Raw genomic sequence first — 126,586 nt, 5'->3', positions numbered from 1 at the left:
TTCAGCGCAAAATGGTACGCAGATTCATCTGTGTATTTGTGCAACAAAAGTTCAACATTCACCTTCTGCTACCATTTCTGTCAAGCCGTCTACCCATACAGTTTGACGCATACGTTCAATAAATCCAATTGATGCACCACACAGAACACACTGCAACTACCTCTGCAACGCAATGCTGCAAGGAAAACGCACCAGTTCCATTGGAAATAAATGTACTTCTGGTGTACCAAAATGCAATGGCAATGTAGGTGTGATCAAGGCGTAGAAAGCGACTTCAGTAACATTATTTTAGGTGTAAGCGATGAGACCCAATGATAACATCAACAGGCACGACGTCTGATTACCCCAAATCACGTAGCCTATGTATAAATGGTCTAATGGGAAGCTAATTTGATTGAATGTGATTATGAAAATCTAATCTAATTTCAAGCAATCTAATCTAATTCCACATGCTCTGATATATTGAAATCCAAATGACTACCCTATTGGAAAGGGTAGTCATTTGGCCCATCAAATTGCCCATCTAATGTCTTGTTCAAAACATAAGAATGACTGTGGTAATCGTTATCGTTATTTAGTGATCTGAGATAATGAAGCTCTTCAAAATGTACGTCACCCATACACATCCAATATATATCAAATATAATAATATAATATATACAGTATGTATGTATAGCGCAGACATTTCTTTCCAGATCATGCATCATCTGAAAATCCACACTAGGTGGGGCACTAGGTCCAACTTTCCAATCCTTTCTCAAGCTTATTTTCAAGGCTGCACGTTTCTTACGTTCTCTCGCAGTAAAAGTAGAACAATAGCATTTACATTTACAAGATACTTCTCTACAACCGGACAACACAAGTGACAAATATTGGTGTAAAACAGGGTGATTGTGGCATCTTTATGTAACGCCGTGACTAAATATGTCCTCGGAATGTACCTGTAAATTATCTGGTTGTTTGCTTTGACAGCACGCACAGTAGAGAGCGAAACATCTGCCACTCTGTATTCTTCCACCGGATGATACTTCACTTCCTTCACTTGACCTAAATACTTAGTAACCTAGAGGTGATCGTGACATGACTTGTCTGTAATCAGATAAAACATTCCTTATAGGGTGTGTATGTTTTTTGCGTGTTTGAGTTTGTGAAAGTGAAAGAGGGAGAGGGGGAGAAGAGAACAGGGGAGAGAGAGCAGGAGAAAGTGATTTGTAACTTTGCCTTTAGGGGATCCTTTTTTTGTGTATGGAGGCAGTTATGTAGGCAGGCTCCTCTTCACATTATCGGTGTTTGTATTACGTTTCAAACGCCCTTATATCCCACAAGTTACTGAATGAAGTCTAAGGTCAGACATTAGTCAGGCATTCTCTCTTGAGATGAAGTTCACAGGTACACTTTGACACTAATGTTATTTTATTGCCAGAGGTGTGTTATGATGAACCCAAAGCCTACATTATGCATTGATAGACCAACGTTGAGCTATCTGAATTTCTATCTGAACTATTACAGCCTGTAAATAGCACATTGCAGTAGTCTACACTTGTATTCAAACTCCAAAACTAATTGCATTTACATCCACCAAAAGGAAGACATTTAACCATGATCTTTCCCAAAAATTAGCCAGATGAATGATCTACCATCTACAGTTGAAGTCAGAAGTTTACATACACTTAGGTTGCAGTCATTAAAACTCGTTTTTCAACCACTCCACACATTTCTTGTTAACAAACTATTGGCAAGTCGGTTAGTTTTGGCAAGTCGGTTAGGACATCTACTTTGTGGATGACACAAGTCATTTTTTCAACAATTGTTTACAGACAGATTTTTTTCACTTATAATTCACTGTAACACAATTCCAGTGGGTCAGAAGTTTACATACACTAAGTTGACTATGCCTTTAAACAGCTTGGAAAATTCCAGAAAATGATATCATGGCTTTAGAAGCTTCTGATAGGCTAATTGACATAATTTGAGTCAATTGGAGGTGTACCTGTGGATGTATTTCAAGGCCTACCTTCAAACTCAGTGCCTTTTTGCTTGACGTCATGGGAAAATCAAAAGAAATCAGCCAAGACCTCAGAAAAAAAAATTGTAGACCTCCACAGGTCTGGTTCATGTTTGGGAACAATTTCCAAATGCCTGAAGGTACAACGTTTATCTATACAAAAAATAGTACACAAGTATAAACACCATGGGACCACGCAGCCGTCATACCACTCAGGAAGGAGACGTGTTCTGTCTCCTAGTGATGAACGTACTTTGCTTGCGAAAAGTGCAAATAAATCCCAGAACAACAGCAAAGGACCTTGTGAAGATGCTGGAGGAAACGGATACAAAAGTATCTATATCCACAGTAAAACGAGTCCTATATCGACATAACCTGAAAGGCCGCTCAGCAAGAAAGAAGCCACTGCTCCAAAACCGCCATAAAAAAAGTCAGACTACGGTTTGCAACTGCACATGGGGACAAAGATTGTACTTTTTGGAGAAATGTCCTCTGGTCTGATGAAACAAAAATATAACTGTTTGGCCATAATGACCATTGTTATGTTTGGAGGAAAAAGGGGGAGGCTTGCAAGCCAAAGAACACCATCCCAACCGTGAAGCACGGGGATGGCAGCATCATGTTGTGGGGGTGCTTTGCTGCAGGAGGGTCTGGTGCACTTCACAAAATAGATGGCATCATGAGGTAGGAAAATTATGTGGATATATTGAAGCAACAGCTCAAGACATCAGTCAGGAAATTAAAGCTTGGTCGCAAATGGGTCTTCCAAATGGACAATGACACCAAGCATACTTCCAAAGTTGTGGCAAAATGGCTTAAGGACAACAAAGTCAAGGTATTGGAGTGGCCATCACAATCCTACAGAAATGTTTTGGTCAGAACTGAAAAAGCGTGTGTGAGCAAGGAGGCCTGCAAACGTGACTCAGTTACACCAGCTGTCAAGAGGAATGGGCCAAAATTCCCCCAACTTATTGTGGGAAGCTTGTGAAAGGCTACCCAAAATGTTTGACCCAAGTTAAACAATTTCAAGGCAATAATACCAAATACTAATTGAGTGTATGTAAACTTCTGACCCACTGGGAATGTGATGAAAGAAATAAAAGCTGAAATAAATCATTCTCTCTACTATTATTCTGACATTTCACATTCTAAAAATAAAGTGGTGATCCTAACTGACCTAAGACATGGGAATTGTTACTTGGATTAAATGTCAGGAATTGTGAAAAACTGAGTTTAAATGTATTTGGCTAAGGTGTATGTAAACTTCTGACTTCAACTGTACCTGTCACATGGTATATAAGGGGGCTGTTTGCTTGTTATTGGGATGGTGGAGGCCTGTTTGTTATTGGGATGGTGGAGACCTGTTTGTTATTGGGATGGTGGAGGCCTCTGTATGTTATTGGGATGGTGGAGGCCTCTGTATGTTATTGGGATGGTGGAGGCCTGTTTGTTATTGGGATGGTGGAGGCCTCTGTATGTTATTGGGATGGTGGAGGCCTCTGTTTGTTATTGGGATGGTGGAGGCCTGTTTGTTATTGGGATGGTGGAGGCCTCTGTATGTTATTGGGATGGTGGAGGCCTGTTTGTTATTGGGATGGTGGAGGCCTGTTTGTTATTGGGATGGTGGAGGCCTCTGTATGTTATTGGGATGGTGTAGGCCTCTGTTTGTTATTGGGATGGTGGAGGCCTCTGTTTGTTATTGGGATGGTGGAGGCCTCTGTATGTTATTGGGATGGTGGAGGCCTCTGTATGTTATTGGGATGGTGGAGGCCTCTGTTTGTTATTGGGATGGTGGAGGCCTCTGTATGTTATTGGGATGGTGAAGGCCTGTATGTCATTGGGATGGTGGAGGTCTGTTTGTTATTGGGATGGTGGAGGCCTCTGTATGTTATTGGGATGGTGGAGGCCTCTGTTTGTTATTGGGATGGTGGAAGCCTCTGTATGTTATTGGGATGGTGGAGGCCTCTGTTTTTTATTGGGATGGTGGAGGCCTCTGTATGTTATTGGGATGGTGGAGGCCTCTGTTTGTTATTGGGATGGTGGAGGCCTCTGTATGTTATTGGGATGGTGAAGGCCTGTATGTCATTGGGATGGTGGAGGTCTGTTTGTTATTGGGATGGTGGAGGCCTCTATATGTTATTGGGATGGTGGAGGCCTCTGTATGTTATTGGGATGGTGGAGGCCTGTATGTTATTGGGATGGTGGAGGCCTCTATATGTTATTGGGATGGTGGAGGCCTCTGTATGTTATTGGGATGGTGGAGGCCTCTGTATGTTATTGGGATGGTGGAGGCCTCCAGAGAAGATAAGTACTTCCGCCTTTGTTTCAGAAGCAGCCGCAGAGATTCTCACACCAAGGGACAACAGAACACACGGGAGTGTGACACCCGTTTCTTGATGCCATCTCTGTGATTGTGCTTTTCTTTTGATGGCCTCAAAGCTCCATTGTAAAGCCAAGTGTCATCACCTACTGTAGTTTTCATTAAGGCATGGTAGTGGTTCCCCTATGGCTATGAAGCACTTGAATGGAGGTAAATGTAGTAAATGCCTGGGCTGGGCTAATCATCTGGAAATTAAGCTTTGTCCCAAGGTGGGTTTAAGGGCAAGTTGCTCAATCTGGGCTCTGGCTGGATGTTGGGAAGCAGCAGGATGAAATGGAGGAAGAGCATGATTGGAGATCGTAGAGGAAGAGGAGTGCGATTTTATCAGATACTACTTACCGAAAGCCTTGCACACTTAATTGCACATATTTCGGTGTGTATCTTTCATGACTCTGGCAATTACATTCAGTCCATGGTGTTCACAGCAACAATCTTTCATCACCTGGAGAAAAAAGGCAGACCTATGTACTGGGGCACCTGTCTGTCTGTCACTAGGCTCCACTTAGCAGCGTGATCCCAGGGGATCTAACATCTGGCCTGGAGACTTCCTGGGTGCAGATCATGTAATTACACCTCCCCTCGGGAGGCGGCAGAAATAATAGCGAGGCAGACTCTACTCTCACTCTGCAATTAGACAGAGGGAGAACGTTTCTGGCGTCACACCGTTTCGGTGTGTGTCAGTTCCATCAGTTCATTTGGTTGTAAGTCCTATGTGGAGTGCAAGATGCTGATGACAAAGATAGACAAGGGAAAAAGGCAATGTACTAAAAAAGCTGTGATAGTGTATAGTTTAATGATTCAAAATAAGAAAGTATTGCACACTGCTTGCTTGCAAAGTTTCAGTGCACCCCTTTTCAAGTGCCGATTGCTAAGAAAACCACGACAAGGATTAAGGATGTCATCTAGAAGACTCTCAGCTATAGCAAGTACACATTGCTTTGGAGTTGCCATCTGTGTGGGTCCTCTAGTAATGAAAAGTATTTTAACTGAAAATGTAATTTAAGTTCTACCATTGGTTCAATTGAAGTGCATGCTATTAGGCCTGCTAGTCGGAGAAAACAAACACATCCATATGAACAAAGAAGCAGTGTTGAGAGTACCCACCGTGACTAATGGTTATACTTCAATTTTATTGTTTGAAAAATCAATACCAAGTAAAAAATAAATTACTTCCTTGATAGAACCATGTTCTGATGAGAGGGGCCACAGTGGCCAGTTCCACATAGTTTATCTCTTGAGCTCTGCCAGGCTAATAGACCACAGGCCTAACAACTCATCACAATACTTTAGGGGTTCTGGAGACCATAGTCCGAGACACTTGCAATAAAACAAACATTTATTCAAAAATAATTTAACTAATAATCTTGTTATATTACATGTTTAGCGCCTTCTCAAACACCCTTTGAAGACATATCCTAAAAATACAAAGAGAGAAATGTTTGTAGCGAACACTGCAATGGAGGTATTAGTTGGGATATATGGCTTGACCCTGTCAAGATATGAACGCATATATGTGGTATCCTCTGGCTGGGGACAAAATAGCACTATAAATTGATATGGAATGATTAGATGATAAACAAACACACATGCAAATATTACAATATGGGACATTTCATCAAAATAAATAATAATAATTGGGAGAATAACTGGTCATACTGAGTCTATTTATAATGTTAGTTGGGTAGTTATCAATATAGGTAGTTATATTCACTACTAATATGACCAGTAGTAGATCGTTAATATTCTATTATATTTTTAAAATGTTCAAATAGCACTTGCTATCCATTCTTGAGTAATATTCTAGCCATAAAAGCTCCCACTGAACTGAAATATTACTACTATACTATAACATACTAAACTATTATACTACACTACACTGTAGGCCTTCCAGTATTTACTAAGATCATAAACGAGCACTTGAAGTAAACCGCGACCAGGAAATTGATAAATTGCATTAAATGAGATTAGGTGGTATGCTGAAAACAAAAAGAAAACAACAATACAAATGTATCTCTTGATGTAACTGATTTACATACACAAAAATCTGACCACACTGGGACCAACAGTACATAACCCCTATCTACACCACCAACCACAACACTTCCAGAGAGAAGAAAAGGAGAAGATGGTCCCTCCCACTCTCTCCTCCAACCTCCGCCACCCTTCCCCTCCTATATGTCCCTTTGACATTGACATCAGGCACTTTATGATAGTCCTTAGACCCCCCTTTGGATATTTCTCACTCCAACTGAACAGTCCCAACTCCTGTCGTGTATCCCCGACTTCCGCAAGGCTCTCCTTAGCTTGCTCTCCCTCATGGGACGACCATCTTCCTCTCCCCCGGCCCCTCTTCTTCTTTCTTATCATTCTTGTCAGCCAGGCTCCTGTAGGAGCGGTGGATCCCGGGGGACCTCAGCACTTCGTCGCCCTGGGTGAGGGCTGGGTCCTCGGGCACGACCGGTCGAGGCGCCGGGTAGTTGGGCTGATAGTACTCGGAGGGGTAGCCCCCCTCGCCATACCTATAGGGGTCCTCCTCCTCCACCTCGTCATAGTTCTGGTAGGTGTTGGGGGGCAATTGGACTAAGGGAAGATTGTGGCGGTCAGAAGTGTCACCACCGATGCCACCCTCTATAGACACCGTGGCCACCCCCGAAGCGTGCATGTGTTTGTTTGTTTTTGAGTGGGTTAGCGGGACAGGACAGGAAGGAGGCAGAGACACACAGGAAGAACAGTGTTAGCGACGACATCAAAGCGGCCAGAAGAGTTAAAGAGGGGTAGGGAGGAGCAACACTGACAGGGTAAGGAGATCTAAGTGGTTCTCTTATTAAATATATGAGAAAGCTCAACTGAATAACGCATCAAATGACAATCAGTATTAGTCAACCACTGGCTCCTTTTGGAATATAAAAACTGTACACATTCACTGCAGAAGCAAAGAGAAGCCTTGGATAAAATATATACTAAACTCAGCAAAAAAAGAAACGTCTCTTTTTCAGGACCCTGTCTTTCAAAGATAATTCGTGAAAATCCAAATGACTTCACAGATTTTCATTGTAAAGGGTTTAAACACTGTTTCCCATGCTTGTTCAATGAACCATAAACAATTAATGAACATGCACCTGTGGAACGGTCGTTAAGACACTAACAGCTTTCAGACGGTAGGCAATTAAGGTCACAGTTATGAAAACTTAGGACACTAAAGAGGCCTTTCTAAAAGGGCATTGCAGGCAATCTCAACGCTGTGCGTTACAGGCAAGACATCCCCCTGCCTCATGTGGTACCCTTCCTGCAAGCTCATCCTGACATGACCCTCCAGCATGACAATGCCACCAGCCATACTGCTCGTTCTGTGCATGATTTCCTGCAAGACAGGAATGTCAGTGTTCTGCCATGGCCAGCGAAGAGCCCGGATCTCAATCCCATTGAGCACGCCTGGGACCTGTTGGATTGGAGGTTGAGGGCTAGGGCCATTCCCCCCAGAAATGTCCAGGAACTTGCAGGTACCTTGGTGGAATAGTGGGGTAACATCTCACAGCAAGAACTGGCAAATCTGGTGCAGTCCATGAGCAGGAGATGCACTGCAGTACTTAATGCAGCTGGTGGCCACACCAGATACTGACCGTTACTTTTGATTTTGACCCCCCCTTTGTTCAGGGACACATTATTCATTTTCTGTTAGTCACATCTGTGGAACTTGTTCAGTTTATGTCTCAGTTGTTGAATCTTGTTATGTTCATACAAATATATACACATGTTAAGTTTGCTGAAAATAAACGCAGTTGACAGTGAGAGGACGTTTCTTTTTTTGCTGAGTTTAGCTTGTATGCGCTGAAACATAAAAATGCATTTATGGCTAAATTAGTTATTGTCTCAGGCTCAGGTAGAATGTGTTTCTACAAAGAGAGGGACTTTGAACATCTTTATAGGAAACAAAGCAGTAGTTGTTGTTGACCGAAAAAAACAGGGGATATTGCAAGGGGGTAGAATCAAGCGACAAGCCCGTCTAGCCTCACACCTCCACTACAACCCTTTTGGAATGCTGCTCGCTACCAATACTTTTGTTGGACTTCAGTAAGAGAAAGTAGAGGGAGAGAGAGGGAGACACACACATACCACAGGTCAGACAGACGAGACAAAATCACATGCTGGTATTACTCACACCGTGGAGTACATGGAGAACACCGCCGGGCTTTCTAGCCGTACAGTGTGCTCAACGTACCGTCTTTTCCTCAGAGAAAAGGGTGATAGAGACAGACATCATCGATGGTCTAGGTGTCCATGCACACATGCATTTACAGTTAGGGCGCTACAGATTGTATTCACACTCACAATATCCAGTATATTAGATGATGAACCATCTAAGAAATAAGGCAGAGATGGTGTGGTATATGGCCAGTATACCACAGCTAAGGGCTGTTCTTATGTACGACAAACGCGGAGTGCCTGGATACAGCCCTTAGCCGTGGTATATTGGCCATATACCACAAACCCGAGGTGCCTTATTGCTATTATAAATTGGTTATCAACGTAATTAGAGCAGTAAAAATACATGTTTCTTCATACCCATGCTATACGGTCTGATATACCATAGCTGTCAACCAATCAGCATTCAGGGCTCGAACCACCCAGTTTATAATGTTGAATAAATCATGATCACATGACTGTAAAGATGCAGAATTTTCTTTTTGAAACTTGGTAAAATGTGGCCATACTTGATGCAATAGAGTGGTCTGTACATGAACATACTGAAATAAGACTTATCGTGATAAGGCTTTAAAAGTTGATAGATATTTTGTCGGAATAACTATATTTTACATAAATACATGTCATAGGCATTTACAAATATCTATAAGGTCTATAGAACTTTAAACAAGCAAGATTATTTGAATTCAATTCCACAAGCTAAGATATTGGGATAATGACATGGCGGCAAAAATGTTTTTTTTCTCACATACCATTGTATGAATTCATTGTTTCCAAGCTGAATTCTGCATCTTGGGTGCATTTTGTATTTCAAGGTGCTTAAATGACAACAGGAACTACTGGATTCATAAATAAACCATATGCTCACAGACATCTTACTGTAAAACCATCAGATAATAGAATGGGACATTTCTTTTTCTGAGCTGTCAAAAACAGAGAATAAAGGACATCCACTCATTTATTTTAATGAGGTTCAGTCCTGAGGTTAATCAAGTGAGTCTCAATTGATATGAATTCGAAGTCTATTAAGTATAAAGTAAATCAGAAAACAAATGCCAATTACTTAAATATATCTCAGTATGGGCATACAAATGAAATTTGGGCAACTGGTAAGTTAGTACTACAATAGAGTAGATGATTCTGAGATAGGTCTTTCTTTTCAAGATAGGTCATGTTTAGGGTTGAATATTTTCCCGGTATTTTACAAATGTTCCATCGCGAGAATAAATTAATTTTCTCCCGGGTAACCCGGTATTTCCCACCAAAACCATACGTGTCATTCTAAAGCATATAAATATGTCTGGATTTGATTAGAGCGTTGATCAGCATGAACATTCAAGCCTGATGCTACCTGAGCCTGATGAGCCATATATTTAATGTATGTTATGAACCCAAGCCCCAAAAAGCCCAAATGACAGTGCCATTATCAAATCAAATCAAATTGTATCTGTCACATACAAATGGTAAGCAGATGTTAATGCAAGTGTAGCGAAATGCTTGTGCTTCTAGTTCCGACAGTGCAGTAATATCTAACAAGTAATCTAACAATTCCCCAACAACTACCTAATTTACACAAATCTAAAGGGGTGAATGAGAATATGTACATGTCAGTATATGGATGAGCGATGGCCGAGCGGCATAGGTGCAATAGATGGTATAAAATACAGTATATACAGTTGAAGTCGGAAGTTTAAATATACCTTAGCCAAATACATTTAAACTCAGTTTTTCACAATTTCTGACATTTAATCCTAGTAAAAAGTCCCTGTCTTAGGTCAGTTAGGATCACCACTTTATTTTAATAATGTGAAATGTCAGAATAATAGTAGAGAGAATTATTTATTTCAGCTTTTATTTCTTTCATCACATTCCCAGTGGGCCAGAAGTTTACATATACTAATTGAGTGTTTGGTAGCATTGCCTTTAAATTGTTTAACTTGGGTCAAACATTTTGGGTAGCCTTTCACAACCTTCCCACAATAAGTTGGGTGAATTTTGGCCCATTCCTCCTGACAGAGCTGGTATAACTGAGTCAGGTTTGTAAGCCTCCTTGCTCGCACACGCTTTTTCAGTTCTGCCCACAAATGTTCTATAGGGTTGAGGTCAGGGCTTTGTGATGGCCACTCCAATACCTTGACTTTGTTGTCCTTAAGCCATTTTGCCACAACTTTGGAAGTATGCTTGGGGTCATTGTCCATTTGGAAGACCCATTTGCAACCAAGCTTTAACATCCTGACTGATGTCTTGAGCTGTTGCTTCAATATATCCACATAACTTTCCTACCTCATGATGCCATCTATTTTGTGAAGTGCACCAGTCCCTCCTGCAGCAAAGCACCCCCACAACATGATGCTGCCACCCCCGTGCTTCACGGTTGGGATGGTGTTCTTCGGCTTGCAAGCGCCTCCCTTTTTCCTCCAAACACAACAATGGTCATTATGGCCAAACAGTTATATTTTTGTTTCATCAGACCAGAGGACATTTCTCCAAAAAGTACAATCTTTGTCCCCATGTGCAGTTGCAAACTGCTTTTTTTATGCCGGTTTTGGAACAGTGGCTTCTTCCTTGCTGAACGGCCTTTCAGGTTATGTCGATATAGGACTCGTTTTACTGTGGATATAGATACTTTTGTACCTGTTTCCTCCAGCATCTTCACAAGGTCATTTGCTGTTATTCTGGGATTGATTTGCACTTTTCGCACCAAAGTACGTTCATCTCTAGGAGACAGAACGCGTCTCCTTCCTGAGCGGTATGACGGCTGCATAGTGCCATAGTGTTTATACTTGTGTACTATTGTTTATACAGATGAGCATGGTACCTTCAAGCTTTTGGAAATTGCTCCCAAGGATGAACCAGACTTGTGGAGGTCTACAATTATTTTTCTAAGGTCTTGGCTGATTTCTTTTGATTTTCCTATGATGTCAAGCAAAAAGGCACTGAGTTTAAAGGTAGGCCTTGAAATACATCCACGGGTACACCTCCAATTGACTCAATTGTCAGTTAACCTATAATTTTCCAATCTGTTTAACGGCACAGTCAACTTAGTGTATGTAAACTTCTGACCCACTGGAATTGTGATACAGTTGAAGTGAGTGAAATAATAAGTGAAATAATCTGTTTGTAAACAATTGTTGGAAAAATTACTTGTGTCATGCACAAAGTAGGTGTCTTAACCGACTTGCCAAAACTATGGTTTGTTAACAAGACATTTGTGGAGTGGCTGAAAAACGAGTTTTAATGACTACAACCTAAGTGCATGTAAACTTCCGACTTCAACTGTACATGTGATATGAGTAATGTAAGATATATAAACATTATTAATGTGTCATTATTTAGAGTGGCATTGCATAAAGTGACTAGTGATTCATTTATTGAAGTGGCCAGTGATTGGGTCTCCATGTAGACAGCAGCCTCTCTGAGTTAGTGATTGCTGTTTAGCAGTCTGATGGCCTTGAGATGGAAGCTGTTTTTCAGTCTCAGGGTCCAAGCTTTGATGCATCTGTTCTGACCTCGCCTTCTGGATGGTAGCGGTGTGAACAGGCAGTGGCTCGGGTGGTTGATGTCATTGATGATCTTTTTGGCCTTCCTGTGACATCGGGTGCTGTAGGTGTCATGGAGGGCAGGTAGTTTGCCCCCGGTGATGTGTTGTGCAGACCGTACCACCCTCTGGAGAGCCTTGCGGTTGAGGGTGGTGCAGTTGTCGTACCAGGCTGTGATACAGCCTGACAGGATGCTCTCGATTGTGCATCTGTAAAAGTTTGTCAGGGTTTTGGGTGACAAGCCACATTTCTTCAGCTTCCGGAGGTTGAAGAGGCGCTGTTGAGCCTTCTTCACTACAGTGTCTGTGTGGGTGGACCATTTCAGTTGGTCTGTGATGTGTATGCTGAGGAACTTAAAACTTTCCACCTTCTCCACTGCTGTCCCTTCGATGTGGATAGGGGGGTGCTCCCTCTGCTGTTTCCTGAAGTCCACGATCATCTCCTTTGTTTTGTTGACGTTGAGAGAGAGGTTGTTTTCCTGACACCGCACTCCGAATGCCCTCATCTCCTCCCTGTAGGCTGTCTTGTCGTTGTTGGTAATCAAGCCCTCTACTGTTGTGTCGTCTGCAAACTTGATGATTGAGTTGGAGGCCTGGGGGCGGCCCGTCAGAAAGTCCAGGACCCAATTGCACAGGGCGGGGTTGAGACCCAGGGCCTCCAGCTTGATGATCAGCTTGGAGGGTACTATGGTGTTGAATGCTGAGCTGAGGTCAATGAACAGCATTCTTACATAGGTATTCCTTTGGTCCAGATGGGATAGGGCAGTGTGATGGCACAGTGCATCATCTGTGGAACTGTTGGGGCGGTATGCAAACTGAAGTGGGTCTAGGGTGGCCGGTAAGGTGGAGGTGATATGATCCTTGACTAGTCTCTCAAAGCACTTCATGATGACAGTAGTGAGTGCTACAGGGCAGTAGTCATTTAGTTCAGTTATCTTTGCCTTCTTGAGTACAGGAACAATGGTAGCCATCTTGAAGCATGTGGGGACAACAGACTGGGATAGGGAACGATTGAATATGTCCGTAAACACACCAGCCAGCTGGTCTGCGCATGCTCTGAGGACGCGGCTAGGGATGCCGTCTGGGCCAGCAGCCTTGCGAGGGTCAACACGTTTAAATGTTTTACTCACATCAGCCACAGAGAAGGAGCTGGGGAGGCGTAGTCCTTGGCACTGTATTATCCTAAAAATAATTATATTATAACATAACTCAAAAGAAAGGAGTTTGCATTTTGGCGCAGTCCAGGCAGTGCTGAGAGGGATATTTTGGCCTGCTCTTTCTTCGGGGAGCTGCGATGGTGGCACTATATTATCCTCAAAGCGGGCAAAGAAGGTGTTTAGTTTGTCTGGAAGTGTGACGTCGGTGTTCATGACGTGGCTGGTTTTCTTTTTGTAGTCCCTGATTTACTGTAGATAATGCCACATACGCCTCGTGTCTGAGCCGTTGAATTGCGACTCTACCTTGTCCCTGTACTGGCATTTCGCTTGTTTGATTGCCTTGCCGAGGGAATAACTACACTATTTATATTCAGTCATATTCCCATTATCCAATACATACAGTGCATTCGGAAAGTATTCAGACCCCTTCCCTATTTCCACATTTTGTTAAGTTACAGCCTTTTTTCCTCTTCAATCTACACACAATAACAGGTTTTTAGACATTTTTGCAAAAATAAAAAATGTATTTACATAAGTATTCAGACCCTTTGCTATAAGACTCAAAATTGAAGGGCCTTGGTCAGGGAGGTGACCAAGAACCCAATGGTCCCTCTGACAGAGCTCCAGAGTTCCTCTGTGGAGAACCTTCCAGAAGGACAACGATTTCTGCAGCACCCCAGCAATCAGACCTTTATGGTAGAGTGGTCAGATGGCAGCCACTCCTCAGTAAAAGGCACATGACAGGTCGCTTGAAGTTTGCCAAAAGGCATCTAAAGGACTCTCAGACCATGAGAAACAAGATTCTCTGGTCTGATGAAACCAAGATTGAACTCTTTGGCCTGAATGCCAAGCGTCACGTCTGGAGGAAACCTGGCACTATCCCTTCGGTGAAGCATGGTGGTGGCAGCATCATGCTGTGGGGATGTTTTTCAGCGGCAGGGGCTGGGAGACTAGTCATAAGGCTAATAATGTATTGCATTTATTACCTGAAAGAGGTAGGCTAGAACATATATATAGGGCTATGTATCAAATCTAGGAGAGGATTATCTATTTTGTATGCAATTTGAATGGAATTGATGGAGAGAGAGAAAGACTGCGACAGACTGCTTACACGTGTTTTAATTTAAAGCAAAGATATTCGAGTGATAGGCTTTTTTTCTGTAGCTGCAAAAAATAAATACAAATCTTTACAATTACAAAACAAGGTGACACCCGAAAGTCAGATGGAGATGGGTAAATTAGAGGCTCATTCGGTCTTTATATTACTGTAGCATAGGCTATGCTGCAGCAAATGTAGGCCTACCTGTCTCACGAAAAAAAGTGACCATGATGAGATGATACAGTAGGTCTACATGCACTGTGAATTGCGCTCCATACAGAGATGGGATGTCTGTCCCCACCCTGAGCGTTGATTCATCATGCAGAGGCTGTAGAGAGGCCAGGTTTAGACATTGCATATCCTTTAACAGTTCCATTTCACAACATGCTGTTCAGACAAATAATTTATAATAATTTACAGTTTTCTCAGTTATTTATCCCGGGAAAAGGGAGTGATTTTGGGAGGTAACCGGGTTCCCGCCATTCAACCCTAGTCATGTTGTCTTAGCTTCACCTTGAAATACAGTGAGTGTGGATAAAGGTGTGATTCGGGTCAACCCTCTGGCGGATTTAACCCAATGAGAGCTCTTTGCTCAGGTCTCCCTGTCAAAGAACTTCTGATGGATTAAATTCGTTAGTGATTGTTTGACAGGGTATGATACAATACATCAGATATAAAGACATTAAAAAAGGCCAGATTCAGTCCGAACCCTTTGACTCTGATTACAAACCCTCAGCCTTGCTCAAGACTTTAGGCTTTTTAAAGCATTCTCAGAGAGTGTATCCCAGGTAAGTGTTATCTACAAAACAACATGATGGGAATGACATTGGAATTCTCTATATATGGCAAAAACATTTAGATCTAATGTATTGGACTTTGTATTTTATATAATTTTATGTTGCCTTGTTGTGTTTTGGTGTGTTTACAGTGGTAGGGGATGACGATTGCCATAATTACCTCCTACGTTGTAGCCCACACAGGAGTTCTGGTCACAGTATCCAGGAGGTCCAGCCGACCCCACTGGTCCAGGGATACCCGGCCGCCCAGGTGTTCCAGGGTTCCCCGGCCGACCAGATGGACCCTGGCTACCTGTCCGGCCCTGACCCGTTGGTCCTAGAGGAGAGAAAAATGTGGTGAGGAGAAGGCGGAGAAAGGGAGGAGTGTGTTTTAATACATTTTCAATTAACACTGAAGGTTTTAACTTTGAGCTACATTCCGAAGTGAAATCATCATGTGAAATGTTAAGGCAAACCTTTGAAACATGATGGCATTATTATTGTCTTCATTGTGACTAAGAACACTGCATATTGAGGTAGAATTCACCAAGTTAAAGGGGTAGTTCACCCAAATTACACATTGGTTTCCTTACCCATTTGTGGCGCAAATCCCAAACAAGTCACGGGACCGATATTAGCATCATGTCCAAATCATACGAAAGTATCTCAAATGTATTATAAAGCTCAACAAAGTCATTTATCGATGTTTTGAAGATAATGTGCGAAAAATGCTAATATCGGTCCCATGACTTGAATGCGATTTGTGCCGCAAATGATAAAACATTAGCATGTGGAAACAGTGCCAGAGAAACTAAACCAAAGTATGGATTGCTGTCATATCTTATCCATAGACTGCTTACAGGGTAAGGGAACCAATATATAATTTTATAATTTGTGTGAACTATCCCTATAAATCTAGTAGTGTGCTTTGAAATAGAATCCATGATTAGTCCACTGATTGGCCAGACTTCCTCAACTCTCCACAAAAGGAAGATAATCAGCACATTTATCATTACCCAGCAGTCTGTACCAATAAGCATAAGCTTTTGTGTCTTTTCCTCAGACCCAAAATGCTATTATTACTGAGCTGTCTCCATCAGGAAATGCTATGAATATCCTTTTTCAAATATCCTTGGGGGCACTCATCTCCCGCATGCCAGATTCCGAAGTGTTCTCTCAGAGTTCTCTCCTGTGGCCCAACCTGGCAACTGCTTCAGGATTTCAATCAACACACTGTATCAGCTAGACTACAATCAATACAGGAGTCAATAGCTATGCCCTCTAATAAGGTTTCATTAAACCAGTAAGGGCAGCTTAATGATTAACAACCAAAGTAAATTAAATAAAACTCAAGCTACCTTCTCCATTTCATATGTTACCCTTGAATCAAGACGGGAGCGCTTAATCAAAAACAGATCGTATGACTTCCTATTTTCTAATCCACCCGCTCAGATGTTGATTTCCTCTGCAGAGGCTCGGTAGCAAAGGAAGTCCCTGGAGGAAAATTGAAGTTGGAACTGTGCATTTTTTGGGGGGAGGGGGTTCGGGGGGGTTTCAGCGGGCATTGTTTTGGTTACCTGGGGGTCCGACAGGGCCTCTGGGACCCTGGACTCCTGTGCCTGGGCTTCCCTTGTCACCCTTCTCTCCTGACAAACCTGGACAGACAGAGACCAAGGGGACACACACTTTGAAAAAATGCAGAGAAGTGGGCATGCTTATCTCCTTTCCGTATTATATCACCATCAGCACTAAAAGTGTCATGAACAATATTGTTGATCTACCTGTGTAATCATTTTATTCTGATTATATTAGTGTGTCACACCCTTATCTTTTCACCTGTCTTTGTGCTTGTCTCCACCCCCTCCAGGTGTCACCCATCTTCCCCATTATCCCCTGTGTATTTATACCTGTGTTCTCTGTTTGTTTGTTGCCAGTTCGTTTTGTTTCATGAAACCTACCAGCGTTTGTTCCCCTGCTCCTGTCTGTGCTTGCTCCTGTTTTCTAGTCCTTCCCGGTTTTGACCGTTCTGCCTACCCTGCCCCTGCCTGCCATTCTATACCTTGCCCCACCTCACTGGATAAATGTTTTTTTGTTATTTTAATACATTTTTTTACCTCTTTCGTGGTATCCAATTGGTAGTTACAGTCTTGTCCCATTGCGGCAACTCCCATATGGACTCAGGAGAGGCGAAGGTCGAGAGCCGTGCGTCCTCCCAAACACAACCCAACTGAGCCGCACTGCTTCTTGACACAATTCCCGCTTAAACCGTAAGCCAGTTTCCGACACCCTTTGTGTCGGAAGAAACACCGTACACCTGGCGACTATATCAGCGTGCATTGCGCCTGGCCCGCCACAGAAGTCGCTAGAGCTGCGACCGAGCCTGGACTTGAACCAGGATCTCTAGTGGCACAGCTAGCACTGCGGTGCAGTGCCTTAGACTAATGTGTCACTCGGGAGGCCCTGCCTCACTGGATTATTGACCCCTGCCTGCCCTGTCCCTGAGACTGCCTGCCGTTCTGGACCTTTTGCACCTTCTCTGGATTACTGACCTCTGCCTGCCTTTGACCTGTCGTTTGCCTGCCCCTGTACTAGAAATACATTTTTGTTTCTTCAACACTGTCTGCATCTGGGTCATACCTGAAACCTGATAAATTATGTTTTCTCACGTTACCTGGCAGTATCATTTACTGTAATATCGTCTCCCACAAGCTTATGGCATAAATTACATGACTATATCTTCACTTGAAAGCTTAAGTTAAGTCAGAGTCTTCTCTATACAGTACCTCTGGCTCCTGGTTGTCCATTTTCTCCGTTGGACCCGGGGAACCCTGGTCTGCCCGGGGGCCCCTGCTCTCCCTGTGGTCCTGGGCCGCCCTGCCGCCCGGGCTCTCCTGGGGGACCTGGAACGGTGCGGACAGAGACGGGTGCGCTGGGGATGTGGTTAAGGATGGAGCTGTAGCGAGCCATGTGACCTGTGGGACAGACGTCAGACAGAGGTCAGTGGCACATGAATGGATGCCAACGGCAAAATACCCTTACACTTTCATAGACAACACTCACATTTTCATGTACTGTATACCCCTTCCACAGAATACACTTACACTCAGACACAAGACCTGTGCAATCACACATCCACACACACACAGGAAGAGAGCCAGATGGAGGATTAAAAAAATGACTCACTCTGTATCAGCTGCTCACAGACCTGCCGGGCGATTGCTTGGACCGATGCCTGGGATTGCAGGTCACCCTGGAGAGGAAAAAACACATGGTGACACCAAGTCCATGGCTACACTCCAACCTGTTTTATCGTCCCCACAGGTAAAATATCCTCACCATTACTTAGGTAGAAATTATGCCAGCCATGAATTTGACATCAACTCTTTTAATTGGAAAACATAGCTGTTGTAGCCAAGCCTAGATGTTGCCTTTTGAGCCTTGTCTAAAAACCTTATTAGCAATTCAATGTTTGCTGTTACGTGCGACACCAATCCGTAAAGTACTTAACACTAGAACAATAGCTCTTTAAAATAGAACTGCTGTGAAGTAGAAACCCTTTTTCTACAGCTGAGTAACACGGCTCTAAAGCTTTAGCTTATAAGGTATGCAAAATGTGTTCTGGTTGCAGTACAACGTGTGATACTTCTCTTCAGAATATTTGTTGTAATGGCAATTGTTTACTGTCAGACTTTCAGAGAACCCCTATAACCAAAAGCTGAGGAACAACAATTACTTGAAAGGAGGGCATTACTTGTTTTGAACATTGATGTTAAGAACAGTACTTACGCCACATAATTATATTATACAGAACAAGGTAAGTATCATAAGATATCTCAATTCAATTTAATAAATGCTGTTTTGGCATGAATGGGTGGGTGCCACTGCTGCCAAAGCAATATGTTTGGTATCTCTATGACTTACTCTTTCTCCCTTCTCTCCTTTGTTTCCGGCAGGACCCTGCAACAGAACAAAAGGCAGAATGACAATGGACAGAAAAGAATGAAGTAAAACTGTACAAATTGTTTGAGTTGTCAATTGCTGTTGTCATCTTTTTCCTTTTTGCTAAGGTCATTATTTGAACCCTGGCATAACCATTTCTCTGCAAAGGTCATATAATAACTATGCAGTACCAGTAATTACATAGAGGCACTACTATGTAATAACTGCTAACCTTCTCTGGCTCTTGGTCTTTGGTTGGACGATACGCTGTCCTACAAAATTAATGTCGATAATCTTGCGAGGAAGTTGACTGAAATTGTGATTTTATTCTCGTAACAAGGCTTGCTTCCCATTTGAGGCTAGAAAGATGCTTGTTCAAGACACCTTTCTTTCTGAAATTGATTATGGTGACTTAATATACAGTGCATTTGGAAAGTATTCAGACCCCTTGACTTTTTCAACCAATTTTTTTCATGTTACAGCCTTATTCTAAAATTGATTAAATTATGTTTTCCTCATCAATCTACACACAACACCCCATTATGACAAAGTGAAAACAGGTTTTTACTTCACTGTATAGTTCCTTAAATGATTTTCCCTGTCTCTAAATATCCCCATCGAACTGTTACCCTCTCTCCCAGATCCTTACACATACACGTAGAAATATGGCATATTCCTGACCATGTGACCTGCCCTAGAATAATGCCTTGTGTTCGTTATAGTGTGTAACTTTCGTTGGTCAAGACATGCAGTCAGGAAAAACTCTGGGTCTAATTATGATAGATACACTGTACTGTAGGACTATGTACAATATATTTATATACTATATGGCTTTGCTGTCTCTCAAGACCTCCCTCCCTAATCCTACACAAAGCGGGCAAAGCTGATTGAAATGACATCATACTGACGTATCTTGTTGTAATGATGCAATTTCAATCAGTTCCGCTTGCTGGGTATTTCCTCAGCTAGTGGGTCAGCTCTGCTTCAGTAGTAGTAACATGCATGGACATAGAGGTTCAGATAACTCACAGGAGGTCCCTGGTTTCCCAGTGACCCTGGAGGTCCACTTGACCCTGGTGACCCAGGAGCTCCTGGAGTGCCCTGTGGGTAAAACACAAACAAACAAATTGTCATCTCACTGATTGAGCAATCACTCAAACGTACAACGTGTAACTTTGGTTTTTCCAGTGGTAACTTGAGGTACTACAAAACATTTGGCCAAGAAGCAAAAAAGAAAACAGTCACATTCGCCAAGGAGCACAAACAATTGACCTACAGGGACAATACCTTTGACAAGGACGTATTGTAAATTGCAGATTTAATTTTACAATTCATTTACATTAAATCAAATTAATTAATCAGTTCCTGATGCTAAATCCACAAACAATCATACTCACTATAGTCCCTGGAGGTCCTGTTCGCCCCTGGGGTCCATCTTTACCAGGAAGTCCCTGTGGAAAGGTGTTACAAGTACATATTCATGCCTATGAGACTGTGCTATTATGGCAGCTCATATACCACGACTTCATATTCACATAAATCTATTCCTTTTGATTACAATGCTTTCAGAAAGTATTCAAACCCCTTGACTTTATCCACATTTTGTTACGTTAGTCTTATTCTAAAATGGATTAAACTTTTTTACCCTTCGTCAATCTTCACACAATACCCTATCATGACAAAGCAAAAACAGGTTTTTATAAATTTTTACAAATTTATGAAAAATAAGAAACTGAAATATCACATTTACATAAGTATTCAGACCCTTTACTCAGTACTTCGTTGAAGCACTTTTGCCAGTTATTACAGCCTTGAGTTTTCTTGGGTATGACGCTACAAGCTTGGCACACCTGTATTTGGGGAGTTTTTCCCATTCTTCTCTGTAGATCCTCTCAAGCTCTGTCAGGTTGGATGGGGAGCGTCGCTGCACAGCTATTTCCAGGTCTTTCTAGAGATGTTAGATCAAGTTCAAGTCGGGGCTCTGGCTGAGCCACTCAAGGGCATTCAGAGACTTGTCCCAAAGCCACTCTTGTGTTGTCTTGGCTGTGTGCTTAGGGTCGGTGTCCTGTTGGAAGGTAAACCTTTGCCCCAGTCTGGGGTCCTGAACGCCCTGGAGCAGGTTTTCATCAAGGATCTCTCTGTACTTTGCTCCGTTTATCTTTCCCTCGATCCTGACTAGTCTCTCAGTCTCTGCCGCTGAAAAACATCCCCACAGAATGATGCTGCCACCACCATGCTTCACCGAAGGGATGGTGCCAGGTTTCCTCCAGACGTGATGCTTAGCATTCAGGCCAAAGAGTTCAATCTTGCTTTCATCAGACCAGAGAATCTTGTTTCTCATGGTCTGAGAGAATTTTAGGTGGCTTTTGGCAAACTCCAAGCGGGCTGTCATGAGCCTTTTACTGAGGAGTGGCTTCCGTCTGGCCACTTTACCATAAAGGCCTGATTAGTGGAGTGATGGTTGTCCTTCTGAAAGGTTCTCTCACCTCCACAGAGGAACTCTAGAACTCTGTCAGAGTGACCATCGGGTTCTTGGTCACCTCCCTGGCCAATGCCCTTCTCCCCGATTGCTCAGTTTGGTCGGACGGCCAGCTATAGGAATAGTCTTGGTGGTTCCAAACTTCTTCTCTTTAAGAATGATGGAGGCCAATGTGTTCTTGGGGACCTTCAATGCTGCAGATATTTTTTTATACCTTTCCCCAGATCTGTGCCTCAACACAATCCTGTCTCAGAGCTCTACGGACAATTCCTTCGACCTCATGGCTTGGTTTTTGCTCTGACATGCACTGTCAACTGTGGGACCTTATATGTCCAATCAATTGAATTTACCAAAGGTGGACTCCAATCCAGTTGTAGAAACATCTCAAGAATGATCAATGGAAACACTATGCACCTGAGCTCAATTTCGAGTCTCATAACAAAGGGTCTGAAAACTTATGTAAATAATAACAAAATGTGGAAAAAGGGAAGAGGTCTGAATACTTTCCGAATGCACTGTAAACAGACTGACAAGACCTTACCCTTGTTCCTGTTTGTCCCGCTCGACCTGGTGACCCAGGAGACCCAGGAATGCCCTACAACCGTAGAGAGAGAAAACAAAAAGGTGAAAACAAAAAGGCCAGTTAAGAGTGTCAGCATGAATACATTTGTATTGACAGGCTCGGATGGTTGGACCATTATCCTAACTCATTACAGATAATTAATGTTGTGAAGCCGGAGCTGTTTGTAATACACAGTCTCTTGTATGACCTTCACAGCCGTCAAAGTCAAATTCCCTCACTCAGACACAACGAGTACTGAATGCCAATGGCATGGCTCAAAGCCTATTACAAACAAAAGTATGCATCTCCCAACCTCTACAGTTATTGACAGGATCCATCTTAATTGGCTCAGAGATTGATTATAATGAAAGTGTATTGCATCTTAGGCATGAGTCATTACAACAGAGGGGAGAATAGCTATTGTTTTGTAAAAACTGCTGTGATGTCTCGTTACGGTCCAGGCAGGCGCTGCCCATATCCACAGATCTAGGATCAGATTACCCTACCGCCAATGCTCAGATTTACCATTAGGAGGATGGAAAGACATCTGACCCTGTATCAGTGGTTAACTTCTTATGGCTGAAGGGGCAGTATTGAGTAGCTTGGATGAAAGGTGCCCATTTCAAATGGCCTGCTCCTCAGTCATAGTTCCTAATATTTGCATATTATTATTAGTATTGGATAGAAAACACTCTAAAGTTTCTAAAACTGTTTGAATTATGTCTGTCATATTGGCAGGCAAAATCCTGAGTTGAAATCAAAACAGGAAGTCAGAAATCTGAGCTTGTCTGTATTCACCAGAGTCCCTTAAGAAATCCAATTGAGTTATGAATGATGTTGCACTGCTTAGGGGTTCCACTAGATGTCAACCATCAATAGAAATTCCAATGAGACTTCTATGACGTTGTGGGAGAGAATGAGAGCAGAATCAGTCAGGTGTCCATCAAGCAGCCATTTCCTGAACATGCGTTTTCTTCATGCAAGACACTGACGTTCCATTGCTCACGCAGACAAGAACGAATGCTCCAGTTGGAACTTTATTGAAGCTATATGTTAAAAACATCCTAATGATTGATTCAGTACTTAGTTTGAAATGTTTCTTCGACCGGTAATATCACATTTTGAAGTTTTTGTCCGATATAACGCTGACCAGAATTAGCTTTTGGATATGTAAACCAGACGCGCTAACAAAAGAAGGTATTTGGACATAAATAACGGATTTTTTCGAACAAAACAAACATTTATTGTGGACCTGGGATTCCTGGTGTGCTTTCTGATGTAGATCATCAAAGGTAATGGAATATTTATCATGTATTTTATTGTTTTTAGTGATGCCATCTTTGCAGCTGTGGTATGCTACTTTTGAGCGCCCTCTCAGATTATAGCGTGCAATTATTTTTCCGTAAAGTTTAAAAAAAATCTGACATAGCGGTTGCATTAAGGAGAGGTATATCTATAATTCAATGTGTATAACTTGTATTATCATCTATATTTATGATGAGTATTCATGTTGAAACGATGGACTATGCAAAGTCACTTGATGTTTTTGCATTTAGTGAATCTTGTAGCCTCAATGTAAACTCAGATTTGTTTTATATAAATATGAATTTAATCAAACAAAACATGCATGTATTGTGTAACATGAAGTCCTATGAGTGTCATCTGATGAAAATAATCGAAGGTTAGTGATTCATTTTATCTCTATTCTGGTTTTTGTGAAGCTATCTTTAGCTGGGAAAATGGCTGTGATTATTTTGGGTTTTGTGGTGACCTAACATAATCGTTTGTAGTGCTTTCGCTGAAAAACCTATTTGAAATCGGACACTTTGGTGGGATTAACAACAAGATTACCTTTAAAATGATATAAGACACATGAATGTCTGAGGAATTTTAATTATGAGATTTCTGGTTTTTGAATTTGGGGCCCTGCACTTGGACTGGCTGTTGTCATATCGGTCCCGATATCGGGACTGCAGCCATAACAATTAAGACCAACTTCTACCTTCTCCTCTTATTACCTGTGCAAATCCTTTAATGCATTGAAATAAATCTGACATCACATCAACCAAATGGTAGCAGAAGCTCTTTCACTCAAATTATGCAGCAACTCTCTTACCAGAATTCAGAATGACATGTTCCCATTAACAGCTACCTTACAGAGATAGATATTCAATATGCCATTCAAAAGATCTCCCTTTGGTGCAATGGTGTCATTTGAATGTCATTTGAAGACTGAATGCCATTTTGTGATGAGGGTAAGTGTGTCTGAAAGGGCAGGAAGTGAATGGTGGTCTTTACCTGTATTCCTGGAGTGCCAGCTGCACCCTTCTCACCTCTTTCTCCTGGACCACCCTGAAGTTGGAAAAAACAACAATAAATATCAACAGCAAATATCAAGCTTATTTGGAGGCTATTTCATAAGTTGGGGTCGTCACTATCTGGTCACAGTGTGCGTTCTAACTACAAATGCCATTTGTTTCCCAAACTCTTCCAGTAGCTGTACCTTTAATTATCCCCTACCTGTCACCATAATCCTGAATTAACAGCAAATAGATCATGTCTTCAATATGGCACTTCTGTATGTTATACCATCGAATACTTTACCATAGGCTGGCTTAAACATGGCCTTAGTAAAGTTAAGACATCTGGGCGTATCCTTTAATGTTTTACCTGTCATTCAGTAAGTCATTGTTCTGTTAATGGGTTGGCGCCCCCCCCCCCCCTTGGGTTGTGCCGTGGCGGAGATCTTTGTGGGCTATACTCGGCCTTGTCTCAGGATGGTAAGTTGGTGGTTGAAGATATCCCTCTAGTGGTGTGGGGGCTGTGCCTTGGCAAAGTGGGTGGGGTTATATCCTTCCTGTTTGGCCCTGTCCGGGGGTATCATCGGATGGGGCCACAGTGTCTCCTGACCCCTCCTGTCTCAGCCTCCAGTATTTATGCTGCAGTAGTTTATGTGTCGGGGGGCTAGGGTCAGTTTGTTATATCTGGAGTACTTCTCCTGTCTTATCCGGTGTCCTGTGTGAATTTAAGTATGCTCTCTCCAATTCTCTCTTTCTTTCTCTCTCTCTCTCGGAGGACCTGAGCCCTCGGACCATGCCTCAGGACGACCTGACATGATGACTCCTTGCTGTCCCCAGTCCACCTGGCCGTGCTGCTGCTCCAGTTTCAACTGTTCTGCCTGCGGCTATGGAACCCTTACCTGTTCACCGGACGTGCTACCTGTCCCAGACCTGCTGTTTTCAACTATCTAGAGACAGCAGAAGCGGTAGAGATACTCTTAATGATCGGCTATGAAAAGCCAACTGACATTTACTCTTAAGGTGCTGACTTGCTGCACCCTCGACAACTACTGTGATTATTATTATTTGACCATGCTGGTCATTTATGAACATTTGAACATCTTGGCCATGTTCTGTTATAATCTCCACCCGGCACAGCCAGAAGAGGACATAGCCTGGTTCCTCTCTAGGTTTCTTCCTAGGTTTCGCCTTTCTAGGGAGTTTTTCCTAGCCACAGTGCTTCTACACCTGCATTGCTTGCTGTTTGGGGTTTTAGGCTGGGTTTCTGTACAGCACTTTGAGATATCAGCTGATGTACGAAGGGCTATATAAATACATTTGATTTGATTTTGATTTGATTTGATTTAATACCAATGCAGGTGTAACCCAGTACTTCATATTTGACTGTTCTGTTTACAGTCTATTAGGTTACGATTCATCCTCCCACCTTTACGGCTTACGTTTAACAACATCACTTGGGCGAGAAATAATCAACATCTGAGTATTACAACAGCTTTTAAAATGTAGACTTTATAGCATGCCTAGGTAAATCGGGGACTGTAGCTACTGTATGTTATGTGTGTTGGGATACTAGACTCCTCTAATATGTGCAGTATTAGATTGTGTGTGTCTGAACTAATGAAAGTGAATGAATGTGTGTGTGTGTATGTGTGTTTTACCGGAGGGCCCATGATGGTACGTCCACTGGGCCCCTGGGGTCCAGGAGGCCCCTGCAGCCCAGGAGTACCAGCGTCCCCAACTGGACCTATCGGTCCCTATCACAGAGACAGAAGAACACATTGATAAAGTAGATTAGAATATAGTTAACATTTTACAGTAGTTCTAGTTAAATTCCCTGCTTTCTACAGTTATTACAACAATCTAGTATCACTGGAACAAACAGAGGAAATACACACCAAATTACAAAGTACAATCTCACTGAACAGTAGTACTGTAAACATTTTTTATTTACATATAGGCCAATAATAAGATAAGATAGTCACCAGACAACATTTTAATCCACCATCTCCCTGACCACCTTCCCCTGATCAAGCCATAAACTGTCCCTCTCCATCTTTGAAGGATGCATGCACTCACATGATCTGGCCACTATTGGTTAACCTAGCCAGTGGTGGAAAAAGTACCCAATTATCATACTTGAGGTAAAGTAAAGATACCTTAATAGAAAATGACTCAAGTAAAAGTGAAAGTCACCCAGTAAAATACTACTTGAGTAAAAGTCTAAAAGTATTTGGTTTTAAATATACTTAAGTATCAAAAGTAAATGTCATTGCTAAAATATACTTAAGTATTGTAAGGGCTGTCGTTCTCCTCATCCTCGGACGAGGAGAGGAGAGAAGGATCAGTGGACCAATACGCAGCATTCGGGAAATAAGCCATCTCTTTATTTGTAACGACGGCAACACGAAAACAAAAAAACACTTACAAAATTACAAAACAAGAAAACGACGTAGACGAAAACCTGAACATGAACTTACATAACTAACGTAAAACTCACGGACAGGAACAGACTACATCAAAACGAAACGAACAGCCAAACAGTCCCGTATGGAACATACATCGACGAAACAGGAGACAATCACCCACAAACAAACAGTGAGAACACCCTACCTAAATATGACTCTCAATTAGAGGAAAACGCAAAACACCTGCCTCTAATTAAGAGCCATACCAGGCAACCCAAAACCAACATAGAAACAGAAAACATAGACTGCCCACCCAAAACACACGCCCTGACCATAAACACATACAAAAACAACAGAAAACAGGTCAGGACCGTTACAAGTATCAGTAAAAGTAAAAGTATAAATCATTTCAAATTTTCTTATATTAAGCAAACCAGACGGCATCATTATTATTTTTTTTTATGGATAGCCAGGGGTACACTCCAACCCTCATACATAATTTTATACACCTGTCAGCAACGGATGTGGCTGAAATAGCCTAATCCACAAAATTGTATATATTTTATTCCATACAACTGCCTTCATCCTTTATACATTACCTGACCCAGGTCTGGGTGTCTGAGAGGGGGCTTTAGTCTAACTCAGTGATTTAACTGCAAATCAGAGACCCGCGAGGCTGCTCTCTGTCTGTCTTGTCATGAGCCTACCAGTCGCAGGTCATTGACTTTCATGGGGGCACGTTGCATCTCCAATGAATATGAAATTCATGAGAGTAGAAAGACCGCATGGGTGCACTGCGAGGACGGCTGCATTACAAGGACCTTTACATGCTATAATAACACCCCATTCAAACACCAGTACAATTTTCTGGGACTTTCAAGACCCATGCAATCCAAGTCTAATAGCATGAGAGTGAGAAATGAATAAAAGATTAGAACTTTGCAAAGGGCATTTACAGAAAGAGTGGGTTTTCAGCCTAGCAGTATACAAGGGATATTTTATGGAAGAGAGGTATCCAAGAGGGTATGTGTCTGGTATCCATCAATGAGGGTATGTGTCTGTCCCCCCACCACCCACCCACTGAGTGCTTGTGGAATTGTTACAAGCTGCATTGACTTTCATTGTGTTTTTATTTACATGAGTGTGTGTGTGTGTATACACTGTACCACAGCTCCTGGTTCTCCACGGTCCCCTCTCCCTCCTCTGATCCCAGGTCCTCCCTGTTGATAACACAAACACCCACACACCCTCTGTCACACTCCATCAACATAAGGACCACAGACCTTAAAGACACACACTATCAACACATCCTAAACACACTATCACACATCGGGTGTATGTACTCTCCATCCCCATATGTCACACTGTGTTCTGTTCATCAGCCACTGAATGCAATGAATGAATTCCTAGCTCAACAACAGCTGTAAGTAACACATAATGCTGATTAAGGAGAGAAGGAGGGTCCTCACAGGGGGTCCAGTGGGGCCAGGGGGACCTTTGCTTTCCTGGCTGCAGGTGCAGGCACGGGGCATGGCAGGACAGTCCTCCTCCTTCCTCTTAGAGATGAGACAAATACCACCATGACATGACAATACATGCAACACAAGAGTACAATGGCCTATAATTATGATAATGACCAAAGCATAATGATAAGGACGATAATGCTAAAACAAATAATAGGATAAGGACCTTATGATAACACAATAACAAGATGACACAATATGACATCTATGACACGATCCTACAACATCCTACGACACATTACAACAAAGGTTAAGGTCATCCCACGTCAGTCAGTAGATGAGATCAGTAGTGAGGCGTGAACTCACCAAACCAGGAAGCTCACAGCACTTGTCTCGGCTGGCCCAGGACGTGCTGCAGACGATGTCAAACGACTGCAGTTGAAACTGAGGACAAAAAGAGCAACAAACACACACATCTTTTTTTACATTCACTACAAACATGTTGTTACTTGACTATTCGTATCTTGATAGAACTAGCAGCAAGCTGTGAATCTCCTAAATAAGACCTGAGAGAAAGTATGATAATTATTCAGTATTACGCATTGCTAACAGAATTGTTGCACATCTCTTATTGAGGAGGAAGAATCTATCAATAATTGGTCTCTCAAAACAGATTGCTCTGTTTTCTCCTGTGCTGAAATGTGTGAAGAGTTTTTGTCTAAGAAAGAAAATGATCAAGCCTATCAGAGAGTACTATTACTACTAGAGAGCTATTCGAGTACTACTAGAGAGCTATTAGAGTACTACTAGAGAGCTATTCCTGTATGAGGATATCTGGGCTATTTATGGAACTGGGAGATTGGATATGAAAAGTACAGTTGTTTATTAAACTTGTTTCTATTTAGTGGAAAATAGATCTTGACATGCTGATGTGATTATACTTCATTCAAACTCTCTGTCTTAATGCTGTTATAAGAATTCATAACCTAGGTCATAGGTAGTTTATCACCACTCTATTGAATACTCCATGACACTAAACACCATACTGTATGTTAGAATTCAGCCCGACTGCACATAAAATAAGAAGAATCAAGGGGTAAAATACATAGAAATCTAATTACGGAATATTGACATGGATATTGAATGGGGATGTCCAAAGAACTACAGTATATTCTAGTAATTCTACATCGATGTCAAAACATGTATGGTATACCCTCTCTGATCTATCTGTCACAGCTTACCGGTGCAGAGCTGTCCTTCTTCCCCCTGGAGCGCACCATGCGTCCCAGCACCTCCAGGCCATCCGTGGTGATGTTGCCCGCCGCGTTGATGGCCTTCTCCCCTACTAGCTTACAGTCAATGACAGCCTTGGCGCTGGTCTTGCTAATAGCCATGTGTAGCTACAGGGAAAATGAAGAACCAGGCCTGGGTTCAAATACTATTTTACATTTTTCAAATACTTTGAGCATTTGCCAAAGCCTGCCTGGTGTGCCAGTTCGGCAGGGTTTACACTTTTGCGGCTATTCTATTGGTTCCATGGCGCCAGGCAAGCTCAATCCTAAACACAGCTAAATTATCCTAAATGATTTGAAATAGTATTTGAACCCATGTCTGTTTGGAACACAGACGCAGTGCGATTGAAACATCTTATATGCGCGTCTCAATAAATCACTGGGGAGCATTAAAGAGTTACGGTTTCAGAAAACAGACTGAGGTTCAAAGAGACACAGGCTGTAAAATAAGGACAGATTTCTGCGCGAGCATTCCACTAGTCACCCGAAACAAAAGAGTCAGTTTTGAAGTCGGGGGATTTCAGATGTTTTTCTACCTTTGACACGTCAAGCTTCTACTGTATGCTTCGTTGGAAATGCGATGTCTCGTGGGGGAAATATATGGGGGAATTTCAAGACATTACTCTAGCAAATATCTATTCATACCTGATTATCAACTGTGAACGTGTGTCTTTATGAAACAGCACTTTCAGCTTTGTTTGACATTGGTGCATTACTATGTTAAAGCGCTGATAAGGATGGAACTGTAGCATTTCCTATGTACTGTATTTACCTATTTTTTTCGACAAAAACAGATTCCCGATGAATCATTTGAATGGAGCGTCTTAAAAAAAACACCCACTGCAATGCAAGGAGTCAGAGAAGTATCTAGCCGTTAGTCAAGTCTTCTTGAGAAGTAATCTAAAATATTACCACATTATCACCAAGCCTGATGGGCGAAGTGCTGACAAGATGACACATGAGAATATTTATGGATTGGCAGGGGAAAGAATTGCAGTAATCACTGGTGATAATTTGCTGAGGAAAAAGGCAACAGTGGGTTACATGAATCCAGGCCATAGTCACTTTCAGTCACATCAAGTTCCTCCTCCCTGCATAGTATAGTTTGTTTAGCTTGTTTGAAAGTGGCTATGATTCAAATTTGCATTCATTATCCTGGCACCCGAAATATAATATTTCGGGTGCCAGCTTCATTCCACATGGTTAGCATTTTTTAAAATATGTTATTTTATTTCAGCAGATAGCAAGTGAAATATGATGGCCATTTCTTATGAACATCATAATGGCACAGTACTACCCACACTATATATTAATGCTACAGCTACACACTGTTTAGTGGTCCTGTGTGGCTCAGTTGGTAGAGCACAGTGCATGCACCACTAACGGTTGTGGGTTCAATTCCCACTGGGGGAACCCATATGCATGAATAAAAGCATTTGCTAAATGGAATATTATATTATCATTGTGCAGCAAAAAAGTTGAAACTATTTGAATAGTCAAAACATAAGTGATTTAAAAACGGCATCAAAAAAGGTAGGTGTTTGTTTCAGGTGCTACGTCTCACTCATGGATGATAATGTAAGTTGCCAAGCAAAGTTTTGGCATCAATAGAAAGAGGATGATTATGACATTGGCAAGTGGGTGAATATCCTCATTCACTTAAGCAGCAGGCCCTGGATGTGGGCAAAGGTATTGTTAGAACATAGGAGTCTACAGCCATGTATCAGGGCAAAGGTATTGTAAGCTCCACTGATAGCCAGACAAGAGTGACTTACCATCACTCAACAAGCTGGCTTACAGCCAGGAAGCAGGACATCCCCTGAGGTGTTAGGGTGATGTTGCAACAGCGTTGCACTGAGGAAGTGAGATAACAAAGAGTGTTTTTGAACTTTGACCTTGTGGAAACTGCCGTAGAAGAGCTTCTTGATCTCAGGTCCCTCGAAGGTCACAGTCTGAAACTGTCCTTTGTAGTCATGGTTGAAGAAGGTGAGGGTCTTGCCACCGTCTAGCGTTGGAAAGAGAACGTTTGCCTAACTTTCTGCAGTTTCATAACATATTCAGTACAAACTCGAAAATAGTGAGGAATGTTCTCGTTTCAAATAGAGGAGGCATGGACGGTTTACTAGACATGTAGCCTACTATACACAAAGAAAATGTTTCAACATACGAATGACTTACACACAAATCATTGTGCTGCTCACAATTGATATATTAGCAGAGACACCATACAAAATGTCCATTGCTTTGCCTATCTTATGACAGCAACCAAACAATGGGAACTTGACACACGGTCCCAGCTAAGACCCTGCCCCGTCCCCCGGCATCCTACTCACTGTCCAGAATGAGGCCCACCAGGGGCTCGTTGTCCTTGTTGAGGATCTCCCACAATGCAAAGGGCTCCTTGGGCGTTTCAGGCAGCAGGCGGAACAGCATAGTGATGGTGTAATCGGAGGGCAAACCCTCGGGGTGGATAAACCTGGGGTGGAAAGTTCCCAGAACAATAGGCTCTAGTCTGAACATACAGTGGCTTTTGTTGTAGCACCTTCACAGAGTTCAACTGCTATCAAACACCATTTCAAAAGCTGTTTCAACTTGCCAATTCAATTCTTTCAATAGTGTCATTCAATTCTAAAAAGAGGTTAAGCTCAGGAAGCTATTGTTTCTTCATACTGTATATGTACCACATTTGCGGCATTATAATTTGGGAATGAGACACAAAATGACTATGTTTTCTGTGATGTGGGATTGTTGCAGAAATACACCAGGTGAGGGCAGCTGTCTGTCATTATCACCATCTCTTCATTGTAATAACAGCATTTTCAGGCCAAGTGACAGGAAAAGAGGATTCAATTCAGGGGAGTAGAGTAAGTTGTATGTTGTAAGGTGTTGTTTATGTTATCATTGGGTAAGTGGTGCCAATACTTACCGCTGTCATAGAGTAGCTTTACCTGTATCATGCTCATTGTACTCACTGACTTTTTGTCGCTTTGGACAAGAGTGTCTACTAAATTCTACATGATTGATAGAAGGCAATGTACTGTTATGCCTTTTAGTTAAGATGCTAGTGTCCATACTTGGTGGGCTGGGCAAGGAGGGAGTTGTTGTGCAGGCGGAAGCAGGGGAAGCTGTTGAAGGTGCCAGGCTCCATGGACACTCCTGATACATGTCCATGCATACCCTCCACCAGGCCAAACATCTCCATCATCCTGAAACCTGCAGCCACAACATAAACAACCATGAGTTGGTTTAAAAGCAGACATGTCCATGCACAGTACTACTGACAAGTAAACATAATCAGTTTTTTAATTGTGACTGGCTGTTTTCATCATGACTTCTCAATTCTGAGCTTCTACTTCTTATCATTATGTCACACCCTGGCCTTTGTTATATTGATTTTCTTTATTAGTTTAGTTAGGTCAGGGTGTGACATGGGGGATGTTTGTGTGTTTTGTCTAGTTTAGGGTGTGTTTTGTTTAGGGGGTTTTGTAGTATGTATGGGGTTGTGTTCAGTGTAGGTGTTTAGGAAAGTCTATGGTTGCCTGATTTGGTTCTCAATCAGAGACAGCTGTTTATTGTTGTCTCTGATTGGGAGCCATATTTAAGGCAGCCATAGGCTTTAGGTGTTTGTGGGTAATTGTCTATGTTGAACGTTAGTAGCTTGTGTTTGCACTTTCCTTTATAGCTTCACGGTCGTTTATTGTTTTGTTTTGTAAAAGTGTTCGTTTTCGTGTTTCGTCATCTCTAATAAAAGAAGATGTACTCATATCCCGCTGCGCCTTGGTCCGCTTATTATGACGATCGTGACACATTAAGATATTCTGACTTACATGTGCACTCGGAAAGAGGCCATTTTAAGTAGTCTTAAGTCCAGAGTTTGCACTTATCTGATGTGCAATTAGCAGGAGTCAACTGTACTGTACCTGTTCAATTTACAGTGATTTTGTGCATAACAGTTATACTGGGGTCATAACTAGTCAACGGGTCTGAGAGTAGAGAGGCCTTGACTGTGCCCTGTGTGCCAGGACACATGAATAAGTAAGTATGCTCCAGTCTCTAACCTGGCAAGGTACTGCCACTCATCGCCACTGAAGGACAAGCTGAAAGACAAAACATTTATGTCACTGCATGGATAAAAATACACACAATAATATGCCCCCTGTGCTTTTAAATAACATATTTAGATTTTGCTCCTGTAGGACTCACTGGCAGTGGCAGCCTCACAAACAAAAGTGACCAGCTTTTCCTCAATTTTCTTGAAGGCGTCTAAATCATCCACAAAGAAAACGTGTCTCCCGCTAGGCTTGCTGGCGATGCTCACCAGCTCCCCGTAGTCCGCATCCGCAAAACCAATGGCAAAAACAATGTACCCTGTGAAGAAGGTAAGCATACAGTATTGCCAATAGTGTGTTATGTACATGCCTAACTAAAACATTTTGTTGGATTAACATATACAGATACTTTTTTGTGTTGTAGAATGTTCTTTTCATGTACCATAATCTATTCAATTAAATTATTGCATCATGTGCCTCACCTTCCATCTGCATCTCTTTGGAGACCTTGTTGACATCGTCCTGAGAGCGCCCGTCAGTCAACACCACCAGCACTTTGGGGATGCCCCTCCGGATACCACCTCCCACTGTGAAGATGGTGTCTTTCACATGCCGGATGGCTAGCCCTACAGTAAGAGAATTAGAGGGAGGGATGGAGGGAGAGAAAGAGAGAGGGAGGAAAGGAGGGGAAGATAAAGAAAGGAGTTACACTCACAGCGATATCGACAGCAGGATATAGCCAGGTTCCTTGGTAGAGGATCGTGGTGTTGGGTTATCACTATCACTGCAAAAATATTCAGCAACAACACATTTTCTTCGTTATTATTCCCACCCCACCTGCAACAATACACATTACACACAAATACAGCATATTCAAGGGAGAACACAATGCAACAATTAGCATTACCAAGCGGACTTCTTCGTTGCACCCGTTTGAGAAAAAAACATTGTTAGATGAATGCATTATCGCTCCCCTTAGGGATCCACTGATTAATGACAGCATCTCACTGTTCTTCGGAAGCCGGGCTTGATTACTTTGGCCTGCTTGATTACAATGACTGATTATTTTTCAGCAGGTTACAAAAGGAAAGTCAATAAAGGGTATTTCTGTTCATCTGGCATCTACAGCTGTCTCAATGGGATTCAGTCATCCTGTTACTTTACTGTTATGGTAGTCCATTTAGACATACAAAAAAAAAGAAAAGAAAAAGAAACTTAAAGGGAAACTCCAAAATATTTCTACTTCATATTCATCATCTCCAGCACCACCCCAACATCAACATACTATGTCAAAATGGTGCGTTTCTATGTTCTGTCGAAAAGAAGATAAGTGTTTCCAATGACTTCATCGGTGTGCGTTGTGTGATTTTGACCAATTGTGAGTAGGCATGTACTACTAATAACCTACTAATTGTCTACTAATTGGTTGATGATGTCATTGGAAGCACTTATCTTCCTCTATTTTTTTTACTACAAAACATAGAAAAGTGCCATTTTCACATATGTTGATGTTGGGGTGGTGCTGGAGATGTTGAATATGAAGTAGAATTTTTTTTCAATTTTAATTTCCCTTTAATGTATGCTTCAGAGTAATAGTATGAAACTCTACATTGGTAGAGAGTGAATAAGGTTTGACAAAGGTTTGCCTTGATGGTCAAAACATTGTTTTTAATATAGTGAATAAGGCCCGTTGTCCACTTGCCTGTCTTGGTGTTCCCTCCCTTATAGGAGATGCGGTTAATGGCCTCTAGCAGCCTCTCCTTGTTGTCGTACGAGTTAAGTTTGAACTCGGTTCTGGCATCGTCACTGAACTGGACAATGGCAACCTGATAGGAGAAAGATATTTTGAGTTCAATTGAAAATGTGGCATTTCAGAGTTTTGTGTGTGTGTGTGTGGGGGGGGGGGGGTAGTAAATGAGTGGACTAATAATGGACAGCATAAATGTATTGTTCATAAAAGCACACATGACAAATAGTCAAACATAGGTGTTCCAAGACCATTTATGACAATTTATTTGAGTATATCACTTCCAAGATGAAGTAAAATAATGTACAGATGTAGGATCGTAATTTGAGCCAGTTCGTTACAGCAGGAAAATAATCCTGCGGCAACAGGAAATAGGAAGTATTATGTGGATTATAATTAATGGACATTTTTGTAGAGATTTATACAATTTACAAGGGAAAATAAAGTCTGAAATGTCAAACTTCAGAAGCCTTTTTAAACCTCAAATACACTACAAGTTTTATATTTCCTGGATTGCAGGAACGTTCTCCTGCAACAGGGGGATCCAATTAAGATCCTACATCTGTAAGTGCTAGCTGGCCACAGAACCATTGGTTGGTCTAGTCAATATTTACCTGAGTACCATCTGGTCCAATGATGTCGAGGGCTCCTGTGGTGCTGTACAGGAAGCGGATGATTTTCAGGAAGTTGTCATCCCCGATGCTCCAGGAGCCGTCCACTAGGAATGCCAGGTCTGCCTTGGCCGCCTTGCAAACTGTCAGGAGAGAAAAAGGGAGAGAGAGGAGAGAGAAAGAGAGAAGTACATAAAAGTAGGCGCAGGGAGGAGGAAGAATTTTGAGATGAGGAAAGAGGGGAGAGGGATGAGGAGTGAGAAAAGGAGAAGAGGAGAGGGTAGAGATTGGAAGATTGAGAGAAAGTAGTACACAAACAGAGAAAGAGACAGAGGGATACAGAAAAGGACATTTACATTTCCAAGCCAATTAGAACATGCTCTTATCAAGGGCAATTTAAATTCAGTACATACAATAAGAGTTCTGATACACAGCATATATTGAGGTAATACAAACGGACACTAGCCTCAGCAGGCAGCAGTGGAAGAATCACAATGGAGAGTGGAGAGAGCGTTCTCTTTCTCCACAGGTTACGAGAGAGGAGCTGTGATGATTGGCAATTATCTCAACAACTTCCCTCTCATACCAGGGCCAGCCAGGGTCAGATTGACCAGTATAACACCTAAGTTCCTGTTGTTTGCTTTCTTTTTTTGTTCTGTTCTGCTCTGTGATTTTCAAAGGAACCAAAGATAATAACCAAGTTGCTAGTAGGTGGGATGCAAAGTGAACTAAAAGTTGTATTTGCTGATATTTCCCATGCCAACAATAACAATAATAAAAAAAATACGAATGACAGGCTTTAAAATGGACTTGGGCTAAGTTCCAACAGAAAGGGGAGTGAGTTTTCAATTCACTTTTATAAAACTCATCCCAGAAAACTGTGTAGGAAGAAAGGAAACTGCTAAGATTATTGTTGTCAAAAACAGCAAATAAAGGTAAACTTTTACTTATTTTCTACACGTTATATCTTCAGATAATATTATGTTGAATGTGTTCGTTGGAGAATTGTAAACTCTGAAATATTCTGACTTGATACAAGACTGTAACACAAGTTCCGGCTTACAGTATTATCTCAGACTCAAAAGCTCATAATGGGACCATTTTTGGAAGTCTGAAAAGATTTGTGATTATTCCAAAAGCACATTAAACAGCTTTACTATCATTTCAGACGTCTGTAGTCATGACTGCAATAGACACTGCGTATATGAACTTGTATTAGATACACAAATTTGTGTCAGGAGTCATTTGACGTTTGAATGTCAGTCAGGGACCGGTTGAAAATTGACCCAGCAACTTGACAGAGTGATTTCCATGGTAACTGCCTGTTCTGAGGGCTCTCTGATTTCCCTTCAATATCTTTAGTCCTGACTCCGCTAGTGCTAGTTATTCCATTGGGGGCATTGCCTGGAAGTCAAAGCCCTTCAAATTTCCTTGAGCACCAAACAAAATTATGTTAAGGTTAATGCCACTCAAAGTGAGTTGCACACAAATACATGTGTAGATAATCTACCATAGGGGATATCTCTACAGTATATATTCGCCAATGCCTAGTGACTTGTGAGCATTCGGGTGCAAAATGGCTACGATACACCACCCAGGTAGATGTTTACAGTGGTAATGTACAGTATGAGTTCCCTTTACCCTATTTATGTACATGAAGTGATTTTGAGACAAAGCAAAAAGCACTATAGCTTACTAAATAAAATACAGACCTAAAGTATTTCTCTCCAGCAGCCCACCCAAGATATTACTAGGGAAAACACTGATGACATAAGTACTGGTCACCAGATAGGAATGGAGTGGAAATACCCTCTTATTAGAAGAGTGCACCACAATAGGACCCACAGGTATTTGTTAACAACAGGTCTTTTGTCTTACCTTCCTTGACTGAGGGTATACTGGGAGGAGCGGTCGTAGTGGGTGGTCTGGTGGGTGCCGGGGTGGGAACAGGGACTGCATGAAAGCAATGACATAAGACACACACACATCATTATAACATCCTTATTACATGTCTATGTCACCTCACCTGACAAACATGCTTGGTGATGCTTTCATTTACAGTATAAAAAAATATCTTCACACAGAAGATACCTCATTGATACTACCATCAAACATAATATATATAATCAGTCGGATGATAGAAGAATCAGAAGGAATTAAGAGAGTAAATCCGAGATGGTAACTTATGCTTAGCAGCATGTTGAGTTTATGATTAAGTTACCCATGTAATTTTCTAGCTTGATCACTAGCAACAGCGGCAGTCAAATTGAAATGAATTGTACCGTTTTTTTCTAGCTCAGAAAAACCCTGCTGAAAACCACATAGACTTTATCGCCGTAGTAATTCAGCTACCTCAAACTGGGAATTACTTTTGATGGCAGCTTGGGGAAACGCAGGGCAATTTAAAAAGGCCTTTAAGCTGTAATCTGTATCAAAACAAAGCTATAAATCGGTGTCTAAACTCAACGTAAATCAACTCAATGCAAACAAATGCCTGGTCGAGAGTGCCTTGATTACTGTTGTGAGTTGGCCACAGACCCAATCACAATTCACTCTTAATCAAATCAAATCAAATATTATTGGTCACATACACATGGTTAGCAGATGTTAATGCGATTGTAGCGAAATGCTTGTGCTTCTAGTTCCGACAGTGCAGGGAGGCATTAAAGTGCCTCCCAGGAGGCTAATAATGTTGTGAAAATGTTGTGATTGTCTATAAATCATGCGGCTGTATGTTTGGTTTGGATAATGTTCTAAGAATGTTGCTACAGTCTAGAGGGAATCATTTTTAGTACAAGTATGTTCTCAGTGTTTTGTCCATGTTGAGAAATGTGTAAATTGTTCTTAGGCTTCTTATCAGCTCCCTGTGGACTGATGTTGTAACTAATGTTGTAACTATGCTGTGAGAATAGTATGTCTCAAGTTGGTTGTAGTAGTACTGTATGTCGCATGTAGAGTAAAGAATACTAAGCATCTAGACCAGGGGTAGGCAACTAGATTCAGACACTGGTCGTTTTTTGTCGGAAAGAATGGTCGGAGGGCCGGAACATAATTCTAATAATTTGTACACTGCAAATTGACCACAACTAAGCCCAAAAAGAGATTGTATATCAAAATAACAATCATTTCATACCGAGATTACATTGAGACACGATCACATACGTCTATGTTTTTATGTGTAGTGATGGGGGCCATGATATGGGCTGCACCAAATGATTGATATATTATAATAATTGATAATGCGTATGTTGTATTAATAGAAGGGGAAGGGCTATAAGACCCTTCCCACTACATGTATAGGGTCCTGGACCACAGATTAGCAATATATGCATTATAAGGTTTAATACTGTTCCACAGTTCTTTTCTAGTCTCTGCCTCTTATAGAAACGGTCTGAGCAGATGTGTGAGCCATTGCGGTCAAAACTGGGTGTCTGTGAGAAAGCGCGTCAAGGCTAAAAGAGATAGACACAGACCCCTGCAGGGGAGTAAATAGATAAGAGACAGGTCAGACATACCACTGTAAGCCACACGTGAATGAAAAATTACCGCTGAGCCCTTAGTAGTCCCACTGGACTATTGTTTTCTCCTGCAAGTTTGTATAACTGTATATGCATGGGCTTGGTCTCATGAGTTGAAGGTGTTGACGTAGGCAGTTACATCACTAGGGGTTGACTGCAAGTATATTAAAGCAACTTTGACCTGTTTTATTTTGCAGAACTTCCTCTGAAACATACGTGCTGTGTTTCCGTTGTCAACTTCTGTCTGCATTGCATTAATAAAGGTTTGATTGATTTACTTAAAGAAGATATTGTCTGACTGCGGATTTCACCAATAATCCAATGATTGACAAGAAATAAGGAAACTACCCCGACAGTGGGGATACTTAGGAATAGATTTCGTAAATTAAACACATTTTTAGCTAGTGATTTTACAGTCTTTATTTTTTTTTGCTAAACACTTTGGGGGGCCAAAATACATTTTGGGTGCCAGTTATGGCCCGCGAGCTGCCTGTTACCAACCCATAAGCTAGAATGTTGAGGCCGGGCGACAGCGACAGGTCTTTACAGTGGTGATGTTGGAACTTATGTTGTCACAATATTGTCACAATATCGTAAGAAACCTTTCTGAGAATAGTAGCAAGTCGGTTGTAGGGCTATCGTAGAGTGTACACTAAGCAGCTGTTGAGGAGGACACCTACAGGTCTTCTCTGTGGTGGAGACTGCAGGTCCCTCTGTGTCCTGGAGTTGGGCGTACACACTGATCTTGTACTGCGTGTTAGCTGTCAGGTCATTGAAGCAGTGCCGGGTGGTTCCTCCTCCCAGCCTTGCCTCCTGCTTATATCCATCTAAAATGAAGACAGAATTACCATCACATACTGTACATAGTTTACCACTAGTTACCATCACAATCAATGCTGTTGTCATCAACAGGAGCATGTTCACCATAGAAATGTATGTAATGAATTCCAATTCCTAGAATTCCAATTCAAAGATGTCCACATTCTATTGTACAACCTCTCTTCCAGGGTTTGGGTCTACCATATTTCTTTAAAGGGATACTCCGGGATTTTGGTAGAGGCCCTTTATCAATTTACCTAGAGTCAGATAAACTCGTGGATAAAAAATGTGTGTCTCTGTGTCCAGTATGAAGGAAGTTAGACATAGTTTCGCGAGCCAATGCTAACTAGCGTTAACAAAATTAGTGGAAGTCTATGGGTATCTAGCAAAGCAAGCTAGTAGATACACATATACATTTCAGTCATTGCACTAATGCTAGCTAGCATTGGCTCGGAAAACTACCTCTAACTTCCTTCATACTATACACAGAGACATAACATCTGACAGTGCATTCGGAAAGTATTCAGACCCCTTGACTTTTTTCTAAATTTTGTTACATTACAGCCTTATTCTAAAACTGATTAAATTTTAGTTTTTTTCTCATCAATCTACACACATTACCCCATAATGACAAAGCAAATACAGGTTTTTAGACATTTTTGCAAATAAAAATTTGGGCAGCGATTACAGCCTCGAATCTTCTTGGGTATCTAAGATGGCGCCGACAGAGAGGGCTGCCTCGCTTCTTGCTTTTAGGAAACTTTGCAGTATTTCGTTTTTTTATGTATTATTTCTTACATTGTTAGCCAGGAAAATGTTTTGTGTTATTTCATACAGCTAGTGTAACAGTATAACTTTAAACCGTCCCCTCGCCCCGACACGGGCGCGAACCAGGGACCCTCTGCACACATCAACAACGGTCGCCCACGAAGCACGGTCGTTACCCATCGCTCCACAAAAGCCACGGCCCTTGCAAAGCAAGGGGCAACACTACTTAAGTCTCAGAGCAAGTGACGTAACTGATTGAAATGCTACTAGCGCGCACCCGCTAACTAGCTAGCCATTTCACATCCGTTACACTCACCCCCCTTTCAACCTCCTCCTTTTCCGCAGCAACCAGTGATCCGGGTCAACAGCATCAATGTAACAGTATAACTTTAAACCGTCCCCTCGCCCCGACACGGGCGCGAACCAGGGACCCTCTGCACACATCAACAACGGTTGCCCACGAAGCACGGTCGTTACCCATCGCTCCACAAAGGCCGAGGCCCTTGCAAAGCAAGGGGCAACACTACTTAAGTCTCAGAGCAAGTGACGTAACTGATTGAAATGCTACTAGCGCGCACCCGCTAACTAGCTAGCCATTTCACATCCGTTACACTAGGAAGAACTATTGGATATCAGAGCGGTGGTAACTCACCAGCCCTACCAGCATTATGACCAGGAATACGACTTTCCCGAAGCGGATCCTTTGTTCACACCCCCCAGGGCAATTGAACTGATTCCAGAAACCGACCAAAAACGATGCCGGCGGAAGAGAGGTACTCGAAGTGGTCTTCTAGTCCGATTTAGGAGGCGCACACACCACCCACCGCTTCCGAGTATATTACTCGCTAATGTTTAGTCTCTGGATAATAAAGTTGACAAGCTCAGGGCGAGGATCTCTTTCCAGAGAGACATCAGGGATTGTAACATACTTTGCTTCATGGAAACATGGCTCTTTCGGCATATACTGTCTGAAGGGCGGGGGTGTATGTTTCATGATTAACGACTCATGGTGTAATTGTGTTAACATACCTCACAAACAAATGCAGACCGTATTATCACCGTATTATCTTTGGTTATAGTCACGGCCGTGTATATCACCCCTCAAGCTGATACCACGACGGCCCTCAAAGAACTCCACTGGACTTTATGCAAACTGGAAACCACATAACCTGAGGCTGCATTTATTGTAGCTGGGGATTTTAACAAAGCAAATTTGAGAAAAAGGCTGCCGTAGTTCTATCAACATATCGACTGTAGTACTCGCGCTGCCACAACACTCGACCACTGTTACTCCAACTTCTGAGATGCTTACAAGGCACTCCCCCGACCTCCTTTCGGCAAATCAACCTACCCTAATCAGAAACCGTGGATAGATGGAAGCATTCGTGCAAAACTAAAAGCGCGAACCACCGCATTTAACCTCTCTGACCAAGGTCCTTCTCCCCCGATCGCTCAGTTTGGTCAGGCGGTCAGCTCTAGGAAGAGTCTTGGTGGTTCCAAACTTCTTCCATTTAAGAATGATCCAATCAAGTAGAAACATCTCAATGATGGAAACAGGATGCACCTGAGCTCAATTTCGAGTCTCATAGCAAATGGTCTGAATAAATATGTAAATAATTTCAGTAAAAACAATTATATACATTTACAAAAAAAATTAAAACCTGTTTGCCCTTTGTCATTATGGGATATTGTGTGTAGATTGATGATATTTTGTATTTTATTTAATCCAGTTTAGAATAAGGCTGCAACGTAAACAAAATGTGGAAAAAGTGAAGGGGTCTGAATACTTTCAGAATGCACTGTAGATAAAGGGCCTCGTTGCCAAAATCCCGAAGTATCCCTTTAAGCATCAAGTAAATATCAATATCTGAGCGTGACACAAGTGAAGCATCTTCTGAATTGGAGGACTAGTATTATTACAGCCATAATGACAGATGATACCAGGGGTACAGTTGGCATATTTTGTAATCACTGACAATGTAGCCGAGTAATACATAGAACTTGAAGGTGGGGAGATTCTGACAAAGTAACAGCCTCATATCAAACACATCCTATACAGTCATTTCCAATGACTACTGTGTCTAACACTGTATTGAGTCATCAAAAAGCACAGGGCTGAATATGCACACAGTATTAGCACCTATTGAACATACTAAAGCTGTGTCTTAAACATGTATCAAGACCTGTGCCTCTTACACAAACTGTGGGGGTTATTCAAATATCTGGCAACCCAAGCGGTGGCCTTAATCTGAATAGAATCTCATTATTAGGTCTCCTGTAAAGGTGGCGGGCTCATTTCTCACCCCATACATTTTTTTCCGGAACATTCCCCTTAAGGCCTCAATTCAAGCCATTTTCCCACATACACCGAGGTTATATTTTCTCTGGGTAATTATATATTTATCTAGCCATCATAAATCCTAATTTGGGCCTAATGCCAGCTGATAGATCTAATATTTCAGGAGCTCCCAAAGGTAATACTGCGAAATTGCAATTTGCGAAACGCTACATGATAATAATGAAATTTAGGTCTCAGTGTTAAACTTGATGAATTGCTTGCATTATTTCCTTATCTGACAGATTATACTCATATTTGGATCGACACAGCATTGATGTGACATTGACATTTTAAATGTTCTATAACTGAAATATTCCACCTGTTGCATAAATCCCACTAAATGCTAACTGTATATTAGGAGAAATTGTTAATTGGATGTCATTAATTGGCTAGAATTAGATTAATGCCAGGTTATCTCATTAATTCAGGATTTATTTCGTATAATCCTATGGAAGGGCATACAATATGGAATTTAGACCAATTTGAGGGCATTAAAACTTCTCATAAACTTTAACTATCTATTTAGGACTACAGCACTGACTGAGTAGCAAACTCTCACTTTGACATCAGGTTTACTTTCACTTCCAGACACCCACCCACACTGACAGTTGGTTGGAAGTCTCACGTCTGTGAAGTGATAATTATGACTTAGAAGGTAAAAGGCTCCTAGAATCTTTTCCTGAATATAATTGTTTTGCCTAATAATGTGCTGCTTCGATGCAAATTCAGTATCTAGTTAACTACAATCTGGAACAAAAGTGTCTGGAACTCCCTGTCAGAGCACGTTGAACAAGAAACCCAATTGTTTTTCTTTCTCATCCTCACTTGTTTTTAAATTAGGTGCAATTACGGTCATCCGCCTAACAAGTACAGTGCCTTGGGAAAGTATTCAGACCCCTTGACATTTTCCACATTTTGTTATGTAACAGCCTTATTCTAAAATTGATTAAATAAATACAAATCCTTTGCAATCTACACACAACACCCTATAATGACAAAGTGAAAACAGGTTTTAGAAATTTGTGGCAAATCTATTAAAAATAAAAAACAAAAATACCTTATTTACATAAGTATTCAGACCCTTTGCTATGAGACTCGAAACTGAGCTCAGGTGCATCCTGTTTCCATTAATCATTCTTGAGATGTTTCTACAACATGATTGAAGTCCACCTGTGGTAAATTCAATTAATGGGACATGATTTGGAAAGGCACATACCTGTCTATATAAGGTCCCACAGTTGACAGTGCATGTCAGAGCAAAAACCAAGTCATGAGTCAAAGGAATTGTCCGTAGAGCTCTGAGACAGGATTATGTCGAGGCACAGATATGGGGAAGGGTACAAAAAAATGTCTGCAGCATTGAAGGTCCCCAAGAACACAGTGGCCTCCATCATTCTTAAATGGAAGAAGTCTGGAACAACCAAGACTCTTCCTAGAGCTTGCCGCCCGGCTAAACTGAGCAATAGGGGGAGAAGGGCCTTGGTCAGGGAGGTGACCAAGACCCGATGGTCACTCTGACAGAGCTCTAGAGTTCCTCTGTGGAGATGGGAGAACCTTCAAGAAGGACACAAATCTCTCCAGCACTCCACCAATCAGACCTTTATTGTAGAGTGGCCAGACAAAAGCCACTCCTCAGTAAAAGGCACAAGGAGCTTGCCAAAAGGCACCTAAAGACTCTCAGACCATGAGAAACAAGAATCTCTGGTCTGATGAAACCAATATTGAACTCTTTGGCCTGAAAGCCAAGCGTCATGTCTGGAGGAAACCTGGCACCATCCCTACGGTGAAGCATGGTGGTGGCAGCATCATGCTGTGGGGATGTAAGCACACTGCCAAGACAACGCAGGAGTGGCTTCGGGACAAATCTCTGAATGTCCTTCAGTGGCCCAGCCAAAGCCCGGACTTGAACCCGATCCAACATCTCTGGAGAGACCTGAAAATAGCTGTGCAGCAACGCTCCCCATCCAATCTGACAGAGCTTGAGAGGATCTACAGAGAAGAATGGGAAAAACTCCCCAAATACAGGTGTGCCAAGCTTGTAGCGTCATACCCAAGAAGACTCAAGGCTGTAACCACTGCCAAAGGTGCTTCAACAAAGTACTGTGTAAAGGGTCTGAATACTTATGTAAATGTGATTTCAGTTTTTTATTTTTAATACATTTGCAAAAAATTCTAAAATACTGTTTTTGCTTCGTCATTATGGGGTATCGTGTGTAGATTAATGAGGGAAACAAACAATTTAAACAATTTTAGAAATAGGCTCTAACGTAACAAAAAATCAAGGGCCTGAATAGTTTTGAATGCACTGTTTATCTTGTCCCCACTCACACTTGGCTAGCCATTGTTCACTCTTTTAACTATAGGATATGTAAACGTCAAATCAGCTCACCTTTTAAAAAGCCTTGTAGGCCTACTGTACTGTATATGATTCTAAACCAAAACTCTAACCCCAAATACTAACCCCCTGTACCAAACCTGTATAGTCTGTCCTACTGATGTTATATCTTATGCTTTATACTGTATATAATATAGCATAATATAACATGGTATATCATAGCATTTGAATACTGTTACAAATGACTATCCCCCAGTTCCTTATTCAGTTCTGTTGGGATGTGTGAAATCTCTGTCAGGATTACAAGTGAATACTCCTCCTGGCAGGCTTCTGTGTCCCGACCGAGATTCCCTGCCAGGAGCATAATTCCTGACCGGGATCACATGTGGATTTTAGGGAGGAGCTGACAGCCTTATCCACATGGAGACGTGTGGCCGCATGGTAATCACCTCCTTCCACTAGAGTGGCTGTGTCAGTGTGTGGGAATACCAATGTGGATTTGGTTGCATATACTGTACAGTGTAAGTCTGCACACAGCATTGTTAATGCTAAATTATAATTATTTAGCCTCTATGGCCTATTTATTGCCTTACCTCCCTACTCTTCTACATTTGCACACACTGTACATAGATTTTTCTATTGTGTTATACTGTACGTTTGTTTATGTGTAACTCTGTGTTGTTGTTTTTGTCGCACTGCTTTGCTTTATCTTGGCCAGGTCGCAGTTGTAAATGAGAACTTGTTCTCAACTGGCCTACCTGGTTAAATAAAGGTGAAATAAAAAAATTAAATACTGTCAAGGAGAGGGTGTGGATATTTTCCTGCCATGACAAATGACTTGCTTTTAGTAACCTCAATACTGTAAACAAACTGTTGTTGGTTCAAAAGGCACAGGGCAAGTTGATAATAGTGTATGTTTGTGTGGTGCTCGGTACTCACTGAGCAGCGACTCGATGACCACACGGTACAGAGTGGCATGGCGGTGGGCACCCCACTGGGCACACACGCTGGTCATCCTCACCTGGTAGGTGTTCAGATTGGTCACTCCAAGGTACACTGTGACAGAGAGAGACAGGCACATTATTACTGTAATAGATCCACCACATCACACTGGAAACCATATCACTACTCTGAAGGAGATACATAGTGTGAGCATGGATGCCAGATCTGCCTCTGCTTGAGCCAACTCCTTTGTTGTTGTCCTGCATGTGGCAGATCCACCATATCATACTGGAACCCATTTCACAATGGGCCTAAGACTGAAAAGCATGTCTATGGATCAGTATCTTGTCATCATGACTTGACTTTAACCAGAGCAGCGAGGGTAAAAACACCAGTGATAAAATGATACAGCACAAGACCTGCATATCCTTAACGATACTGAGCAGACATTTACTGTCAGGCAGTACATCTATCGCCACACAGCATATGTCTCCATTTGGGTTGGACTCTAAACATATGGAGCCTTGGCTTCCGTAACCCACGCATGCATTTTTCATTGCCTAAAAGTTATTTTGGGAGTTGAAATATGGTGCCGGTATGTTACTCCTAACGATCGACAGTACAAACCATTTATGCAAATATATGCATACATTTCTTAATCTCATTATTGCGTGCTGCTATGGGTTTGAATATTTCAGTGGGACATACAGTTTCATTCCAAAATCCTACATATCCATTTTCAGAAATATTAGTAAATTAGGTTTTATTGTTTAAAGAAATATGAAACCATGGATACATTGGTATGTTTTTTCACTATTTAATCATGGCATGGAGTTGTTCAATGACAGACAGGTATTCGTTTAAAATCTATCACTTGATGGTTTCATTACAGAGAGACAAATAATTATGTTTTTTTTGCAAAATGCTATATATCCGCCTCACTCTCAGAGAAATAAGTAGTACAGCTATGTTAACTAGAGTCAAATGTAACAAATAACTCAATTTTTAACAAAAATGTACAAATTATACATTTGTGACATCAATATTAAATTGTTAAACTAATAATAATAACTCAATACATTAATATTAGATTTGTATGTATAACATTTGCATTTGACATTGTTGTCGTTTAACAGACGCTCTTATCGAGATCGACTTACAGTAAGTGCATTTATCTTACAATAGCATATATATATAGCATACCTACATATCACAGTCAAATATACAGGATACGAACATTGCATCCAGCTAAACAATGGATATATAGCGTTTTGCAAAAATAACACATTTTACTACACATCTAAAATATATGCATACAAAATCTGAAAACAGCTATATTTTACACACACATGAAAGTACCCATAAGCAATCATTTCTGAGGAAAAAACACAAATGTGAAAAATTGGTGGATATAGTTTTTTGGGGAGTTTTGAGTAAATTATGTCCATGTTTTGTACTGAGAGTCACAAAAACAAATTTACCCACAACTGTTTGGTAAATAATCTCATCTGCATATCTTAGAACATGCAAATTTCACAATGTGTCACGTTCCTGACCTGTTTTCTGTTGTTTTGTATGTGTGTGATGGTCAGGGCGTGAGTTTTGGGTGGGCAGTCTATGTTTTCTGTTTCTATGTTGGTTTTGGGTTGCCTGGTATGGCTCTTAATTAGAGGCAGGTGTTTTGCGTTTTCCTCTAATTGAGAGTCATATTAAGATAGGTTGTTCTCACTGTTTGTTTGTGGGTGATTGTCGCTGTGTCTGTGTTTGTTGCACCACACGGTACTGTCTCGTCTCGTTCATTCGGTCGTTCCTGTTCATGTGTTCTTCGTTTCATGTAAGTTCGTAGTTAACGTTTGTCTAGTTCGTTTTGTTATTTTGTATATTTTGTCAAGTGTATTTCGTGTCTGTCTTCGTCTTGCAATAAAGTATTATGTATTCATCACCCGCTGCGCCTTGGTCTACTAACTGTCCGAAAGACGACCGTTACACAATGCATATGAATAAATTCCTAATGTTTAAGGTAGACTGCGTTACATACTACATAACATAAAATATAACCATTCATTAACTTTCACAACACAACTATATTTAAAAATAACAGTTAGACAAGGAGATCTTGAACATGACATTGAGCCATCCCCATTTTCTCTTATTATAGTGCCGTGTTCATTAACATGCTCACTGTATGTCAGTCAGGCATCAAACTCCACCCAAGAGACAACCTATCCTGATGGCTATATTGCTATCTATGCCCTTCAAAATCACGCGCTACCCAAGCGTGCTTTGCTTAATTATTATGCACAAGGTGATATCATAGTCTTAATGCAAACAAATGCGAGTCTCTAGTCTCCACTCCTCCCTACAATCTGATTATCTGGGAGCTGCCAGCTCTAATAAGACAATGATCTCTGTTACAGTGCTGAGTCGCTGACACTGGTACTACATTAGGCACGTCTACCTGGCCACTTGATATCATTGTGGCGTCTTCAGTCTCTGATGGAGTGAAGCTGTGCTACTCAATAATTCACACTGACTCAGACAGTTCCAGTCAACCTACAGGGGTGGCAGGTGGTCTAGAGGTTAGAAGCTTTGGCCCAGTAACTGAAAGGTTGCTGGTTCGAATCCCTGAGCCAAATAGGTGAAATTTGTGTTGATGTGCCCTTGAGCAAGGCACTGAACCCTAATCACTCTGGGTAAATGTAGAGAGGGGTCTAACTCAACCTTACATATGCATGGAAAAAAGATGATGACTAACGAAAGTGGTATAATATCTAAAAATGTCTATATTTTATGTAAATTGTCTTGTTTCTGATGAGCGATCAATGTGACCAAAAATCTTGTAGTAAGTATTAAACTGTTTAGTATACAGGTTTGTTATGTTCTGTAGGCACGAAGAGGGTAAGTAATTATGCAGTTACAGTATACACAGTGTCCATTCTGGAGTCCCGTTCTACCTGGAGGCGCTGAGTTAAATAAGTTAAATAAGTTGAATAATCGATTCATTAACTGTTTATTATGCAAAGTATCCATTCTCAAGTCCCATTCTACCTGGGGCTAGTCTACTCACATGTCCTGGCCTTGCCGGTGAGGGTCTCGCTGGAGCCGGTAGTGTAGGAGGCGATGACCCTAACGCCGTACTCAGTACCGCTCATCAGGTTCAGGATCAGCATGGTGTTCACGTCCTCGCCCACAAAGGTCTCCAAAGCAGGTCCCGGAGCTGTGGAGAAGAGAGGTATGTGTGTGTGTGTGTGTGTGTGTGTGTGTGTGTGTGTGTGTGTGTGTGTGTGTGTGTGTGTGTGTGTGTGTGTGTGTGTGTGTATATGTGTCAGAGAGAGAGACAGCTCACATTCACCACCACACATATGCACACTGCTTGCAGAACTCGTAGGCTACTCTCGCCTAAGGAGCATTTAAAACATTATTGATTTTTTTTCAGCTGTCCGTGATTGCTTGAATTTCATGAATACTGCATCGTATTAAGGGTGAAGTGGAGTTGAGTGTCAGTCAGAAACCAGCTTTAGACATAATTGTGTGGAAAGTTTTAAACATGTTTTGTGTCAATGCGGTTTTGCCCTCTATCAGAGGGCATCCTAACAATAGCATGATAGGTATTTCTCTGTTAATAAGCATTTTATGCTTAGAAGGTGATGAATTGGACAGATCACATGTGAATAGGATCACAAGCGTAGAAGGGGGCCCAGAAGATCATCCTTTGTAGTTAACAAAATATATTGAATGAGGATTCATGCACTTTTCCACTGTGTGTGTGCAGTAGTAGTAATATTAGTAATAGTAGTAGTAGTGATAGTAGTAGTAATAATAGTAGTACTAGTAGTAGTAGTAGTAGTAATAATAGTAGTAGTGGGAGTACTGATAGTAGTAGTAATATTAGTAGTAGTGATATTGGTAGTAATAATAGTAGTACTAGTAGTAGTAGTAGTAGTAATAGTAGTAGTAGGAGTACTGATAGTAGTAGCAATATTAGTAATAGTACTAGTAGTTGTAGTAGTAGTAGTGGGAGTACTGATAGTAGTAGTAATAGTGGTACTAGTAGTAGTAGTAGTGATAGTAGTAGTAATAAAAGTAGTAGTACTATACTAATAGTAGTAGTAGTAATATTAATAGTACTAGTAATAGTAGTAGTAGGAGGAGTACCGCTAGTAGTGGTAATATTAGTAGTAGTGATAGTAGTAGGGATAGTAGTAGTAGTAATATACTAATAGTAGTAATAGTACTATTAGTAATAGTAATAGTAGTAGGAGTACTGATAGCAGTAGTAGTACTAGTATTAGTAGTGATAGTAGTAATAATAGTAGTAGTAGTAATATACTAATGGTAGTAGTAGTAATAATAGTAGTAATAATAGCAATACTGTAGCAGTAGTAGTAAAATTAGTAGCAGTAATAGTAATAGTAGTATTAATAGTATTATTAGTTGTAATAGTAGTAGTAGTAGTGATAGTAGTAGTAATAGCAATATTAGTAATAGTGGTATTAGTAATAGCAGCAGTACTAGCAGTAGTAGTGTTAGTAATAGTAGTAGTAGGAGTACTGATAGTAGTAGTAATATTAGTAATATTACTCGTGGTAATGATCGTAGTAGTAGTAGTAGTAGTAATATTAGTAGGAGTACTGGTGGTAGTAGTAATAGTAGTATTAGTACTAGTAGTGACAGTAGTAGTAATAAAATGAGTAGTAATATACTAATAGTTGTAGTAGTAATATTAATAGTAGTAGTAATAGTAGTAGTAGTAGTGATGGTAATAGTTGTAGTAGTAGTAGTACTAGTGGTGATAGTAGTAGTAGTAAAATACTAATGGTAGTAGTAGTAATAGTAATAGTAATAGTAGAAGGAGTACTGATAGTAGTAGTAACAGTAGTAGTGGTACTAGTAGTAGTAGTAGTAGTAGTAGTGATAGTAGTAATAATAGTAGTAGTAGTAATAGACCAACGGTAGTATCAGCAATACTAGTAGTAATAACAGCAATATCAGTAGTAGTAATAGTAGTACTATTAATAGTACTATTCATAGTATTAGTAGTAGTAGTAATAGTAGTAGTAGCAGTAATAGTAATAGTAATAGTAGTAGTAGTAACAATAGTAGTAGTAGCAGTAATAGTAGCAGTAGTAGAGTAATAGTAGTAGTAATGGTTGTGGTGATAGTGGTAGCAGCAATAGTAGTAGTAATATTAGTAGTAATAGTAGTAATAGCAGTAGTAGTAGTAATATAGTAGTAGTAATATTAGTAGTAGTAGTAGTAAAAGGAAGAGATGGACTGTGTAATATATGCTTTTAATAGGCAGTATAGATAATGTTGGGTTTATGTGGGTAAGATGGGCTATCTTTAGAAATAATCAGTACTGTGTGTGTGTGTGGGGGGGGGGCATGAATGTGTGTGTACATACCAGAGATGGGGTTGTAGACGACCCTATAGCCCATAGTGGGGGATGGGGGCGTGTCCCAGGTGATACGGAAGCGGTTGTACCATTCCTCCGACACTCTCAGGTTCCTAGGAGCAGACAGTGGCACTGCAGGATGAATGAAAGAAGAGATGGATAGATGGGAAATAAGTATTGAGACATGAGACAGATAGATATAGAGAGAGTTAAATGGAAAAATAACAAAAGAGACAGACAGAGGGAAAGGTAGAGGGAGAGAGAGATAGAGGTATAGAGTGAGTGAGCGATGGACAGAGAGAGAGAGAGAACAGAACTCACTCAGTAATAAGGTACATTTTCATCAAGTACAGTTATGAATTGTAGATGAGAAACTCTGCGTACATATGAGTCACGCCGTCTCTGTCCTAAAAAGAGAAGCACACTGGGGAGTTCTTAAATTAAACACGATACATGTCTGATGGGCTTTAAGACGACTAACTTTGAGTCAGACTCACAGCGTTGGATTGAATTACAACTGGATTCAGTAGAGTTAGCATGACTTCTCCAGACCTCAGACCTGTTCCATACAGTACAAATCATTCACACACACACGTATACACACACACACATTCAATGTGACATGTTGTTTGAGGGATTGCCTCATTTTTCATTCTTAAAGTGGACAATACATTTTAAATTGGTGTCCAGGGACTGTTCTTTTCAGAGCAGGGAAAATAATCAGTAACTACTCATGTAAGCTTTTGAGGAAGATAAAGAATGAAAATGTGAATTCCATTCAAAAATGTTTGTTAATGATGTGAGTGCTTTCAGCTTCTGACAACCACCGGGGGCGGGCTGCTGGCCATGTTGACTCCAATGCTTCCCACAGTTGTGTCAAGTTGGCTGGATGTCCTTTGGGTGGTGGACCATTCTTGATACACATGGGAGACTGTTAAGCGTTAAGAACCCAGCAGCATTTAAGTTCTTGACACACTCAAACCGGTGCGCCTGGCACCTACTACCATACCCCGTTCAAAGACACTTACATCTTTTGTCTTGCCCATTCACCCTCTGAATGGCACACATACACAACCCATGTCTCAATTGTCTCAAGGCTTAAAAATCATTCTTTAACCTGTCTCCTCCTATTCATCTACACTGATTGAAGTGGATTTAACAGGTGACATCAATAACGGATCATAGCTTTCACCTGGATTCATTTAGTCAGTCTATGTCATGGAAATAGCAGGTGTTCTTAATGTTTTGTACACTCAGTGTGCAAAGAGCATACAAAGCTGTCATCAAAGCAAAGGGAGGCTATTTTGAAGAATCTCAAATATTTTGATTTGTATAACACTTATTTGGTTACTACATGATTCCATATGTGTTATTTCATAGTTATGATGTCTTCACTATTATTCTACAATGTAGAAAATAGTACAAATAAAGAAAAACCCTGGAATGAGTAGGTGTATCCAAACTTTTGACTGGTACTGTATATCTCAGAGTCCGTGTCACCATGGAGAGAAGGTCATGCAGACAGACTTACAGGTGCGTCCCATGCGGCTGACACCGGGGCCGTCTCCGTCGGCATAGACCGGGGTGACCGTCACCTTGTACTCCATGTCAGACAGCAGTGGCTGCAGCAGGAGGCTGTTCTGACCACCTGGGACCATTTTCTAGAACACACACACACAGTTGCCAATCACAATATGAGGACGACAAGGTTCTGGTATTGTCTGGAGTGGAGGTCGGTGAAGGGACATGCTGGGTCAATGTGACTGGTGATTAAATGTACTGGAGTTGTATCAGAGGAACAGATACAACTAGTAGGTAGCCTTGTAGCAGACCTGTCTGTGCGTCATTGCTTGGTCATTGTGAACATTGTGAATTCGTAATGTAGGCTGTCTAATTTCAGAATCACCTAGAATTTCTGGACTGCAACCACTCCTCCTCCTCCTCTCTCTGTCTCTGTTTCTCTCTCATCCACTCTCCATTCCTCCTCTCATTCCTGTTTGCATTCCGAGCGTCTAGCCTCGCCTCCATCCCCAAAAGTTCCACAGCCGTGACAAGTGGCGAGTTTGATAAATCAATTTCAGGCCAACTGGATGAAAATAGCAGCTATCATTTTTGAAGGGGGGGACCGCAGGACGGAGTGTGACCCAAGTAGCCAAGTCCCAGTGCCACCGCCGTTGCCAAAAGAAATTATAACTTGGTCGCTCCCTCAAACTATTTATAATTTATCCGGTTCAAACTAGTTGGGAATGAAGTATCTGTGAAGAATGCAAACTCTCAATCCCCTTGACTTTACTACAAAGTAGGGCTGTGGGTTCCACTCTACTGCTCCTATTCCTTGGCTGGCCTTCAATAACCTGTGTTCGGATGGGAGCTGTTCAGGCTGTGGTGCTGAAAGTTGCCAGTGAATTCAGAAACCAAATGCGAGGCTTCAGTGGCTTTTCCCAGTGTTCCTGTACTACTAGCAGTGGACTAGGAATTAATTGGTGTTTTGTCATTGAAAGTCATGATTGCATTGTATAGTTATCTTTCAATGAGGCTGTAACATTGGTTTGGGATGCCGCATTACAAAACCAGCAAGGTTTATACAAGAGATAAGTATTACTTATCGACTACATTCCCACCACCAGTTTTCAAATACAAAGCGGACTACAACATTCTGATATCAATAGATAAGGAATCTGATTAAACACTAAATCACTATGCATCTGGCACAAACGCTTAAAGACTACCATACAACCCCAATTTCTCCCATACATTCATATCTAATCATTGGAAGGTCACCAAGAGCAGTGCATTCTCAAGAGACACTGGCTGAATGACTGGCGTCAATACAACACTAATCCATTCAGACAATGTAAGCTTATCGCTAATGGGAGAGCGAGGGGCTGGTTTTATTGTAGTGGCCGTATAAGACGGTCATACTAGTGTCATGACGCTGGCCTGGGGGTAGGTTTATGACAGTCATAAATACCTCTCCCCCCTTTTTTCCTCTCGCTACCTTACTGATGTGATTATTGAAAATCCCTTGGTTAACATAGAGATTCTGGGAACATCAGAAGGTGGGGGGAAATGAACCATATTTTGGTAATCCGACCAGTTGAACATATGCGTTGGTACTTAATGAATATGATGTCAGTTCGGTTGTCATCTGAGACATTCTCATCAATGATAGGATGACATAAACAGTACAGTGGAAAGTCTACACATTATAGTTATCAGATTCACATGGAATTGTTGTTCAATTCAAATGTTTAAATATACAATTATTGGTGAAAAGATTAAATGTAATTTTAGCTTCCAAATGAGCGATTTGGGTTTTCATAAGGTTAGGGCTCTGCTCAATCAGTGGCCCGCCCCTGTGAAGAGACATGGGTTATAAAACTATGAAAACACACCCTTCTCCCTCCACTATATAAGCCCTTGACGAAAATGTAACCTTCTGTTCCGGGTACATTAGGATGACGATCCGATGTCAGAAGGGTTCAGATAATAACTACAGAACGAAGCCAACCTCAGCGTGAGCTTTTGTTGCGAATGGTATGAACTTTGAACTTTTATTCACTACAGAAGTGATACCTCCTAGCCGTTGAGTTAGCAACAGCAGCTGGAAACGTGGGCTAGGAAAGAACAGACCGAGTATCCCGTCTACCACACAACGACGTTACTACAACGTATCCAATTTACCACCAGAGACATTCTTCAAAGGACAAAGGACTCTGTTGGGCAACACGGCCTTCCATCTACCACCAACCTATTGAAGCGCAGCTCAGAGTAAATATTTATTGCATTTTCCTTTTCCAAATGGGCGGTAATTTAGAATGCATAGGATATTGTATTTACAATAGCACAGCTTCTCCCTTTGTTCCTCAGTCTTCCCGCTCTTTCACTCAAACCCAACCCACTTTCCTTTGTGTAACCCGCTGTCATATCTGCTCCGTCCACCAGGGACGTTTTCCTTTATGACATAATTGGTAATCAAGGTATGATTCATTCTGTGTATATGTAATTCTGTGTGATTAGTTAGGTATTTAGTAAATACATAATTAAACCCAATTTTGTATTGCTGATTCAACTTGTTAGCCAGGGTTCATGAAGATAACCAAGAATTTACAACTTTCAGATGAGACTGAAATAAGGTGACGATTAATATTGACTGCTATTGATGTAATATATTACTAGGTCTTTAAGAGTTTATTTGGAAGATAACAGCTCTATAAATATTATTTTGTGGTGTCCCGACTTTCTAGTTAATTACATTTACATGATTAGCTCAATCAGGTAATATTAATTACAGAGAAAGGATTTTATAGAATAGCATGTCATATCACTTAATCCGGCATAGCCAAAGACACGACACTAGGAAGCATGGGGGGGTCATACTCTGTTTATCTTAAATATGAATTAGAAGAAGGGCTGACATTGTAAAGAGCTAGGCTGTGGAGATATTGGAAATCATACTAACGGAGAAGAAAGGAATTCTTCTTGTTCGCGTCTTACCGTCTCCTCGGCACGATCGCCCCTGGCGGTGACATAGGCGACGCGGTACTGACGCACGTTGCGGTCCTGCAGCTCCCAGGACACCTCCATGCTGAAGGTGGTGTGATCGCTGAGCAGGAGGTTCCTCACACCCAGACGCACAACTGGGTGAAGGAGGGAGGGAGGAAGGGAGGGAGGGAGAGAGGGTACAGGAGGTTGGAGGAAGGTAGAAAAGAGGGTAGCGAGGGAGAGTAAGGGTGGAGGGAGGGGGAGGTTGAAAAAGGATGAGTTGAGAAAGGGAGGTGGAAAATGGGGTGAGGAGAGAGACACCAGGTGGCTTTACTATGCAGACGGTGTGGGTGGATGCATACATTTGAATAAACACAATATCATTAGACTAATGATGCAACAGTGCAGAAAGAGACAGCAAACAAAAACACAGAGGTCATTACCATCACTATTATAATCAACAGGACAAGTTGGGGGAAAATACTATTAAAAGCTCCCACAAAAATCACTTTATAAAAATCTTTACAGTACATGACTGAAAAAATCTAATTTACCTGCTTTGGTGGTAGCTTGTGTGGTAGTTGTGGTAGTAGTAGCTTTTGTGGTAGTCGTTGTTCTTGCAACTGAAAAACAGACAAAATGGTCAGATCAATTAAGTAAATGTGTACATTGAGCCTTCAAAAGAAGAATAAGAGGGGAGCCTATAGTTTAGACTGTTTAATGACAATGTTTCAGCACCAAGGTCTTTCTCAAGACCAGTCTCACTGTAGCAAACATACAAGACATGGGTATGTATCTAAGCTGTGTGTGGTGGACATGCACGATTTTAACAAATGCATTGAAAGTCACAAAGTGCTTAATCGTAACCCGCCTCAAAGCGCCCAAAGAGCAAGCAGTAGCACAGTGGCAACACTAAATCAATACAATAATCAATACAATCCCCAATGTTCAATTAACCCTGATTGGAGTGGAGTTTTCTTTAATTACCTGTTGACTCTGTGAGGGTCACGGCGTTGCTTTCTTCCTCGTTTCTGAAGACAGCAATCAGAGAGACCTCGTACTCAGTGATGGGCCTCAGTCCAGTCAGCAGGTGGCTATTCATTTTACCGTTCACTAGCATCTTCACCACAGAGGGAGGGAGGGAGGGGAATGTAGAGTGAAGTTGAGTCAACGTCAGATATTTCTGCTGCTACCAAATACACTGTCACGATCGTGTGGCGGATTAACGGACCAAAATGCAGCAGTTGGAAAATAAGCCATCTTCTTTTTATTATGAAGAAGGCAAGAAACGAAAACAAAACACTGACACACTATACAAAACAACAAAACGACCGTGAAGCTACAAACGTCGTGCACACACAGGCTACAAACGTTCTTACATAGACACAAACATCTCCTAGATAACTAACCAACATAGACAACGCTAGACATATACACTCAACACAAAACCATATACTCCACCCCATAACCCCTTTACCAAATAAACACCCAAAACCAACAAAAACATAAACATTCCCCATGTCACACCCTGACCTAACTAAAATAATAAAGAAAACAAAGAATAATAAGGCCAGGGCGTGACATAACCCCCCCCCTTGAGGCGCGAACTCCGGGCGCACCATACACAGTCTAAGGGAGGGTCTGGGTGGGCTCCCCTCCACGGTGGCGGCTCCGGCTCTGGTCGTAGTCCCCACGTCACCACAGTACCTAACCACCTCCTAGGCTTCCTCCAAACGACCCCCCTCCACATTAACCCCATTGCATTAAGGGGGAGTTCCGGACTAAGGGACAGCTCCGGACTAAGGACCAGTACCAGGGTAAGGGGCAGTACCAGGGTCAGGGGCAGTACCAGGATAAGGGGCAGTACCAGGATAAGGGCAGCACCAGGGTAAGGGGCAGCACCAGGGTAAGGGGCAGCTCCAGGGTAAGGGGCAGCTCCAGGGTAAGGGGCAGCTCCGGACTGATGAATGGCAGCTCCGGACTGAGGGACTGCAGCTCCGGACTGAGGGACTGCAGCTCCGGACTGAGGGACGGCCCATGGCTGGCTGACAGATCTGGCTGCTCATGGCTGGCTAACGGATCTGGCTGCTCATGGCTGGCTAACTGATCTGGCTGCTCATGGCTGGCTGACGGATCTGGCTGCTCATGGCTGGCTGACGGATCTGGCTGCTCATGGCTGGCTGACGGATCTGGCTGCTCATGGCTAGCTGACGGATCTGGCTGCTCATGGCTAGCTGACGGATCTGGCTGCTCATGGCTAGCTGACGGATCTGGCTGCTCATGGCTAGCTGACGGATCTGGCTGCTCATGGCTAGCTGACGGATCTGGCTGCTCATGGCTAGCTGACGGATCTGGCTGCTCATGGCTAGCTGACGGATCTGGCTGCTCATGGCTAGCTGACGGATCTGGCTGCTCATAGCTAGCTGACGGATCTGGCTGCTCATGGCTGGCTGACGGATCTGGCTGCTCATGGCTGGCTGACTGATCTGGCTGCTCCTGTCTGGTTGGCGGCTCTGGCAGATCCTGTCTGGTTGGCGGCTCTGGCAGATCCTGTCTGGTTGGCGGCTCTGGCAGATCCTGTCTGACGGACGGCACTAGCGGCTCCTGTCTGGCTGGCGGCTCTAGCGGCTCTTGTCTGGCGGACGGCTCAGTGGGCTCATGGCAGACGGGCGGCTTTGCAGGCTCATGGCAGACGGGCGGCTTTGCAGGCTCATTGCAGACGGATGGCTCAGATGGCGCTGGGGAGACGGATGGCTCAGATGGCGCTGGGGAGACGGATGGCTCAGATGGCGCTGGGGAGACGGGCAGTTCAGTCATTGCTGTGCAGACGGCAGACTCCTGCCGGCTGAGGCGCACTGTAGGCCTGGTGCGTGGTGCCGGGACTGGTGGCACCGGGCTGGGGACACGCATCTCAGGGCTAGTGCGGGGAGCAGCAACAGGACGCACAGGACTCTGGGGACACACAGGAGGCTTGGTGCGTGGTTTAGACACTGGTGGTAAAGGGCTGGAGACACGCACCATATAGCTAGTGCGTGGAGGAGGCACTGGTGGTACTGGATTGGGGCGGGGAGGTGGCGCAGGAAATACCGGACCGTGCAGGCGTACTGGCTCCCTTGAACGCCGAGCCTGCCCAACCTTACCTGGTTGTATGCTCCTCGTCGCCTGACCAGTGCGGGGAGGTGGAATGACCCGCACCGGCCTATGTAGGCGAACCGGGGACACCATGCGTAAGGCTGGTGCCATGTACGCCGGCCCGAGGAGACGCACTGGTGACCAGATGCGTTGGGCCGGCTTCATGACATATGGCTCAACGCTCAGTCTAGCCCGGCCGATACGTGGAGCTGAAATGTACCGAACCGGGCTATGCACGCGTACAGGAGACACCGTGCGCTCTACTGCGTAACACGGTGTCTGCCCGTACTCCCGCTCTCCACGGTAAGTACAGGGAGTAGGCGCAGGTTTCCTACCTGACTTCGCCACACTCCCTTTAAGGCCCCCCCCAAGAAATTTTTGGGTTGTACTCACGGGTCTCCAGCCTTGTCTCCGTGCTGCCTCCTCATATCGCCTCCTCTCGGCTTTCGCTGCCTCCAGCTCTTCACGAGAGAGGCGATATTCTCCAGGTTGATCCCAAGGCCCCTTACCATCCAGTATCTCCTCCCATGTCCAGAAATCCTTTGTGGTTAGGTCCTGTTGCCGCCTTCCATGCCGCTTGGTCCTATGGTGGGTAATTCTGTCACGATCGTGTGGCGGATTAACGGACCAAAATGCAGCAGTTGGAAAATAAGCCATCTTCTTTTTATTATGAAGAAGGCAAGAAACGAAAACAAAACACTGACACACTATACAAAACAACAAAACGACCGTGAAGCTACAAACGTCGTGCACACACAGGCTACAAACGTTCTTACATAGACACAAACATCTCCTAGATAACTAACCAACATAGACAACGCTAGACATATACACTCAACACAAAACCATATACTCCACCCCATAACCCCTTTACCAAATAAACACCCAAAACCAACAAAAACATAAACATTCCCCATGTCACACCCTGACCTAACTAAAATAATAAAGAAAACAAAGAATAATAAGGCCAGGGCGTGACATACACTTACGGACTGGAATTCTACAGTCACCAAAAGGGCTTCAAAATAACACTTCAAAACACATACTGTAGAAGGTAAGTAAGCAATCCATATTTGTATCTAGCATGACTGGCTTTGTGTCAATATCCAATGAGTGCCTGATAAATGGTCAATCTTTAACTGCTCAGGGATGTGATAGAAAGTATGCCAAGCATTGTGGGAGGTGAGTTGTACAACTTCCAATACAGCATGCATAACCTAAGAAAAATCACATAGCTGAAAACTCTTCTAGCAGAGACAATTCAATTGCAGTCATAGATTCTTTAGCTGATGTGAGACACCAGAATGAAACATAATTGCAGTAACAGACAGAAAGAGAACTGTACATCCATTCAACCAGCCAGCCAGCCAGTCAGTTAGTCAGTCAGTCAGCTAGATAAGACAGCCAGACACAGACCTCTTTAGTGTCTCCTCCTCTGATGGGGGTCCATGTGAGTCTGTAAAGGACCACGTCGTGGGCTGAGTGTTCCCAGGTGACCCTGAAGCTCTCTGTGGAGACTTCACTGCTCCTCAGGTTCAGAGGCTCTGGGACCGTCTCTGGTTTAGACACAAAGGGTTAAGAAGCCTCAAAATAATGGAAGGAGTTCCACATAATTTTGGTATCCCACATATGAGTGGTCATATTCAGTCAGCACTCTCTTTTAGATACACTTTATCACATGTAAGAAAGTGTTCATGACTTACATCAGTGTTTCCTCTTCAAATGCAGCTAGATAATTTGGTAGCACTTTCCAGAATGCCCATCCATCACGGAACGTTGAATTGAATGGTAACGTCCGTTTTAGTAATTATATTTCTATGGCACCTTCTACAAGCCACAGCATGTATGGCCTTTTTTGTATTATAAAGGCTGTTGTTGAAAGCCAAGAGCTGCCAATATCATTGTTTATACAAGTAGAGGCAGTCTTACTAGTGGTGAAGCTGTCAGTCAAGGGCTCTGCCTGGCCCTCGTCATAGATAGCAAAGATGGCCACCGTGTACTCGGTCAATGACGTCAGGTTCCTTAGCAACAGGGTGGTGATGCGGCCAACGTCCATCTACGGCCACCGAAGAGAGAGGTCAGGGTTAACGGTCAGTGTGAGTCCCTCTATGTGACAATAAAACATATATACTGTATATAAATATATTTCTTTATTGCATTTATCTCATCTCATAAAGGTGGTATCCTTCCAGTGATGCCTAGTTTTCTATACATCAGGCAAAATCATATATCAGATTATATATCACATTCTATAAGGTTTATATGTTAGCAAGATGCTAACTGTTTTTTGAAAGTTATTTATTTAGGGGGAAAGTCTGCGACATTAACATTAACACATTAATTGTGTTAATGTGCCCATCTATTCATGGGCTTAAAGTCCAGCTACATTATTGGCCAAGTGCCGTGAGCACTAACCTCATTGGTCTGCACTCCATTGGTCTTGACGTACATGATGCGGTAACCGTTGGCCTTCTTGGACGTCGCCTCCCAGGTGAGTCTGGCCGAGCTGTGGTCGACGTTGGAGAAGCGCAGGTTCCCCGCCGGGGTCAGGGGTACTGGGAGAAGAGGGGGGCAGAGAACAGGAACACGGCTCACAGGTCAACCCTAATACGGTTCCAATTAAACGCAAGAACCTGAGTCACCCTCCCGCCGGTGCATGACATGACTCTTTTTGTTGGAGAGTTCCTCTCCGAGGAACAAAAGGGCAGAAGAATGGCCTTTTGCGCTCAAAACACATTCCCTGGCAAAGTTAAAATTTAACAAGGAGCTTTACTTTAGGTAGGGCTAGAAGTCCTGCTTAGAATTACTCCCTGGATTTTCTTGCTGCGCTTCATTCACCTTAATTTAAATCAGGGTCAGCGTTTAGTTTTAGACGCAGGGAGCATGAAAATAATGCAGTGAAGGTGAACTGTGTTCATGAGGGAATTGGAAATAAAGTTGGAGAGAAAGGTTTTAAAGTTTGGCAAGGATCTACACTACCATTCAAAAGTTTGGGGTCACTTGAATATATCCTTGTTTTTGAAAGAAAAGCAAATTTTTTGTCCATTAAAATAACATCCTAGAAGGCCAGCATCCGGAGTCACCTCTTTACTTACTGTTGACATTGAGACTGGTATTTTGCGGGTACTATTTAATGAAGCTGCCAGTTGAGGACTTGTGAGGCGTCTGTTTCTCAAACTAGACACTCTAATGTACTTGTCCTCTTGCTCAGTTGTGCACCGGGGCCTCCCACTCCTCTTTCTATTCTGGTTAGAGCCAGTTTTCTCTGTCCTGTGAAGGGAGTAGTACACAGCGTTGTACGAGATCTTCAGTTTCTTGGCAATTTCTCACATGGAATAGCCTTCATTTCTCAGAACAAGAATAGACTGATGAGTTTCAGAAGAAAGTTCTTTGTATCTGGCCGTTTTGAGCCTGTAACTGAACCCACAAATGCTGATGCTCCAGAAACTCAACTAGTCTAAAGAAGGCCAGTTTTATTGCTTCTTTAAATCGGACAACAGTTTTCAGCTGTGCTAACATAATTGCAAAAGGGTTTTCTAATGATCAATTATCCTTTTAAAATTATAATCTTGGATCAGCTAAAACAACGTGCCATTGGAACACAGGAGTGATGGTTGCTGATAATGGGCATCTGTACGCCTATGTATATATTCCATAAAAAATCTGCAGTTTCCTGCTACAATAGTCATTTACAACATTAACAATGTCTACACTGTATTTCTGATCAATTTGATGTTATTTTAATGGACAAAAAATGTGCTTTTCTTTCAAAAAACAGGACATTTCTAAGTGACCCCAAACTTTTGAACGGTAGTGTATTCCAATGCAGTTTGCATACAGGAAGAGCAGTTCAGTGGAGGATGCAGTCCTGACGTTGTTGCACAGTGCCATGACACACCTGGAGACGGCTCACTCTTATGTGTGCATCCTTTTCCTAGACTTCTACTCTGCTTTTAACTGCATGCAGCCTCACCTTCTCTCCTACCTATAGATTGACCCCAGCATTACCTTGCGGGTGCTGGTCTTCCTGCTGAACAGGGGGCAGTATGCCAAGTTCAACAACACAACATCCCTTCCTCTGTGTTCATCTCCCGGTTCCACCCAAGGAACTAGCATCTCTCCAGTCTTATTCTCCATATACACCAATGACCTGAGTGTCTCCGACAGGGACTGCTTGGCAGTGAAATATGTAGGTGACAGTGCCCTTGTCGACCTCTCAGATGACTGCATTTCCCAACAGAAGTAAACAGGGTTCATGACTGGTGCAATAACAACTACCTCACACTCACACTCAACATCAACAAAACAAAATAATTGCTCATTGATTTCAGGAGGAAGGCAGACCCAGTGAGCCACCTAGTCCTGGGTGCTAAACAGGTAGAGAGAGTGGGGAGTTTACCTGGCCACTGGGCACATACGTCAGTTCAGTGTCTAGTTTTGATGTACATTTGGTTGAATTGTCAACTAGTGTGAATTCAATGTCAAATCAATAACAAGTTTCACTATGTCATTAGATTTAGATTAAAAGTCGTGTGGAAAAAAATATGAAATTCCCTTACGTTGATGACTTTTCTCAAATCCAATCAGTTTTCCACGTTGATTCAACGTCATCACATTGCATTTTTGGGTTGAAATGATGTGGAAACAACATTGATTCAACCAGTTTTTCCCCAGTGGCTGGGAATCATCATGGACAGCACACTCTCGTTTAATGCCAACACCCAGAACATCAATAAAAAGTGGCAACAACTCCTGCGCACACTGAGACAACTGAAATGTCAACACCCGGAAACTCTCCAACTACTACACTTGTCATATAGAGAGTGTGCTGACTTTCTGTTCCTGGTCTGGTACAGAGGGCTGTCAGTGGCTCATAAAGGTGTCCCCCGGAAGACTATGAACCTGGGTTCCAAGCTCTGCGGGCTGCAGTGCAAGGGGCTTCAGGGCCTCTACGATAAATGTGCAAGGGCCAATGCCAAGCGCATCAGAGAGGACCCCACCAACAATCTTGCCCAATGTTTCGAGGTGCTGTCCTCTGGAAGGAGATTAAGGGTCCCCACTGTTCAGTAAGAATAGGAGCAGGGCAAGTTTCATTCCATCAGGCTGCTGAACAGTGGGACATAGGACAGATGTTGAGATGAGTTGAGAATACACAATATGTTATTTAGATCATGTTACGTACCTCAATTCTAACAGTGTTTAAGACAGTGTTTATCTTTCCTATTCTATTAGGATTGAGACATTTAGGATGGATCTACACCACATCCAACAAAGTTTTATTTTGAGCGAACTATCCCTTTAAGGCACTATCCTGTAGCCTTAAAACAGACAAAACGTGTAAGGACAACTACTTTCTAAACTATTTTTAAGTCTCTGTATGGGTCGTTCCACCAATTCCGTGCCTTTTGAGAAGTATAACTTGGTCCAAAAAAAACGTTTGATTATACTATATTTTAACATTCTGTCATAAAGAGCACATGTTCAACTTAATAAAAAACATGTTTTCCCATCTCAAGAGGTTACATACAAAAAATGACTATAGTAAGTGCCTATTAAGTGCCAAATAATGTAACTGGGTTGACCGTAACAAGGTTGACAATTTCATCTTAACTCAGCCATAAATCCTATTGTGACAGGTGGAATGGAAACTTGATGTGTGAAACAGGGAGTGGCAATTGAATGTAAGTTTTACAAAACAAATGAAATTGTTAAAACATTTCTTGCCAGTCTATCTAGGGTTGATGTGTTATGCTCGACCGGCTGTTTTCCACCACAAAACAGGAAAAAATTGACAAAAACAATAGATCCAGCTCACCTCCTTTAACACACAAAATGAAGGAATAGTTTCACAATATTAAAACGAGACCTCAGTTCACGTAACAGGGTTGAAATGAAGGGCACACGTAAATTAATCACTAATCACATTAAATAAATAATAGTCTTCAGAAATGACTTTGTCAAATCAACAAAATATCTAGGGCTTTACAATGATGGTGAAAACGTGGAGGAATTCTGGTGTTAAGTGGGTTTACATCTTCCTAGAAGTGACAGAGGGTGCATGGAGGGACATGTCAGAATGCTGAATATTGGCACTTTAGCAAGTCTTTATTCATATAAAAAAATCTGATTGATTGAATTCTCCATGTGGTCTATATTAAAGGACACTTCATTTAATATAACGGTTTTGTGGGCCTCCCGGGTGGCGCAGTGGTCTAGGGCACTGCATCGCAGCGCTAGCTGTGCCACCAGAGATTCTGGGTGTGCGCCCAGGTCTGTGGGGCGACGCACAATTGGCCTAGCGTCGTCCGTGTTTGGCCTGTAGGGATATCCTTGTCCCATCGCGCACCAGCGACTCCTGTGGCGGGCCAGGTGCAGTACGCGCACCTGGCCCGCCAAGGTTGCCAGGTGCACGGTGTTTCCTCTGACACATTGGTGTGGCTGGCTTCCGGGTTGGATGCGCGCTGTGTTGAGAAACATTGCGGCTTGGTTGGGTTGTGTTTCGGAGGACGCATGGCTTTCGACCTTCGTCTCTCCCGAGCCCGTACGGGAGTTGTAGCGATGAGACAAGATAGAAATTACTAACAATTGGAAACCACGAAAAAGGGGGTAAAAATTCAACAATTTCTTTTTTTATATATAAATATTTTTATTTATTTATTTATATATATATATATATTTATATATATATATATATATAACAGTTTTGTAAAATGTAATATGGGTGCACAATTTCTACTTAAAATACCAAAGGGACGCAAAAGGCGCTCATTTCGTGGAACGACACATACAGTTGAAGTCGGAAGTTTACATACACCTTAGCCAAATACATTTAAACTCAGTTTTTCACAATTCCTGACATTTAATCCAAGTAAAAATTCCCTGTCTTAGGTCAATTAGGATCACCACTTTATTTTAGGAATGTGAAATATCAGAATAATAGTAGAGAGAATCATTTATTTCAGCTTTTATTTCTTTCCTCACATTCCCAGTGGGTCAGAAGTTTACATAGACTCAATTAGTATTTGGTAGCATTGCCTTGAAATTGTTTCACTTGGGTCAAACGTTTTGGGTAGCCTTCCACAAGCTTCCCACAATAAATTGGGTGAATTTTGGCTCATTCCTCCTGACAGAGCTGGTGTAACTGAATCAGGTTTGCAGGCCTCCTTGCTCGCACATGCTTTTTCAGTTCTGCCCACAAATCTTCTATGGGATTGAGGTCCGGTCTTTGTGATGGCCACTCCAATACCTTGACTTTGTTGTCCTTAAGCCATTTTGCCACAACTTTGGAAGTATGCTTGGGGTCATTGTCCATTTGGACCAAGCTTTAGACCCATTTGCGACCAAGCTGTAACTTCCTGATGTCTTGAGATGTTGCTTCAATATATCCACCTAATTTTCCTGCCTCATGATGCCATCTATTTTGTGAAGTGCACCAGTCCCTCCTGCAGCAAAGAACCCCCACAACATGATGCTGCCACCCCCGTGCTTCACGGTTGGAATGGTGTTCTTCGGCTTGCAAGCCTCCCCCTTTTTCCTCCAAACATAACGATGGTCATTACGACAGCTTTATCTACTAATGTTGTTACAAGCGACACACCTGTTTTCTTACGGGTAGCTCAGTGTTTCTGGAATTCTCATGTGTGTGTATGTGTGTGTGTGCCTGCTTATGCATGCGTGTGTGAATCTGTGCATACACGTGCATGAGTACGAGTGTATGGGGCGGTTACTCACGCGTGGTCTCCTGACTGGTCATAGGGTCACTGGCCTCCTCTCCGTACATAGCGTACACGGTCACTGTGTACTCTGTGTCTGGGGTCAGGTTCTCCAGTTCCACTTCGTTCACGGTCTCAGCCACTTTCACCTGTACAAACATTCATCAGAGACCTTAGACGAGGTGACAGACAGGTACTCAGAGAAGTTTGCAAAGGAGCAAGATATATACAGGGGGTTGATGGAGACAGAATCAAGCATCAAACAGACAAGGGCAAGGCGGTCAGACAGCCAGATAAGGTGGCAGCGAGCCAGCCAGCCAGACGTGATACATAAGAGTGTGAAATAACTGCTTTTCCTGGTTTTTAGAGAATGGAGCGTTCTGCCCTAGAATTACTTTTGTTTTATGCTAATCTAGCTAGAGGCTGCAGCATTTAACTAAACAACCGAGATATGCACTTAAAACCTGTCTGAATCGATCGACACCAGCCAGTGTAACTTTATTTGAAAAAGGATTCAAGTGTTGTGCCCCTACAGGCTGAGCAAGTGAAACTGTGAACCTGAACTGATGACTGTGCCTGGAGAGTGTTATTTTTTAATGAGCACTAACAGGATGGGTGGAATTTGTTGGGTGGCAGAACTTCTCTCTCCATCTCACCTCCCCCCTTTCCATTGCACTAGTTAGAGCAGTGGTCACCAACTGATCGATCTCCAAGTCATTCCTAGTCGATCACCAAACATTTCTGTAAAAAAAACAACGATAAAGCCTTGCGTTCCTATTTTTTTCTTTGTTTTGTGCTGTTGGTGGTAGGTGCACTTGATTCAGCAGCCCTAGCAAGAGAAAAAGGTTATGAACCATTTCATGTGTCTGAAGGTAGAACTCCGCCTACCTGGCAGGCCCAGAGAGTAAAGCAAGTGCACCTATAGGCCTACACCTGGCCAATCAGATAGCTCAGATCACTATGTCTGCACAGTTTCCTTGCACCATAGACTGTAAAAAGAAGCATCGAACGCACAGCGATGTTGATCATGTGGGATTTCTAAACTTTTAAAATCATGACTAGAGACTTGCTGTCTTTATGACTAAGTTCATGATTAAATTGGTATTCAGCACTGTCAACACTTTGTTCAACAGTTTTATAAGCCATAAAATGCATGCTACTTCCTCACTAAGCTGTGCCTCACAAGTAATAAAACACATCATCAATTACCAGTGTGATCATATACCTACAATTTATTTTAGATAATTTCCAAATGTCTGAGAAGAACAACATTGGCAGGGCAATTCAAGTATAGTCAATATGCAGTGATAATGTATTGGGCCTATAGTCTACTGCACAAACCTCATTCCTACAAAACTGTTTTTAGTTGGTTAATGTTGCATAGGGTTACGTTTTTTAAGTAATGTAAAGAAAATAATTGGAGCGGTAAATCTCGGCTTGCATTTTGACTGAGAAAAGGTTGGTGACCACTGAGTTAGAGTGTATTCTAAGAGTGAGTCTAAATTCCCTCTTTTACTACTTCTTTACTTTCCTCTGTATTTAAATGTAACCACTCTATTTCTTACATCCTCTTCTCTCTCCATCTGTCTTCTCTCCTTTTATTTTTGACACTCTTTTCTCCTCCCCACTGTCTTTATTTTACCATCTCATTCCTCTTCCCTCTCATTTTCTCATCCTCCTTTCTCTATCCTCCCTTCTGTCTCCTTTTTTTCACCTCCTTCTCATCGGCGTCGTTTCCCTCGGTCAGTGGGGCATAGAGGATCATGTAGCCAGAAGCCCCCTCTGCGACCCTCCAGCGGGCCCTCATGGTGTTGTGGGTGATGTCAAACAGCTCCAGGTTGTTCACCATGGGCAGGGCCACTGTAACACACAAGGGTCACATAGGTCATACATGGGTCACACCATAGAATTACTAGAATAGGCAACAACATTCAAGTCAACGTTCAGGATTACAATTCCATATCAGTCAAATTGAGTGTACCCATGAGGGTGCAGTCAAATTGCTGAGGTCAGAGGGGCTTTAGCCTGTTCTAGTAATTTTATTTCTATGGGTCACACAGAGGTCACACACAGTTCACGCAGGGTTAAGACTAGGACATGACTTAAACCAGTAGACCAGGGTTAGCAAATCCTCCTCATGGAGAGCTCAAATAAAATCACATTTTATTCATCACATGCTTTGTAAACAACAGGTGCAGACTAACAATGAATGTTTACCTACTGCATATGCAGGTTTTTGCTCCAGCCCTGTTCTGTCTAATCAGGGGTTAGAGGTAGGGAGGAGGTTAGGACACAGTTAGCAGTCCATTTTCCCTCTTCACATCCCAGCAGCAGCCTTGCCAGGTGCTTGGAGTGCCGGTAGGGAGTGATTGCTCACAGGTGGGAGTGATTACCTAGCTGAGACGCTGATTGAGAGTGGCCTCCTGACCAGGCAGGGTTTTACCATTTGTGTCTGAATCCTTTTCCTTAGTTTGGCATGCCTTTTTTGTTTTTCTTTTTGTAAACTGTTATCTTTGTCACCATTTGAACATAATAACCTGCTTGGGCTGGCCGACTACAGAGTCCCAACTGAGCTCTCCCTGGACCCTGGTGAGTAGGCTATGCTGTCTCCACTAGGGACAAAGACATAAAACACCATGTTCGCTTACCTCGACTCAAAGGTTACAGACTTGTTAGTATGTTCTAGCTTCCCTTGATTGGCCAGAGTTTATAAATAAGGTGCTATCCAGAACCTAAAATGGTTCTTCAGCTGTCCCCATAGGATAACCCTTTGAAAACCCTTTTTGGTTCCAGGTATAACCCTTTTTGGTTCCAGGTATAACCCTTTTTGGTTCCAGGTATAACCTTTTTGGTTCCAGGTATAACCTTTTTGGTTCCAGGTATAACCTTTTTGGTTCCAGGCATAACCTTTTTGGTTCCAGGCATAACCTTTTTGGTTCCAGGCATAACCCTTCTGGTTCCAGGTAGAACCCTTTTGGGTTCCATGAAGAACCCTTTCACAGAGCGTTCTACATGGAACCCAAAAGGGTTCTACCTGAAACCAAAAAGTGTTTTTCAAAGGGTTCTCCTATGGGGACCGCTAAAGAACCCTTTTGGAACCCTTTTTTCTAAGAGAGTAGGTTTGCTAACCAGTTTTGTAACATGGTAAATGGAGAAACAAAAGTAAAATTGTAAACAATTAGCAGGCATAACTCATAATTCACACAGCAAAGTAATCTCCATTTCCATTAACCTGTTTGGCCGAGAGTGGCCACATCCCCTCCTTTAAATTACCGGTCTATAGAAATACATAAATATAGGCCTAAATGCAATAAGGGATACTTAAGCCCTCCAAAAGTGAGAGCATTTACAGCATCACTGGATGGCGTAAATTGTCTTTCTTCTCCCTCCATCTGTATGTCAGTCTGACAGCGGTAGGTTACTCACCACCCCCTTTAACCCCTTTAAGGTCAATTGTGTACTTAGTATTCAGATATCCAAGGGGGATTTCATTGTCCTTCATCAACTTCTATCCCTCACTAAATCAGATGAGATTCAGTTTTGTAACTAGACTTACATGTGGTGGCACTGCCTCGGAGGGCCTCGCTAGCTGAACTGGCGTAGATGGCGAACACGGCCATCTGGTACTCAGTCAGGGAGAGGAGGTAGTTAAGCACCACCGTGTCCACTGTGCCCTGCACCATCTTCTCCTCGGGCTGGCCCCCGCTGGCAGGGTAGTACACCACCCGATACTTCTCCACCGTCCCTGGGGCGTGGGTCCATGACACCCGGAAACTCCGGGCTGTCACCTCTGAGGTCACCAGGTCTCTGGGAGAGGCCATGGTGACTTCTGGGCCTCTGTCGCCTGAGAGGATGTAGGGTGGGTGAAGAAAGAGAAAGGGTGAGAGGATGGATTTGTTTGCTTTCATGTGGATTTTTCCAAAATGACTGAAGTGACACATTTCAAACACTTTGTTTGTAAAAAGGGATACTATATGACTAAATGTCTATAATGCTCATCTGTGATGTAACCAGACCTGGGTTCAAATACTGCTTCAAATATCTTAATTACTTTCACATACATTCGAAGTAGGTATTCAGATAGATGTTTGTTGAAAAGACAAGTAGTTTAATATTTTAATGTATTTGGAAATAAACTTGAAAAGTATTTGAAAATACTCAAATACACTCCCATGCATTTAACCCGGGTATTTGAAAATAGTATTTGAAATAAGTATTTGAAAATACTGTCAAATACAATTTGGTAGACTATTTGGTTTTTACAAATAACCATTCAATTAATGACTCAAATGGAAGTACTTGTTTTGGGTTGTGCATTTGAAAATACTCATAACCACAGATTTTAAATACCAGATACTGAAATACACATGTACTTGAACCCAGGTCTGGATTTAACCTTCTCTTTCTGAATCTACTACTCTACTTGAATCGGACTCACCTTTGATGGCCTTGTCGAGCTGTTCGACCCTGTCGCAGACGGTCCTGGTCAGACGCTCCACGATAGAGCTCATGGCGCTGAAGTCGGCCACGTTGTAGACATGCGTCTCCTCTGGAGGCGAGCCGATGGCCTTCAGCTCTTTCTCATCGGCGTTCTTCACACCTTTGCAGAGAAAGAGGTAGAGAGCGTGAAGGAGGAAAAGGGGGAGAGAGAGAGCGCGTGAGAGAGAGAGATACCGACATTAAGAGAGGGAAAGCTGAGTAGAATGAGACATCTCTAGATTACATATCACTACACTGAACAGGTGTCAGAACACGTGGCTTCACACTCAAACCAGTTTTCCTAAATATAAATATTAAAGGTGAAAAAATGTCCTCCATCTGTCAAGAAAAGTGCATCTGCATCCCTTTAACTACAGAAATATATGAGCATTTAGAGAGAACTTAGATGAGGCTTTGTCTCATACCAATGGCAAACAGCTCTATTCCCGCCTCTCTCAGACTCTGAGCCGGGGGTTTGACATCGTCTTGAGACTTCCCATCTGTGATCAGGATTCCAATTTTGGGAACGCCGGCCCGGGATCCGGACTCAGGTTTATAACTGTTCTCCAGGATGAACGTTAATGCAAGACCTAGAGAGAAAAAGATCAGCATACTGTCTAACTCCTGCATACACAGCGGTTGTTGAGGAGTGTCACATACAGTATTAGCATCTTTGTTAGATTATTGGGTTACCTGTCTAAATCTCAAAATGTCATGGAAAACAGATGAATCATGTTATCGGGACATCTAATACAATGTGGTAGAATAACATAATGAATGTAATTTGTGCCGGGTGTGTAATGTGTATTATGTGGAGTTCAGTAGTATTACAGAGTACAGAGTACGAAAGGATTATTTTCTAGTACCCGTCAGTGTGTTCCCCCCTTTGTAGGGCAGGTTCTTCACAGCGTCGATGACTGCTTCTTTGGTGGTGAAAGTGTTCAGGTGCCACTCAATCCTGGGGTCACCACTGTACTGGGCCAGACCTGTGCACAGGGTAACACTATGAGCTTCTCTCAACACACTTTCACACTCCATTAGTGTACTGACGATAATCATTTATTACCCAGATGAAACACAGCAACACAACAACACAGAAACTACAGTACCTGTGACTCCAGTGGGTGGAATAGACAGGATATGGCCATGGCCATATGGCTAATTGGCTATCACCATCTAATCATGAGCGCTTTAGCAATACTGCTTTCTCATAATTATAATGATGATGACAATCGATGATGATGATGATAAAGAAACCAGTAAAATAGATGACAGATTGTTTCCTTACCTATCCGTGTCTTGTCAAACTCCACATGGAAGGCGCTAACCAGATTCTCCAGGAACATGCGGACAAGACGGAAGTTTATCCGTCCGATACTCCATGATCCGTCCACCAGGATCACAATATCCGCTATGGCCGGGGTCTTACACATGAACTGCTCTGTAAAGGAAAGAAATACAGACCAAATATGTTTATACCAACATACTAATGACAAAGCATTAAAACATTAGCCTAGATAAAACACAAGAATGCACAACACACCACTACTGTCGCATAAAAGGGGAAGTAAGGTCACTGAAGAGAGTAACTTATCAAATAGAGGTAAACTGAATCAAACAATTAAAATGTTATCATGATTTTTTTTAAATTCGTTTTTCATTATTTGAAGTGCAGCTTAGGTCCAAAGCATTTGTTAATTCAGTTCAAACCATCTTCCCACAACATTCCCTGAAGGACAATTTAGAGTATAATTAATGCTAAATTATTCTGGTGCTTACGAATACACCCAGTCAATGAAAGAAAATATGCCTTAATTAGGTGACATTTTATTTCAGCACTATGCTACATAGCCTTTCACATAATAATATATCTCATTATGCCTCCTCTCACAATCTGTGCCAATCCATTAAAGTAGAGACAGGGCTGTCATTAGAGCACAAACAGACATGACAGCAATGCGCTATTATCCTGATCCAACACACTCAGTGTGAGGGAAAAGCATTGACCCAGAACTCCCTGTGTGGATTCAGAAGGTTTCTGCAGGATATGCACAAACCTGCATTGAATATGCTTATGTCTCTTTAGTTCAGGAAAAAACTCTTGACTTTCACAGTTCAGAAAACTGTCAGACTTTCAGTCTTACGCAATAAATAATATACCCGGAATCAAGATTATAATTGTTTTGTACAGTATATTTCTCCTATACCAATTGGTGTGTGTGTGTGTGAAAATTGTGAAATTGTGTGACCAGCAAAGACACAAATAAGAAAAGGGCAGCAGTTTATTGATTAAAAGCAAAATACTGTAAAAGTGATCCAACATTCCATAACCCTTTATGGTGGATTACAATGATTGATGTCAGATTCTGAATGAGCTGTAGGTGGTATAGTGCCTTCAGAAAGTATTCACACCCCTTTACTTTTTCCACATTTTGTTGTTACAGCCTGAATTTGAAAATTGATTACATTTAGATTTATTTTGTCACTGGCCTACAAACAATACCCCATCATTTCAAAGTGTATTTATGGTTTTGTTTTTTAACAAATTTGATTAGAAAAGAAAAGCTTAAATGTAGTAAGTATTCAACCCCTTTGTTATGTCAAGACTAAACAAGGTCAGGAGTAAAAACGTGCTTAACAAGTCACATAATAAGTTCCATGGACTCAATCTGTGTGCAAAAATAGTGTTTAACATGATTTTTTTAATGACTACCTCATCGCTGTACCCCACACAATTATCTGTAAGGTCCCTCAGTCGAGCAGTGAATTTCAACCACAAAGACCAGGAAGGTTTCCAATGCCTCGCAAAGAAAGGCACCTATTGGTAGATGGGTAAAAAATAAATAAAAGCAGACATTGAATATCCCTTTGAGCATGGTGAAGTTATTATTCACACTTTGGATGGTGTATCATAACACCCAGTCACTACAAAGATACAGGTGTAATTCCTAACTAAGTTACCGGAAATGAAGGAAACCACTCATTGATTTCACCATGAGGCCAATGGTGACTTTAAAATAGTTAGTTAAACAATGGCTGTGATAGGGAAAAAAAGGATTGATCAACAACAGTATAGTTACTCTACAAAACTAACCTAATTGACAGTGAAAAGAAAGAAGACTTATACGGAATAAAAATATTCCAAAACATGCATCCTGTTTGTAACAAGGCACTAAAGTAATACTGACAAAAATGACTTTTTGTCCTGAATATAAAGTGTTATTGTAACGGTCGTTCTCCTCCTCGTCTGAGGAGGAGCAAGGATCGGACCAATATGCAGCGAGGTATGAAGACATAATGATTTATTTAAAGAAAGACGAACACGAAGCACACTTGATAAATGACAAAACATCAAAACGACGTAAACAGACCTGAACTTGAGAACATATAACAATGAACGCACGAACAGGAAAGAACGAACGAAACGAAAGAGTACCGTGTAGTGCAAAAAACACAGACACAGCAACAATCACCCACAAACAAACAGTGTGAACAGCCTACCTTAATATGGTTCTCAATCAGAGGAAACATAAAACACCTGCCCCTGATTGAGAACCCTATCAGGCTAATTGAAAAGAACCCAACATAGAAACACATAACATAGAATGCCCACCCAGCTCACGTCCTGACCATACTAAACAAAGACAAAATAAAGGAAATAAGGTCAGGAACGTGACAGTTATGGGGTAAATCCAATACAACACATTACTGAGTACCACTCTGCATAGTTCAAGTATAGTGAAGGCTGCATCATGTTATCGGTATGCTTGTAATCGTTAAGGACTGGGGAGTTTTTCAGGATAAAAAATAATCATAATAGAGCTAAGCACAGGCAAAATCATAGAGGAAAACCTGGTTCAGTCTGCTTTCCACCAGACACTGGGAGATTAATCCTCCGAAACATGACCCACCTAACTGCGCACCTTAAAACCCGCCAGCTTAACCCAGAAGCCAGCTGCACCAATGTGTCGGAGGAAACACCGTACAACTGGTGACCGGGGTCAGCCCACAGGCACTCGGCCCGCCACAAGGAGTCACTAGAGCGCAATGAGCCAAGTAAAGCCCCATCAGCCTAACCCTCCCCTAACCCGGGAAATTGTGCACCGTCCTATGGGACTGCCGGCCACGGCCGGTTGTGGCACAACCCGGGAATGAACCCAGGTCTGTAGTAATGCCTCTAGCAGTGCGATGCAGTGCCACTCAGGAAGCCCCGCTGCATAACTTCTGAGTGACAGGAAGCATGAGCACCACCACCAATCAACCTACACCACTGTACACACACCCGTTACTATGACAAGTAGCATAGCCTTGTCAGCAAATGACTGGTGTCTGAACACACACATCCGATTTGGTCACTTGTAACTTGCTGTTTGGATAGCCAGTAGTCCAAAACGGATTTGAAAAACAAAACTGATTTGAGCATTAAGGCCTGAACAAGGCTTTAGAGACTTACCCAGAAAGACTCACTGCTGTAAACGCTGCCAAAGGTGATCCAACAAAGTTTTGACTCAGGGGTGAGACATTTCTGTATTTCATTTTCAATAAATGTGAGAAAAAAATCACTTAGTCATTATGGGGTATTGTAAGTAGATGGGTGAGAAAAATAGATTTAATCGATTTTGAATTCAGGCTGTAACACATCAAATTGTGGAATAAGTCAAGTGGTATGAATACTTTCTGAAGGCACTGTATATGCCACTTTTCTCGTTGAGCATTCCATGCACACAGCTGCAGTGGTACACAGATTCAGTCTCAGAGTTCAGTGAACAGATATCTTCTGGAAGTTTTGCTCATTATCTCTGGGGAGAGAGAACGTACAGAACATCAAGGCAATGTAGAGATCATCACTTAAACATTGTTAGAATCAAAAAGGTGTTGTTTCAGTTATCAAATCCATGCAAAACATATACAAATTAAACAGTTGTACATACTTTTTTCATTGGAAAAGAGAGAATATAACTCTATAAAAATATTATCCCCCAGATAAAAAGACTGCTTATCAGGCGGGAACATTTTACGAAACCAAGAGTGGAACTGCATTTTTTTTGAGTAATTACATTAGCCATTGACAGAAACTGAGTGGTCTACCTACAAGTCTGTACAACCCTTCAATTTCAGTTTCCAGATTATACCAGAAAACCAATCAATATCTCAGCATAATAGACCTTAGTAAAGGAAAACGCCAAATAACTTTACAGTATGAAGTGCTTTGTGTGTCAACCTCATAAAATAACCTCCCACAATTGAATTCTGTTTTCTGAACATTCAATTGAAGGGAACAATTTTGGACTGAGTGAAAGAGCATTGTCTGAGTGCCTTTAATAGCAGGGCAACAAACATAGCCAGGTGGATAGATAGGGGGGAGAGCGAGAGAGAAGGATACTGAAAAGTAGAGAGTTGGATAGTAAGAATGGGGTGAAGGAGAGATTATTTTAGAACATAGCTATTAGTGGAGAACCTCAGGCACTTGTGGCTCTGATGGGTCACAGTGTCAACAGTCAAGGCCAAGGCGGGGTCAGGGTTAAGGCGACTGCGGTAACGCCTAGGGGGAGAGAGAGCCAAGAGTTCCCATTTCTCCATGTCAAAGCTGGTCCATGCACCTTTCTCTCATCCCATCCAGATTTATAACGTGTGTAATTTATACATACAGAGGAGAGAAGACACCATAACCTCAAGCTAAGGGCCTAACATTCCTCTCCAAAGACATGAAAGGGCAAAATAGTTGTGTGCAGAAGCCAGTTGCAGATTCCACACGTGTGTGTGTCCACTAGGCAGATATCCTCAAAGGTCTGCTCATTCATCTACAGTATGAACAAATTGCAGCGTTAAAGTGATGGATTAGTGAAAGCTACATATGACAAAAGTGACACGTGCACACACATACGTACACACATATTTATTCCTATAAATAATCAAATAAGAAGAATATAAAATCCTGTCACATATACCATGAATATATGCAACTACAACTACTGCAACGACTCCAAACAAACTACTGTAGCTCCCTCTGACAATAATAGATGTGATCAGCCAGGTGGAGCTCAACACCAACCCTCCCCCATACCCAAGTAGCAAATCAAACCCTAATCATCTCATAGGGTTGACATTATTCACAGGAGCTGTCTTCGAGGAGCTCCACCATACAGGAGAATAATTCAATCATGCAGACCATACCATCATGAGGAATCTCCATGCTTCCCTCCCACAGGCATCTCACAGACAAGAGGCAATAATACAAGCCTCAATATAGCAAAGCTAGTTGTCTCTTAATTCTATACTAATATATGGAATATTGGAATATGTGGCTGAAATATGTAAGGGTTTAGATACGGGCAGTGCCTTATTAATAGTGATGGGATGGTGTATGGTTCATAGTGGTCCAATGATATTAGATTATGAAAGGTCTCTATGGCATTCATTATTCCGTAAGGGGTCGAGGTGGATTATCCCTCACGCATTTCTATAAACAATGCAGGTATTGGCTAATGTCTTTCGATGGGTAATTTTAAAAAGAATCAACTTAAAATCTACTTCATCATCTGTCTGATAAAGGTTGTTGTGACAGAAAAATCACCTTGTTTAAAGCGTTTTGTCCAATAAAATCCAAAATGTGTCTACAGAATGTATGGCCTTCTGTCTGCATATTTTCCACCATACCTCCTCGTACCATAAGCCTATTTGTGAAGATGTTAAGCTGAGAGGCCATACGGCCCCACTCCCAGTGAGTGATGGGACTACAGCGACTGGGGCAGAGTGGAACAGGTAAAACCTCACCTCTGGGTATTGGCTTTGTGATTGTGAGGCGATGTGACATATGGAGAAAGGGCCACGCTGTCGATCGAGCGAAGATTAACAAGTAACATCTGTCAGCATCATCCGGCAGAGAACAAACAATGAACAGATAATGTGACAACGTTCAGACGTTGTCGTGGGAACCCGGGGGAAATTACTGTAAGTCAGATGCATCCTGTGAATATTCAAATGCACTTCTGTCGCTAGAAACAATTAACAACAGACTGGAAGAGTTGGGTGATGTGACAGGAACTGTGTGTGTGTATGTGTTTAAGAGTGAGAGAATGTGTGTGTGTGTGTGTGTGTGTGCGAGTGTGTGTGTGTGTGTGTGTGAGACCTCTCAGAAAGTGTAATGAATGATGAATGATGCTGGTCAATAGAGGCCAATTCCTCCTGACCATATGGACGTAATCACGTGGGATCTTCTCTATGGCGGGGATTAACTAGGTGCCTTTAAACTGGTGCCTGCCTACCTGCCTGAGAGCATCCGTCACCTGTCACATTCCTATCCCCTCCAAATGACTCTGTTTCAATGTCAAGTTACATTGATGGAGCTTTTGCTCCATGCTTCATAACTCAGTAAAGCCTGCACTTGCATTAATGGAATCCCAGACTCTCTCTGGCTAGGCTACAGCCCTATTTTGCTCACTTTCAATTTGGCTATATGAACAGTGCATCCATCTGCGATGAGGCATGCTTTGTTGATTCATCATGGTTTTGTAGCATGGGGAAATTAAATTGCGTTGAGTTGTTTATTTATTGCTGATTTTGTACATGATGAATGCTGTACGTTTGCAGTGGTCTGCAATGCATCCATCAGCTAGAGCGGGGATGGGCAACTGGAGGCCCGCGGCTCCCCTTTTGTAAGCCCGCGGATCAATAGTAGAATACACGAGGTGCAATTTTGAAAATTGATTGTGCATCAGCAGTTTTTCTCTTGTTATGTCAGTCACTGACAGTCACTCAAATAGCCCGACAAAATTTAGTTTAGAGCCCCCAAAAGGCTACGGCCGACTCTGACTGCATGTGTTGGTATGGATGTGGGTACGCAGCCCCCCACGAGCCACTGCGGCCCCTCAAGATGAGTTCAGAATTTTTTGTGGCCTCCAACCCCATCAAAGTTGCCCATCCCTGATCTAGAGCCATGTACAGTAAACGGGTTCCTGTCACCACAAGCTGACTGACCGAGCCAGCCAGGTATTTTTTGTTTTGCCATGAAACTGTTATAAAACCTGTTATAACACCATCCTATGAATGACACAATGCCTGTCACTCAATAGGAAGCAGTATCCCTATCTCACTCATAATTTTTTGACTGATCGCTGTCATACGTGTCATTTCCGGTCACAACTTGCAGACTTGTTTACGTGCTGCTGTGCGTTTTGTTGCTAACCTTACTTTGCTATCTGATAACTTTTCGGTTTTTACTTTTTAATTACCGTGTATATTTTTAGTTTTCCCCTCACTCAACTTTTTTTCATTCAACTTTTTTACTCCGGACGCTTTATCTGGACATGGTTCGTCAGGACCTCCAACAGCCGAAGCTAAGTAGTAACATTAACATGATGCCTTCTAATTGCAATCGCTGTACTCATAATATACAGGAGAACGATCGCCTTACGGCGAGGATAGCTGTGCTCCAAGCCCAGCTTCAGACGCAATCGTTAGGCAAGGGTAATTTCAGTGTAGGAAAGGATGAAACAGCGCCTGTGCCACCAGTAAGTACAGATTGTAGCATAAATCCCCTCGCAAGGTCCCCGCAGCCGGGCAACATTCTCATGCTTTCTGGAGGGAAATGCTGTAGGAATGCTCAACCGGTGTCACTCATTCAGCCGACAGAAGCTTTCAACCGGTTCTCCCCATTAAGCAGCGAGTCGGAGTCAGAGGCTGAGCCTTCTCTGGTCTCTTCTCCTCCCGTTACGGGGTCTGAGACACCGAAGTCTCCCACCATTAGCTCTGACAAATTGAAAACCCTTGTCATTGGCGACTCCATTACCCACAGTATTAGACTTAAAACGAATCATCCAGCGATCATACACTGTTTACCAGGGGACAGGGCTACCGACGTTAAGGCTAATCTGAAGATGGTGCTGGCTAAAGCTAAAACTGGCGAGTGTAGAGAGTATTCGGGATATTGTTATCCACGTCGGCACCAACGATGTTAGGATGAAACAGTCAGAGGTCACCAAGCGCAACATTGCTTCAGCGTGTAAATCAGCTAGAAAGATGCGTCGGCATCGAGTAATTGTCTCTGGCCCCCTCCCAGTTAGTGCGAGTGATGAGCTCTACAGCAGAGTCTCACAACTCAATCGCTGTTTGAAAACTGTTTTCTGCCCCTCCCAAAAGATAGAATTTGTAGATAATTGGCCCTCTTTCTGGGACTCACCCACAAACAGGACCAAGCCTGGCCTGTTGAGGAGTGACGGACCCCATCCTAGCTGGAGGGGTGCTCTCATCTTATCTACGAACATAGACAGGGCTCTAACTCCCCTAGCTCCACAATGAAATAGGGTACAGGCCAGCCTGCCAGCTTAGTGGAGTCTGCCACTAGCACAGCCAGTGTAGTCAGCTCAGCTCTCCCAATTGAGACCTTGTCTGTGCCTCGACCTAGGTTGAGCAAAACTAAACATGGCGGTTTTCGCCTTAGCAATGTCACTAGAATAAAGACCTCCTCCATTCCTGCCATTATTGAAAGAGATCGTGATACCTCACATCTCAAAATAGGGCTACTTAATGTTAGATCCCTCACTTCTAAGGCAGCTATAGTCAATGAACTAATCACTGATCATAATCTTGATGTGATTGGCCTGACTGAAACATGGCTTAAGCCTGATGAATTTACTGTGTTAAATGAGGCCTCCCCTCCTGGTTACACTTGTGACCATATCCCCCGCGCATCCCGCAAAGGTGGAGGTGTTGCTAGCATTCATGATAGCAAATTTCAATTGACAAAAAAACTGCAGAGTTTTTGTCTTTTGAGCTTCTAGTCATGAAATCTATGTAGCCTACTCAATCACTTTTTATAGCTACTGTTTACAGGCCTCCTGGGCCATATACAGCGTTCCTCACTGAGTTCCCTGAATTGAGGTCATGGCAGATAATATTCACATTTTTCGTGACTTTAATATTCACATGGAAAAGTCCACAGACCCACTACAAAAGGATTTCGGAGCCATCATCGACTCAGTGGGTTTTGTCCAACATGTCTCCGGACCTACTCACTGCCAAAGTCATACTCTGGACCTAGTTTTGTCCCGTGGAATATATGTTGTGGATCTTAATGTTTTTCTTCATAATCCTGGACTATCGGACCACCATTTTATTACGTTTGCAATCACAACAAATAATCTGCTCAGACCCCAACCAAGGAGCAACAAAAGCCGTGCTATAAATTCCCGGACAACTCAAAGATTCCTAGATGCCCTTCCAGACTCCCTCCACCTACCCAAGGACGTCAGAGGACAAAAATCAGTTAACCACCTAACTGAGGAACTCAATTTAACCTTGCGTAATAACCTAGATGCAGTCGCGCCCCTAAAAACAAAAAACATTTGTCATAAGAAACTAGCTCCCTGGTATACAGAAAATATCCGAGCTCTGAAGCAAGCTTCCAGAAAATTGGAACGGAAATGGCACTACACCAAACAGGAAGTTCCGACTTGCTTGGAAAGACAGTACCGTGCAGTATCGAAGAGCCCTCACTGCTGCTCGATCATCCTATTTTTCCAACTTAATTGAGGAAAATAAGAACAATCCGAAATGTATTTTTGATACGGTCGCAAAGTTAACTAAAATGCAGCATTCCCCAAGAGAGGATGGCTTTCACTTCAGCAGTGATACATTTATGAACTTCTTTGAAGAAAAGATCATGATCATTAAAAAGCAAATTACGGACTCCTCTTTAAATCTGCGTATTCCTCCAAAGCTCAGTTGTCCTGAGTCTGCACAGCTCTGCCGGGACCTAGAATCAAAGGAGACACTCAAGTGTTTTAGTACTATATCTCTTGACACATTGATGAAAATAATCATGGCCTCTAAACCTTCAAGCTGCATACTGGACCCTGTAACCTATAAAAAAAAAACTATTGGCCTATATCGAATCTCCCATTCCTCTCAAAAACAAATTGAAAAAGCTGTTGCGCAGCAACTCACTGCCTTCCTGAAGACAAACAATGTATACAAAATGCTTCAGTCCGGTTTTAGACCCCATCATAACACTGAGACTGCACTTGTGAATCGTGGTAAATTAGCTTTTAATGGCGTCAGACCGAGGCTCTGCATCTGTCCTCATTCTCCTAGACCTTAGTGCTGCTTTTGATACCATTGATCACCACATTCTTTAGGAGAGATTGGAAACCCAAATTGGTCTACAAGGACAAGTTCTGGCCTGGTTTAGATCTTATCTGTCGGAAAGATATCAGTTTGTCTCTGTGAATGGTTTGTCCTCTGACAAATCAACTGTACATTTCGGTGTTCCTCAAGGTTCTGTTTTAGGACCACTATTGTTTTCAATATATTTTACCTCTTGGGGATGTCATTCGAAAACATAATGTTAACTTTTACTGCTATGCGGATGACACACAGCTGTACATTTCAATGAAACATGGTGAAGCCCCAAAATTGCCCTCGCTGGAAGCCTGTGTTTCAGACATAAGGAAGTGGATGGCTGCAAACTTTCTACTTTTAAACTCGGACAAAACAGAGATGCTTGTTCTAGGTCCCAAGAAACAAAGATGTCTTCTGTTGAATCTGACAATTAATCTTGATGGTTGTACAGTCTCAAATAAAACTGTGAAGGACCTCGGCGTCACTCTGGACCCTGATCTCTCTTTTGACGAACATATCAAGACTATTTCAAGAACAGCGTTTTTCCATTTATGTAACATTGCAAAAATCAGAAATTTTCTGTCCATAAAAGATGCAGAAAAATGAATCCATGCTTTTCTTACTTCTAGGTTAGACTACTGCAATGCTCTACTTTCCGGCTACCCGGATAAAGCACTAAATCAACTTCAGTTAGTGCTAAATACGGCTGCTAGAATCTTGACTAGAACCAAAAAATGTGATCATATTACTCCAGTGCTAGCCTCCCTACACTGGCTTCCTGTTAAGGCAAGGGCTGATTTCAAGGTTTTACTGATAACCTACAAAGCATTACATGGGCTTGCTCCTACCTATCCTTCCGATTTGGTCTTGCCGTACATATCTAAACGTACGCTACGGTCACAAGACGCAGGCCTCCTAATTGTCCCTAGAATTTCTAAGCAAACAGCTGGAGGCAGGGCTTTCTCCTATAGAGCTCCATTTTTATGGAATGGTCTGCCTATCCATGTGAGAGACGCAGACTCGGTCTCAACCTTCAAGTCCTTATTGAAGACTCATCTCTTCAGTAGGTGCTATGATTGAGTGTAGTCTGGCCCAGGAGTGTGAAGGTGAACGGAAAGGCACTGGAGCAACGAACCACCCTTGCTGTCTCTGCCTGGCCGGTTCCCCTCTCTCCACTGGGATTCTCTGCCTCTAACCCTATTACAGGGGCTGAGTCACTGGCTTACTGGTGCTCTTCCATGCCGTCCCTAGGAGGGGTGTGTCCCCCCCTTGGGTTGTGCCGTAGCTGAGATCTTTGTGGGCTATACTCGGCCTTGTCTCAGGATGGTAAGTTGGTGGTTGAAGATATCCCTCTAGTGGTGTGGGCGCTGTGCTTTGGAAAAGTGGGTGGGGTTATATCCTGCCTGTTTGGCCCTGTCCGGGGGTATCATCGGATGGGGCCACAGTGTCTCCCGACCCCTCCTGTCTCAGCCTCCAGTATTTATGCTGCAGTAGTTTGTGTCAGGTGGCTAGGGTCAGTCTGTTATATCTGGAGTATTTCTCCTGTCTTATCCGGTGTCCTGTGTGAATTTAAGTATGCTCTCTCTAATTCTCTATCTATCTCTTTCTTTCTTTCTCTCTGAGGACCTGAGCCCTAGGACCATGCCTCAGGACTACCTGGCATGATGACTCCTTGTTGTCCCCAGTCCACCTGGCTGTGTTGCTGCTCCAGTTTCAACTGTTCTGCCTGCGGCTATAGAACCCTGACCTGTTCACTGTGATTACTATTATTTGACCATGCTGGTCATCTATGAACATTTGAACATCTTGGCCATGTTCTGTTATAATCTCCACCCGGCACAGCCAGAAGAGGACTGGCCACCCCTCATAGCCTGGTTCCTCTTTCGGTTTCTTCCTAGGTTTTGGCCTTTCTATGGAGTTTTTCCTAGCCACCCTGCTTCTACACCTGCATTGATGCTGTTTGGGGTTTTAGACTGGGTTTCTGTACAGCACTTTGATATATCAGCTGATGTAAGAAGGGCTATATAAATACATTTGATTTGATTTAGTGTCCAGCATAAAAGTTCCAATGCTCCATTTGTCCATCAAATTATTTTCACTTCATAACAGTTTTCCTGCAAGTCTTAAATGGACAGCATTATGGCTGGATATCAAAGGTACTGTACAGCCTGTTACCAAACAAATTAATTGGAAGGAATTATAAATGAACATTGATGGAATCCTGTGCCTTTGACACCGAACAGAGGAGTCCAACAGTTGTACTTGTTCAGCCTTCAAAACCATGTCTGTGACTGTGCCCATGGTTACAGAGATACTGTAGCTATATTATTTTACCTTGGGTTGCTCTTATGTCTTATTAAAACACTGTGTTTTCTAGACAGCCAAGATAATTAGGAAAGTAATCCATGCCTGTTAGTGCTGAATTAGTGCAAACTGTCACATTTTTATCCACTATTGCACAGATATTCAATTACATCTTAACCAACAGAAAGGCAAGATAACGACCTCCTCCTTCACTAAACATTGCCTCAAACGATACCACTACCATTACATCTTCTGTCCAGATCTCTTAGCTGTTATTCGTAAGCCTAGAGAGAACCTCTCTGTCCTCTAAGCAGCCCTGTCTGGCTACCGGAGACCACTAAAAGTCTTTCATGCTTAAAATATAACCTGTGGTTCCTGGGGGCGACACTACAGCTCGTTAGGGTACCCTGATGAGTGGGGGACATCAGGAGCAAGCTGTGATCTCATTATCTCGCCGGCCTCTCCGGATACGGTCCAATTGCCTTTGTGTTAACAAATGACCGTGTAATTAAAGTTAAACAAATGGGACATGTCATCGCAGCGTAATACTGTCTGGTTGTACCACTTCCCCAACCACCTGCTAGTTAAGGGACATTGAGGAGGCGTAATATTTTCCTTGACCCTAACGTGACAGGGCAAATAAGCTAATGCTAACTTGAGCAGGTAGCAGGAACTGAAAGCAGTCTAGCTAAAAGGTAAAGGATATGGTCTGGTACTGGTTGCGGTTATCGGTTCAGATATACTGGTAACTGCTTATGCTGCTACATATAGAATATACCTAAAAGCTGACATGGGAAGCACAAACTGAAATGAAATTAAGAGGTTAAGTAATGCCTATGATAATGTTATGGCACTGTAATATACCACACAGCACAAGCCCATAACCGTCTATTCCTCTTGAGCCAAAAGTGGCTGAAAATCAATTTGTCATACATAAACTACTCCATTTTATCCTTTAACTGACTGACACCAATTTTTTTCCAGCTCCATAATGTGTCAATGAACCCCGAGTCTCGGTCCCAAACTCCGGCCCCTGCACAACAAAAGCGCTGCCATGGTGACGCATGAGTCATCTGGCCTTAATCACCTGTATATGCCCCTTATGACACCACAGCCACGCCGGATGTGGCCCCAGAAGTTTGGCCCCAGATATCCTTCCTGGGACCAGTTCAGAGAGGATATAAATGGAGCAAAGTGCTAGGTTGTGTGGGACTGACGCGTCTGCCAGGCCTTGGGCACACCTGTATGCCCTCTGGCATCCCTGCACACCCAGGCAGGTAGGCATGCAGGCAGGGAGCTACAGGGGGTTTACTTACCAAGGCTGGAGACATCCTTGAATGGGCCCCACGATAACATAGCAACGGTATTCTGCAAGTGTGGGCAAGGAGATAGCTGTCTGTGTCAATTGTCTACATGCAATGGAGAGTGCAGAGGGAGAAAGAGAAAAAGGAGATAAACAGCGAGGAGGAATAAATGAGAGCTTGAGAGGAAAAGAGAGAAAGAAGATGGAGTGAGGGAGAAACCAAAGCAGCATCATTATATCTGAGTTAGTTTCCCCCTTCTGTCTTTTACCCACAGGCATTTTAAGAGACGGCAGGTGATCCATCGCAGATCTCAAAGAACCACAGGGATCCTTACACCACATTCCATAACTGCAAAGCCTTCCCTCAAATACTTTTTGACACCTCGGCCAAATCATAGCTCTTTATGCCAGAAACACAGACGAGGTCCAAATCGCCATGAGACACACACACACCACAGGAGTTTTATAAACACTGTTACGCTCTTTGTCTGAAAACAAACTCCTAAATCTCCCACTAATAACCTGTTTCAGCCCACCAACAGCTCTTACAAAATCCCTGTTTTTTTTAAATAACGCTGAATACAGGCAAGTTGCAATAATGTGGCAGAAAATAGTTTTCTTGCAGACAACTCTTATGTTCAGACACTCTGAGATCAATCCGTTGCAAAGAATCAATACTTAGTCCCTTACGTCTCTTTTACCTGTTTGAACGAGTGTTAAAACACCTCTGCAACTATTGCATATATAACATCTGTAAGGGTAAAGGTTATTTCAGTTGGGGCTGAATCCTCCTATTCAGTATTAGCCCTGAGACATAGCTGTAGACTCCTATGACACTACAGCTTTCTATCAGGGTTAATGCACTATTTATTTGATGTAATGTATGTGTGTATTCTACTGTTGTATCTTCTCTGAACATTGTATAGACATCTACAACCATGTTTGGTGGTTCGTGATGACTGTTGGTAAACTTCCGTCATTCCTGTTTTTAGATCCTGGGCGATCATTTGTCATGACAGATTTATAACAACGTCATGCTCATTTTAAAAGGAAAATAGTTAAGGTTTACCTTGGTTTTGCTCAACACAGCATTCACAAGTAGATCATTGCTCCAAAATGCTTTGAAATGTCCAGTGCTTATTTTTAATTGACCATTTTCCAACCCTGAACTTTCCTTCAAAGTCTACTTGAAATGAAGCACATTGCAGTTGTTTCTCCAAAGAGCGAGTGGGAATGAAGATCACATTCAAGGCCTTTCTTCTTCAGAAAAGTTCAAACAAAAATATCACAAGGGCAATGTTTTCTAATTGTCGCATCCACTCCCAATGACAAATGTACAGCAGTCCACTCCACCGCCAGGGATAGCCTCAGCACCAACCAAGAGGCCTCTGGAGATCCAACTTACCTGTGTGTCGTCAAGTGAATCTTCTATATGCTGAAATCCTGGTTGAAATCCAGGTTTTGAATTGCGATTTGAAGACAGCCACAGCAATTTCCAGATTTCAGAGGTTGGTCACTCATACCTTCGACCTTACCTTCAGATATCTCATTGTTCTCCTCGGTGACACTGGTGTCTTTCTGGTTTTTGGGTCGTACATTCTGGGGCTGTACGTTCTCATTGTCAGGCTCTGAAAGTTGGGCAGAAACAAACCAAACACATTTCCATTGACACATTATACTGTAGAATACATTTTGTCAAAGATGTTAGAACAATGGCAATCACACAGATCAACTATTTCCTTTGATAAACAACCTCATGAAATCATAGAATAAGTTGTAAAAGTTAAAAGGCTCTTCTCACTCTTAAATATTCCTTGAAGTGGCTTGCTCTTCTGAGCACCTTTCACAGCAGTGACCTTGACGGTGTACAACTTTCTGGGGTCAAAGTCTATGATCACTTTGGCTTCCTTCTTTGTCACCTCTAGTTCAGTCTCCTCTGCATCTGTAATTGGAAGAAAGTAACAAACAAGACCAAACTTAGAAATTGGTTTCACTTGTGTTCTGATTTGTTTATTAAATGCATTCTATTGAAAATTAGTTTATCATAATAAAAATAGTTTTAAAAAATAAAATTTAAATTAGACTTTTTTGAAATCTCCTTTCCAGGTGAAATGTCAGGAATGACAATGATGTTGAGTTGACGTGCTAGTCGCAATGAAGGATACTACTGTGACGGGGGTATATTGGTAGTAAACGAACTAGTCAGTGGCTAAACGGCTGCTGCAGGACAAGTAAAGAGAGGCCTCCGTGATCCAACACACCTGATTTATTTTAAGCAGTACCCACAGCACATGAAGTACCTCAGTTGGACTCACTCAACTGTCTCTCTCTTCAAAAACAACTTAACAGGGCTGTTTGTAAAAATAAAACAGGAGAATGCACTCACTGTGTCACCTACTGATTCAAAATCCATTTAGATCAATTGACACTGGCAGAGCATTGAAGCACTTAAGGTAATGTAGCTCAAATGTACTAAGTAGCTCAAATGTACTATTTATGCATTGACCTTAGGTTTCATCATTCTTGTTCTGCATATCAGAACAGAACTACGGAATTACAATTATCATGACATTTAACACTCATATTTCACGGTTTCACTGACACGTACAGTTCCTCCTTTATTACAATGATGGTACATCTGCTTTGCATGGCCTGAAGGCAACACGTTGCAAATGGAAGTGAGTGGGCATGTTGTAGAAATGGGGGTGTCATACCTTGTCAGATCTTGTTTAAAGATTATTTAAAAAATTATGTAGTGGGGGGGTGTGTCCATCATAGGTCATTCATAGGCATTATTGACCAATACTTCCGAATGTACCACAGCATACTTGAAAACCACTGATTGTTTTATATTTTTCAGCAAAATGTCTGTGTTGATACAGCACACTCCGTATACATGATACATAATCCATCAGAAACGCACAGTGGTCACACTTACCTTACCCTGTATCTTATAACGGTCAAGTCAATGTGCATTTTGAAACATGATGAAGATGGGAGTGTAAGGGCTCTATTTTGGCTGGTGTTAAGCCAGCGCAATGTCAAAATCACGCTCATTGGCAATTTGGACCGGCGCTCGGCAACTTTCAAACACTTGCGCCAGGATTGGTAATTTACCTTTCTTATATGAGCTCTCTTGCGCTGAGGTGGGAGGGGTGGCAATATCTGAAGTGTGTCCTTAAAAACGTGCACCAAAGTGCCAATTTCAGGCAGCGCTGGTGGGGATATTTAAGACCAACCAAAAATTGGTCTTAGCAGTAACGACATGGATTTTGACAACGGAAGCGCAGCCTATTCTTCCGTGATGTACAGAGCCCATATGCGCAAATATGCACATGGAACAAGAGAGGTGTTCTTTTTGTGTCCCTAAACCTCAACCTCATTTCCTTTAATTTGATTAAAATCCAACCATTGCCTCCCCTCCGCTCAATGAAGGCTGTTTTTTTTTTGTCCTGCCCAATGCATCCAGGTACTCAAGACTATTGATTAAGGGTTTGGCCTGTGAGATCGCTTTGAAATACTTCTTAATCACCAAAGCTGTATTAAAAGATAATATTTGGGAGCAGCAAAAATGTGAGCGGATATCCCCTTTTTATTTGTATTTCTTATCCTGGCCATGCATTAGCCAAGGAGACTATCGATTAAGGGTTTCTAAAAATAATGGTCTACTTGTGAGGCTTTTGCCATCATGCTTTTGCATTATTCACAATTCACATACGCCTAACTGCAGTGAGACTCCATTCAGCTTGTATTCATCCCCATTTCCAAAGAGCGCCTCTTGTCTGGCTACCAAAGACGTGCTCCGCCAAACATATTCAAATTATTCAGTCAGTCCTATAACACCATATCAAGGGTAGGCCTAGGCTATATCTTGCTTATTAAGAACATGCCTCACACATACAAGACAATTTATGGGATGCATAAATACATTTAGGCCTATGCTCGTTGAAGCCAATTTCAACAATGTTGACTGTCAATTACTCATTACTGTAGCCTATGCTATTTAATAAATGTAATATCAATCCACAATAGATTAGGATGAGAATATTTCGTGCCCCCTGCCAAATTGACAACAACGCAAAGACTGTCAATAACCTATAGAACTTGTCACTGCATGCAGTATTAAGTGGCCAAGCCCTCATCACACCTCCAATTTATGTATTAATCAAACCCTACCCCTTTCGTGCCACTACCAGCTACTACGCCTATAATTCTGGTTGTGAAAATAGCAAAAATATTTCTGACACACCCCTAAACCTATAGAGCTACTGCCAGCGCTAAGATTTACCATTGCATTGGGTTTGTTAAAATAGAGCCCTAAGTGTTGGAGAAGGGAGTAAGAGTTACTACCCACAATCCAGTGCTGCATTCAATTCCACCCCAATCATGATGATTTGTGTATGTCTGCGGGTGTCACCCTCTGTCAAAGTAACTCTTCTTCAACGAACAAAGGCTCACTGACTAGCCTCTCTCAGGAGCTCCCATTTCAACCCACACGTAAAATAAAAACTCTGACTGACTCCGCAATTGGAATGCCATTCTGAGCAATGACAAACACTGAACTGCAGGGGTGGAGAGAAAGAGAGAAGAGGGAAATCAAACCTGGTTTCAAATAGCATTAGTTTTCATTAAAATACTAAAATACATCAGCTGCGCAAGATTGAGCTTGCCTGGTGCAAAGGAACCAATGGAATAGCCCCAAAAGAGCAAACCTCGCCACCCGTATTCCAGGTAGGCTCGATCAAAAGCTCATAGCATTTAAAAAGACAAACAAATACTATTTGAACCCAGGTCTGGAAGAAAAGGTTGAAATATCCTCCATTCTGCAGCTGGCATGAAGAGAAGTTCACCAGAGGAAGCCAGCTTGTGGGGGAAATGTGCTCGTTCAGCAGGGTGCCAGGGGTGGGATGAGATTGTGTCCCATGCCCTGGCTGGCCTCAGGCAGTTTAGATACAGCTGCTTCTGCTCTGCTCACTGAGTCTTATCTGACGAGTACTTCATTATCTTGATCAACACCAGCTCAAGGCCAGGCAAGCCACTGAAGCTACAGCTTCAAGTAAGGACAAAGTAAAAGCCATGGTGGAATGTTATGGAGTCTATCTATACATTGAGAATGGGCCCTGTATTAATGTGTTTCCTTAAGAACAACTTGAGAAGCGAAATGGTAGGCTGTACTACACAGTGAGTCAATCGCCTAATAGGTATATCAATCATAGTGATTATTATAGATTACAAAATATATGTTTGGAGTTCATTTCTCATCATGACTATAAAATACAGGAAAATCACACACTTTGAAGTACTCCTATTTCTTTACTTCAAGTGCACGCCAAAAACATTGGCTCTCTCACTGCAATAAGAAAATGGGTGTACAAAAGTGTGTGCCACTCTCCTCTTTTCTTCATGATTATTACCCATCAGTCTGTGTGTTCTTCCACTCCTACTCCAATTGTCATGACTATAGTCAAACCTCCAGAAGACATTCATGTCATAGGAGACAAGTAATAACCCGATTACATTATCATCTGATGTTTAGTTGATATGTAATTATGTTTTCTACACTGCAAGTATAAAGCTGTTGTGAAACACGCAACATAAGTTAGACAGCCTCCTTCAGGGCCGAATCGTAACTTGATCGTTCGTTCTCATTGCTGGACCTTACCTGATTGTGTGCTATAAATAAATCTGTAGCTTTCAAAGTCTCCTTTCGGTTCTTTCCATGACACATGCAGCTGGGTTGCGCTCAGGACTTTGAAACGAAGTCTTCGTGGGGTGGCAACTAGACAAAAAAAGACAGAAAACACAGTTTTACAATAACTGACTAACTCAAGAAGCGTTTGTATATAGTATTCAATAGTAATATTGAATGCATCGTTAATGACACCAAGACAGTGGTTGGAGTTCAATGAGGCGTAAAAAACAATGTTCTTTGAAAAAAACTCTCCAAATTCAGTAACTAGCAGAGTGTGAAGGGTTTGGGGATTTTTTTTGCCAATGGAAATGCATGAAACTCGAGATTCCCCAGTTAAAAGTGATTATGAAACAGTTAGATTGAACTCCAGCCAGTGTTTGGCGAGGTAACAGGCACTCTCCATCTGTGTTTCAACAGTCCTAAAAGATTGAATCTTGGCCAATTAAAAAGATACAGATTCAAAGAGTACCACAGATGTCACAAAAAAGCAAAGTCACATTCTCTCCCTTCCTTTGCCATTGATAGCTCTCATATCTCTTTTGGCGGGGGGTCTTTTGTGCAGCACTTATCTCAGCACCAAAGTACCATCCTCGATCTCATCATGATTGCATTTCGCCGGAGCAGTCGAATTGAGATTGTATTACAAAGAGTGTGCTCTTTACTTTGAGGCCTTTTCAGAGGAGAATGTGCCTTTTTTTTTCAATTGCAGCAGCGACAAATTGAAAGGCACTGGAATAGCATTTATTCCTGTCTTCAAGAAGATATCTATCTGCAAGTAGAGCGATATACCACTTTCACCACTTCCTCCTGGGTCAACATCCCATCAGCTCTGCACATCAGGCAGAAATAGGCATTACCAAATCCCAGAGAAAAACAAACAAACAAACCAACAAAAAAAAACATTCCCATCCAATTTGGTAACAACGGAAAAGACTGCAAACAGTCACACAAACTTGTCTTGTTAGTGTCCTCATTAAGAGCAGGCAAGATGTATTTTGCCAATGTATTCTTTAAATACCTTCAGACATTAATGTAGGTATGGAAACAATACAATCAAGCGCATAGAAAGGGTTAACTCATCAGAAGGTAAAGAGACTGGAGATGGTGCATGGTGCAAAAAGGCAAATTATAATACTGTACCGAGCTCACCAACCTGAAAATGGGGGGTGGGTATTCAGCAGGGCTTATCGCTCTCTGAAAAAAAGATACCTCTTCTCTGAAGAATGTCGCTTCCCCGAGTGAGAGAATTAGAAAGTGTGTTGTTTGTGAGTGTGTTTTTTTAAACCTTCAGAGACTTGGTGCATTCATTTGCACATTTCCAAAACAAACTAGTAGTACAACATCTCTAAGACAAAGGACTTGCCTGTGTGAAGATAGGCTTAAGTTCTTATATATATTTTTCATAGCTGTCTTTTTAAAACAGCCAGAAGGCTGGTGAGGGTTTATGAGGCCTCAAGCACCCATGGGAAGTTTGGAACAAGTCAGACATGGAAAGTGTAATGCATTTTAAATAATCTGTGAAAATGTGTTACTCCAGTGCCAGCCTCTCTACACTGGCTTCCTGTTAAGGCAAGGGCTGATTTCAAGATTTTACTGCTAACCTACAAAGCATTACATGGGCTTGCTCCTACCTATCTTTCCGATTTGGTCCTGCCGCACATACCTACACGTACGCTACGGTCACATGACACAGGCCTCCTTATTGTCCCTAGAATTTCTAAGCAAACAGCTAGAGGCAGGGCTTTCTCCTATAGAGCTCAATTTTTATAGAATGGTCTGCCTATCCATGTGAGAGACGCAGACTCGGTCTCAACCATCTCTTCAGTAGGTCCTATGATTGAGTGTAGTCTGGCCCAGGGGTGTGAGGGTGAACGGAAAGGCACTGGAGAGACGAACCACCCTTGCTGTCTCTGCCTGACCGGTTCCCCTCTCTCCACTGGGATTCTCTGCCTCTAACCCTACTACAGGGGCTTACTGGTGCTCTTCCATGCCGTCCCTAGGAGGGGTGTGTCACTTGAGTGGATTGAGTCACTGACGTGATCTTCCTGTCCGGGTTGCCGCCCCCCCTTGGGTTCGTGCCGTGGTGGAGATCTTTGTGGACTATACTCTGCCTTGTCTCAGGGTAGTAAGTTGGTGGTTTGAAGATATCCCTCTAGTGGTGTGGGGGCTGTGCTTTGGCAAAGTGGGTGGGGTTATATCCTGCCTGGTTGGCCCTGTCCGGGGGTATTGTCGGACGGGGCCACAATGTCTCCCGACCCCTCCTGTCTCAGCCTCCAGTAATTATGCTGCAATACTTTGTGTCGGGGGGCTAAGGTCAGTCTGTTATATCTGGAGTATTTATCCTATCTTATCCGGTGTCCTGTGTGAAGTATGCTCCCTCTAATTCTCTCTCTCTCTTTCTCTCTTCTCTCGCAGGACCTGAGCCCTAGGACCATGACTCAGGACTACCTGGCCTGATGACTCCTTGCTGTCCCCAGTCCACCTGGTCGTGCTGCTGCTCCAGTTTCAACTGTTCTGCCTGAGGCTATGGAACCCTGACCTGTTCACCGGACGTGCCACCTGTCCCGGACCAGCTGTTTTCGACTCTCTCTCTCTCTACCGCACCTGCTGTCTCTAACTCTGAATGATCGACTATGAAAAGCCAACTGACATTTACTCCTGAGGTGCTGACCTGTTGAGCCCTCTACAACCACTGTGATTATTATTATTTGAACCTGCTGGTCATCTATGACCCTTTTGAACATCTTGGCCATGTACTGTTATAATCTCCACATGGCACAACCAGAAGAGGACTGGCCACCCCTCAGAGCCTGGTTCCTTTCTAGGTTTCTTCCTAGGTTCCTGCCTTTCTAGGGAGTTTTTCCTAGCCACCGCGCTTCTACATCTGCATTGAATTCTGTTTGAGGTTTTAGGCTGGGTTTCTGTATAGCAGTTTGTGACATCGGCTGATGTAAAAAGGGCTATATAAATACATTTGATTGATTGATTATAAGGAGGGCCATATTGGGTGATGGGCATGGAAGCCAACTGACCGCCCACCCAGACCTGTAAAAGGGACAGGTTGTTTATCTTAAACCAGAGGGCAGCTCTTCAGAACAGAAGGCTTCTGCCGACAACCAATGGATGCTGTCCAAGGTGTAATGCTACAATACAACTCAAAGCGACACTATACTGTAGCCCAGGTTAGCATAGCGCAGAGTCCACTCTTAGCACAGGAATGCTGTGGTTTGTTTCACTTGATGACTGGGCAACGGTGTCAAGACAAGCCCAGATAAACAAACAGCAGCTGTTTGAGGATGCAGTTCTTGTTCTTCTTCACATCAACAAGGTTAAGGTCAAAGGCAGATATATACAGTAAGGGTAGGTAGTTCATGTCAAAGCATATTCTGAAAGCACTTGAGTCGACTGCAAATGGAATGTTAATGATGTGATATTATACACAAAAATGTGCCAATATACCAGAAAATAGTGACCTTTCCCTTTGAAGTAAAATAATCACAAAGTGACAGTGACACAAAGACAAATGCTTCGACAAAAGCTGCACATCAAAAAGACACACACCAGATGACAGAGGATAAAGGAGCAGCCTATACGATTGTGTTTACCTTGACCCTGAGCTTGCACAGGTAAGAGAGAGATAAGAACCAGACAGAGTAGAGGACTCCATACCCACGTCTTCAGTCCTATAGCTTGCATCCTTCACACTGGTAAAGGAGAGGAGCTCAGAAAACCTGAGGAGACATTAAAGGGAATGACAATGCTTGATGCTATTGAAAAAAAATTACTTCCATTATTAAAGGGATAATTTGGGGTTTTCGCAATTATCTATACCTTCCCAGAGTCAGATGAACTTGTGGATACCATTTTTATGTATCTGCGTCCAGTACGAAGTAAGTTAGAGGTAGTTTCGCGAGCCAATGCTAACTAGCGTTAGCGCAATAGCTGGAAGTCTAGAGGAACAGCTTGACTGAAAATCTCAAACTATCCCTTTAATGCATTTTCAAAATAAGGGATGGAATTATAAAAGTTCTTATGGATGTAACAATTCACCGATATGCATAGGTCCCCGATTAAGTGCGTAGGTTTGTGGACCCCAAACAGATCCAAATGTCACATTGTTACAAGTCGCCGGTTCACAATTTTTTTCTCCTCATATTACATTCTTTCTACCTTCCAAAAACCTCATATTTTGTGACAACTGATGCGTCCTCTCCTTCACTGTCGAACTACATGTAACTGTGTTGACAGTCATTGATCTAAATGTCATTTTGCATGCCGAACAACCCCAGGCAATATCAGTAGTCTAGTCAAACAGCGCATTGTGCCCAGATTCGCATGCTGACCAACGCGAGGTATGCGGCCTGTTCCTGATCTTGCACATCTGCGTGGCACCTTCAGAATTCAAACGTTAAAATGGCTTTGTGTGTGATATTAGGCATTATTAGTTGAGTGTCAACCTATGTCATTTGCTAGGTTATTGTTATCTATGTGCTTTTGAAAATTGTGTTTTACTGGTATTAAATTAGGCTACCTGAGACACAACCCAGTGTTGTTTCATCATAATTTCAACCCCAAAAAATCAATGTGATGACGTTGAATCAACGTGGAAAACTGTTTGGATTTGCTAAAAGTCATCAACGTAAGGACATTTTGTTTTTTTTAACCCGTCTTTTAAACGTAATCCAATGACGTTGAATTCACGTTAGTTTAAAACTCAACCAAATGTAAATCCAAACTAGATGTTGAACTGATGTCTGTGCCCAGTGGAAACTCTCATCTGGCTATACCAGCTGAACAGGGATTACTAATATATTGTATTTGTATTGTTCAGGTTCACCATCAGCAATATTTTTGGTAGTTTTACTTTAAACAACAGTGTATATAATTATTTGTAGATACACAGGGTAAAGTTGATCATTTCATAATGAGGACAGTAAACACACGAGGCGCACTGCATGGCCAAAGCAAGAGGTGAAGAGAAGATCCCTCAGTAAAAACTTACAAATGGTCAAAACAATTCAATTTTGAGATGGGGGTGTAATCCAAAGTTGTGCTATATATTCATTGGCTATGTCATAACTAATTTGTAAGCAACTAATATTGATACATTAGTAGCTCAAACACATAATCTGCAAAAATGACAAGATTTATTAGTGGGTGACAATCTGATAGTGGTATTGGGATGGTAGATGCCTTGTCTCCCTTATGGCTCAGCTAAGGTGCCTAGATAGTACATACACCATATACATACATCATTTACACACCACACACACACACACACACACACACAAATACAGCTCAGAGAGGCCCATTTCATGAGCTCCATCAGCATCAGATTTGAATTTAGAATGGAAAATGTACGTGTTTACGCAACAAATGTTAGTGCATCGTATCGTATTGCATCAAACCAAATCGCTTCGACCCGTTCTCTAATCAAACCGATTCGCACGGAATCATTTCAAACTAAAACGTATTGTTCCTGTATCGTATTGGAGCTCATGTATCTAGCACGGGAGGAGGTTGGTGGCACCTTATTTGGGGAGGTCAGGCTCGTGGTAATGGCTGGAGCGGAATAGTTGGAATGGTATCAAATACATCAAACACATGGTTGAATCGCCTTGAAAGGGAAAGATGCACATCCCTATAAGTTATAGAGCAATACAATAAATATTATTAATACACTTCTAAGAATGTAGATACAAAAGTACATTCCCATTTAAATTTCAAATAACTTTGGAAACAACGAACTCATCAAAGCCTTTAAACTTTGACATAACCATACTGACACCCATAAACCATTCAAAGGATCTTTGAAACGTGGCATGATCCTGCAGAGTACCGTGGCAGGAATCAAATGCATGCAATTATGCAAAATTAATTAGTCTTTTTTTTAAATTGAGGATGTAAAAAAAAAAGATGATGTCACACCTTTACCTTTATATCAAACTTATGCAAACATTTCAACAGGAATACTTCATTATTAGGCTCGCTGACACTTCAAAGCAGCACTTCAATTCGCCATGCCTAATCATTCTCCTCGGCAAAAAAATAGCATTCTAATCTTTGCATTATGAGAAATTGCAGGAGTAACCTACAGGCAAACCACAGTAGTAGTCAACTATCCTCGATAATGGTTCGTGTAGGCCTACAGATTTAGGAAAACATTGAAAACGACTGTACATTATATTTTAATTATAAATGAGATAAACAAACAGTATCGACGAAATACGACAGATAAAGTAAATTGACTAAACCAAATTTGCGTAAATTGTCAAACGCGCCCCCACGACCACCACTGACAGGTGACGTTCCACTTCCGACCACTTCTACTTTGAATGTGTAGAAATAAAACACTGACTTTATCCCAAACCAAAGAAGATATATCATACCTTTTTCAAAACATTTGTTTACAGGTAGTATTGCTCCAAATGGACCCTTCATGCGTGTCTTTCTTCGCCGGCTGTTGGCAAACTATCTTCAGCTCGCGCTCCTTCAGTGTCAGATTTGCGAAGGTGGGTGTATCCCGCGTTGCTATTCGTTCACCCATCCCTTGAGCTATTCATTCACCCATCCTTTGAGCTATTCATTCACCCATCCCATGAGCTACTCATTCACCCATCCCTTGAGCTATTCATTCCTTCCCCTCGTTAAATCTCGATAGAGGCAGATAAATGTCTGGTATGTATTTTTCGCGCGCTTCTGGTCAGCACGAGCGCGTGCAATTGTTCGTTCCTCAGGGGGGAATTTACTGATTTGGCTGAAACATTTAGGTAGCTTAATCAGCCAGCCATATGGCATCTTGGCATAATGTATATTATTATTATATTACATACACACACACACACACATACATACTTGTTGTTACGTAGGCCTATAACAACAATATGTACCTGTGAACCTGCTACATGCATGGTTTCTGAGTAGCCTAGTCCTCTCAAATGAATATGTCAACAATTTTAGGTTTCAATTTATAATATCTCCATCCACATCTCTGCTCTATTATTTGTTTGCATTCCATCTATCTGGCTATCATTATCATCAGGGTGCAGCAAGTTGTTCTTGGCTAAATATGAAATGGGACATGTATGAAAGTGTCTATCAATCTTATGCTTATGTTACCAAAATATGTACCATCAGGGTGCGTTTTATTTTTATTGGTTGGGTAAGGGCTAAAATAATTTCTGGAAAGTGAATTTGTTAAAAAATACCTTTCTTGACCACATCAAATGTGTTCATGCCTGTGGAAGTAAGCACAGTGGAATCCAGGATCCTTGGGACATCCCTAACTGAAAACACTAACCTTAACCTCTGCCCTAATCTTAACCATAACCCTTACCTAGCCCTAACCTTAACCCTTACCTTAACCTTTTTAAATGTCAACTTCAATGGGTTAGGGGCGTCCCAAGGATCTGTATAGCACGCACCCAAGCTAAGATACTATTAACTTTGAACATATAGCAGCAAACTTAGTACAACCTAGCAACTGCTTCAAGAGGTTTGGACCTCTTGGAATAATGGTTAAGGTGTTGAACTGATGGTCAGAGTCCCTGGCAGGTACCCCCGAATTTGCCACATTGGTGTTATGAGTAGGCTGGCACTCCAGTGCAGCCTAATTTTTTTTTAATGAATATCCAATCAAGTTTAATGTTTCACACAATTATTTTTTTAATGAAATGGCTCCAAACACACAGGCTCTACCCTTGTTGTTGAAAAATATATATTTTTTAAACTTATTTGAGTAACTTCGGGATAGCTGTTTTGATTAGACCATCTCACATCAAACTACTACTCATTCATCAATGGACAGTTAACACGTCATTGACTAAAGGATGGCTGTGACTGAATGCAGTACAGTTAGCATGGGTAACCCCATGCAGTCTTAGGCTACGCACCTTTCCCAGTTGGCCCAATGTCAAATGCTTCTCTATAAGCTCAGAGGGGTAGTTAGGAACGCCATGTTTTAGGCATAGCCATGACACCAAGGTCATGGTCATGACAGAGGTGATAAAGAATAATATTTTCAAAATCTATTGTGCATTTATAATGCTGAGCCCCCCACTAGATGGAGTTTGAAATAGCTCACAATTTCTGCCCTTGACACATGCCCTGACCCATCTAAAGAGCATTCCATGCTACTGCACTTAAACCCTTGAGCCCTTAACCTGTCACGCCCTGGCCTTAGTATTCTTTGTTTTCTTTATTATTTTAGTTAGGTCAGGGTGTGACATGGGGAATGTTTGTGTTTTGTTTCGTTTTTGGTGGTTATATGGAAAAGGGGGGTGTTGGGTTTAGTTTATGGGTTTGTGTTGAGTGAATGTTTCTAGGTATGTCTATGGTTGAGTGAATGTTCTAGGTATGTCTATGGTTGCCTGAGTGGTTCCCAATTAGAGACAGATGTCTTTCATTTGTCTCTGATTGGGAGCCATATTTTAGGCGGCCATAGGCATCATGTTTTTGTCGGGTCATTGTCTAGGTCTGTGTCTAGGTTGCATGTTTGCATTTCGTTCGGTTCTAGCTTCACGGTCGTCTATTTGTTGTTTTGCTTCGTTCGTTTTCTCCTAAATAAAGAGAAGATGTCTTTTTTACATGCTGCGCCTTGGTCCTCTCTCTCTCCCATGGTCAATCGTGACAGAATGACCCGACCATTCAGGACCAAGCAGCGTGAAAGGAGGGGGCCAGAGCCCGTTGTGCAGATACTGGAGGTGAGCAATGGGAAGGATATAGAGACTGTTAAGGATTTATTGAGGAGTTTGGAGGAGAGTGAAAAGAGGGAGCTGCTGTGTTGGTGCGTGAGGCACGACATCCACCCGACAGAGCGTGTGCGGGATGTGATGTTACCTGAGTCAGCTCTTCATGCTCGTCCTGAGTTGCGTGCTAACCGTCTGGGAATGACAGTTCCACGAACCAGGCCTCCTGTGTGCATTCCTAGTCCTACACCTCCTGTAACACCTTCCCGTCCCAGCCCGGTACCACCAGTTCCGGCACCACGCCCCAGGATTCCAGGGTGTGGGAAGGATACAGAAACTGTTAAGGATTTATTGAGGAGTTTGGAGGAGAGTGAAAAGAGGGAGCTGCTGTGTTGGTGCGTGAGGCACGACATCCACCCGACAGAGCGTGTGCGGGATGTGATGTTACCTGAGTCAGCTCTTCATGATCGTCCTGAGTTGCGTGCTAACCGTCTGGGAATGACAGTTCCACGAACCAGGCCTCCTGTGTGCATTCCTAGTCCTACACCTCCTGTAACACCTTCCCGTCCCAGCCCGGTACCACCAGTTCCGGCACCACGCCCCAGGATTCCAGGGTGTGGGAAGGATACAGAAACTGTTAAGGATTTATTGAGGAGTTTGGAGGAGAGTGAAAAGAGGGAGCTGCTGTGTTGGTGCGTGAGGCACGACATCCACCCGACAGAGCGTGTGCGGGATGTGATGTTACCTGAGTCAGGTCTCTATGCTCGTCCTGAGTTGCGTGCTAACCGTCTGGGAATGACAGTTCCACGAACCAGGTCTCCTGTGTGCATTCCTAGTCCTACACCTCCTGTAACACCTTCCCGTCCCAGCCCGGTACCACCAGTTCCGGCACCACGCCCCAGGATTCCAGGGTGTCTCCAGAGCCCTGTTCGCATTGTTGCTTCTCCCCGCACTCGCCCTGAGATGCGTGCCCTCATCCCGGTACCACCTGTGCCGGTACCACGCACTAGGCCTATAGTGCGCTTTGAGAGCCCAGTGTGTCCTGTTGCTGCTCTCCGCACTAGCCCTGAGATGTGTGTCCCCAGCCCGGTACCACCAGTTCCGGCACCACGCACGAGGCCTAATGTGCGTATCCAAGGTCCAGTATGCCCTGTTCCTTCTCCCCGCACTAGCCTTCAGGTGCATGTCCCCAGCCCGGTACCACCAGTTCCGGCACCACGCACCAGGCCTATAGTGCGCCTCAGTCGGCCAGAGCTGTCCGTCTACCCAGTGCCATCTGAGTCGTCCGTCTACCCGGTGCCATCTGAGTCGTCCGTCTACCCGGTGCCATCTGAGTCGTCCGTCTACCCGGTGCCATCTGAGTCGTCCGTCTACCCGGTGCCATCTGAGTCGTCCGTCTACCCGGTGCCATCTGAGTCGTCCGTCTACCCGGTGCCATCTGAGTCGTCCGTCTACCCGGTGCCATCTGAGTCGTCCGTCTACCCGGTGCCATCTGAGTCGTCCGTCTACCCGGTGCCATCTGAGTCGTCCGTCTACCCGGTGCCATCTGAGTCGTCCGTCTACCCGGTGCCATCTGAGTCGTCCGTCTACCCGGTGCCATCTGAGTCGTCCGTCTACCCGGTGCCATCTGAGTCGTCCGTCTACCCGGTGCCATCTGAGTCGTCCGTCTACCCGGTGCCATCTGAGTCGTCCGTCTACCCGGTGCCATCTGAGTCGTCCGTCTACCCGGTGCCATCTGAGTCGTCCGTCTACCCGGTGCCATCTGAGTCGTCCGTCTACCCGGTGCCATCTGAGTCGTCCGTCTACCCGGTGCCATCTGAGTCGTCCGTCTACCCGGTGCCATCTGAGTCGTCCGTCTACCCGGTGCCATCTGAGTCGTCCGTCTACCCGGTGCCATCTGAGTCGTCCGTCTACCCGGTGCCATCTGAGTCGTCCGTCTACCCGGTGCCATCTGAGTCGTCCGTCTACCCGGTGCCATCTGAGTCGTCCGTCTACCCGGTGCCATCTGAGTCGTCCGTCTACCCGGTGCCATCTGAGTCGTCCGTCTACCCGGTGCCATCTGAGTCGTCCGTCTACCCGGCGCCATCTGAGTCGTCCGTCTACCCGGCGCCATCTGAGTCGTCCGTCTACCCGGCGCCATCTGAGTCGTCCGTCTACCCGGCGCCATCTGAGTCGTCCGTCTACCCGGCGCCATCTGAGTCGTCCGTCTACCCGGCGCCATCTGAGTCGTCCGTCTACCCGGCGCCATCTGAGTCGTCCGTCTACCCGGCGCCATCTGAGTCGTCCGTCTACCCGGCGCCATCTGAGTCGTCCGTCTACCCGGCGCCATCTGAGTCGTCCGTCTACCCGGCGCCATCTGAGTCGTCCGTCTACCCGGCGCCATCTGAGTCGTCCGTCTACCCGGCGCCATCTGAGTCGTCCGTCTACCCGGCGCCATCTGAGTCGTCCGTCTACCCGGCGCCATCTGAGTCGTCCGTCTACCCGGCGCCATCTGAGTCGTCCGTCTACCCGGCGCCATCTGAGTCGTCCGTCTACCCGGCGCCATCTGAGTCGTCCGTCTACCCGGCGCCATCTGAGTCGTCCGTCTACCCGGCGCCATGTGAGTCGTCCGTCTACCCGGCGCCATGTGAGTCGTCCGTCTACCCGGCGCCATGTGAGTCGTCCGTCTACCCGGCGCCATGTGAGTCGTCCGTCTACCCGGCGCCATGTGAGTCGTCCGTCTACCCGGCGCCATGTGAGTCGTCCGTCTACCCGGCGCCATGTGAGTCGTCCGTCTACCCGGCGCCATGTGAGTCGTCCGTCTACCCGGCGCCATGTGAGTCGTCCGTCTACCCGGCGCCATGTGAGTCGTCCGTCTACCCGGCGCCATGTGAGTCGTCCGTCTACCCGGCGCCATGTGAGTCGTCCGTCTACCCGGCGCCATGTGAGCCGTCCGTCTGTCCCGAGCTGCCAGAGCCGTCCGTCTTTCCCGAGCTGCCAGAGCCGTCCATCAGTCCCGAGCTGCCAGAGACGCCGGCCAGTCAGGAGCTGCCGGAGTCCCTCAGCCAGGACCTGCCGGAGTCCCTCAGCCATGAGCAGCCGGAGCCTTCCGCCAGCCATGAGCAGCCGGAGCCTTCCGCCAGCCATGAGCAGCCGGAGCCTTCCGCCAGCCCGGATCAGCCGGATCCGTCAGCCAACCATGAGTCATCCAGCCAGGATCCGTACCTCAGTCCGGAGCTGCCGTCCCTCAGTCCGGAGCTGCCGTCCCTCAGTCCGGAGCTGCCGTCCCTCAGTCCGGAGCTGCCGTCCCTCAGTCCGGAGCTGCCGTCCCTCAGTCCGGAGCTGCCGTCCCTCAGTCCGGAGCTGCCGTCCCTCAGTCCGGTGCTGCCGTCCCTCAGTCCGGTGCTGCCCCTTAGTCCGGTGCTGCCCCTTAGTCCGGTGCTGCCCCTTAGTCCGGTGCTGCCCCTTAGTCCGGTGCTGTCCCTTAATCCAGTGGGGTTAAGGGGAAGGATGGCCATTGGGAGGAGGCTACGGAGGCGGGTAGTGACTATGGTGGGGTGGGGACCCCGACCAGTGCCGGAGCCGCCACCGTGGAAGGAAGCTCACCCAGACCCTCCCCTAGACTGTGTGCTGGTGCGCCCGGAGTTCGCACCTTAAGGGGGGGTTATGTCACGCCCTGGCCTTAGTATTCTTTGTTTTCTTTATTATTTTAGTTAGGTCAGGGTGTGACATGGGGAATGTTTGTGTTTTGTTTCGTTTTTGGTGGTTATATGGAAAAGGGGGGTGTTGGGTTTAGTTTATGGGTTTGTGTTGAGTGAATGTTTCTAGGTATGTCTATGGTTGCCTGAGTGGTTCCCAATTAGAGACAGATGTCTTTCATTTGTCTCTGATTGGGAGCCATATTTTAGGCGGCCATAGGCATCATGTTTTTGTCGGGTCATTGTCTAGGTCTGTGTCTGTGTCTAGGTTGCATGTTTGCATTTCGTTCGGTTCTAGCTTCACGGTCGTCTATTTGTTGTTTTGCTTCGTTCGTTTTCTCCTAAATAAAGAGAAGATGTCTTTTTTACATGCTGCGCCTTGGTCCTCTCTCTCTCCCATGGTCAATCGTGACATAACCCCTGTAATGCCCTCAAGAGTTATCTTAACCTACATTTCCTACACTAACTGGCGCGAAGCTGGATATGTTTGTATCCCTCTATTACTCTGTAGTGATAGCAGCCCTAATAATAATGCAGGAAAAAATATATAATGCAGGGAAAAAGCTTGTAGTTTGTTATTGGCTATGTACTCTTATAATCTCCACTGGGCACAGCCAGAAGAGGACTGGCCACCCCTCAGAGGCTGGTTCCCCTCTAGGTTTCTTCCTAGGTTCCTGCCTTTCCACAACGTTTTTTTCTAGCCACCTTGCTTCTACATCTGCATTGCTTGCTCTTTGGGGTTTTAGCCTGGGTTTCTATATAAGCACTTTGTGACATAAGCTGATGTAAAAAGGTCTTTATAAAAAATGTGATCGATTGATTGTAATATTATTGTGGCAAATGTGACATCAAACAAACATGATGACAAAACCAAAAAACATATTAAAGTACTGAAAAAGCTTGTAAAAGAGATTTGGATATTCATTCAATGAGATCCAATTTGCGAATATGAGTTGTATATGTGGTACATACTGCCACCTGGTGGTCAGAGCCATATGGAATCTATGGCTCTGTTTACGTTTTTGAATGTTGTTCCATGTACTGTATAGTTCATTATCCCATCTACGATATTATAGCACCATGCTCTCCTTGACCAGATATTATGTCCACTTAATCTATGAATGCCAATGTGATCCTGTCGATCATGATCTTCAAGGTCATTTCTTATTTTATTGCAGTTTAAAGTACCTGTCATGGTTCAATACATGCTGTTACTTTATTGCCATTAGATTGAAGCAGAGTAAAGATTCTAGCCATAATCTTGATGTTGCTAAAATAATTTGCTTAATTTGATGTGATTCCTTTTTTTTTTAAGATTGTAAAATGTATTATTTGCAAGTGATGAATCATATCATAAACATTGATACATTGAAATACACATTTGCTGATATTTTGAATTGAATTACTTTATTTTATTAATTCATTGGCTAATTGAAATATTTACACACTGATCAAACACTAACACAAATGTAGATACTCCTTGCTGGCCTGGCTGCACTAATACCTTCTAAAGATCAGTTGATCATAGCAAATGTATAGGGTCAGGCTACAGTATATGGCTATATACTAGTACACATCCTTAGTGCTTTTGGTCCTTCATACCTTATGTTGGACCATGTGATCATGCATTACACTTGAAGTATTCTACAAAATCCACAATATCACTGCTATAATCTATCTATTTCACTTTGACATAATACATTCATTTGTTATTTCAAAAATAAAAAATGATTAACATATTGATAGGCTACTACTGATTGATTATTTGAACTTTTGTCAGTATTGTGGGTTTCCAAAAACATTGCAATGGAATCAGATTTGTTTTATTTGATTTGAGAAACCAAGATGACATCCAGGCCTTTTTATGCTGCTCGACACTATGTGGTCTGCAGTTTGACAGTATTGTGCTATTTTCAGGCCAATATAAATACAATGGTTAAATTGCTCCTGCTACCAAACTTAAGAATTCAATGCCAAACATATTCAAAGCAAAATGCCAAGATAATTCAACAAAACAACTTATATTTAAAAACACCTCTGCCATGTCAGAAAGCATGGAGTTGTTTACAATATGTGCCACCTCACTTATCAACAACACCCTAAATACTTGTCTTTCTAGGAAGGAACCCTCCATTGGAGCATAGGAGGGAGTGGATGGAAAAGCAAACAGCAGGGGGATGGCAATGAGTAGGCGCACAGGTCAAAAGTCTAAACCGCCTCAAGAGAACAAAAGCACAAGCTGGAACCATGTTAACCACGGAACACTGGTCAGTCTCGGACTGATGATGTAAACACACGTCTTCACAGTGGGGCTCATTGGGGGTCGCTGTGGGGTCGCTGTTTCTGTGACCCTCGTCTCAGGTCGATGATGTAGCTAAGTCCATTTCGCTCCATATCAAGGTCATAAGGTTTCTATGGATTTATTTGGGCCAATACAGTCCACATTCTTACTCTAAGCTTTCCGCCTCCAAGAGCCAATGGGTGACTGAGACCTTAAGCTGACTGTAACCGAATACAATACAACCTCATCCTCAACAATCAGACTCCTCCATAATCTCCATGACCACGGTTCGTTTTCCAGTGAGGATGAGGTTTCTGACCATCTTGTAGTCCAGAGACAGGACGTTCAGACCATTAACAGAGACCACAAACTGGCGCACCTGGAAAACAGACTTTGGTCAAATATTGTACGTACTGAAGATCATTTATGAGAGCTGCATACAGCAGAGGAAGACGTTTATTGCGTACCCATCTAATAATATTGATTTGACAAAGCTATCAACCCGGAGGCACTGGAGCTGCTCTTTACACTACATGTCCCACAATGCCATGGTACTCACCTTCACTCCTACTACTGCTGCAGGCCCACTGGGGTCCACTGCCTGGATGTGACATGGCCTACTCCCCCTGACCACAAATCCCCAGCCCACCGCATCACCCACAATCTGGATATAGATTGATCAGATTACTTAAAAAGAAAATAGTCAGTAAAATCACAAATATAATGTACTCGTGAAAAACGTTATGGATTTGAATGATATTTGGTTGAGTTTCATGCTTTTGGCATGAATAAGAGATAACACTGTGGTAACGTACTGTAAACGTCCTCTTTATGTATGGGCTTCCTGGTCTCTGCAGCTCCTCTGGACTCACTTGTCTCTTCAGCACTGTCAATGGAACAAACACTTAATTAGCAAGTTCTCAGTGTAATCATGAACAGTGGTGTTTATATTGAATCTGTACAGTAGAGAGGACATGATACAGCTTTAGATTAAGACCAAAGAGACTCTTACCTGATTTGGGGTTTGACAGCACAGGTGAGGTAGGGGTAAGCGTGGGGCCTCTGTTATAATACCCAATGTTGCCACTACTAAGACTGTTATCATGCGCCCCAGACACCATCTTTCTTTCCTTGGATGGAGTGACTGAGAGGAGAAGAATAATATATAGAGATATCGCACGGAGAGAACATAGACATGTTGTATAATTGAGAGTGATTGACAAAGTGTACTGAGAGGAAAAAACACTAATAACAAAAGGAAGCCATGTTATTCATTATGAAATTTCACACACACATTCAGAACTGTTTACTGTGCTGTAGTATCTACAGTAGAACACATCAAACACACACCACATACCTGCCTCCCATTTCATATATGAGTGTTTTGAAAGAACTAAGCGTCTGCTGTTAATCAAATATAGCCACACAATGTGCTGTATCAACACTCCCTGACCTGATTGATATCACAATAACACTTCCTGACAAGCTAATATTTATGTACCAGCCTATCCATGTAGCTATGGATACTGCACTTAGCTACATAACAATCACCAGCATACATTATGGTGGCACATAAAATAAAGGTAGAATTCACCCCCAGTCAAACTCAATGCAATAGTGCTTTAATCTATGTTCTGTATCTCTTCTAATTTATAGTTTAATATAATTGGACTGATCTATCATTTGTCATCAATAAAATTGTTCTCAATCTCTCCAAAATAACAAATAAATGTGATCATTTAAAAATACTTAGTAAGAGCCCAAGTACAAGTGAAAACAGTTCCACATTTACTTGTTATACCATTGTATTCACAACACTCATAAAGGTGAACTTAACAAGAGACACAATAATATATTGCAAGTAGCAAGTAAACCTAAAACAATTTCAGTTTCAATTTCAGTTTCAATTTCAATTTCATACCTAAAATCAACACTTTTCACATATTTGCCTCACATAATAAAAGTAGCCCTTACCAGCTGTCCGAGGTCCCATAATACAATTAAATCCACTTCAAAGTGCCAAGTAACTTGGGAAGTTGCTGTCTACTATTTCTGATGCTGCAGTCAGCTATGGTGCTCCGGTGTAAATGTTAAATGTTAACCCCCAGAAACATTCTAGGCTGGCTTGGAGGGAGAGGGAGGAGTTGAGGGATGCCTTGTTGCCAGGCTATCCCAGGGTAGGAGATAAGAGCTGAGAAAGGCATTGGGATCACTAATGTTCTAATGGAGGTAGGGACAGACACAGTGGAGTTTTCCACTGGTCACTGTGGTCAGGCAAGATGGAGTGGAATGACTGGATATTCTCTGTTACACATACACATACGCACACATAAACACACACATACACACACATTCTCTGTCATGGTAAATGTATGAGAGACGTGGACAGCGGGAAGGTTCAACAACATCAACAGCAACAACATCCACAATGACAAATAGACAAACAAACTGCTGATAATGACCTAGTGATAATGGCATTCTGTGAGATAAATCAAGAACATTCCTAGCTGTTGACAGCATGAGGTATTTGCTTCTACAAATACAATATTCAACGTATTTACCCAATTATATAACAGGCCTATATAATACCATTGGTCATTTGAAAACAAAGAACCTACAGGAAATTTAAGAGCAGTAGCAAATAGAACAAAATAGGATCAAACATACTTGTTTCTGGAAACAAAAGAGTCCATGTGTTTGCTGATTGTCATTGAGGTCAATGAACCTGTTCAACACTTTTTAAAACAATATGATACAGTCATCCTGCTGTATAGTTTACTATCACTGTCCTAGATTATGTGGACTATATCTGTAACGAGTATCACTGAAGGTGGCCTCCCTTCCTGTTCGAGTGGCGCTCGGCGGTCGTCGTCGCCGGTCTACTAGCTGCCACCGATCCCTTTTTCCTTTTCGTTTGGTTTTGTCTAATTGATTTCACCTGTTTATTGTTTGGTTGTTAGGGTGGTGTTATTTAAGTTCGTTTAGCCCGTTTATGTTTGTGCGGGCTTGTTTCTCTGTTTGTATGTTGAGGTTGCTATTTTTCATTGGGGTTTTTCCACAGACTGGATTTATGTTTCCAGTTTTGGACTTTATTCAAGTTGGAGTTGTACGCCAATGTTTTTTGACGTTACCAGTTGTATTTCTGGTTGGACATTAAAGAGTGGTTTTCCCCGTTACCTTTGCTCTCTGCGCCTGACTCCTTACCTTTGTCCTCATCAATTGTAACAGAAGCCCGCACCAATATAATGGAGCCAGCAGGAGCAGCGACCACCCCTCTCCCCACGATGGAGGAGAGAGTCCTTCATCACACGTCCATCCTTCATCGCATTGGATCAGCTATGGATCTTATGATGGAGAGGATGGATCGTTGGGAGAGGAGTGGTCTCCCTACAAACCCACCTCCTGCCCTCCCTCCAGCACCATTACCATCTCCTCCAGCGGGACCCGGTACCAGCGCGTTGCGTATTACGCCTCCAAGCCAGTACGATGGAGCGGCGGCGGGGTGCCAGGGATTCCTGCTACAATTAGACCTGTACCTGGCCACCGTCCGACCAGCTCCCTCGGATGAGGAGAGCGTGAGTGTCCTCGTCTCCTGCCTGACGGGTAGAGCCCTAGAGTGGGCCAATGCGGTCTGGAACGGGGCCGACTCAGCGAGGGGCCACTACCCGGAGTTCACCCGCCGTTTTCGGGCCGTGTTCGATCACCCTCCAGATGGCCGAGCGGCGGGTGAGAGATTGTTCTATCTACGACAGGGGACGAGGAGCGCGCAGGACTTCGCGCTGGATTTCCGGACCTTGGCCGCTGGAGCAGGGTGGAACGACAGGGCCCTGATAGACCATTACAGGTGTAGCCTGAGAGAGGACGTCCGCAGAGAGCTGGCTTGTCGGGACACTATGCTAAGTTTGGATGAACTAATAGACATGTCTATCCGGTTAGACCATCTGCTAGCTGCTCGCGGACGTTCTGAAAGGGTCCTGTTCGTTTCATCTCCTGACCCTCCTGTTCCCATCCCGATGGAGCTAGGAGGGGCAGCATCTAGGGAGATCGGAGGAGGCTCCTCCTGTACCAGTTGTGGCCGAAGAGGGCACACTTCCGGTCGGTGCTGGAGGAGTTCATCTGGGAATCGAGAGGGCAGGCAGAACACTCCTCGGTCACCTCAGGTGAGTCAGCACCACACTCTCCCAGAGCTTCCTGTTGGTCACATGTTTTTGTTAATATGTTTCCTTAAATTTTTTCCCTCTCTCCAGCATAAGGCGCTAGTCGATTCAGGCGCAGCTGGGAACTTTATAGATATCGGACTCGCTCAGAGGTTGAGGATTCCGTTAGTTAAGGTAGACCCCCCTTTTCCTGTGCACTCCTTAGATAGTCGACCGTTAGGGTCAGGGCTGGTCAGGGAGTCCACAATTCCTTTGGAGATGATTACGCAGGGGAATCATAAGGAACGGATTAGTCTGTTTCTTATCGATTCACCTGCGTTTCCGGTGGTGCTGGGGATTCCTTGGCTGGCTATTCACAATCCGACGATTTCGTGGAAACAGGGAGCTCTACAGGGGTGGTCTGATGAGTGTTCAGGCAGGTGTGTAGGAGTTTCCATCGGTGCGACAACGGTGGAGAGTCCAGACCAGGTTTCCACCGTGCGCATTCCCGCTGAGTATGCCGATTTGGCTATCGCCTTCAGTAAAAAGAAGGCGACCCAATTACCTCCCCATCGACAGGGGGATTGCGTGATAAACCTCCAGGTAAACGCTGCACTTCCCAGGAGTCATGTGTATCCTTTGTCCCAGGAGGAGACGTTGGCTATGGAGACATATGTCACGGAAGCTCTGGGACAAGGATTCATTCGGCCCTCCATGTCACCCGTCTCCTCGAGTTTCTTTTTTGTGAAGAAAAAGGATGGTGGGTTGCGTCCGTGTATTGATTATCGAGGTCTCAATTCCATCACGGTGGGTTTTAGTTACCCACTACCTCTCATCGCTACGGCGATGGAATCATTCCACGGAGCACGGTTCTTCACGAAACTGGATCTCAGGAGCGCGTATAATCTGGTGCGTATTCGGGAGGGAGATGAGTGGAAAACCGCGTTTAGTACTACATCGGGCCATTATGAGTACCTCGTCATGCCGTACGGGTTAAAGAATGCTCCAGCTGTCTTTCAATCCTTTGTTGACGAGATTCTCAGAGACCTGCACGGACAGGGTGTGGTGGTGTATATTGACGATATTTTGATCTACTCCGCTACACGCGCCGTGCATGTGTCTTTGGTGCGCAAGGTTCTTGGGCGACTGCTGGAGCATGACCTGTACGTGAAGGCGGAGAAATGTGAGTTTTCTAAACAAGCCGTTTCCTTCCTGGGTTACCGCATTTCCAGCTCGGGGGTGGATATAGGGGGTGACCGCGTAAAAGCCGTGCGTAATTGGCCGACTCCGACCACGGTAAAGGAGGTGCAGCGGTTCTTAGGGTTTGCCAATTACTACCGGAGGTTTATCCGGGGTTTTGGTCAGGTAGCAGCCCCTATTACCTCACTACTGAAGGGGGGGCCGGTGCGTTTGCAGTGGTCGGCAGAGGCAGACAGGGCCTTCTGTAGGTTGAAGGTGCTGTTTACCGAGGCGCCAGTGTTGGCGCATCCGGACCCTTCTTTGGCGTTTATAGTAGAGGTGGACGCATCCGAGGCTGGGGTTGGAGCGGTGCTCTCACAGCGCTCGGGTGTGCCACCAAAACTCCGCCCTTGTGCTTTTTTTCCGAAAAAACTCGGGCCAGCGGAGCGGAATTATGATGTGGGGGATAGGGAGTTGTTGGCTATGGTTAAAGCCCTGAAGGTGTGGAGACACTGGCTTGAGGGGGCTAAGCACCCTTTCCTCATCTGGACTGACCACCGTAACCTGGAGTATATCCGATCAGCTAAGAGACTGAATCCGCGTCAGGCAAGGTGGGCCATGTATTTCACCAGATTTCGTTTTACGATCTCGTATCGACCAGGTTCCCTTAACACTAAGGCCGACGCGCTGTCTCGCCTCTATGACTCAGAGGAGCGGTCCATCGATCCTACTCCCATCATTCCGGCGGCCAAGTTGGTGGCACCGATAGTATGGGAGGTGGACGCGGACATCGAGCGGGCGTTAAGGGAGGAACCTGCGCCTCCACAGTGCCCGGAGGGGCGTAGGTATGTACCGCTCGCTGTTCGTGATCAATTGATTCGATGGGCTCATGGTATACTCTCGTCAGGTCACCCGGGTATTTCGAGGACAGTGCGAGGTCTTAGGGGGAAGTACTGGTGGCCCACCTTGGAGAGGGATGTGAGATTCTATGTCTCTTCCTGTTCGGTATGCGCTCAGAGTAAGGCTCCTAGGCACCTGCCTCGAGGGAAGTTACAACCCCTCCCCGTTCCACAACGGCCGTGGTCCCATCTTTCGGTAGATTTTCTGACTGACTTACCTCCATCTCAGGGGAACTGTCACGCCCTGGCCTTAGTATTAGTGGTTTTCTTTATTATTTTAGTTAGGTCAGGGTGTGACATGGGGAATGTTTTTGTTTTGTTGGTTTTGGGTGTTGTTTATGGTAAAGGGGTTGTGTATAGTATATGGGTTTGTGTGGAGTACAGGTTTCTAGTATTGTCTATGTATGTTTAGTTGTCTAGGAGAGTCTATGGTTACCTGAATGAGTTCCCAATTAGAGACAGCTGATTTCGGTTGTCTCTGATTGGGAGCCTTATTTAGGGTAGCCATAGGCTCTCATTGGTTGTGGGTAATTGTCTATGTAGAACGTTTGTAGCCTGTCTGTATGTGCACAACGTTTGTAGCTTCACGGTCGTTTTGTTGTTTTGTTAGTTTGTATAGAGTTTTGTGTCGTGTTCATCTTCGTGTTGTTAAATAAAAGAAGATGGCTTATTTTCCAACTGCTGCATTTTGGTCCGTCAATCCACCACACGATCGTGACAGAATTACCCACCATAGGACCAAGCGGCATGACCAGCGGCAACAGGAGCAATACAAGGATTTATGGACATGGGAGGAAATTTTAGACCGGGAGGTACCAGGAGAATATAACCGCCCCAAAGCTGAGCTGGAGGCAGCGAAAGCAGAGAGGCGGCGATATGAGGAGCTAGCTCGGAGGCAGGAAAAGGAACCTACAAAGGATCTGGGTTACACTACGTGGGAGGAGATCGACAGGTGGGCGATCAACCCAGGGAGAGTGCCGGAGCCCGCCTGGGATTCTCTGGCGCAGTGCGAGGAGGGATACCGGCGAATGGAGGCAGCACGACGAAGCGGTAGGAAGCCTGTGGGAAAACCCAAAAAATTTCTTTGGGGGGGGCTTAAAGGGAGAGTGGCGAAGTCAGGTAGGAAACCTGCGCCTACTCCCTGTAATTACCGTGGAGAGCGAGAGTACGGGCAGACACCGTGTTACGCAGTAGAGCGCACGGTGTCTCCTGTACGTGTGCATAGCCCGGTGCGGGTTATTCCACCTCCCCGCACTGGCAGGGCTAGATTGAGTATTGAGCCGGATGTCATGAAGCCGGCCCTACATATCTGGCCACCAGTGCGTCTCCTCGGGCCGGTTTACATGGCACCAGCCTTACGCATGGTGTCCCCGGTTCGCCTACATAGCCCGGTGCGGGTTATTCCACCTCCCCGCACTGGTCGGGCAACGGGGAGCATTCAACTAGGTAAGGTTGGTCAGGCTCAATGCTCAAGGGAGCCAATACGCCTGCACGGTCCGGTATTTCCGGCGCCACCTCCCCGCCCCAGTTCAGTGCCACCAGTGCCTACACCACGTAACAGGCTTCCAGTGTGTCTCCAGAGCCCTGTTCCTCCTCCACGCACTCGTCCTATGGTGCGTGTCTCCAGCCCGGTATCACCAATTCCGGCACCACGCACTAAGCCTTTTGTGCGTCTCCAGAGTCCTGTGCATCCTGTTGCTGCTCCCCGCATTAGCCCTGAGATGCGTGTCCCCAGTCCGGTACCACCAGTTCCGGCCCCACGCACTAGGCCTAATGTGCGTCCCCAGGGTCCAGTATGCCCTGTTCCTGCTCCCCGCACTAGCCCTGAGATGCGTGTCCCCAGCCCGGTGCCACCAGTCCCGGCACCACGCACCAGGCCTACAGTGCGCCTCAGCCGGCAGGAGTCTGCCGTCTGCACAGCGATGACTGAACTGCTCGTCTCCCCAGCGCCATCTGAGCCATCCGTCTCCCCAGCGCCATCTGAGCCATCCGTCTCCCCAGCGCCATCTGAGCCATCCGTCTGCAATGAGCCTGCAAAGCCGCCCGTCTGCCATGAGCCTGCAAAGCCGCCCGTCTGCCATGAGCCCACTGAGCCGCCAGCCAGACAGGAGCCGCTAGAGCCGCCAGCCAGACAGGAGCCGCTAGAGCCGTCCGTCAGACAGGATCTGCCAGAGCCGCCAACCAGACAGGATCTGCCAGAGCCGCCAACCAGACAGGATCTGCCAGAGCCGCCAACCAGACAGGAGCAGCCAGATCAGTCAGCCAGCCATGAGCAGCCAGATCCGTCAGCTAGCCATGAGCAGCCAGATCCGTCAGCTAGCCATGAGCAGCCAGATCCGTCAGCTAGCCATGAGCAGCCAGATCCGTCAGCTAGCCATGAGCAGCCAGATCCGTCAGCTAGCCATGAGCAGCCAGATCCGTCAGCTAGCCATGAGCAGCCAGATCCGTCAGCCAGCCATGGGCCATCCCTCAGTCCGGAGCTGCAGTCCCTCAGTCCGGAGCTGCCATTCTTCAGTCCGGAGCTGCCCCTTATCCTGGTGCTGCCCCTTATCCTGGTGCTGCCCCTTACCCTGGTGCTGCCCCTTACCCTGGTGCTGCCCCTTACCCTGGTACTGCCCCTGACCCTGGTACTGTCCCTGACCATAGTACTGCCCCTGACCCTGGTACTGCCTCTTACCCTGGTACTGCCCCTTAGTCCGGAACTGCCCCTGAATGCAATGGGGTTAAGGTGGAGGGGGATCGTTTGGAGGAAGCCTAGGAGGTGTTTAGGTACTGTGGTGACGTGGGGACCGCGACCAGAGCCGGAGCCGCCACCGTGGATGGAAGCCCACCCAGACCCTCCCCTAGACTGTGTATGGTGCGCCCGGAGTTCGCGCCTCAAGGGGGGGGTTATGTCACGCCCTGGCCTTAGTATTAGTGGTTTTCTTTATTATTTTAGTTAGGTCAGGGTGTGACATGGGGAATGTTTTTGTTTTGTTGGTTTTGGGTGTTGTTTATGGTAAAGGGGTTGTGTATAGTATATGGGTTTGTGTGGAGTACAGGTTTCTAGTATTGTCTATGTATGTTTAGTTGTCTAGGAGAGTCTATGGTTACCTGAATGAGTTCCCAATTAGAGACAGCTGATTTCGGTTGTCTCTGATTGGGAGCCTTATTTAGGGTAGCCATAGGCTCTCATTGGTTGTGGGTAATTGTCTATGTAGAACGTTTGTAGCCTGTCTGTATGTGCACAACGTTTGTAGCTTCACGGTCGTTTTGTTGTTTTGTTAGTTTGTATAGAGTTTTGTGTCGTGTTCATCTTCGTGTTGTTAAATAAAAGAAGATGGCTTATTTTCCAACTGCTGCATTTTGGTCCGTCAATCCACCACACGATCGTGACAGGAACACTACGATCCTGGTCGTTGTGGATTGGTTCTCTAAGTCCTGCCGTCTTATCCCGTTGCCCGGTCTCCCTACGGCCCTGCAGACTGCGGAGGCATTATTTACCCATGTCTTCCGGCACTACGGGGTGCCCGAGGATATTGTTTCTGATCGGGGTCCCCAGTTCACTTCCAGAATATGGAAGGCGTTTATGGAGCATTTGGGGGTCTCGGTCAGCCTTACATCGGGGTATCACCCGGAGAGTAATGGGCAGGTGGAGAGAGTGAACCAGGAGGTGGGTAGGTTTCTGCGGTCGTATTGCCAGGACCGGCCAGGGGAGTGGTCAAGATACATCCCCTGGGCAGAGATTGCTCAGAACTCACTAAGCCACTCCTCTACCAACATGTCACCATTTGAGTGTGTGTTGGGGTATCAGCCGGTTCTGGCACCATGGCATCAGAGTCAGACCGAGGCTCCTGCGGTGGAGGAGTGGGTACAGCGCTCTAAGGAGACTTGGAGAGCCGTCCAGGAGTCTCTGCGTCAGGCGAGTAGACGGCAGAAGAAGAGCGCTGACCGTCACCGCAGTGAGGCCCCCGTGTTTGCACCGGGGGATAGGGTCTGGCTCTCGACCCGAAACCTGCCCCTCCGCTTGCCCTGCCGGAAGCTGGGTCCGCAGTGTGTAGGGCCATTTAAAGTCCTGAGGAGAATAAATGAGGTGTGTTACCGATTGTTACTTCCTTTTTATTATCGTATTAACCCCTCATTTCATGTGTCTCTCCTCAGGCCGGTGGTAGCTGGTCCCATGCAGGAAGGTGAGGTGCCGGAGGTCCCTCCACCCCCTCTGGATATAGAGGGGTCCCCGGCGTACAGGATAAGGTCCATTCTGGATTCCAGACGCCGGGTGAGGGGCCTGCAGTACCTCGTGGACTGGGAGGGGTACGGTCCGGAGGAGAGGTGCTGGGTCCCGGTGGGGGATATATTGGATCCATCTATGCTGAGAGAGTTCCATCGCCTCCATCCAGATCGCCCTGCGCCTCGGGCCCCGGGTCGTCCTCGAGGCCGGCGTCGGCGCGCTGCGGGAGCTGCGCGTCAGGAGGGGGGTACTGTAACGAGTATCACTGAAGGTGGCCTCCCTTCCTGTTCGAGTGGCGCTCGGCGGTCGTCGTCGCCGGTCTACTAGCTGCCACCGATCCCTTTTTCCTTTTCGTTTGGTTTTGTCTAATTGATTTCACCTGTTTATTGTTTGGTTGTTAGGGTGGTGTTATTTAAGTTTGTTTAGCCCGTTTATGTTTGTGCGGGCTTGTTTCTCTGTTTGTATGTTGAGGTTGCTATTTTTCATTGGGGTTTTTCCACAGACTGGATTTATGTTTCCAGTTTTGGACTTTATTCAAGTTGGAGTTGTACGCCAATGTTTTTTGACGTTACCAGTTGTATTTCTGGTTGGACATTAAAGAGTGGTTTTCCCCGTTACCTTTGCTCTCTGCGCCTGACTCCTTACCTTTGTCCTCATCAATTGTAACAATATCCAAGAGAAAGTTTATTGTATAATTCAATGACAAACCAAGATGATCATCAAACCAAGATGATCATTGACCACACACCAACACTGAGTGCACCATAATCCGTAGTATAACATTAATGACCTCTATTCTGTGGTTCCTTTGCCTGGTTACCTGGCCAGAGAGCAAGATGCAATAGCAATATCTCTTTCCTCTCACATTGCTAAAAGGTAGAGACATCCTCAAATCAAATCAAATGTTATTTACACTGTTGTTACTCACTGTTTATTATCTATGCATAGTAACAACAGTGTAAAAACAAAGGGGGGGGGGGGGGGGGGGGTTATTTGATTAATTGCCCGGGTGGCCATTTGATGAATTGTTCAGCAGTCTTATGGCTTGGGGGTAGAAGCTGTTAAGGAGCCTTTTTGGTCTTAGACTTGGTGTGCGGTAGCAGAGAGAACAGTCACTTGGGTGACTGTAGTCTTTGACAAGTTTTTGGGCCTTCCTCTGACACCGCCTAGTATATAGGTCCTGGATGTCAGGAAGCTTGGCCCCAGTGATGTACGCACTACCCTTTGTAGCGCCTTACGGTCAGATGCCGAGCAGTTGCCATAGCGGTGATGCAACCGGTCAGGATGCTCTTGATCAGGCCTGGGCAATTCCAATCCTCGGGAGCCTGATTGGTGTCACACTTTTGCCCCAGCCCCAGCTAACACACCTGACTCCAATAATCAACTAATCATGATCTTCAGTTAAAAATGAAATTAGTGGGCCTCCCGGGTGGCGCAGTGGTCTAGGGCACTGCATCGCAGTGCTAGCTGCGCCACCAGAGACTCTGGGTTTGCGCCCAGGCTCTGTCGAAGCCGGCCGCGACCGGGAGGTCCGATTGTTAGTAGTTACTATCTTGTCTCATCGCTACAACTCCCGTACGGGCTCGGGAGAGACGAAGGTCGAAAGCCATGCGTCCTCCGAAACACAACCCAACCAAGCCGCACTGCTTCTTAACACAGAGCGCATCCAACCCGGAAGCCAGCCGCACCAATGTGTCAGGGGAAACAGCGAGCACCTGGCGACCGACCTGAGCCCGGCCCGCCACAGGAGTCGCTAGTGCGCAATGAGACAAGGATATTCCTACCGGCCAAACCCTCCCTAACCCGGACGACGCTTGGCCACATTGGCCTAGCGTCGTCCGGGTTAGGGAGGGTTTGGGCGCAGTGCGGCTTGGTTGGGTTGTGTTTCGGAGGACGCATGGCTTTCGACCTTCGTCTCTCCCGAGCCCATACGGGAGTTGTAGCGATGAGACAAGATAGTTGGATACCACGAAAATGGAGAGAAAAGGGTGCTAAAATTAAAAAAAAATGTTTAAAATTGTGTGACATCAATCAGGCCCCCAAGGACTGGAATTGCCCAGGCCTGCTCTTGATGGTGCAGCTGTAGAACTTTTTGAGGATCTGGGGACCCATACCAAATATTTTCAGTCTCCTGAAGGGGAGACTTGTTGTTGTGCCTTCTTCACAACTGTCTTGGTGTGTTTGGACCATGATAGTTTGTTGGTGATGTGGACACCAAGGAACTTGAAACTCTCAATCAGCTCCACTTCAGCCCCATCGATGTTAATGGTGGCCGGTCCTCCTTTCCTATAGAACACAATCAGCTCCTTTGTCTTGCTCACATTGAGAGGTTTTTGTCCTGGCACCCCACTGTATAGAGGTGAGTCATGATCAATAGGCTGATAAAGTCTGATATGGATGACACACTGCCTCTGGTATTTAGAAAACATACAGCTCAATAACTTTATATAGGCCTTATCTTACATACAGATGTACGATCTTCCTTTGATCACTATTCTGTTGCCTCAGCAGGAAATGCAAACTTGTAGGCTATTCAATGCAAACTTGTAGGCTATTGTCCCAACGAAAAATGCATCAACCCCTACAAAAACCTGTCCATGAATTATAAACCACATGATTCACATTTCTTGTTGCTGCAGGATTATTTTCCTTCTGTAGCAAACTAGCACAAATTAAGCTCCTACATCTGTAGACTTAGGTCTCAATTCAATTAAACCCACATGTAGTGCAAAGCTCTTTCCCATATGTCCCCAAATAAAATAACAGAATGTTCCTGGATATTATACTACTAATACTAACAGTTAGGCTCTGCTCAAAGATAGATGCTTCCGGATTTCCAGAAAGGGTAGTGTGTGAGTCACATAAGGCCACTGTTATATAAAGCGCAGTAAGCTGTAAAGTATGTACTATGCTGTATGTGGACTAATGTCCTTCAAGACATGTCTCCGCATGTCAAGATGACCATAAAAGCCTGCACTGAACAGTGACAAAAATATAGAAGATAAGCTAAGTTTAGAGAATTGCAAGATGACAGTACAGTCAACATGATAGTATTACCACATGACTTACTGTTTATCAGCACATGTAATACATTTGAACCACAAATGTAGTTTAAATTTGTCCTTGCTTTGTATCAAGTGTAACAGAGTCCACCCTTACTATAGGCCTACATGATAGCAATGGCAGGCACACAGTGTCATTTCACAGTCCTTTTTTTTTACCATTGCCATTTCAAGTCAGTTGACAGATGGTTGAAGGAATGACACACTTTTTAAGAGACAATGGTTGGTCAGCTGGGTGTAGTGTTGCAGTGTAGCGTTAACAATACCAGGGTTGGTGACCACTGTTACGGTGCTTTTTGTATTAGCCCCATGTGGCTCACTTGGTAGAGTACTTGCAATGCCAGGGTTGTGGGTTGTGGGTTTGATTCCCACGGGGGACCAGTATAAAAATGTATGCACGCACTACTGTAAGTTTCTCTGGATAAGAGTTGTCTGCTAAATGACTAAAATGGACATGTATTATAGATAACATTGCCATCTACTGGCCATAGACTGACTACCAAACCACAACCATTTTGTTGATCATGATTATTGAGGACATCTACATTTGTTTCTAACAATGGACAAGTTAAATAACAAGCAGTCATGATCCAGCCAGACTCATATTTGTAGTCGTACATAAGCAACAGTGCTGTAACAAAGAGCATATGACTGTAGGTTACGCAGAAGTAGAAATTATGACAGTACCACTATTCACCAGCAGAGACAGTATGTTTCAGCATGAGAAGTTCAAGAGTCCCAATGCAGATGGTAGTAGATCATACTGTATTTTTCTGTAAATTCAAATCATTGTCAGATTTAGACTTGGTAAATTATTTGGAAAAAGACCAATTTTTAATCAAACTGTCGACGCTACAGCACCAAAGTGCAAATTTGTTTAAAACGGAAATTTGCAGTTGCTACATTTTTTACTTAAAAATTGATGATACAGTTGAAGTCGGAAGTTTACATACACCTTAGCCAAATAAATTTAAACTCCGTTTTTTAAAATTCCTGACATTTAATCTGTGGAAAAATTCCCTGTCTTGGGTCAGTTAGGATCAACACTTTATTTTAAGAATGTGAAATGTCAGAATAATAGTAGAGAGAATCATTTATTTCAGCTTTTATTTCTTTCATCACATTCCCAGAAGTTTACATACACTCAATTAGAATTTGGTAGCATTGCCTTGAAATTGTTTAACTTGGGTCAAAACGTTTCGGGTAGCCTTCCACATGCTTCCCACAATAAGTTGGGTCAATTTTGGCCCATTCCTCCTAACAGAGCTGGTGTAACTAAGTCAGGTTTGTAGGCCTCCTTGCTCGCACACGCTTTTTCAGTTCTGCCCACACATTTTCTATGGGATTGAGGTCAGGGCTTTGTGATGGCCACTCCAATACCTTGACTTTGTTGTCCTAAGCCATTTTGCCTCAACTTTGGAAGTATGCTTGGGGTCATTGTCCATTTGGAAGACCCATTTGCAACCAAGCTTTAACTTCCTGACTGGTGTATTGAGATATATCCACATAATTGTCCTGCCTCATGATGCAATCTATTTTGTGAAGTGAACCAGTCCCTCCTGCAGCAAAGCACCCCCACAACATGATGCTGCCACCCCCTTGCTTCACGGTTGGGATGGTGTTCTTCGGCTTGCAAGCGTCCCCCTTTTTCCTCCAAACATAACGATGGTTATTATGGCCAAACAGTTCTAAATCAAATCAAATGTATTTATAAAGCCCTTCTTACATCAGCTGATATCTCAAAGTGCTGTACAGAAACCCAGCCTAAAACCGCAAACAGCAAGCAATGCAGATGTAGAAGCACGGTGGCTAGGAAGAACTCCCTAGAAAGGCCAGAACCTAGGAAGAAACCTAAAGCATAACCAGGCTATGAGGGGTGGCCAGTCTTCTGGCTGTGCCGGGTGGAGATTATAACAGAACATGGCCAAGATGTTAAAATGTCCATAGATGACCATCAGGGTCAAATAATAATAATCACAGTGGATGTCGAGGGTGCAAAGAAAGAGAATTAGAGAGAGCATACTTAAATTCACACAGGACACCGGATAAGACAGGAGAAATACTCCAGATATAACAGACTGACCCTAGCCCCCCGACACAAACTACTGCAGCATAAATACTGGAGGATGAGACAGGAGGGGTCGGGAGACACTGTGGCCCCATCCAACGATACCCAAGGACAGGGACAAACAGGCAGGATATAACCCCACCCACTTTGCCAAAGCACAGCCCCCACACCACTAGAGGGATATCTTCAACCACCAACTTACCATCCTGAGACAAGGCCGAGTATAGGCCACAAAGATCTCCGCCACGGCACAACCCAAGGGGGGGCGCCAACCCAGACAGGAAAATCACGTCAGTGACTCAACCCACTCAAGTGACGCACCCATCCTAGGGATGGCATGGAAGAGCACCATTAAGCCAGTGACTCAGCCCCTGTAATAGGGTTAGAGGCAGAGAATCCCAGTGGAGAGAGGGGAACCGGCCAGGCAGAGACAGCAAGGGTGGTTCGTTGCTTCAGTGCCTTTCCGTTCACCTTCACACTCCTGGGCCAGACTACACTCAATCATAGCACCTACTGAAGAGATGAGTCTTCAATAAAGACTTAAAGGTTGAGACCGAGTCTGCGTCTCTCACATGGGTAGGCAGGCCATCCCATAAAAATGGAGCTCTATAGGAGAAAGCCCTGCCTCCAGCTGTTTGCTTAGAAATTCTAGGGACAATTAGGAGGCCTGCGTCTTGTGACCGTAGCGTACGTTTAGATATGTACGGCAGGACCAAATCGGAAGGATAGGTAGGAGCAAGTCCATGTAATGCTTTGTAGGTTAGCAGTAAAACCTTGAAATTAGCCCTTGCCTTAACAGGAAGCCAGTGTAGAGCACTGGAGTAATATGATAAAATTTTTGATTTCTAGTCAAGATTCTAGCAGCCGTGTTTAGCACTAACTGAAGTTTATTTAGTGCTTTATCCGGGTAGCCGGAAAGTAGAGCATTACAGTAGTCTAACCTAGAAGTGACAAAAGCATGGATTCATTTTTTTGCATAATTTTTGGACAGAAAATTTCAGATTTTTGCAATGTTACGTAAATGGAAAAAAGCTGTCCTTGAAACAGTCTTAATATGTTCGTCAAAAGAGAGATCAGTGTCCAGAGTAACGCCGAGGTCCTTCACAGTTTTATTTGAGACGACTGTACAACCATCAAGATTAATTGTCAGATTCAACAGAAGATCTCCTTGTTTCTTGGGACCTAGAACAAGCATCTCTTTTGTCCGAGTTTAAAAGTAGAAAGTTTGCAGCCATCCACTTCCTTATGTCTGAAACACAGGCTTCCAGGTAGGGCAATTTTGGTGCTTCACCATGTTTCATCGAAATGTACAGCTGTGTGTCATCCGCATAGCAGTGAAATTTAACATTATGTTTCCGAATGACATCACCAAGAGGTAAAATATATAGTGAAAACAATAGTGGTCCAAAACGTAACCTTGAGGAACACCGAAATTTACAGTTGATTTGTCAGAGGACAAACCATCCACAGAGACAAACTGATATGATACTGATGAGACTGATACTTCAATTTTTCTTTCCTCAGACCAGAGGACATTTATCCAAAAAAGACGATCTGTGTCCCTATGTGCAGTTGCAAATCATAGTCTGGCTTTTTAATGGCAGTTTTGGAGCAGTGGCTTCTTCCTTGCCTTTCAGGTTATGTCGATATAGGACTTGTTTTACTGTGGATATAGATACTTTTGTACCTGTTTCCTCCAGCATCTTCACAAGGTCCTTTGCTGTTGATTTGCATTTTTTGCACCAAAGTACGTTCATCTCTAGGAGACAGAACACACTTCCTTCCTGAGCGGTATGACGGCTGCGTGGTACATGGTGTTTATACTTGCATACTATTGTTTGTACAGATGAACGTGGTACCTGCAGGCATTTGGAAATTGCTCCCAAGGATGAACCAGACTGGTGGAGGTCTACACAATTTTTTCTCAGGTATTGGCTGATTACTTTTGATTTTCCCATGATGTCAAGCAAAGAGGCACTGATTTTGAAGGTAGGCCTTGAAATACATCAACAGGTACACCTCCAATTGACTCAAATTATGTCAATTAGCCTATCAGAAGCTTCTAAAGCCATGACATCCTTTTCGGGAATTTTCCAAGCTGTTTAAAGGCACAGTCAAATTAGTGTGTGTAAACTTCTGCCCCACTGGAATTGTGATACAGTGAATTATAAGTGAAATAATCTATCTGTAAACAATTGCTGGAAAAATTACTTGTGTCGTGCACAAAGTAGATGTCCTAACCGACTTGCCAAAACTATAGTTTGTTAACAAGAAATGTGTGTGTAACGGATGTGAAATGGCTAGCTAGTTAGCGGGTACGCGCTAGTAGCATTTCAATCAGTTACGTCACTTGCTCTGAGACTTAAGTAGTGTTGCCCCTTGCTTTGCAAGGGCCGTGGCCTTTGTGGAGTGATGGGTAACGACTGTGCTTCGTGGGCAACCGTTGTTGATGTGTGCAGAGGGTCCCTGGTTCGCGCCCGTGTCGGGGCGAGGGGACGACGTAAAGTTATACTGTTACATTGATGCTGTTGACCCGGATCACTGGTTGCTGCGGAAAAGGAGGAGGTTGAAAGGGGGGTGAGTATACTGTTACATGTGGAGTGGTTGAAAAGCAAGTTTTAATGACCCCAACCTAAGTGTATGTAAACTTCCGACTTCAACTGTAGGTCAATGATCTTACATTAGTGGGCTGTGTGGTCAAAATTCTATGCAACTCGCCACTACACACTGAGCAATAAACAACATGAATAAGGTAAAACAGTCAAATGTTACATCTGTCCATAGGCTATGTGGTATTAGTATTATGAGGAACAATTCTACTGGTGCTCTGGTTTTTGTGTCACTGTTTCCTTGGACAAATCACAATTTTGTATGAGTGCACCTACACCTGGTTGGCATCTTTTGGATTTTGTAAAGAGGAGGGGTTCTTTTGGCTCTTAGACTTGGCCGAGGCTTTAAGAAGGGAGGGGATGTTGATTTGTCTGCTACCGACTTGTCTGCCGTGGTTCTGCCACTTGTACTAGGCGAAACATCTCAGACTTTCCCCGCAGACCCAAATCAAGAAGCTGGCGGGAAGCTAGCAGTCAAGCAAGATTTGGTTCTGGATTGCCGAGATTACCTTTAATATGATTAGTCTTCTGTAAACATTACATGGAATACATATTCCAAGAAAAGGGTAACATACACAAATATACAATGGTGTCTTTAAAGGGACAGTCCACTTCGAAATCATAATGTTTTCAGACCTCAAAAGTAGTCTGTCATTATGATTCCAATGTTTGTGTAGATCCAGCTACATGCCCCAAATTAATAGATGGCTAAGCACCAAATAAAATCATATATTTTCCATTCACTTTAATTGAGGCATATAGACCTAGCTGAATTGTCCGGTTAACCTTTGCTGGGATTAGCTGACAGACACCATCATTGTCAGAAAGAAACCCAATGGCATCAATAAGGTACACTGGCTAATAAAGATCAGAGAAATGCCTCATAGGCTGACAAATAATCTTTACGTTGTTACAGGTGAATACTCTCTGTGTGTGTGTGTGTGGTAGGGCCAATATTTACAAACTTTGTCCAAAGTGCAGTGGTGTGCTCTTTCACATTCCTCTCAAGCAATGTCATCACAAGCTTATTTGAGTATACTCTTGACCTCACTTCCTATAACCATATTACTGTCAATTTTATTCCTGGAAAATTCTTAATATGCTCAATTAATCTAGAGTGGAAACAATGTTTCCTTTTAGGTCTGTCATAGTGGTTGACACTTTTGACTGTACAAAGACTGAAGCAGGGTGGGTCTCAAGCAATACTGCATGTGGAGCAGTGATAAACTCACAAATTCATGATATTCTTCTTTGTCGAATGTATTTTCTTTAACCATTTCAACTTGTGGTGTGTGTCTGGAGTTTGAAAAAAAAAACTCCAGGGGTCTTACATGCAGTATTCTCTGGTCAAAAATTGCAAGATAACGTTGTTAGAAACCATATCCAATAAGTGTCCTTATAGTAAAGTTAGCCAACCAGAGCCTGAGGGGGAA

The 126,586-nt window shown here is 43.5% G+C and overlaps 2 protein-coding genes across 4 annotated transcripts; both read right to left on the bottom strand.

The window, feature by feature from the left end:
- Positions 1 to 5,159: 5,159 nt before the first annotated feature.
- On the bottom strand, positions 5,160 to 99,041 carry LOC129831207 (collagen alpha-1(XIV) chain-like). 3 transcript variants are annotated; one of them, XM_055894332.1, is made up of 47 exons: positions 98,735 to 99,041; positions 95,951 to 96,076; positions 92,316 to 92,432; positions 88,455 to 88,595; positions 88,189 to 88,281; positions 73,217 to 73,369; positions 72,795 to 72,914; positions 72,354 to 72,518; positions 71,888 to 72,049; positions 71,006 to 71,293; positions 69,164 to 69,309; positions 67,469 to 67,598; positions 62,153 to 62,292; positions 61,667 to 61,793; positions 61,154 to 61,293; positions 57,593 to 57,725; positions 57,160 to 57,228; positions 56,618 to 56,760; positions 53,652 to 53,781; positions 52,130 to 52,252; positions 49,793 to 49,942; positions 46,723 to 46,839; positions 40,204 to 40,350; positions 37,884 to 37,958; positions 36,009 to 36,148; positions 35,350 to 35,473; positions 34,130 to 34,273; positions 33,802 to 33,966; positions 33,657 to 33,695; positions 32,673 to 32,811; positions 31,932 to 32,074; positions 31,494 to 31,603; positions 29,548 to 29,706; positions 28,673 to 28,750; positions 28,313 to 28,399; positions 28,010 to 28,063; positions 26,097 to 26,192; positions 24,437 to 24,490; positions 22,118 to 22,171; positions 20,495 to 20,548; positions 20,127 to 20,198; positions 19,080 to 19,115; positions 18,342 to 18,408; positions 17,942 to 18,130; positions 16,736 to 16,813; positions 15,340 to 15,495; positions 5,160 to 7,013 (listed from the first exon to the last, which is right to left on the bottom strand). In XM_055894332.1, exons 2-47 carry the CDS (start codon positions 96,039 to 96,041, stop codon positions 6,700 to 6,702), a joined length of 5,652 nt encoding a protein of 1,883 aa, XP_055750307.1. In that variant the 5' UTR covers positions 96,042 to 96,076; positions 98,735 to 99,041; the 3' UTR covers positions 5,160 to 6,699. The 3 variants fall into 3 exon arrangements, with proteins under 3 accessions (XP_055750307.1, XP_055750308.1, XP_055750310.1); XM_055894333.1 differs by having other exon boundaries at positions 5,160 to 6,965; XM_055894335.1 differs by lacking the exon at positions 28,313 to 28,399.
- Positions 99,042 to 106,099: 7,058 nt separating this feature from the next.
- LOC129831206 (DEP domain-containing mTOR-interacting protein-like) lies at positions 106,100 to 110,150 on the bottom strand. The gene is made up of 5 exons (XM_055894331.1): positions 108,965 to 110,150; positions 108,003 to 108,134; positions 107,806 to 107,876; positions 107,550 to 107,654; positions 106,100 to 107,369 (listed from the first exon to the last, which is right to left on the bottom strand). The coding sequence occupies exons 1-5, from the start codon at positions 108,981 to 108,983 to the stop codon at positions 107,241 to 107,243; spliced, it is 456 nt and encodes a 151-aa protein (XP_055750306.1). The 5' UTR covers positions 108,984 to 110,150; the 3' UTR covers positions 106,100 to 107,240.
- Positions 110,151 to 126,586: the final 16,436 nt, after the last annotated feature.

This window comes from Salvelinus fontinalis, chromosome 32 (genome assembly GCF_029448725.1).
Source record: "Salvelinus fontinalis isolate EN_2023a chromosome 32, ASM2944872v1, whole genome shotgun sequence".
Lineage (NCBI taxonomy): Eukaryota > Metazoa > Chordata > Actinopteri > Salmoniformes > Salmonidae > Salvelinus > Salvelinus fontinalis.
Note: the sequence above shows the minus strand (reverse complement) of the source record. Positions and strands in the feature narration are given on the sequence as shown.

Coding starts and splice junctions, on each gene's coding strand:
- LOC129831207 (XM_055894332.1), bottom strand. CDS start 96,041: ATGCAAGCTATAGGACTGAAGACGTGGGTATGGAGTCCTCTACTCTGT. Junction 72,050..72,353: donor AATAGAGCTGTTTGCCATTG/GTATGAGACAAA, acceptor TTCTCTGCAAAG/GTGTGAAGAACGCCGATGAG. Junction 34,274..35,349: donor GGGAGGGAACACCAAGACAG/GCAAGTGGACAA, acceptor CTCTTACTGTAG/GGCTAGCCATCCGGCATGTG.
- LOC129831206 (XM_055894331.1), bottom strand. Junction 107,877..108,002: donor GCTGTCAAACCCCAAATCAG/GTAAGAGTCTCT, acceptor TTCCATTGACAG/TGCTGAAGAGACAAGTGAGT. Junction 107,655..107,805: donor ACATAAAGAGGACGTTTACA/GTACGTTACCAC, acceptor ATCTATATCCAG/ATTGTGGGTGATGCGGTGGG.